The sequence below is a fragment of the Barbus barbus genome (assembly GCF_936440315.1).
Source record: "Barbus barbus genome assembly, chromosome: 19".
NCBI classification, from domain to species: Eukaryota; Metazoa; Chordata; class Actinopteri; order Cypriniformes; family Cyprinidae; genus Barbus; species Barbus barbus.
This window is the reverse complement of record NC_136747.1, coordinates 23385889-23502967: the sequence shown is the minus strand read 5'-3', so window position 1 is coordinate 23502967 and position 117079 is coordinate 23385889. Positions and strand designations below refer to the sequence as shown.

Below are 117079 nucleotides of genomic sequence, written 5' to 3'. Positions count from 1 at the left end.
TGTGTGCACGTTGGATGGGTTAAATGCAGAGCACGAATTCCGAGTATGGTCACCATACTTGGCTGAATGTCACTTCACTTCACTTACTCAGTGTTTAGCGCATTTGCCGTTGCTAGGAAACGCTTATTTTTGCTTACTGTGTTGAGAGGTGCTGAAATCGCATTTGGTCTCGTATTGTATTGCGTATCTTGTCAGTGTGTGCACTTACTTGGCCATTTTTAGTTGATAAACAGGAAAGTGGGTCCAGCTGAATTGAAATGGTGATTTGTTGGATTGGTATAAAAAAGGTTATTATACCGTGGCAGCGGTCGCGGCAGTCGTCGTGTGAAGCCCTCTTAGAGTGAAGACCGAAGAGTGTAAAGACCATCAACTCTACCGTGTGACTCCACCGGGCAGGGACACCAGCAAGGGATAGAAGTATCGCTTTTTATTTTAGTTTATTAATTTATATATTTATTATTGAAATGTTGTTATATGCATGTGTCAATTTTATTTAATTTCTTTATTTTCTTAAATATGTGGGTATATAGTATTTATAGAGTTGTAACTTTTAGTTTTAGTTACTTTTTCTTATTTGTAAGTCGCTTTGGACAAAAGCGTCTGCTAAAGGGCAAAAGTAAGTAAGTAAGTAAAACGAAAGAACAATGTAGACGAGGATAAACCCAAACTAAAGTCTTTAATAAATAATCCAAATCGGGGTAACACAAGACAGGCAGACTCACAGAAACACAACATCAACGTTAAAACCGGACGCTGGATAATGGAAAACACAGGGCTTTTAAACACAGGGAATGTAATCAGGGAGAACTGAAACAGGTGGGACTGAATTAACTAAACAAGAACAGGAAAAGGAACAAAACCAAATATGGGCATTCATGTGGAGCACATGAGACAGAAAACCACAAGACACCACAAACACAAGCCTGACTCCCATAACTCTGCCATCCCGGAAGCCGCGTCCCACGCCTTAACAACATCCAACGGGGAGGGGGGTTGGTTGCTCTGGAGGATACACGGGAATGGCCGGGCTCCAGAGCGGCACCCGTTCTGGGAGGCCATGGCGGAGCATCGAGCTCGGGAGGCCATGGTGGAGTATGCAGTCCGGGAAGCCATGGCAGAGCAGGGAGCTCAGGAGGCTATGGCAGAGCATGCAGTCTGGGAAGCTAGGGCGGAGCTGGGATAAACAGTCTGGGGAGCCCTGGCAGGCCAGCCTCCATGACCTTGGTCTCAACCCTCGGCCCAGCCCCTACGGCCAGATCCCATTAGCCCCCCAAAAAAACAACTTGGGGACAATCTCGGGTCTAGAGGCTCCCTGGGCTGGATTCAGGGACTGGAGCTCTCTCAGGGCCGGATACGGGGACTGATGCCCTCCATGGGCTATGCACAAGAACAGGAGCCCTCTCTGGGCTAGGCTCGGAATCTGAGGCCCTCTCTGGCCGGACATGAGACCAACAGCCCTCCTTGGGCTGAATTTGGTGACAGGGGCCCTCTCAGGGGTGAACTCACAAACCGCTTTCATCGAGGCAACAAGAGAAGCAAGCAGCTTGGGAATGGCCTCCGTGGCCATGACAGGAGAAGCAGCCTGCTTCTGAAGACCCCCCTGTTGACCCCCAAGACAAAACCGACAAGACAGACTAGATTTGTTCCTGTGGACAATACTTCAGGGGACATGACTTGACTCTCGTCAGGGACTGGAGCCTGCACTGGCCTCTGGTCAGGGGCTTGGAGCGAACTCTGGGGCTGGAGCCGACACTGAAGCCAACTCTGGGACTGGAGCCAACACGGGAGCGAACTGCGGGGCAGGAGCCTACATGGGAGCGAACTCCGGGTCAGAAGTGAGCTGCGGCCAGCGGGCTTGACTTCGGAGCGCCCAGCGGGTTTGAGGGAGCGGCAGCCTGCAAACTTGACAAACTTGAGAAAAGAAAAAAAAAACTTTCAAAACCAGGAAAACAAAACGAGGAGAAGGGGCACCGCTTACTGCAGGGGTCACCAACGTGGTGCCCGCGAGCACCTGGTAGCCCGCATGGAGTCTCTGAGTCGCCTGCCAGCCTGAATTAGCACCGGACGATAAACGAGATCATATCGAGATTATGATAAAAATTATGTTAATAATGATGATAAACTGGACATTTTTACTCAATATGGATTAATGTAACATCATATCACACAACATAAATGAATGCATGTAGCTAATAAGTCTGCATGTTCTGTGTGTCTCTGTGGAATTCAGTTGTGAACAAAATTAGGTTTACCTTCATTGTCAAGGTCTAACAAACGTGGAAAGCATTTTCTTCCCCATTATTGGTTAATTAATATCATGATAAATATTTTATTACATGGAAAAAAATTATTGTGATAGCCTATTTTTATACATTTCTGGAAATATTTTCCTGGATTGATAAAAACATTGAAAATGCTTGTGAGAAAACAGTAATGTCATGTATGTATGTACAGTCAGGTCCATAAATATTGGGACATCGACACAATTCTAACATTTTTGGCTCTATACACCACCACAATGGATTTCAAATGAAACGAACAAGATGTGCTTTAACTGCAGACTTTCAGCTTGAGCTTTGAGGGTATTTACATCAAAATCAGGTGAACGGTGTAGGAATTACAACAGTTTTCATATGTGCCTCCCACTTGTTAAGGGACCAAAAGTAATGGGACAATTCGCTTCTCAGCTGTTCCATGGCCAGGTGTGTGTTATTCCCTCATTATCCCAATTACAATGAGCAGATAAAAGGTCCAGAGTTAATTTCAAATGTGCTATTTACATTTGGAATCTGTTGCTGTCAACTGTCAAGATGAGATCCAAAGAGCTGTCACTATCAGTGAAGCAAGCCATCATTAGGCTGAAAAAACAAAACAAACCCATCAGAGAGATAGCAAAAACATTAGGCGTGGCCAAAACAACTGTTTTGGAACATTCTTAAAAAGAAGGAACGCACCGGTGAGCTCAGCAACACCAAAAGACCCGGAAGACCACGGAAAACAACTGTGGTGGATGACAGAAGAATTCTTTCCCTGGTGAAGAAAACACCCTTCACAACAGTTGGCCAGATCAAGAACACTCTCCAGTAGGTAGGTGTATGTGTGTCAAAGTCAACAATCAAGAGAAGACAGAGTGAATACAGAGGGAATACAGAGTGAATACAGAGGGTTCACCACACCAGAGTGAATACAGAGGGTTCACCACAAGATGTAAAGCCTCAAAAACAAGAAGGCCAGATTAGAGTTTGCCAAACGACATCTAAAAAAGCCTTCGCAGTTCTGGAACAACATCCTATGGACAGATGAGACCAAGATCAACTTGTACCAGACTCATGATCCTAAGCATACCACCTCATCAGTGAAGCATGGTGGTGGTAGTGTCATGGCGTGGTCATGTATGGCTGCCAGTGGAACTGGTTCTCTTGTATTTATTGATGATGTGACTGCTGACAAAAGCAGCAGGATGAATTCTGAAGTGTTTCGGGCAATATTATCTGCTCATATTCAGCCAAATGCTTCGGAACTCACTGGACGGTGCTTCACAGTGCAGATGGGCAATGACCCAAAGCATACTGCAAAAGCAACCAAAGAGTTTTTGAAGGGAAATAAGTGGACTGTTATGCAATGGCCAAGTCAATCACCTGACCTGAATCCGATTGAGCATGCATTTCACTTGCTGAAGACAAAACTGAAGGGAAAATGCCCCAAGAACAAGCAGGAACTGAAGACGGTTGCAGTAGAGGCCTGGCAGAGCATCACCAGGGATGAAACCCAGCGTCTGGTGATGTCTATGCGTTCCAGACTTCAGGCTGTAATTGACTGCAAAGGATTTGCAACCAGGTATTAAAAAGTGAAAGTTTGATTTATGATTATTATTCTGTCCCATTAATTTTGGTCCCTTAACAAGATAGTCTTTATCAAAAGAATTTATCAAAGACTCTTCCACGCCCCCCTAAAACGGCTCTTTCAAACACGCCCCCACATCTTGACGTCAAGATGTGGAAATATTTGCATAATGCAGCCCAAATGTTCACGCAAAGAAAGAAGGAATGCTTTCAGTAACCGCAGTAGTGTTGAAGCAGCCATGACAGGGAGACGCTGTGTGTTTCTAGGCGAAAGCAAAAGATCTGTATGTGTCATCTTTATGTGGCCTTCCGAAAGATGCATTTAGGAATCATTAAGATTACTTACAACAGAACAGCAATGCATTTTATGGACGACTGTTTCGTGAACCTAGGAGGTAATTCTAACTTTGCAATGACAATCTGGCGCTTCTGAATCAGCGACTGTATGTTTTGTTATTAGTTTAAGTATTTGCTATTGACTGTTTAAATGCAGAATTTTGTGTGTTCGACTTGGTTCCCCTCTCGGGCTTGAACTGATGGTAAAACTAAGGACAGTATTAACTGTCTTTATTATATTTTTGAAAGCATAAAGCTTGTGATTCTTCTTCTTCTTCTTCTATTCATCATTATTTACAGGCCTCCAAAATATTCTCCAGCCTTTGTTGATGAGTTCACTGAACTGTTATCAATGATTTCCTCAGAGTTTGACTGTTTGCTATTGCAGGGGATTTTAATATTCACATAGATAATGCAGAAATCAAAACTACTAAAGAAATTATAACTGTTTTAAACACCTTTGACCTGATTCAGCAAGTGCACGGACCCACACACAATCGTGGACACACTCTAGATTTACTCATCGGTAGAGGTCTAAACATCTCATCCATTGTAATTAAGGATGTAGCACCTGATCTGATCACTTCTGTGTTTTCTTTGATATATTGATCTCAGTCACCACTGAATCTAGATCTGTCTCTATCAGAAAGAGATGCATTAACGAGAACACTAGTGCGCTATTTATGAAGGCAATATCATTAACACCAAGCATTTCTGCAGACCCTGTTGATCTTCTCCTGGAGTCATTTAACTCAGAAGTTAAGAATGTTATTGATGATATTGCTCCGATAAAGGTCAGCAAGAAGACTGGCAGACAAAAATCAGTTTGGAGAAAATCAACAGCAGTTCAGAGCATGAAAAGACAATGCAGAAAAGCTGAGCGGATATAGCGGAAGACGAAACTCGAAATCCACTATAGCATCTATAAAGACAGCCTTCATGCTTTCAATGTGGAACTAGCCACAGCTAGACAGACTTTCTTTTCAAACCTTATAAACAGTAACTTAAACAACACTCGCACTCTTTTTGCGACTGTTGAGAGACTGACAAACCCCCCAAGTCAGATTCCCAGTGAAATGCTCTCCGACAGCAAATGCAATGAGTTTGCTTCCTTCTTTTCTGAGAAGATCAATAATATCAGAAAGGAGATTGGCACATCCTCAAGTTATGCAGAGGTCACACAGATTTGACCGCAATTTCAAAAAGAAGTGACTATGTGTGTTTTTAAAAAAATTGATAACAAAATTTTGGAAGAAATAGTACAGCACTTTAAATCTTCAACCTGCTATCTTGACACACTTCCCACATCCTTTTTCAAAAATGTGCTTAACTGTTTAGAAGCTGATCTCTTAGAAGTAGTGAACGCCTCACTTCTTTCTGGGACTTTTCCAAACTCCCTTAAAACTGCAGTTGTTAAGCCCTTTCTGAAAAAGTGCAATCTTGATAACACCATGTTGAGCAACTATAGACCCATATCAAATCTTCCTTTCATAGGTAAGATTATTGAAAAGGTAGTTTTTAAATCAGCTGAACAACTACTTAAACTCAAATGGATACCTGGACAATTTTCAATCTGGTTTCCGAGCACATCACAGCACAGAGACAGCACTCATTAAGATAATAAATGATATTCACTTCAATTCTGATTCTGGCAAAATATCAGTGCTGGTACTACTAGATCTTAGTGCTGCGTTTGACATTGTCGATCATAACATACTTCTAGAGAGACTGGATAACTGGGTCGGGCTTTCTGGGATGGCACTCAAATGGTTCAGGTCATACTTAGAAGGGAGAGGTTATTATGTGAGTATAGGAGAGCATAAGTCTAAGTGGACGGCCATGACATGTGGAGTCCCACAAGGCTCAATTCTTGCACCGCTCTTGTTTAGCCTGTATATGCTCCCACTAAGTCAGATAATGAGGAAGAACCAAATTGCCTATGACAGCTATGCAGATGATACCCAGATTTACCTAGCCTTATCTCCAAATGACTACAGCCCCCATTGACTCCCTCTGCCAATGCATTGATGAAATGAACAGTTGGATGTGCCAGAACTTTCTTGTGCAAACTTAACTGTGCATTAGTTGAATGAACATTGTGCTAATGAATTTTAAGTATAATAATTTTCTTAAAATTTTTCTTTAATTTCCTTTATGTCCTGGCGGATCTCAGACAGGGGGAGAGATCCGTCTCTGACTTTTCCATTGAGTTCCAGACCTTGGCGGCAGAGTGTCAGTGGAACGTGGAGGCGCAGTGGGACATGTTCCTGCATGGGCTGGTTGATCGCGTCCAGAACGAGATCTACGCCCTGGATCTACCCGCTACCCTCAACGGACTCATCGACCTGGCACTGCGGGTAGACGCTCGACTCTCCCGAGCCGAACGGTGGAGGTTACCCATTCGGCTTCCCCCTGCGGAGACATCTACAGCTCGAGCCAGCGGTGGGGACGCGGTCAGCCCCGTCTACGATCCCGAGCCCATGCAGGTCGGGCGAGCTTGGCTTTCGCGGGAGGAGAAGGAGAGGTGGAGATCCCAGGGCCTGCGTCTGTACTGTGGGGCGGCAGGGCACTTCGCCTACAGTTGCCCGGTAAAAGGGCCAGCCCGGCAGTAAGTTTGAGGCTACTGTCGGGTGGGATCTCCGCTGATAAGACCTCACCCAGATCGACCTCCACACTCCTCCCGGTGAGACTTAGATGGTCAGACTGCACTCACGACTGCTCTGCACTACTGGACTCAGGGGCCGAAGGTAATTTTATGGACCATTCCTTTGCACGCCGGACTCAAGTCACACTTCAGCCCCTCACTCACACCATCGCTGTCCATGCCCTCAATGGTCAAACTTTGCCCACCATCTCATTCATCACTGAACCCATCACACTCATTGTATCTGGCAACCACACCGAAACCATTTCATTTTACATTCTGGACTCCCCCCTGGCACCCATTGTCTTAGGACACCCCTGGCTCATTGAACACAACCCCCGGATTGACTGGCAGCTTAAGACCATATCAGAATGGAGCAATTAATGTCATGAGTCTTGTCTTGTGTCTGCTTGTCCGTCTGTCTCTGTTTCTGTGTTTCAGGAGAAGGCAGTGGATTTGTCTAACGTGCCCACGGAGTATCTAGACCTGAAGGAGGTGTTCAGTAAGTCTTGTGCTGCTTCTCTCCCTCTTCATCGTCCCTATGACTGTGCAATAGAGTTACTGCCAGGTACGTCTCCGCCCAAGGGCAAGTTATATTCACTTTCAGTTCCAGAAAGGGAGGCCATGGAGAAATATATTTCTGATTCTCTAGCAGCGGGGTTCATTCAACCCTCCTCTTCTCCAGCGGGGGCGGGGTTCTTTTTTGTGGGGAAGAAGGACGGATCTCTGCGACCTTGTATTGACTACCGAGGGCTGAATAATATCACGGTAAAGAATACTTATCCTTTGCCGTTGATATCTTCAGCTTTCGAGAGGTTGCAGGGAGCGTCGGTCTTCACTAAATTGGACTTAAGAAACGCTTATCATTTGGTCCGCATTAGGAGGGGAGATGAATGGAAGACTGCTTTTAACACCCCCAGGGGGCACTTTGAATACTTGGTCATGCCCTTCGGTTTGTCCAACTCCCCAGGGGTCTTCCAGGCACTCGTCAACGACGTGCTGCGAGATATGGTCGATCGATTCATATATGTCTACCTGGATGACATATTGATTTTTTCATTATCTCTCCAGGAGCATGTGCAGCATGTTTGACGAGTGCTTCAGAGGCTGCTAGAGAATGGGCTTTTTGTCAAGGCGGAGAAATGTGATTTTGATGCACAGTCTGTTCCTTTTCTAGGGTACATTGTGTCGGCTGAGGGAATGCGCATGGATCCTGAAGGTTATGGCTGTGGTGGATTGGCCAACTCCAGATTCCCGTAAGGCCCTACAGAGGTTTCTGGGGTTTGCCAATTTCTACCGGCGTTTTATTCGCAACTTCAGCCAACTAGCCTCTCCTCTGACCGCCTTGACCTCCCCCAGAACGTCTATCGCCTGCCGAAAGTAACTATGATATTGGTAACCGAGAGTTGTTGGCAGTCAAGTTAGCATTGGAGGATTGGCGCCACTGGTTAGAAGGGTCGGGGGTACCTTTTATCGTATGGACCGATCATAAGAACTTGGAATATATCAGAACTGCTAAAAGATTGAACTCCAGGCAGGCTCGGTGGGCACTTTTTTTCCGACGTTTTGACTTTACTCTTTCGTATTGCCCGAGTTCCAAAAACATCAAACCCGATTCTTTATCGTGCATTTTTGACCGTTCCGATCGCCCGTCCACTCCCGAGTGCATTTTTTCGGAGACACTTATTGTCGCCACACTCACATGGGAGGTCGAATCGAAGGTTAAAACAGCCTTACAAGGGGTAACGCCTCCGGTCGGTTGCCCACCGAACCGTTTATTTGTGCCAGAGGGATTATGGTCCGACGTCATTCAGTGGGGGCATTGTTCCAATGTGGCTTGTCATCCAGGAGTCAGTCGCACCACACATTTGGTCAAGCAACGATTTTGGTGGCCTCGTATGGCTCGCGACGTTCACAATTTTGTTTTGGCTTGCTCAGTTTGTGCCACTGGTAAGACTTCTAATAGACCCCCGGATGGGCTCCTTCAACCGCTGCCGATCCCTTCGAGACCCTGGTCCCATATCGCACTAGATTTTGTCACCGCCCTCCCATCCTCCCAGGGTAACACAGTAGTTTTGACCGTGGTGGACCGGTTCTCGAAGGCGGTCCATTTTATTCCCTTGCCCAAATTACTCTCAGCCAAGGAGACAGCGGTTACAGTCGTTGACCATGTCTTTCGGTTACATGGCCTCCCGACGGATGTGGTTTCCGACAGGGGACCCCAATTCGTGTCCAAATTTTGGCTAGAATTTTGCAAATTATTGGGGGCGACTGTTAGTCTGTCATCTGGGCTTCACCCTCAGAGCAATGGTCAAACTGAGAGAGCCAACCAGGATTTGGAGAGAACGTTGCGATGTATGGTTGCCAAGAATCCTTCCTCGTGGAGCCAACAACTTTCTATGGTGGAGTACGCCCACAATTCGTTACCAGTATCATCCACGGGCCTATCCCCATTTGAATGTAGTATAGGTTACCAGCCACCAATTTTTCCTAGTCTGGAATCCGAGGTCGCGGTCCCCTCCGCTCACGCCTTTGTCCAGAGGTGTCATCGCACCTGGACTAGAGCCCGCGAGACTCTAGTCCAGGTGGGAGCGCGCACCAAGGCCAGGGCCGATCGCCACCGGTCTAGGCCTCCCGTATACATCGTTGGTTCCAAAGTGTGGCTTTCTACTAAGAACATTCCTCTCCGATCCGTGTCTAATAAGCTTGCTCCGAAATTCATTGGCCCGTTCCCTGTCACCAAAATCATTAGTCCGGTGGCAGTCCGCCTCAGACTTCCTCCAGTGTACAGGAGAATCCATCCCGTGTTCCATGTATCCAAAATCAAACCCATTTTTTTTGCACGCATTAATCCGCCAGCCCCGGTTCCTGCACCGCCGCGACTCGTAGATGGGGAACCCACTTATTCGGTCAATCGTATTCTGGACTCAAGACGCGGACTCAAGACGCGGATTCCAGTATTTGGTGGACTGGGAAGGTTACGGTCCGGAGGAGAGAAGTTGGGTACCTGCTAGAGACATACTGGATCACTCCCTTATTGATGATTACAATCGACAGGTAAGGGAGTCTGGGAACGCCAGGAGGCGTTCCTAGGAGAGGGGGTACTGTCACGGTTTATGAATCCACTGTGTTCTTCATGTCACGTGTACTTGTGTAGGTCTGTGTGTTACATGTCTCCTTGTGTTTCTGGTATTTGTCATTGTTCTGATTTGGTTTCTCCCATTGTCTCCCCCCATCGATCTGTCTGATTTGGTTTAGCCCTCGTTATTTTGTATCCCCGTCACCTGTTCTCATTACCCTCTCCAGCTGCTGCTCATCTTCTCTTGGCTACTTAAACTCACTGCAATCTCTCCTGTTTGTCAGATCGTTGTTTGATGTCAGTGGATTGTTTCATCGTGTGTTCGTCCTTGGAAACTCTGGTTTGTCTTTTCTTGGTTATCGTGTCTTTGGATGTTCTACTTTGGATCACTCTTCACCATTCATCACCACGCTGACCATCAAAGTCTCTGCACCACCTACCCATCCGAGAGACTTCATTCATCCTTTCTGTTCATTTCTGCCATTTCACCGTCTGTCAATAAACTGGTTACTTGCATCTTTGTTTCCATCATCCTTGTGTTTCATAACAGTTTGAGCAGAGCAATTTCCCACTTCAGCCAAAGTATTCCCAGGCCATTCTTGCATTTTTATCTCTCTCTGAATCTGCTTGTTTTGTTTTGTTTTTCAAATCCTGCACTATGCTCACCTCCGCAATTACAGCATTTTGCCTTCGCTCCTTCGCCACATTTACGGTATGCATGATCACCCCCACATCTTGCACAACGTTGATTTTCTCTGCAAACTGCACTAACATGTCCATATTTCTGACACTTAAAGCATCTGGAGTGGAGGAAGTACGTATGGTCTTACTGGGTAACTTATTTAGCCTATTTTTACCCTCTCTGGCATTCTTTCTTCATCAAACTGGAGCATTACCGATAGACTGTCCAACTTTTCTTTATTTTTCATATATTGTAGCAATTTTGCTCCAATCACCTTCCCGCCTTCAACGCAACTTTTAATTTTATCAGCATGTACATCAGTAGGAATTCCAGTTATTACGCCTCTAACCCAAGGCTTCATCTTCATCAATGTGCATGATACCGAATAACCAAGCACCGCATTTATACTTAGTGCCTTCTTTTGTTGTTTTTCATCCTTACACATGATAATTAAGTTTCCATCTCTCAGAGTCTTTGTACTATTTATTTCTCCTAAAGCTTTATTCAGAGATTTAGTCAGTTTAATTGGGTTTATCGTCATGCCAGGCTCTGCAAATTTCATCATTACTTTATATTCTTCTGTATTTTTCCAACTCACGTGGTCATTCTTTCCACTATCCGTAAATGATCCTTGACTATTAGTTACTACCCTCCTGCACTCCCGCTACACAAATCATCTTCCATTTCCGGATCACTAGCAGAGCTACCGTCAGAGCTTGAGTTGCCACCCGCCCTACTCCGCCTCTCTCAGGGTCGGCCCCGTCCAGTTAGCGATTATGGAAAGGGGCATTACATTTCCGATGTGGCTTGTGGTGTTCGGCCAATCACAATGCACTGTGCCACTTGGCCAATCAGAGCAGACTGCGCCTGTTGGAAGGAGGGACTTTGTCGAAAACTAAGCCTTTGAGAGAGGCGGGGCATAGAGGACTTACAATAATGTACAGTATTTTAAAAATAATGTGGTTTTTGAACAATAAAACATGTCAACATATTCTGTTACACCAAATACACAAAATAATGATCTTTTAAAAAGCATCATATGACTCCTTTAATAAATAATCCAAAACGGGGTAACACAAGAAAGGAAGACTCACAGAAACACAACATCGACGTTAATACCAGACCTTGGACAATGGAAAACATAGGGCTTTTAAACACAGGGAAGGTAAACAGGAAGAACTGAAACAGGTGGGATTGAATTAACTAAACGAGAACAGGAACAAAACCAAATATGGGCATAGATGAGGAAAAACTAGGTCATGGGGAGCACATGAGACAGAAAACCACAAGACACCACAAACACAAGCTTGACAACATATGTTGTTATGATTTTAAATCTGTATTTAACATCAGAACAACCTCAAAGTAAAAAGAGGTGCTAAAGTCCGCTTTGGTATGCTTTAAAATTTAATTATTATAAACATCATTCTGGTGATGAAGGACTTTGAAAGTCTGACAGTAATAGTGTTGAGTGTAGGGGTGTGCGATATTGAAAAGAAAAAAGATATCTGGATATTTTGGGGGTTTTTTTGTCAATAACGATAATTAGACAATATTTTGCAGAGTGTGTTAGTGTGCTTATATCTTACTACCGTGGACAGCTACAGTTTTTGATATTCTTCATATTCTGTGTGGTCAGTTCATATCAGTGATAGAAATGAATATTTTCATATAAGTTTTAACTGCTTTACATTTTATGGGCAATTTGACCTTTAATAAAGCCATTTTTTCTAAAAGTGTGCATCATTTGAGTCAAACTGTTAAATTTAATCAGCCAATTAGAATAATAAGACATTTAGGCTGTCTCAACAAAATTAATCTTTGCAGAAGTTGCATCTGAAGTGGCATTTAGATGTATTTACACACTGTTTAATGCAGCTCAGAGGGACATGGAGTGCTTTAACCTGCACTTACAAATGCATAATATTTTGATATTTTAAACATAAAATATTGAATACTGATATTTTAAATTATTTTAAAATGAACAGATACATTGAATGTGAAATTAAAATTGCCAGTAGGTGGCAGCAAGTCACTGTTAACAAGTGAGTCATTGCGCGACTGAACCGAATCGTTTAATGGTTGATTCATTCAGGAACTAAACATCGTCATGTTGCTCAGAGACGCAAAAAAACTTGCTGTAGCTGTTTGGAATTATAATTGTTTTTGGCTAAATGGAGCAAAAACAGGCAATATGGTGTCTAAATCGTCTCTTAATATTAATTTATGGTATATTGAACTGTTTAACCCTGATAGCACGTTCATCTCCGATACGTCTATTTGATGTCTGCATTTACATCTGCAAGACGTATTTTTAGGATGTTTGCTCATCTGAAAGACTTCTGCCAGAGGTTTGTAGACAGCAGATGCTTTCCAGATCAAGAGATATTTAACAGACATCTTGCAGACGTAGGTGTGCTATCTGGGAAGTCAATATTACAAAAAAACAGCACTCTTTGTGTAATTTTAACTATATGAAAGGATATATAGGCCTTTACACATTTTCTGCCCCCATATCTTGAATTTTATGATTATTCTTAATGCATTTTATTAGACTGAATCATGCAGTGAAAGAACACACTCTAAATGCGCACGCACTCTAGTCTAGAATTCACGCAATGAATGCATGCACTCTGTAGGGGTGTTTTGATTGGTTTTTGCAAAATACTTTTTTTTTTTTCGATAATGTCAAATCGCTAAGACAACAATTACGATATTATCGCAGACGCTATATATTGCACCCCTTGAGTGCTACTGTAAGGTTAATGTTTCTAAATGATTAACAGTTGAAAACATTTGTTAGAAATTTAGAAAAGTAATCAAATGTAATCAGTTACATTACTTTAATAAAGTAATTGAAAAGTTACACTACTTATAACATTACATTTTAAATAGGGTAACCTGTAATCTGTAACATCTGTAACTGTCCAAAGTAACCTTCCCAACACTGATTTCAAGACATATTAGAGTGGTAATGTTACTGGTTTTTTTTGTTGTTTTGTTTGTTTGTTTTTCTGGCTAAATCACATTCTAGATTGGATGTGAACAACCGCTTAAAAATAACTGCATTACAGATAAGTGCAACGGTAATATGCATTATGTTTATTGTTCTTTAATTCTAACATCATAACATGAATTGTAGTGAAACTGTTATACAGTTGAATTTATTTAAACCAAGTCTCAATGTAAATTCTGCAGATTACATCATTGTCCAGTATTGTACTGTAAGCAATTTATAAAAACTTTTCATAATTGTAACATACATGTTTACATGCATAATTATTCTGGTGCATGTGCAATAACTTTTGAAAACTTGATGCTACAGCAGCACTTCTACTTCGTCGTCTTCTTGTCTGATGCACTCAACCAAGCGTTCTGCCCCTCCCCAGCCCCAACCATTCGAATTTCTGTAGATGGAATTTATTTTGACGATATTCTAATGGGTCGCTTTGTGATATCACAACATCTGGAAAACAACACTGTAGTCCAAACGAGCCATTCATTGTAGTTCTTGAAAAGGGATTTTTTAAAAACGATGTTTGGAGTGGACTTTTCAACTTTGTACAGCGGGGAAAAAAATTATTTGATCCATTGCTGATTTTGTACGTTTGCCCACTGACAAAGAAATGATCAGTCTATTATTTTAATGGTAGGTTTAAAAAAAAAAAATCCAGAAAATTACATTTTAAAAAAGTTATAAATTGATTTGCATTTTAATGAGTCAAATAAGTATTTGACCCCTTCGCAAAGCATGACTTAGTACTTGGTGGCAAAACCCTTGTTGGCAATCACAGAGGTCAGATGTTTCTTGTAGTTGGCCACCTGGTTTGCACACATCTCAGGAGGGATTTTGTCCTACTCCTCTTTGCAGATCCTCTCCAAGTCATTATGGTTTTTGAGGCTGAAGTTTGGCAACTCGAACCTTCAGCTCCCTCCACAGATTTTCTATGAGATTAAGGTCTGGAGACTGGCTAGGCCACTCCAGGACCTTAATGTGCTTCTTCTTGAGCCACTCCCAGTCCAAGGGAGATTGTCAGTTATTTTGTTTCTTCCATTTGCGAATAATCGAACCAACTGTTGTCACCTTCTCACCAAGCTGCTTGGCAATGGTCTTGTAGTCCATTCCAGCCTTGTGTAGGTCTATCTTGTCCCTGACATCCTAAAAGCTCTTTGGGCTTGGCCATGGAATCTGATTGATTGATTACTTCTGTGGACAGGTTGTCTTCTCTACAGGTAACAAGCTGAGATTAGGATCAGTCCCTTTAAGAGAGTGCTCCTATAATCCCAGCTCCTTACCTGTATAAAAGACACCTGGGAGCCAGAAATCTTGCTGATTGATAGGGGATCAAATACTTATTTGACTCATTAAAATGCAAATCAATTTACTGTATTGACCCGAATACAAGACAATGGGTCTCATTCACTAATAAGTGCGTACGTTTTTCGTATTTATACGCACATTTGAACTTCTCACGAAAACTTTCCGCCTAATTCACAACACGTGCGTACGAACATGAGCTTGTTCTTAAACTCGTTTTTCTAATCTGGATCTGGAGTCTTCTAAAAGAGCGCCCGCGTGCACGAGGTTAGTGATTAGCATAATACACGCCCAAACCAGCTCCATAAGGGCTTTCCGCAAAGCGCCACTTGTCTAGAGAAAGACAATTATGGCATCGAAACAAAAGGCAAAGAAAAATAACTTTAACGATAATGAACGTGAGGTTTTGCTGTCGGAGGTGGAAGCCAGGCCCTGCTGTGCGCTCTCTAAAGATGCGCTCTCTCCTTCGAGCACGCGGCGCAATGTCTTCAAGCAGTACCAAGTGTGCCATGCCTCCAAACACAAGGTGAGAAACAATAATCACCATTTATATAAGGATAGATCAGGTGATTTGTTGTTTTGACCTCTAATTTTATATATATATATATATATATATATATATATATATATATTTATATAATTGGACCTCTAATTATACTTTATCAATTGTAACGTCTAGTTACTATTCACCCACCCTGTACATAACATATCTAATTATATGTGGGGTTCTTTATACATCCTTATAAGGCCCTGGGCGTACATGATTATTGCGTACGTGTGGTATAAGTTGTTCTTGAATTTTTTCGTACATTTAGAATACATTTTAGTATGAAAGTGTTTGATGAATCATGATTTATTCGTGAAAACGTCCGTACGCACATTTCACGCAAAATTTGTGCGTACACGTTTAGTGAATGAGACCCATTGTTTTTTTTCTTGGAAATACATCTGAAAAAACGTGGTTGTCTTATATTTAGGGTATAGACTTTGACATGTTAATAATACACCCACAATAGGTAGCGCCAAACATGCATAAAACGAGTGTGCCATGAAATATGTAATGTAATGTGTGTTGTGATATTGTTAGACGATCACAAGTGAAAACAAAAGGAAAAGAAAAACTTACAGCAGAGTCGTGACTGTCATGTTAGCCTGATGGGAACTTCCTCTGTATGTGATTTTAAAATGCAAGACAGTTCCCAGATTTGAAGACTACAATAAGATTTCACTTCTACTGTTAATAAAATTTTGGTAGGCTACTATGAGATGGACAGCCTAAATGTTATATAATTCAGATGGGCTACCTGTTATTTTTATGGTATATCAAAAAGTGTATATTTTTAAATGTCATTTCAAAATTAAATATAGGAAAAATATGCAATATGAAAATAATTTAAGAAAAAATGTGTTTTCCAGAGAGAAAAAAAATAATTTGGTTTTCAAAAAGCCTTTTTCCAAAAGGTACATCTGGAAAAAGGGGGGTTGTCTTATAATCAGGGTCGTCTTATATTCGGGTCAATACGGGTGTCACGTTCCCTCTCGGGATACAAGGAGGTGCAGAGACGTGGAAGTTCCAAATAGGGTTCTTTATTGGAATCCAGCAGACAGACAGGGAGCATGGGGAGAGACGAACATCTATGACGATTCTGACGATAGACCGGACACAGGGGCTAGGAAACACAGGGCTTATAAACACAGGGAAATAAGGAACAGGTGTGGACTAATCAAAACACAGGGCTAGGGACTAATTAAACTAATGAAGACAAACGAGGACAGGAACAGGAAGGCCAAATATGGGCACGGGAGGAGGGGAAACACAAGACAAGGACTGACATTACGCCCCTCTCCGGAAGGCGTGTCCTCACGCCTAACACCATCCAATGGGGAGGGGGGGTGGGCGCTCTGGAGGCCTCCAGGGCGGTGCCCGTTCCAGGGGCCATGGCGGGTCAGGAGACTCGGGAGGCCATGGCGGGTCAGGAGACTCGGGAGGCCAGGGCGGGTCAGGAGACTCGGGAGGCCAGGGCGGGTCAGGAGACTCGGGAGGCCAGGGCGGATCTGGAGACTCGGGAAGCCACGGCCTATTTTTTTCGGGTCGTGTGGCCTTGGCCCTTGGCCCGGCCACACAGGCTGTGACCCTCTTACCCCCCCCCAAAATTTTCTTGGGGAAGCTCCCCCCTGGGAGCCACAGAGGAGCGGACTCTGTCGGGCGCTCTTGCAGCGCGGACTCTGTCGGGCGCTCTTGCAGCGCGGACTCTGTCGGGCGCTCTTGCAGCGCGGACTCTGTCGGGCGCTCTTGCAGCGCGGACTCTGTCGGGCGCTCTTGCAGCGCGGACTCTGTCGGGCGCTCTTGCAGCGCGGACTCTGTCGGGCGCTCTTGCAGCGCGGACTCTGTCGGGCGCTCTTGCAGCGCGGACTCTGTCGGGCGCTCTTGCAGCGCGGGGCTGGATGGAACCAGCGGAAACGCAGGAGGGCACGTGCGTGGAGCTGGCACGGGAGGGCACGTGCGTGGAGCCGGCACGGGAGGGCACGTGCGGGAAGCGCGGACACTTGGGGGCGCTCGGGAAGCGCGGACACTTGGGGGCGCTCGGGAAGCGCGGACACTTGGGGGCGCTCGGGAAGCGCGGACACTTGGGGGCGCTCGGGAAGCGCGGACACTTGGGGGCGCTCGGGAAGCGCGGACACTTGGGGGCGCTCGGGAAGCGCGGACACTTGGGGGCGCTCGGGAAGCGCAGGGCTGGACGGAACCAGCGGGAACTCAGGAGGGCTGGACGGAACCAGCGGGAACTCAGGAGGGCTGGACGGAACCAGCGGGAACTCAGGAGGGCTGGACGGAACCAGCGGGAACTCAGGAGGGCTGGACGGAACCAGCGGGAACTCAGGAGGGCTGGACGGAACCAGCGGGAACTCAGGAGGGCTGGACGGAACCAGCGGGAACTCAGGAGGGCTGGACGGAACCAGCGGGAACTCAGGAGGGCTGGACGGAACCAGCGGGAACTCAGGAGGGCTGGACGGAACCAGCGGGAACTCAGGAGGGCTGGACGGAACCAGCGGGAACTCAGGAGGGCTGGACGGAACCAGCGGGAACTCAGGAGGGCTGGACGGAACCAGCGGGAACTCAGGAGGGCTGGACGGAACCAGCGGGAACTCAGGAGGGCTGGACGGAACCAGCGGGAACCCAGGAGGGCTGGACGGAACCAGCGGGAACCCAGGAGGGCTGGACGGAACCAGCGGGAACTCAGGAGGGCGCTCTTGAAGCGCCGGGTTGCGCGGGTGCTCTGGGCTGAGGACAGCAGCAGTGCTGGGAAGAGTTGGGTGGCCGGAACATTTGGCAGGGCATGTGGAGGGTCCTGGCGAGCGGTGAGCTGGTGAGGCCGGGTTGTTCTCGGGTTGGGTTGGACGAAGATCAGTTTGACATTCTTCGACTTCGAAATCAATGCCATGTACATTGAGGACATAATTTATCAGCCCGATAAGAGAAAAACTGGACGTGGGGATATCGCAGCTGATGACATCCTTGTCCAACCCAAACCGAAAACACACACCGAGTGAGGCGTCAATCCAGCTCACCTCGTTGGAAAGCTCAAGGAACTCCTCAACATACTCTACCAACTCCCGACCATCCTGCCGCAGACACCAAAGCCTGTCTTCAGCCATAGTGTTGTTGTCGGTCCGGTCTTCTGTCACGTTCCCTCTCGGGATACAAGGAGGTGCAGAGACGTGGAAGTTCCAAATAGGGTTCTTTATTGGAATCCAGCAGACAGACAGGGAGCATGGGGAGAGACGAACATCTATGACGATTCTGACGATAGACCGGACACAGGGGCTAGGAAACACAGGGCTTATAAACACAGGGAAATAAGGAACAGGTGTGGACTAATCAAAACACAGGGCTAGGGACTAATTAAACTAATGAAGACAAACGAGGACAGGAACAGGAAGGCCAAATATGGGCACGGGAGGAGGGGAAACACAAGACAAGGACTGACAACGGGATTACTTTTTTGAAATGCGTTTTTATGGATTTTTTGTTGTTATTCAGTCTATCACTGTTCAAATAAACCTACCATTAAAATTATAGACTGATCATTTCTTTGTCAGTGGGCAAATGTACAAAATCAGCAGGGGATCAAATAATTTTTTTTCCCCACTGTAGATATTTTTTTATGCCCAAACATACACACTGACTAAAATTCAAAAAGTGAAAATAAGCATAATAGGACCCCTTTAAGAGGTTTTCAGGCGAGAATGTACTTGTTTTAATAAAGATAACGTCTATTTGAAAATTTGTGTCAATGTTTTCGGACACCTGAGTTCCAGATGGTCAGCGGGCGTTCTGCGCTCATACAATAAGCTTTCAATGAAGCAACTGAACTGATGCAAAATCGAATGCACGTCAGACGGTTGGGTTGAAGGAATATGCAAGTTTATTTTAAAAGTTTCAAAAATAATAACTATAAATCATAACTCGAACATTTTAAATAATCATATGCAAAAACAGCATATGCACCTGTTAGTACAGTTTCAGTTGAGGACAATCATAAGTCAAACCGAATATATTTGAAACCATTTGAAATGATTACAATCAATCTAGAATTGCTAAAAATAATCTAAAATAAAAGGGGAAGTATCAAAGAAGAGAGAAAAAGGAGAAGTAAGGGAGGGGTGCAGTACATTTTCTTTTATACTTTTGCAAGATCTAAATATACAAAGGGGCCAATGTTCTGAATAAAGCTGTTTCTATGCATTATAGGGGTAGAAACTCTATTTATCATGGTCTGTCATGTTCCAAAGTTCAGTCACTACCTCTTTTCTAAATTTATGGGTGTTTTCACACCTCCCTGGGGAACAGAACGGTCTTTCTCTTTTTACTAGTTATCAGCATTACGAGTCAGACAGCGGTTGACCATTAATTCAGTGGTTTGAACATTAATTCTGCAGATCTAGCTGCGGTTCATACAAACCCGATTCCAAAAATGTTGGGACACTGTACAAATTACGAATAAAAAAGGAATGCAATCATTTCCAAATCTCATAAACTTATATTTTATTCACAATAGAATATAGATAACATATCAAATGTTGAAAGTGAGACATTTTGAAATGTCATGCCAAATATTGGCTCATTTTGGATTTCATGAGAGCTACACATTCCAAAAAAGTTGGGACAGGTAGCAATAAGAGGCCGGAAAAGTTAAATGTACATATAAGGAACAGTTGGAGGACCGATTTGCAACTTATTAGGTCAATTGGCAACATGATTGGGTATAAAAAGAGCCTCTCAGAGGGGCAGTGTCTCTCAGAAGTCAAGATGGCAAGAGGATCACCAATTCCCCCAATGCTGCGGCGAAAAATAGTGGAGCAATATCAGAAAGGAGTTTCTCAGAGAAAAATTGCAAAGAGTTTGAAGTTATCATCATCTACAGTGCATAATATCATCCAAAGATTCAGAGAATCTGGAACAATCTCTCTGCGTAAGGGTCAAGGCCGGAAAACCATACTGGATGCCCGTGATCTTCGGGCCCTTAGACGGCACTGCATCACATACAGGAATGCTACTGTAATGGAAATCACAACATGGGCTCAGGAATACTTCCAGAAAACATTGTCGGTGAACACAATCCACCGTGCCATTCGCCGTTGCCGGCTAAAACTCTATAGGTCAAAAAATAAGCCATATCTAAACATGATCCAGAAGCGTAGGCGTTTTCTCTGGGCCAAGGCTTATTTAAAATGGACTGTGGCAAAGTGGAAAACTGTTCTGTGGTCAGACGAATCAAAATTTGAAGTTCTTTTTGGAAAATTGGGATGCCATGTCATCCGGACTAAAGAGGACAAGGACAACCCAAGTTGTTATCAGCGCTCAGTTCAGAAGCCTGCATCTCTGATGGTATGGGGTTGCATGAGTGCGTGTGGCATGGGCAGTTTACACATCTGGAAAGGCACCATCAATGCTGAAAGGTATATCCAAGTTCTAGAACAACATATGCTCCCAATCCAGACGTTGTCTCTTTCAGGGAAGACCTTGCATTTTCCAACATGACAATGCCAGACCACATACTGCATCAATTACAACATCATGGCTGCGTAGAAGGAGGATCCGGGTACTGAAATGGCCAGCCTGCAGTCCAGATATTTCACCCATAGAAAACATTTGGCGCATCATAAAGAGGAAGATGCGACAAAGAAAACCTAAGACAGTTGAGCAACTAGAAGCCTGTATTAGACAAGAATGGGACAACATTCCTATTCCTAAACTTGAGCAACTTGTCTCCTCAGTCCCCAGACGTTTGCAGAACGGTGGTGATATCGCAGTGGATAAGACACATGCCTTTGGTGTGAGAGACCCGGGTTCGAATCCACTGTGAGACACCAATGCGTCCCTGAGCAAGACACTTAACCCCTAGTTGCTCCAGAGGCGTGCGACCTCTGACATATATAGCAATTGTAAGTCGCTTTGGATAAAAGCGTCAGCTAAATGTAAATGTAAATGCAGACTGTTATAAAAAGAAGGGATTTGTACTAAAGACCTATAACCTTCAAGCTCGTTTTAGATATAATTATTCAGAAGCATAAAACCAAATGTCACCCAACGACCCATAACCTTCAGGATCGTTATGTTAGGTATAATTATTAATTACAATACAGAAGCATAAAATCATACTAGTAATTTTATTAGCCAAAATTAGTTCTGCACAAAGAGGGCTTTTAAAGACACTCCGTTGTGAATTTTTTTATGTATTTACACATTCAAGCTGTTGTATAAATGCAATATCACACTTTATGTGACTTCCTTATTTTCAACAATCTCAAGCAGCATTCAAGTATCACTGGGCACATCTGTAAGGCTCATGAAATGGATTCACTCTATGAAAATTCTAGTGTCATACTTTCAACAATATTATAATATAAAGAAGAATGTGTTCAAATGCAAAGTTGAATGCAATATTAAATACATTTGCCAAGAGCATAAATATATGTGACCCTGGACCACAAAACCAGTCATAAGGGTAATTTTTTTAAAATTGAGATTAATGCATAATCTGTAAATTAAAGTGCCCCTATTATGCCATTTTTAAGGTTGCTAATATTGTTTTATGAGTATCCTAAAACAGGTTTACATGCATCCAATGTCATAAAAAACACTTTAGTTTTCTCAAAAAATAGCTTTAATTTTACCTCATTGTCAGCTTACCTCACTGTTGGCTTCACAACTTTGCAGATAGTTTATGTTCACATACAGCTACATGATACACTGCACGAAAGATCATATTTGAAAAGGCATAATAGGGGCACTTTAAATAAGCTTTCCATTGATGTGTGGTTTGTTAGGATAGGACATTATTTGGCCGAGATACAACTATTTGAAAATCTGGAATATGAGGGTGCAAAAAAAATATTGAGAAAATCGCCTTTAAAGTTAATAATAATAATTATAATAATAATAATTCATTACATTTATATAGCGCTTTTCTGCTTTTTCTAAGCACTCAAAGCGCTCTACATTGTGAGGGGTGGTGTCTCCTCGTCCACCACCAGTGTGCAGCATCCACCTGGATGATGCGACGGCAGCCATAGTGCGCCAGAACGCCCACCACACACCAGCTTACTGGTGGAGAAGAGACAGTGATGAAGCTAATCAGTGTATTTATCAATTTATCATTTTGACACAAGTTGTCCATTGCTAAGTCCTTAGCAATGCATATTACTAATCAAAAATTAAGTTTTGATATATTTACTGTAGAAAATTTACTAAATACCTTCATGTAACATGATCTTTACTTAATATCCTAATGATTTTTGGCATAAAAGAAAAATTTATCATTTTGACCCATACAGTGTATTGTTGGCTATTGCTACAAATGAGACATTACGACTGCTTTTTTGGTCCAGGGTAACATATAGCTATTTGCTGAAAGCAGCAGTGATGTGTGAACTGGTGTGAAGTTTGCCTTTTTACTTCCTGTGAGCAAACGAGTGTCCATGTTCTCAAGATGCTGTGAAGCCCTTATAGCAGTATTGTTTTCTATCTACGATAGAAAGCTGTTGCACAGGCCTAGCTGTCACAAGATCTTTATCTGATTTACTGCAGGAGTACAATTTATTAAATGTCAGGTTGTGGCAAGTTATTTTGCACAAAAACGGTAAATTCAGGAATAGTTTCAGATAGTAATGCTGGACTGATTAAAATTCAGATTATTTCAGAAATAGATAAAATTTCTGATCCCAGAAAATTCCACTGAGGAACAAGAACGAGAGAGTAAAGTCACTTCCCCAAAGTGGACTAAAGTACTTCTGATTGTTCTGGGTTTCTCTCTTCTTTTTGCTCTCGGAGTTCTCTGTGCTCTGTGGATGCTTTGTGAGTATAACTGATAGTAGACATTTAGTAGACAATCATTGCTAAACAAACCTCCATATCGTAAGGGTGGTTTCACTACAGTGGTTCAGGCTGCAGTATTGCTGAATGACTAAAGAAACTTTATCAGCGTGATAGAGTAAAACATGCGCATGTCTTTTCTGTTACCACCCACTACTACTGTACTTATACCAACGATGGAAATATGCAAAGTTACAACAGCGGGAGTGGGAGAACATCGCTATAGTGTGACTAGTGTAAATTGAAAGAAGTAGCACTTCACTGTTGATGTATAATCAAAACAAGTTTGCATATCATTTATAATTGAAATGGTTTAAAAACAGTATTTGATTGTGTTTACACTTGAATTGGTTACAAAATAGAATGGAGAATGAAAAAGGAGAGAGAGCCAAGCCCCAAGAAGCTAGCTAGAAAAAGTCAATCTTCTGCAATAATGATTCAGTCCTAAAAATCCAGATGGTGACTTTTTCTGGCAGTGTATACATAGATACATATGCACACAGGCCCACATCCTTACTGCTTATGTTTTGTCTTTAATCAGATGTCAAGTGTTTCAGGGAAACTGTCTGCTCAGGAAACTAATGTCACGAGTGAGTAAAATGTATTTCATGCACCCAATACAGCAACATGTTTCATCAACTGAGCGTGAGGACAAATGACTAAATGAGTGACTTCGCTTTTTTCCATTTTCGGTAGCACTTTATTTTACAGTATGTGTACTTCCCTGGTACATACATGGTAAATATCTTGTACCTACAGGTAAATGAGTGGTAACACAAGGTACTTACCTGAAGTGCATGTACGTGGTAACAAATAAGAAACACGGCTTTACTTAACAGTCGTACATGAATGGTCACTTACGGGTAGTGTCCATACATGATAACTAATTAGATACTTTACTGTATTTACTAATGTATATACATGGTAAATATGTAGTAGGGGCCTAGTTATTGACAAGTGGCTACAAACAGGCACGTCCTTACAGTATCTGTATATGGTAACTAATAAGACATATTACTGCACATACTAATGATATGTACATGGTAAATGTGTAGCACCTACGGAAAAATGTGGTAACACACAAGACACATACTGTACTTGGTATATACGGTACACTTTGTAAGTCCTAACCTTACCTAATAAAAAGAGGACTGTTTTTTTCAATTGCTTGTGTAGGACTGTTAATGCAAAACTGTTCTCCACAACAGTGCCTACAAAGTTTGAAGAACTGGTAATTCCAGCATAACAGCATAACTTATTCTGTACATTAATTAATAGGTACATACACCATTACTTACATTGTAAGTATATGGAAATAGGACTGTAAAATAAAGTTCATTACACATAAATTACCAGTTTTTCAAACTTTGTAGGCACTGTTGTGGAGAGCAATTTAGTATTAACAGTCCTACACAAGCAATTGAAAAACAGTACTCTTTTTATTAGGTAAGGTTAGGACTTACCAAGTACGGTATGTGTCTTTTTTGTTACCACATTTTTCCGTAGATGCTACACATTTACCATGTACATATCATTAGTATGTGCAGTAATATGTCTTATTAGTTACCATATACAGATACTGTAAGGACGTGCCTGTTTGTAGCCACTTGTCCATAAGTATTACATATTTACCATGTATATACATTAGTAAGTACAGTAAAGTATCTAATTAGTTACCATATACTGGCACTACCTGTAAGTGACCGTCCTTAGCCACACTTGTCTGTATGGACAAACTAATTGCCATGCATGTATGACTGTTAAGACTGTTTATTATTTGTTACCACGTACATACACTTCAGGTAATACCTTGTGTTACCACTCATTTACCTGTAGGTACAAGATATTTACCATGTATGTACCAGGGAAGTACACATACTGTAAAATAAAGTGCTACCCAATTTTCTTTATAACTGTCCCTGTACCAGTCATGGCAAGAGAGCTTGATGAACTTACAGCCAATTACACATGAGTTAGAGAAGATCACTGCATTAACAATCGTAAGTTATGTTAATTTCATATTCATCCATAGACCTACAGGCTATTTCTAATTCTAAACCACTTTTTATTAACCCTCCTCAACTTAATTCAGTTTTTTTCAGTAAATATAAGTCAGATCTTTAAAACCTTTGTCCAACGACTTTCTTTCTTTCTTTCTTTCGTAACGGTTTCTGTACCAGTCGTGGTAAGAGAGCTTACAGCCAATTACACCAGAGTTAGAGAACGATTGTCCTTTTTTGAAGGTGAGCTGATTCTCTTTCAGACCCATGAAGGCTTAGACTAAGAGTTAAAAAAACTTCTGCACAGTGAACCAAAATCTGATTAACATCAGGAGTCTAAAGATCTGAAGAATGGATCCTTTTCATATGCTTTTTATTTCAGCATTTACAGCTCAGTCTTTGAACTCTAACATGAGCTTGACAGTTTTTCATGGAAAGTTGTAGTTCTTCAGCTCTGATAAACTGAACTGGTCAAGCAGTCGAGATGTCTGTGAGCCGATCAGGTCATAGTAAATCAGAACAGGTAGAAAATTCTTAGGGGGAAAAAAGTAGAAAATTGTGTCATCTGTGTCCATATACAATTTCACAATGTGTTCATATATTTGTGCTACAAGATTATATATATTAGTATTATATAGTAAATACATACATACACACACACACACACACACACATATACTCCCCTCCAAAAGTATTACGACAGTGAGGCCAATTCCTTTTAAACGTTTTGCTGTAGACTGAAAACATTTGGGTTTGACATCAAAAGATGAATATCAGACAAGAGATTTACATGCCGGCTTTTATTTCCAGGTATTTACATCTGGATCTGACACACAACTTAGAAGATATTACCTTTTGTTTGAACCCACCAATTTTTCATGTGAGCAAAAGTATTGGAACAGATATAATTAACATAGATTAAAGTGAAAAAGACTTCATATTTAGCTGCAAATCCTTTGCTTTCAATAACTGCATCAAGCCTGTGACCCATTGACATCACCAAACTTTTGCATTCTTCTTTTGTGATGCTTTTCCAGGCTTTCAGCGCAGCCTCTTTCAGTTGTTGTTTGTTTTGGGGGGTTACCCCCTTCGGTCTCCTCTTTAGCAGGTAAAAGGCATGCTCTATAGGGTTTAAGTCTGAAGATTGACTTGGCCAGTCTAAAACCTTCCACCTCTTGCCCCTGATGAAGTTGTTTTGGGTCATTATCTTGCTGCATGATGAAGGATCTCCCAATAAGTTTGGTTGCATCTTTCTTTAAATTGGTAGACAAAATGTTTCTGTAGACTTCTGAGTTCATTTTGCTGATGCCATCATGTGTTACATCATCAATGAAGATTAATTACCCCGTCCCAGACAAAGGCATGCAAGCCCAAGCCACTGTGTTTCACAGATGAGTTTGTATGTTTGGGATCATGAGCAGATCCTTTCTTTATCCAAACTTTAGCCTTTCCGTCAATTTGCTAAAGGTTAATCTTTGCTTCATCAATCCATAAAACTTTGTCCCAGAATTTTTGAGGCTCATCTCTGTACTTTTTGGCCAAATCCAGCCTGGCCGTCCTATTCTTCTTGCTAATGAGTGGTTTGCGTCTTCTGGTGTAGCCTCTGTACCTGTGATCATGAGGTCTTCTGCGAACAGTAGATTGTGATACCTTCACTCCTGCCCTCTGGAGGTTGTTGCAGATCTCACTTACCGTCATTTTAGGGTCTTTCCTGACAGCTCTCACAATGTTTCTGTCATCAACTGTAGCTGTTTTCCTTGGCCTACCTGTTCGATATCTGTTACTTAGTACACCAGTGGCTTCATTCCTCTTCAGGACATTCGAAATGGTTGAAATGGCTGTGGCCAATGTGTATGCAATGGCTCTGATTGATTTTCCTTCTTCTCTCAGCTTTACAATTGCTTGTTTTTCACCCATAGACAGCTCTCTGGTTTTGATGTTGGTTACACCTCTTAACTATGAATGCGGTTTGAATAGGCAAAACCCAAATCTGAAACTGAACGTAGACATTCAGTGAAGTGACATTCAGCCAAGTATGGTGACCCATACTCAGAATTCGTGCTCTGCATTTAACCCATCCAACGTGCACACACACAGCAGTGAACACACACACACCGGGAACATACACCCGGGGCAGTGGGCAGCCATTTATGCTGCGGCGCCCGGGGAGCAGTTGGGGGTTCGGTGCCTTGCTCAAGGGCACCTCAGTCGTGGTATTGAGGGTGGAGAGAGCGCTGGACATTCGCTCCCCCGACCTACAATTCCTGCCGGCCGGAGACTCGAACCCGCAACCTTTGGATCACGAGTCCAACTCTCTAACCATTAGGCCACGACTTCCCCTCAGTGCTAATTATAGTTTGAATAATCATTGTGATTGGACACACCTGGGCAACAAAATACACCTGTCAGTCACATGTTCTAATACTTTTGCTCACATGAAAAATTGGTGGGTTCAAACAAAAGGTGATATCTTCTAAGTTGTGTGTCAGATCCAGATGTAAATACCTGGAAATAAAAGCCGGCATGTAAACCTCTTGTCTGATATTCTTCTTTTGATGTCAAACCCAAATGTTTTCAGTCTACAGCAAAAATACAGAACTTTGCCTCTGTGGTTGAGCCATTACGTGCCTGTTTGCGAAAGGACATAAAGTAATGTTATGTTATGCACTTATGCTTGAAAACAAGCAACACTTGTTGCTTCATGCTGTGTTCTTAATAAAATTGTTTTAAATTCAGTTATTTTTTGAGGCTGCTTACAGTAGGCTATTTGGCACTGATTTGGCATTGATACAGATGCATTAGATTCAAACATCACAATTTTATTTCCAAAAAATATTATTCTTAATACACACAAACTTCCAATATTACTGAGTGCCCTATTGGTTATTTCCTTTTTATTATCAGAAATTTTATACAAATTTCTTAAATTAATTATATAACATACATATATATATATATATATATATATATATATATATATATATATATATATATATATATATATATATATATATATATATATACCCTGCTCTCTTAAGATATTGGCATCGGCTTTCAAAAAACAACATCGGTCGAACACTCACAAAATGAGTATGATTAGAAAATATAAAATGTTAAAACAAACTGCTAGAACAATGAAGCCACACGTGCTTGAACCTCAAGAGGAAGAAGCGTCTCGGTTACGTACGTAACCCTCGTTCCCTGATGGAGGGAACGGAGACGTTATGTCGTGACGACATAGGGGGATTTACTTGGAAGCCCCAATCATCTCTGACTAAAGAGAAAACGCCAATGAAATTGGCTAGTGGATTTTGCATACCTGAGCCACTCCCCGTACATACGGGTATAAAAGGGCGACAGGTGCATCCACTCATCAGGTTTCTACCCGCTGAGGAGCCAAGAACGAGTCCTCGGCAACCAGCGATGGTTCAAGATTGTGGCATGGGGACATAACGTCTCCGTTCCCTCCATCAGGGAACGAGGGTTACGTACGTAACCGAGACGTTCCCTATCTGTCGGTCACTACGAGTTATGTCGTGACGACATAGGGGTCATATGGAAAGCGCCACAACCTGAACCCCGTCACGACCTTGTGCATGCAGATGTTGACAAGCTAGTGCGTGACAGACAAATGCCATGCGAAGGTCGCAACCTTCCCATCGCCCCAGCGCAAATTCGCTAACCTTGGTGCCCGCAGGGACCACTGAGTACATTGCTGCTGGAGATAGCCAAGCCGCTGTTCCTTTCCCCAAGAAATCGGAAGGGATTTCGACCTTCTATGAAAGACTGCTTCAAGTCTTTCCTATTTGTTGTTACAGCCTGGCAGTAACGACGGGGAAGCGAGCCTTCCGGAGAAGGGCGCTACGGAGGCCACATCCTGCCCGAAGGGAGGTAACATGTGGAGACACTGATATGGACTGACCCAGGCCTGGGGCAGTACTACATAAGACTGGACCCTGGGGCAGATCCTACCTAGGAGTAGGGAGGAGGGCTGCCAGCAGGGCCTGACAGAACTCTGCCAAAGGGAAGACACGGGTTTACCGTGAGGGAAACCGTACCGTGGACGAATACACGTGTGGGATTACCCGAAGGGAATCAGGCCATACGGACACCTAGCCGAGTACAGGGGCTGACCGGAGACCCGGGCGAGCTAGCACCAGTACTGGGCCTGACGTCAGACTGCTCCGCCCAGTCTGACTGCCGGGGGTGCTGGAGGTCTCCACCAGGGTTCGCCGTCCGGGGAACTGAACTGGAGGAGGAAAACAGGCGCTCGTATCCCCGGGTGAGGGGGAATGGCGCAGCAAGCGTGACACCGGCCAACTCTTCCCGCCACTTACCTGTTACCCAACACACGGGAAGAGACTGGCTCCACGCGGAGACTGTAAAATCTCGCGAAGGTGTTCGGTGTCGCCCAGCCCGCCGCTCTACAGATGTCTGCCAAAGAGGCGCCGTGCGCCAACGCATAGGAGGAGGCAACACCCCGTGTGGAGTGAGCCCTCACCCCAAGGGGGCACGGCTCGCCTTGGGATTGGTACGCCAAGGCGATGGCCTCCACTATCCAGTGGGCCAACCTCTGCTTGGAGACAGCCTTCCCTTTCTGCTGACCTCCGTGGCAGACAAAGAGCTGCTCAGAGCTTCTGAAGCTCCGGGTGCGGTCCACGTATATGCGCAATGCTCTTACGGGACACAGCGACGCCAAGGCTGGATCTGCCTCCTCCGAAGGCAGTGCTTGCAGGTTCACCACCTGATCACGGAAGGGCGTGGTGGGAACCTTGGGCACGTATCCAGGCCGGGGTCTCAGGACAACGTGAGAGTAGTCCGGCCCGAACACAAGGCACTCTTCGCTCACCGAAAATGCTTGGAGGTCCCCGACCCTCTTGATGGAAGTGAGCGCGGTCAGGAGCGCTGTCTTAGCCGACAGGAATTTCAGCTCGACTGAGTCCAGCGGCTCAAAGGGACCCCTCTGAAGTCCCGCCAGGACGATAGAGAGGTCCCAGGAGGGCATCAGGGGTGACCTAGGCTGATTCAACCTCCTGGCACCCCTCAGGAACCTCACGATGAGATCATGCTTTCCCACGGACCGGCCGTCCACTGCATCGTGATGGGCCGCGATAGCAGCCACATACACCTTCAAGGTGGAGGGTGACAGCCTACGCTCCAACCTTTCTTGCAGGAAAGAAAGCACTACTCCAATCGTGCATCTTCGGGGGTCTTCCCGGCGAGAAGAACACCAGTTCGCGAACAGACTCCACTTCAGAGCATAGGCTTGCCTTGTTGAAGGAGCTCTAGCCTGAGTGATGGTGTCTACCACGGCCTGTGGTAGACCACTTAAGTCTGCCGCGTCCCGTCCAGGAGCCACACATGGAGGTTCCACAGATCTGGACGCGGGTGCCATATGGTGCCGAGCCCCTGAGAAAGGAGTTCCTTCCTCAGAGGGATACGCCAGGGAGGGGCTGTCGCGAGGAGAATGAGTTCCGGAAACCAGGTCCGGGTGGGCCAATACGGCGCGACCAGCAGGACCTGCTCCTCGTCCTCCCTGACCTTGCACAGTGTCTGTGCGAGTAGGCTCACTGGGGGAAATGCATACTTGCGTAAAGCCCGAGGCCAGCTGTGTGCCAGTGCGTCCGTACCGAGGGGCTCCTCGGTCAGGGAGAAATATAGCTGGCAGTGGGAGGACTCGCGGGAAGCAAACAGGTCTACCTGAGCTTCCCCGAATCGACTCCAGATCAGCCGGATCGTCTCGGGATGGAGTCGCCACTCTCCGGGAAAAGTGAGCTGTCGTGAGAGCGCGTCGGCCGCACGGTTGAGCTCCCCCGGAATGTGGACAGCGCGCAGCGACCTGAGCTGTGTGTGACTCCAGAGGAGGAGATGGCGGGCGAGCTGTGACATGCGGCGTGATCGTACACCTCCCAGCCGGTTGATGTACGACACAGCCGCAGTGTTGTCCGTACGGACCAACACATGCTTGCCTAGCAGCAGTGGCCGAAACTGCCGCAAGGCCAGATGCACTGCCAACAGCTCCAGGCAATTGATATGCCAAAGCAGTCGAGGCCCTGTCCAGAGCCCCGAGGCTGCCTGCCCGTTGCATGTAGCGCCCCAGCCCGTGCTGGAGGCATCTGTTGTGACAACAACATGCCGGGACACTTGTTCTAAGGGCACCCCGGCCCGTAGAAAGGCAAGGTCCGTCCAGGGGCTGAAGGAGCGGCGACACTCGCGTGTGATACTTACCCGAAGTGAACCGCGGCGCCATGCCCACCTCGGGACTCGGGAGTGCAACCAGTGCTGGAGTGGTCTCATATGAAGCAATCCGAGCGGCGTGACCGCAGCTGCGGATGCCATATGCCCCAGGAGCCTCTGAAACTGTTTCAGTGGCACCACAGTCCTGCCCCTGAAGGAACTCAGGCAGTTCAGCACTGATTGGGCGCGCTCGTCCGTGAGGCGCGCCGTCATACTCACCGAGAAAAGAGATTCTCTGCACAGGGGAGAGCTTGCTCTTTTCCCAGTTGACCCGAAGCCCCAACTGGCTGAGGTGTCGTAACACCCGCTCCCTGTGATCGCACAACTGCTCTCGGGACTGGGCCAGAATGAGCCAGTCGTCGAGGTAGTTGAGGATCCTGACGCCCACTTCCCGTAGCGGGGCAAGGGCGCCTTCTACGACCTTCGTGAAGACACGGGGAGACAGGGAGAGCCCGAAGGGGAGGACCTTGTACTGCCATGCCCGACCTTCGAACGGTCGTGTTGATTCGGCACGGGGCGGAGCAGCTCTGGAGGACGCAGGGGGGCGCCCACGGCGGCGAGCAGACTGAGGCCTGGGCCCGGGGGCAGCTGTTGCAGGTGCCTCGCGCCGGGGCAAGATGTGCTGGATCGCCTCTGTCTGCCTCTGCACCGCCGAGAACTGCTGAGCAAATCTCTCGACGGTGTCGCCGAACAGCCCAACCGGGGAGATGGGAGCGTCGAGAAAGCGTGCTTTGTCGACATCCTTCATCTCCGCCAGGTTGAGCCAGAGATGGCGCTCTTGGACCACCATGGTAGACATTCGTCGCTCGTAGAGCGAAGTCAGTCGCCGTGCGCAGCTCCTGCATCAACCCCGGGTCGGAACTACCCTCGTGCATTTGTTTGAGTGCCTTGGCTTGGTGAACCTGCAGGATAGCCATGGCATGCAGGGCAGAGGCTGCCTGGCCCGCAGCACTATAAGCCTTGGCCGCAAGAGCAGCCGTCAGCTTACAGGCTTTGGACAGGAGACGTGGGCGATTCCTCCAAGTGGCGGCGTTTCGCGGGCACAAGTGCACCGCGACCGCTCTCTCCACCTGGGGAATGCCCACGTACCCCCTGGCAGCCCCGCCATCGAGGGTAGTGAGGACAGAGGAGGCAGACGAGCGGCTTCTGGCCGTGAAAGGGGCCATCCATGACTTCGTCAGCTCCTCATGCACCTCCGGGAAGAAAGGCACTGGAGTAGATCGCGGTTGTGAGCCGCGCCCCACTCCGAGAAACCAATCATCCAGCCGCGAGGGCTCGGGACTGGGCGGTCTGTTGACCTCCAGCCCGATGCTCGCGGCAGCCCCTCTGCACCTTCATCCTCAGAGGACGTAAACCCGTCCCCCGATGCTGTGATCGGCATCCTATCCTCGGGTGGCGCACCGAATGAAATGCTGGGCGCCCCGTGGGACGGACCAGCGAAATCACCCGGGAACCGGACGGGACAGTCGCTGCGTGAGGAGTAAGAGGTCCGTGGGGACGTACCCGGCGGAGAGGCTCTTACTGTGACCCTCAGATCCCCCAGAGCGCCAACCGGCGGTCCTCTGCTCGAGCCAGAGAGACCGGGGCGGGTGGCGGCAGAGGGTGCCAATCCTTTCAAAAAGGAAAGGCGAGATCGCAGCGACGCATGAGTCATCCACGAACGCAGCTTCAGCGTGCTGGAGACCCAGACACTGAAGACAACGATCGTGTCCGTCATCTGCGGACAGGAAATGACCGCAACCAAGAGGACACGGACGAAACGGCATCTTGAAAAAGACGCGATCGTCCGTGATTTTGCTCTTTTAGAATTTGCTCTTTTAGTTGAAGTGCCCAGGGGAATCGCTGGAGAAGGGACTCCGCTGTTTGCACCGTGACGCCAACCAGGAACAAAAACAAAGATGAGGCTTGTGGAGAATGGCACAACCGTCTTCATCCACTTGGCTCCGAAGCAAAAATATGATGAGTGGATGCACCTGTCGCCCTTTTATACCCGTATGTACGGGGAGTGGCTCAGGTATGCAAAATCCACTAGCCAATTTCATTGGCGTTTTCTCTTTAGTCAGAGATGATTGGGGCTTCCAAGTAAATCCCCCTATGTCGTCACGACATAACTCGTAGTGACCGACAGATAGGGAACCAAACTCACTGTTGCTGCAGAAACTGAAAGTTGTAGATGAAGTGCTTCCAGATTTAGTTTGATATGTAAACTGTATTTAATGAGATAAAAGATGTGTAAAATATGTCCTGATTTCTAAAATTAAAGAGACACACTAGATTGGTCTTGGTGATTTGGACAATGAGGGACACTGGGTTTGGGTGAATAACCAAACTCTCAATGAAACTGGAGTACAGTAAGCATAAACTGTCATGAAACTGTCATAAAATGTCATAAATCACAGTAGAGTAAATACAGCTGGTAAACACTGTAGTTTGAATGACAAAAAAAAGTGTTCTTTACAAATACTGTTTACCTATTTACTTCAAGGTTCTGGTTCAGAGAGGGGCTGACAGAACCTGATAACTGGAGAAACAAGGGTCCGTCTGGAAAGAATTGTGCTAGTCTGGGAGATGAGAATGGCAACTTCCAATCTTTTTTGAAGCTTCTTGTAAAAAAAAAAAAAAAAAAAAAATGTAAAAAGAAATATCATTTTACCTCTATCAGTGATACTAAAGGTAATATTGATTTTTGCATATGCACAAAAATAGAGAGAAGGATCTTTTAGATTTGCTTTCTCATATCAAGTTAAAAATGTTACAAGATCTGTTTTTTAGTACATTACAGTATAAGACTCATGTACTATACCTAAATGAATAGTGTAAATGTAATGTGCACTACAGTCATTTTAAGTCTTCTGAAGCCATGTAGTGAGAAGCCATGTGTGAGAAGCAGAAAATAATTTAATCACTGATAATCAGATGCAATGGAGCATGCTCTACAGCTTTACTGATTCCGTACTGATATGATAAATTGCCAGTGAAGTTGCTTGGATAAAAGTGGACTAAGGGACTTAATGTGAATGTTATTTTATAACTGTCTGGTTTAATTATGTGACACATCTGAAGGGATGACAACAGGAAAAAGCAGAATGAGTACAGAGCAACAGAGCTGCAGAAATAGATCTGTGCAAATTTAAATGCCATTATGTTATGTTATGCAACAAATAGGACTTACATTGTATTCAAGAAATATATTTGTTCTGTCCATGCATTCCCTGGGAATCAAATGCCATCAACACTGTCATTTAAAAAAAAAAAAAGCCATGTCTTTAAAAATCGAACACATTGTTTTCTATGAGTGTATGCACATGTGCAACCATGTTGTGAAGCAACAGTTAATGTATTTTTTCTCACTTGCCGTAATAGAAAGTTGTTTCACAGGCCTAGTTGTCACAAGATCTTTATATTTGTTACTGCTGTACAGGACTTTGTTCATTTGAAACATCCAGTTTAATAACCTGTTAAGTTAAATAGTATTTTAATTTAAAAATTAAATAATATTTGAAAATTCTATCCTTCGAATGATAATATCAGTACATTTAAAATACAGTATAGATAAAACCACACTGGCATAGATTCATACAAGGACAAGAGTACAAATGTCAGGTTGGGACATGTTGTCTTTTTTTAATATATGTCAGAAATAAGCCAAATATAAATTCAGGAAAAGTTCTGGACAGAAATACTACACTGAATCAAAGGTTCAGAAATTATTTCCTTTACATGATCAAATTTATAATCACAGGTAATTGTTTTGGCTGTCTGTCTGGTTTTTGCTCTTGGAGAGTATAACTGATATTTTTATTAAAACAGATACACTATACCAAGAAAAAGTATGTGAACCCATTGTAATTGGATTGTTTTTATACATTAATTAGTCATGAAATATTGTCTGAGCTTCACCAAAGTCACAATAGACAAACACAATATGCTTAAGCTAACAACACACAAACAATTATTTTGATCTTTCATGTATTTATTGACCACATTCCAGTAACATTAGTGCTGTGGAACAAATAATTTCTTATGAGAAAAAAAACAGGACCTGCACAGTTTTGTTTTTTCTAGCATTCACCAGTGTAAAACTGCAGAACCTGGGGGATTTTTCAGAAGAATGGTGGGCAGCTTAACTGCTCAGGACAAAACAATGGGCTTGTAAACAACTCACGTGTGTGTGTGTGTGTGTGTGTGTGTGTGTGTGTGTGTGTGTGTGTGTGTGCGTGCTTGTGCGTGTTTTTGTGACATATGAGAACACTAGTTTGTATAATGACATGGGTATGACAGGTAATACAAGGAGAAGGTGACTTATGAAGACATTTCCCCATGTCCCCATATTTCAAAAGGCTTATAAATCATACAGAATTAGTTTATCTGAGAAAGTAAAATTGCACAAAGTTTTCTGTGAGGGGTAGGTTTAGGTGTAGGGTTGAAGTACGGCGATAGAAAATACAGTTTGTACAGTATAAAAACCATAATGTACAGTGGCCGAGAGAGCTAAACACCTGCAAATAAAGAAAAAAACGTCCTAAATTTGATAACACACACGCTGCAAATGCAAAAAATTCATTTGGTTGTGTTGTGAGCATTTGCACCACCTGCTGTCAAACTGATGAAGATGTTTTCTTGATTTGCTTGTGCTTTGTCTATTTGCATGTGTTTTCTGAAGTTGCAGCGCATTGAGCTCTCTCGGCCACCGTAATAATGCCTACGGAGAGTCCCTGTAAACCACCAATACCAACGTGTGTGTGTGTGTGTGTGTGAGTGAGAGAGAGAGAGAGAGAGAGAGAGAGAGAGAGAGAGAGAGAGAGAGAGAGAGAGAGAGAGAGAGAGAGAGAGAGAGAGAGAGAGAGAGAGAGAGAGAGAGAGAGAGAGAGAGTTGTTAGTTATAATTGTGACTTTGGTGAAGATCAGTTGACATTTTATGACCAATTGGCAGAAAACGTCTTAGGTTACTTGTGTAACCCTAGTTCCTCGAGGGAACGAGACGCTGCGTCAACGACGCTTTGGGGGACGCCAATAGCGTAACCGGCTCTGAATACCAATCAAATCTGTCCAGAAATGGGAAGGGATGTCACGGGCGAGGTGACGTAATGACCAGCTGGTACAAAAGCACGTGCGGTGAAACCGGCATCAGCTTATAGAATGAAGCAAGCGCTGGCAGGGATGCCGGAAGTGTGGCTCCGTGACGCAGCGTCTCGTTCCCTCGAGGAACTAGGGTTACACAAGTAACCTAAGACGTTCCTCTTCAGGAACTCGAGCTGCGTCAATGACGCTTTGGGGAACGAGATACCAACGGCTCCAGACTTCCGCACCCCTGCCCTGTGTGTCCAAAAGAGGCGCACAGCTAGGGCAAGAGAACGGAAGAGACTGGAGTGGCTCACATGTCCAGGCCAAGGATCTGACTAAGTTCAGAGGCGTGGACCAACCCGCAGCGTTGCAGATGTCCTGAATAGGGACAACTGCGAGAAAGGCCTTGGAGGCCGCCACACTCCTAGTGGAATGAGCCCTGACTCCCATCGGCGAGGGGAGGTCAGAAGACTCATAAGCCATGTGAATGGCATCCACAATCCACCGACTGAGGGTCTGCTTGGAAGCAGGCAGACCCCTCTTAGAAGGACCGTAGCACACTAGCAACTGGTCCGTCCTTCTCCACATGGCAGCTCTGTGGATGTGCTCGCACCTGGTCAGGCTCCCGAAAGGGAGGAGGACTAAGCCTCAGTGCACCACGGAGGAAACATGTAACTAGGGGTTGTGCGCCCACTGTCAATCCACCAAGAGGGGTGTGGTAAGCAGAAATTGCCGCCACATAGACCTTCAAGGTGGAGTGGGCTAACCCTGCGGAGAGTCGAGCCTGCAGGAACTCCAGCACTGTACCTACTGGGCAGTTAACTGGGTCGAGCTGGTGATCTCCGCACCATGAAGTGAAGAGTCTCCACTTCAGGGCATACAGTTTCCTCGTAGAGGGAGCTCTGGACTGGAGAATGGTCTCAACAACCTCGGTTGAGAGACCAGAGGCTATCAGCTGTGCCCCCTCAGGGGCCACACCCACAGCTTCTATAACTCCAGGCAGGGGTGCACAAGGGTGCCTCCTGCCTGTGAGAGGAGATCCCTCCTGACTGGAATCTCCCATGGAGAGCCGTCGAGGAGGAAAATCAGGTCCGAGAACCATACTCGGCCCGGCCAGAACGGGGCTACCAATAGCTGCCGGTGTCCGTCCCGGCGCACTCTCTCCAGAACTCCGGGGAGCAGAGCAATCGGGGGAAAGGCATAAAGACGAAGCCTCGGCCACGTCTGTACCACGGCATCCAGCCCCTCGGAGCTGGATGACGTAGAGAGTACCAGAGGGGACATTGCGCTGCCCGAGTAGCGAAGAGGTCCACCTGGGCCTGGCCAAACACTCTCTAGATCTGCTTCCCCACCTCGGTGTGAAGCATTCCCGGATAACAGCCCCTGCCTCGACAGGGTGTCTGCTCCACATGAGGTACTAACTCAGATGCTCAGAAGGGAGCGGCATGCTCAAGGTGACCCTCTAAGTTGAGGGGAGCAATGCTAGCTCTACCAAGGCAGATCTCTGGAGAGCAGAGCACTTAACTCTCTGCATGAGAGGGAACTCAAGACACTCAGAAGGGAGCGGCATGCTCAAAGGTGACCCTCAAAGTTGAGGGGAGCAATGCCAGCTCGACCAACCAGGAGAGCTAGGCCTCATAGCCCACACAAGGATCTGGTGTGCCAGCCTGTACAGGGGGCGCGAACCGCAGACCTCCTTGGTGGTTGCTATAAGAGACCACCGATGTGTTGTCGCTTGCGAACTAACACATGGCAACCTCTTAGGTCTAGGAGAAGTACTGAAATACGGCCAGCATCTCGAGCCTGTTGATGTGCCAGGCGAGATGATGACCCCTCCACCGACCGTGGGCAGGGTGGCCACTCATGACCGCTCCCCAACCGGTGAGGGATGCGTCCGTCGCTAGCATACGCGGCGACAAGGAGCTCCCAACACCAGGCCCTGGGACAAGAACCAAGGTTGTCTCCACATGTCCAAGGCACGTAGGCACCGCCGCGTGACCTTGATCATGCGAAGCGGGTTTCCCCTCGGGGAGAACCCCTTGGTCTTGAGTCACCACTGTAGGGGTCTCATGTACAGCAGGCCAAAAGGTATCCCGTTGGACGCAGCTGCCACCAGACCCAGCAGTATCTAAACTGCTTGACAGTGAGTGACTGGCCTTCTTTCACCCTCCTGACTTTCGTGAGGATTGACTCGATCCGAGCAGGAGACATACGTGCCTGCACCGTGGTCAAATCCCCACCACCCCCAGATAAGTGGTTCTCTGTAATGGAGAAAGCACACTTTCCTTGGGGTTCAGTCTTAACCCCAACACTTTTAAGTGAGCGAGAACAACACCTCAATGTTGAGCCGCCCTCTGCTCTGATAGAGCGAGAATCAACCAAAGGCCGATGTAATTGAGTATGCGGGCGCCCCGTAGCTAACGCGGCGCCCACACACTCGTAAAAGTGTGGGGTGAGAGTGCTAGGCCGAAGGGAAGTACCCGATATTGGTAAGCTTTTGCCCCCAAAAGCAAACCTCAGGAACTTCCTGTGAGTGGGAAGGACGGAGACATGGAAGTATGCGTCTTTTAGATCTACGTGTCAAACCAGTCCTCGGACTTGATCTGAGTACTTACCTGAGCATCTTGAACTTCAGTCTTGCAGACTGAGCGGTTCAATTGATGCAGATCTAAAAAAGGGACGCAAACCTCCATCCTCCTTGGAACTATGAAGTACCGGCTGTAGTACCCGGACTCTCTTCGGAAGGAAGACCCACCTCGATGGTATCTTTCCTTAAGAGAGTATCTACCTCTTGTTCCATTACCAGAGCCTGCTCGGGGCCCACAACGTGGAATTCACCCCATTGAATTGAGGCGGACGAGAATCAAACTGGATTCTGTAGCCTCTCTCTACAGTGCGCAGGACCCATCGAGACACATTTGGCAGTAGTATCCACGCTGCAAAATAGTCTACTAAGGGAACCAGTCTCTCGAGACTGGCCTCTGGTGTAACCCGGAGCGGCTAGTTCGGTGCCCTGAAGCGGAACCCCGGCAGGGAACGGCCGAACTAGCTGCTCCAGAGACCCCCGAAGGGGTGGCGAGCATCTCAGCTCCGCTACGATACCGGGCGGAAGAGACTGAGATATGCGCTCGCTGGAGACCGCTGCGCCCTGAAGCACCATAGGTGGCAGGGTTGGCAGAACGATCTCCTGAGGGCGCTGGGGGGGGTGACGATCGCCGTGCGATCGTCGCTCTACCGCAGCGGGGGCTACCCTCATAAGCCCTGATCCCACTCACATCAGGGCTTCTTGGCCGAAGACGTCTTCGCCTGCTTGGCTGGGAGGTCTTTGACCGCGCACCCTTCTTACCGCCCCAATCCGCTCCTGCGGGGGCACGCTTGCCTATACGAGGAGCCAGCACGCGGCAGGGGCTGCTCTCGCCCAGCAGCCCCATGAGCTAGAGAGCGGCGAGGGAGAAACCGCTGGAACTCCGCCACCTGCCTCCTGAACCAAAAAAGGCCAGGCGGCAAAGTGGGGCGTCCAGAAGGAAGGCCCTGTCACGATTGCTTACCATAAATCCGACAGGGTCCACCAAAGATGCCTCTCCGCCGCCACCAGGGCTGCCATAGATCGCCTTGACGGTCTCCCTGGCGGCGCGGAGAGACAAATCAACGGTTTTGCGGAGCACACAGATGTGCTCCGCATTAATCCCCCGCCCTCATCCAACTCCTTGAGCAGGTCAGCCTGGCATGCCACCATGATGTGCAAACATGAGCCAGACCGACCTGCTGACGCGTACCCTTTGCCTTCAGAGACGACGCAGCGTCAGGGGACAGATAGCTCGCAAGCGTCTGTTCCACCCGCGGCATCGCTCTGTAACCGCGCTCACTCGTCCCCATGACACTACCGAAATAACAGAATGAGGGGACGAAGAGGCGGGCCGAAATATTTTCCCTACAACCTCGACACCTCAGTGTGGAGGTCGGGGAAAAAAAAGGGCAGGCTCAGATGTGGAGGTGAGTCTGAAACCGCAGAGAACGCAGTATAACCCTCTCTGCGGTTCGACAAAACACTCCACAGGCTCCTCATATGGGACGACAGAGTGGGTGCAACATGCTCGACGCCTCCCATGTCAACCTCCTCGGAGGAAGACGCGAGAAGCGCCGATGCCGCTGCCCGAGGGGAAGAAACCGCCACGCGTGCTTCCGGACTCGGGGAGCGGTCGCGGGATCCGGCAGGTGCGGATGGAGAAAAAGCTCGCTCGTCTCCGATCCCTCTGCCAGATCCCGTTGCGAACCCCACGAACGCCGTCTCCGCTCCGCCTTAGCGGAAGCGGGTCAGTGCCGCGGGGAACGCTAGTGAAAGAGCCCTCTCCGGAGAAAAGAGCCTTTCGGGAGCGAAGCACACGCAGAGGAAAACCCTCGCAGTGCGGACAATCAGCCCCCTCGAGGGCTGCCTCCGCATGCCTCGCTCCCAAGCAAAGCACACACAGACTGTGTGTATCCTCCGTACACAAACAGCGTTTTGCACGGAGGAACACAAAGCCCGTATTGCGCCTCACTCCTCTCCCCACTTCGCTTTGACATGTTTTACAAACAGACAGACAACGGTAAATAGGACTCACCAGTCACAGAGCGCTTCGCTGAATGACAAAAAGCTGATGCCGGTTTCACCGCACGTGCTTTTGTACCAGCTGGTCATTACGTCACCTCGCCCGTGACATCCCTTCCCATTTCTGGACAGATTTGATTGGTATTCAGAGCCGGTTACGCTATTGGCGTCCCCCAAAGCGTCGTTGACGCAGCTCGAGTTCCTGAAGAGGAACCAACTATTTCCAATGGGTTCACATACTTTTTCTTGGCACTGTAGATTTATCAGTGACATCACTGCTACTGTTTTGTCTTTAATCAGATGTCAATGTTTCAATGCAACTGTCTGCCCAGAAAACTAACAACACAAGTAAGTATAATATTTTATGCATGTGTTTTATTAGCAGTGTAAAAAGAAAGGACTGCATGGGTGAATTTGTCTGCTTGCTTTTGATTTCCATTTTCTTCATAACTGTTTCTGTACCAGTCATGACAAGACAGCTGGAGGAACTTACAGCCAATTGCACCAGAGTTAGAGAACATCTCCACATCAACAAAAGTGTTATTGGCTTCAAACTCATGCACACCTAAAGTGTCCGAACTGGCTTTGATACGTTCATTTTTGTTTAGCAAATACAAGTCAGTCTTTTGAACACATTTCTCAAACCACTCGTTTTCTCTTTTTTAATATCTGTTTCTGTACCAGTCATGTTGAGAAAGATTGAGGAACTTACAGCCAATTGCACCAGAATTAGAGAACGACTGTCCTTTTATGAAGGTGAGATGTTTGTACTTCAGACCCATGACACTTTAGGCGCAGAGTTTGAAAATCTCTGCATAGTAAACCAAACTTTTTTCCCATTTCAAAAGCATCATGAACTAAAAAAAAAAAAAAAAATGATTATTTTCATATGATTTTTATTTCAGCATTTATGCAGTCTTTGAACTGTGGCATTACCTTGACAACTTTTAAAGGAAAGTTGTACTTCTTCAGCTCTGATAAACTAAACTGGTCAAGCAGTCGCGCTTTCTGTGTTTCAAAAGGAGCCGATCTTGTCACAATAACCAGCCAATCAGAACAGGTAAGAACATTTCAAGTTGGATGTATATTAAATCAAAGAACCTGTTTAAAATCACAATATTCAGAAACAACATCGCATGTGATGTTTTCTCTATTAGACGTTTCTGGTTTCTAGAATTGAAGAATATTACTGGTCTAAATGATCTGGAAACTGAAGGACACTGGGTTTGGGTGAATAACCAAACTCTCAACGAAACTGGAGTACAGTAAGAACACTGACTACAATTATTTAAGTTAATCAATGTAACAAAAATCACATTTATTATTATCATTCATCATGATCATTATGGAACATTTAAAACTTTGCATAATGTGGTTTTCTACAAAATATTATTGCAGGATAAGTATTGTTTATACTCTGATCGCCTGTTTCTACTTTTGCAGGTTTTGGTACAAGAGGGTATCTGAGAAAAGTGAACCTGATAACTGGAAACAACATGATCCCACTGGAGAAAACTGTGCAATTATGAACAATTTAAAAAGTTGGTCTGATGTTTCTTGCAATTATCGGATTAAGTTTATCTGTGAAAAGAAATAGGCCTACTAATTTACCTCCATCAGCGGTGTTAATTACCTAAATGAGGTCTAATTTTTACTCTCTAAAAAATGCTGGGTTAAAAACAAAAGCACTGGGTACAGTAAATATTGGACAGAACACATGCTGGGTTATTTTGACCTAGCTAGTTGGGTTAATCGTTTTTACCCACCATGCTGGTTTGTTTATTTTAAGTAATCTATTATTTAAAAATTATTATATTGCTGGCTTTTTATATTGCTGGAAATTTAAAAAAATAAAATAAAATAGATTTTAAAAGAAATCACACACAGAATTACTATAGGCACCAGCAATAATCAAAAGACGGTCACTGAAATAGTTTTTTACCAAAATGGTACTAATTCTCGTGCCGGTGTGTCGCCGAAATCTGAGCTGGTGAAGGGCTGCTGTTCGCGAGGGAACTGCAAACTTGCATTTCACTCGTAGCTGAAAGATGGTGTGACTGACTCCAAAACCTGCCCAAAAACAGTACTGAAATTAGAGAACATATTTTAACATCAAATTAAATTACACTCAGTAATATAACAAATAAAATCAATTTGTGTTATGCAGGGCTCTCCGGGACATTTTGGGAAGGGGCAAGTGAAAGAGAATTTTACTTACCTCAACTGGACAAGTAACCTGATTAAAACATCAATAACAAACAATAACTAGAGCAGCACCAAAACTGAGAAGAATTCTAATTTGATTACTTTCAGTGTAATTGTTGACTGATAACGTATTGGCAGTATCGAGGTTGTGTGAGTTGAGGCCCGTGCAGTCTATCTGACTCACAGAAAAATCCAAACTATAGGGCAACAGCACACACAAAGAAACAAACATATGATATAGGTAAGCAACATCACACAACCAAGCACCATTACTATTACAAATGTGACGCTGATTTTATACAACAGTGGTTCAATAAACAAGTAGTTAATATTAACTGACTAACATTTTAGACACATTATTGACTGTTTTTGCTAATGAAAATAGTTCTAAGCAAAGCCAGAACAGTCGTGCATCTCCGAGCAACACACAGCAGTGTTTCGTTACTGAACAATTAAGCGTTTTTGAATGAATCAGTTTGAACGAGTCGATGATTCAGTGAGCCATTCATAAAGACAGACAGTCACTTGCTTATTTATTGAATGAATTAGCCGTTTGAACGAATTGGTTGAATCAGTGATTCACTAATTAATGTTTCCAACATTTCATATTTATATGTTAAAAAACGTAAAACATTAATCTTATAACATTATTTATGCATTTGTAATTTTACTGTGTGGATTCATTTATGGAACCTCTTATCTTCATTAAACAGTAAATACATCTAAAGGGCACTTTCAATGCAGCTTCAGTGTTTGCTCTGCAGAGGAAAGATGGAGTTTGTTGATACTGATTTCATTTGAATGGTAACAACCATACAGTCTAATTATTCTAACTGAATGTATTGATCAAATTTAAGAATTTGAGTCGATGACACGTACATTTACTAAGGTTAGGAAAATATTGCCCTTCATAAAGTTAAAAGTGTCCTAGAAATCAGTTTAAGGCAAATATCACAAATATGCTGATTAAAGACCTCATAAAGCAGTGATGAGACTATTGCTTCAGAATGGATTACATTTACATTTACAAAGGACAAGCACATGTCAAGGCTTAATGTAAAGCCATGTTATGCAAGGCAAAGGCATTTCCACCACCACATTAAAAACTATATAAATAAAATAAAATGTATACAAACTGTTATTTCCTCGAAAGAGTCCCCAAAATCCGCAGCAGCGGCACTGACAACCGCTCTCTCCTGTGGGCTTAAAAAGCCAGTGTTCTCTGCAGCTGCGTTGTGGAGAAGTTTCACTGGAGACAGGGTCAACCCAGCGGTTAGATAGAAAAACAAATAACCCTGTGTTAAAAATGACCCAGCACCTGGGTAAAAATATTAAAAACAACCCAATAAAATGACCCAACAGGCTGAACCCAGCATTTGGGTTAAAGAAAATAGGTTAAGAGTAGCATATAGTATAAAATCTTGTGTGCTGTAGAATAACTGAACTGATGATAATCTCATGAGGGCATTTTTTTATTTTATTTTAATTTTTTGCCTGTTCTGTTAGGCTACTTTGTATTTCTCTTATTTTCTCCACAAGAGGTCATTAATGCAGTGTCCTCTATGATGATAATCTGATTCTTCATTTCTAAGTCGCTGTAATGATTATTAAATGACTAAATTTTATGTTATGCTAGCACTGTTTATTTTGTAGTAGTTGAGTTTACAAAAAAATAAAACAAATAAAAAAAAATTAAATATGCTGACAGCTCTATAATAATTTATCATTTTAAATCATAATTTATAGGTTTAACAAAACAAAATTAGCAAATAAAACAGCACATATAAGTACAACCAAGTTGTGAATAACAAGAAGTAAAATATATAAGAGATGTATACCATACTAGGATATAAGAGAAAACAAAGACACCAAACCCTTCAGTTGCTATCCTGAGCTATCAAAGGCAGCAAAACTTCATTTTATAAATCAATGTCACACTTAAAAAACTAAAGTAGAGATCAAATTTGTACCTGTTCTCGGTCATTGTTTCTTTCTCTTCCCTACTAAATGTCAATATTGTATTTTACTTTATAATAGCTTTTAACATCCCTGCCATCCAGTTGTGGTTTAGTGAGTAAGTGAGCTGTGGCTTGGGTCGTAATAAAACAAACATGTACAAATTCAATAGTTGGTGCAGGTTTTGAGGTTTCAAGAACCAAGTCAAATAGTCGTTTCACATTATCAGCTTCCTGGACCAAAACCACAGTTTCATTAAAAAAGAATGATTTGTTCATCATTACTGACAAAACAGTATACGTGTCCAAAACAGTATGAGAGTTGAATGGCAGCATTTTCTCAAAGCATAGCCAAAAAATCCTTGTCAGTATGAAAATTGATTATATAAAATCACATATTTCCCCCCAACATTTCTGAAAATATTTTTAAAGAGCAAACTTTTAACAGAAAATCTTTCATAACTGTAGCTCACTTTCTGAGTTTGAGGTTTTTGTAATTTCCTGCATGTTTCCGTATCTGGATCATCTACAGATGCACACAAGTGCAGTGTGGCTAAATAGCATCATTGTGTATGTGCAATTAATGATACATAGCCTATTTTTCATATATGTTTGTTAAAAAAAGGACATGTAAGCATTTTCAAGTTGCATACTGCCAGTTACATATTTAAATGTTAACATTGTGCTTGTAAATGCTGGGATCTATTCCTCTGCTTCACTTTGTACACTGCTTATTTATAGTTTTTTCTGTCTGTACAAACGACTCTTATTGCTACTAATATGTCTGTGGCTTCCGTGCTTCCAGTAAACCAGTAACCCATCAGGCTCATGAAATGAATTCAAACTATGACAATGTTGATTACTTGCCTTCAGCAATAGCTTCAGGTGGCAAATGCTCTGAATTCACAGGTAAGATATTATTGTTTTTCAGAGAGAAGTACAGACAGCAATATCATATTAGCAAGATTATCAAAGCAAAAACTTTGTAAAATGTTTCATTCATTAAACCACAATGTTATAAATTAAAGGGGAAGATATCAAATTAGTATTTCCTTCAATAAACACTAACTGTTTATCACATAAACAATAGCAATAATCTTCATCTTGTTTGTATTAGTCTTAATTTCTCACAAATGCTGTGAGGTCTTTAAAAGGACACTAAGAACAATGGCTATAAATTAATAGTTTTGCAGAACCTATTAGGGTTATAACTGTAAATTGATATGGACTGATATGGTGTATTGATGCAACAAATAAAAATAAAAAAATATATATATATATATTTAAGATGGATAGTTTGATGCTTTCATGTTAGCCACATCTGCACACAATGTCCTTTAATGTTATATCACTGCACTGTTGATAAGATAACATGTTCCAAAGCAGCTCTGATGCACCATTTAATTTACAGAACCAAAGGACTTAAAACATAATCTTATACTTATAACATAAACATTATTGTTTGCTGCCTTTTAAGCACTGGCGTTTCCAAATGGCAGTCTGACCAGTCACTCATTTCACTGGGTATTTGTAGCACTGCTAAACAACTTTTACTACACTGATATACAACCTGGATAATATAGACCATGAAAAGATAAATAAAAGATAATTGCAATGTTTGTTTGTTTAATTTTTTCATTATAAAATACACAAATTGTATTAACCTATTTTTGTCCAACACCTGCAAGTAATTGTATCTGCCTTATCCCTTCTGGAAGATATAGTGAGCAAGCTATAGTGGAACTAAAAACTAATTACACCATTTGACATTTAAAACACCCCAACCTTTGAGTCTTTATTCTTCTCTGGAGTGTATATTTACACACAGTGCAAATAGCCTGCCTTGTTGGCAGAGGCTATTTATACTAACTCCGCCCACAAACGTGTGATTGGGATTATAAAGATTCTAAAAAAATGACTATAAAACAGCTCCAGCGGCGATGATGGTAAAGCGTGTGCCGTGGTCTTTTTGACGCGATCGACGCAAACCCATCTTCTCCCTTTTCAAATCTCATATCACATCGTAAAGGCATTTATTTAAAAAAAAAGTTGAAAATAAAGTATCGGGTAGGTGTAGGGGGGGCTTTATTGTACCAATAAGGTGGCATCCATTTAATAATTTGAATTCAAATGATAATTTACACTCAATACATTATTAATGCATACTGTTTTATAATGTAATACAGTACTGAAGTGCAGATAATTTCCACTATTTGCAACTAGTATAAATAGCAAAATCCTGCTATTTTAACATACTGTAAACAGAATCTATCGTTATTTGCACTAATAGCATATCGCTAAAAATACTGCTATTTTCACTGAGTATAAATAGAATCCATTGATATTTGCACTTAGTGTATCGTTAGTGTAAATACCATCTATCACTAAGAAAATATGCTATTTGTACTTAGTGTAAATAGCATATATCGCTAATTTACACTTTACATTTTTGTCCCTATATACAGTATCTGTTCATTTCTCATTTACTTTTTAATTGCCTTTTCATCAGGCATGAAGAAAGAGCTTAATGATCTTACAGGCAGATACAACACACAAAGAAATGCTGTCCTTTTTAATGAGTCTTAGTTTGGATGTTTAGTCTGATACAAAGTGTGATGGAATATATTTTTTACAGATGAAAGCTTTAAGATCTAAATAATGAAAGATTTAATTACTCCTTTTTAATTGTTGTTCATTATTCATCTCTCTGTGGATGGATGGATATCTTTTTGTGGAAGTCTGTATATATGTAGGTCTTCTACACTGAACTGGTCAAGCAGTCGTGCTTTCTGTTTCAAAAGGAGCAGATCTGGTCACCATAACCAGCTAATCAAACAGGCAAGTCAGATAAATGATTGAGCAATTGCTATTAGATGTAAGCATTAGGTTAACTAACATTATTAGTAATATTATTATAGTCTGGAATAATGATATTGATTAGTATGTGTGCAACCAGTCTACTGGTTAAAAAATAAGCACAAATGGAAATACAGTATAAAGTCATAAAACAACCTGCTTGAACGATGAAACCACAAGTGCTTGAATCTCAAGAGGAAGAATGCAAACACCAAGTGATCAAGAAGCCTGCAAAAAATTAATTTTATAGCACTTCTAAACAGACTGAGTGCATCATAGCAAAAAAAAAAAAAAAAAAAAATGCACACACTTTAACTTTAATTCATATATACCCAACATATTTATTAGCCTACTAATTCTCTGACACTTTCATCTATGTGTGTGTTTCCATTTGTGCTTTATATATATATATACACACACACAAGAAGCATCAAACCAAGATTGAAAGTTGCAATTCTCATCTCCCAGCCTAGCACAGTGCTCTTCAGACAGATACTCATGTCATATATATAACAAATTTGTTACTCGTGTGATATTACAAATGCTGTATTTTTCCTCCAGTGAATTTAATTGAAAGCTCTGTCTAACTTTATTTGTTACCATAAATCAACCTGCAGTCGGTTTGATGCTTTAGTATGGTATATGAAACTGCTGTGGTTAGCAGAAGACAGCCTTGTGGTTTTCTTGTTGTTAAATCTCATGCGAGTAAACTGTGCAAGCAGAACTTTAAAAATCAGTTTTGTCTAAAATAAAAGCTCATTAACCTTTAAGGATAGTATAAGACTGTGCTATATGTATAATGTAAATGCAATGTGCGCTACAGCTATTTCGAGTCTCATGAAGCAATATAGTAGGTTTTTGTGAGAAACTGGATGAAATTTAATCACTGATCATTTTGTATTTTTACAACATTTCATTTACTTTGTCACTTTGTATTTCTCTCTGTTCTTTTCTCCACAAGAGCTCACTAATGCAGCTCTATTGAGGATAATTTGTTTGTGAAGTTCCTCATTTGTAAGTCACTTTAAGGATAAGAAAATAAATAACTAAATGTAAGAAAAGCCTTGGAGAAAGCAAGGAAATGCTGTGGAAATGTCCCTAATCTTTATATTCAGTTATGATTTGCTAACACTACATATTTTGTTGTATTTTCTTCAAATGAAGCTTGATGTTAGAAAAAAATCTGCTGAATTGTTATTTTAATCTTTCTACAGTCATAAGTTCTTAGGTTTAACAAAACAAAGCAAAATTAATTATACATATAGAATAAAATACATTTATGACAGTATGAGAAAATTGGCTGATGGCACCACAAAAATACAGACAGTGCCAAACCATTAAGTAACTATCCAGACAATTTCACATTTTAAGAGCCTTTAGGACCCTTAAGAGCCAAACAAATCTGACACTGGTGAAACACCTACGAGTACGACTAAAGTTAGAATGCACAACTAATGAATAGCTTTCAAATGAAAATAATGTAGTTCCAACATCTGCAGGGATCACTGACCATCCAAACCTTGACAACTCTGTCCAAATACTGAAGTGCAATATGGGATTGTCCTGTCCATACATGACATACAATGCTCCCTGAAATTATGCTGAAAATATGAAATTTAATTCTTAATGTTGGGGGGTAATAAATTAATAAAACATTTAAACTTTTGCCTCCATCCTCATTTTTCCCTCTTGCAGAACACAAACTATAATCTATTTTCAGAGACAATCAAATATAACAATCACTTCCTGTCTGTATCAATAAGAATGCCATTTTATGTGACTTCCTTATTCTAAACAATCTCAAGCAGCACTCAAGTCTCAGTGGACACATCTTCTGTCAGGCTCGTGAAATGGATTCACACAACGAATGTTCTGGTTTCACATTTTCAACAGCTGCTTCAGGTGAAAAACACTCTCATTATAAAGGTAAGGCATCATGCGATTTCTATTCTGAAGATTTAGCACTGTAGTAACTGTGTATACCATTTACCTATGCTCATCCAACAATTATACATTTGGCAGATGTTTTTTCCTAAGCGACTATATTGCATTCAGGGTAGATGGTACATTAATTTTGCACCTTAATTTTTCTCTTTTAAAGAAAAATCTTATGTCAATATATTTCAAGAATTGTATCTCTGGACAATAGTGACATGTCTAATGTTGAATATTTTGTGTCTATATTGATTAATGAGGGTTTTTGCTGATTTATGAAATCTCTTGCTTGCGTAATCTTTTATGAAAAAGATTTATGATGTGATAAAATAATGTTTCTATTTAAAAAAACAAACAAAAAAAAAAGATTACATTAGTCCGTTGGAGAATTGGCACAGAAAGCCCACAGTGGTATGTTTTTACAAATGTTATTGTATTAAATTCACACTTATTATAATTCATGATGTTATTATTCAGTATTTCTATGAGCAGCGTGTACATTTCAGTCATCTTCACCGTTCATTAATCATAAAGGCTAACTGAGTGAAATTATTCTGTGACTTCACAGCATGGAAATAACATATCCAGTAACAGTTACAAATATATAGCCATTTCTCACATTATCTCAGTTTAATCGCTATAGTTTAGAAAACGGTAATAAAATATGACAAGAACTCTTTCAGATAGAAAGGTATGTAGCAGTTATATTGAAGTACACAATTAGATAATACCAATTTAGGTCAACCAACTACCAAGCAATGCTTCATTTTGTTCAGTCTGTGTTGTAAAAAGATCACATTAGCAATTAAAGAAAAAACACTTAAGCGAAATAAAGTTTCAGAATAATTTTTGATCCCAAATTGTTCTTAGTTTTACTGGTAGTCCACTGTATAAAGAATTGTTTGGTACATACACACCTGCATGAAAGTCATAGAATAAATACCTTAAAGATTAATTGTCTAATTCAATTAAACAAAATTGTTAAAACAATTTATATAGAATAGTTGATTTAGTTTTTTATGTTAATGGCGCTTAAAACATACATAAATAATTTTATATTGTGCTATGATAACTATTTCTGTATATTTCTCATAAACAAATAATTGATTAATGCATCCTCAACCTTCACATGCTGAACTTAAAATTAAATATATTTATAAGTAGTTCTTTGTTTTGAATAAAAGCATCTGCCAAAAGCATAAATAAAAAATGAGATATTTACTGAAAGCAGAAGTTATGTGAACTGTTGTGAAGTTTACCTTTTCCTGTGGGCAGACTGTAAGCATTCATGTTCTCAAGATGCTTTGATCAACAGATATTTATCTCATGTGCATCATGATGAAAGGTTGTTACGCAGGTGCAGCTGCACAAGATCTTTATCCTAGTTGTTATTTGAGGTTTTCAGTCAGATTTCCAATTATACAAATTCTTATTTAGCAGTTTTGTTTTAAAACATAAATATATAGACTACTTTTATCATATCTTTTGAGTACCAATGGTCATAATAAAATCACATAGGCAAACATTCGGACAGTCAGCTTGCCTATATGATAAAGCTAGGTTTTAACTGAAAATTTAAACTGTTCTCAGGACACAAACTGTTATATATGTTGAACAGTCCCTGACAGAAATTCTGCACAGATTCAAGAATTCAGAAATAATTTCCTTCATCTCATCAAATTTCTACCACAGGTAACTCCACTAAAGAGCAAGAACAAGAGAGACACCTAAGCCCGCCTAAGTGGACTAAAGTTCTTCTGATTGTGTTTGCTGTCTGTCTGGTTTTTGCTCTTGGAGGTCTCTGTTTTCTTGGCAAACTGTGTGAGTATAAATCAAATATATTATATAATATATATTGTGACACCACTACTACTGCTTATGTTTTGTCTTTAATCAGATGTCAACGTTTTAGGGCAACTGCAGAAAACGAATGGCACAGGTGAATAAAATATATTTCATGATCCAGTACAGCAACATGAGTCCCCCCCCCCCCACTCACACTCACACACACACACACTCACACACACACACCTTGGCAAGAGATTTGTACACTTACAGTTAATAACACACGTTAGAGAGGATCTCCATATTAACTATAGTGAGTTAAGTTAGTTTATATTTAGATCATGGTCTGAAGAATGAATCATTTCATCTTGAATGCTTTTTTTTTCTACTTTTTTGCCTTGTCACACAGATTACAAAGAACAGTTTGATGCGCTCAAGAGCCAGCATATGGAGACACTTAAAAAGCTGGGCAGATTTAACCGTAAGTTTGATCATTTCAGCCTTCTGCAAAGCTAAAAGACCTTACAGACAATTATGTAATATCTCTAAAGTAAAGAGGGAAATTGTGTGAAATATGAATAATTAATCATACCTATTTTACAAGACAGCACAGGTTGTGCACTTTGTGCCGTGCACTGGATTCATTCTGGAGGAAAGTGTTACTACTTCTCTAAGGTCAAGATGAACTGGACACAGAGTCGAGATCACTGTATGACTCTAGGAGGACATCTAGTGATCATAAACAGCAAAGCAGAGCAGGTGTGCATGATGTATTTCTGGTAAACAAGAAAAAGGGCAGGACTGATTCCATCTCAAATTGATTTATTCATAAAGTAGACTCTTTTTTCAAAGTTGCTTAGAAATTAGAAACATCACAAACAATGTATATTTTTTTCCTCCATCAGGATTTTGTTACCTCTAATGTTGAAGAGACTCACTGGATTGGTCTTAATGATTTGTACACTGAAGGTCACTGGGTTTGGGTGAACAACCAGCCACTTAACAATTCAGTAGCGTAAGATCTTCATTAATCTTGGCAATACAGCCTTTGCATTTTTGCATAAAAGCTAGCAATAAATGATAATAATAAATGTAGATTAGCAGGTTTCTACCTAAGCGTTTCGTTTTTTCTTTTTGCAGATTCTGGATGAAACGGGATAAAGGAACCAGTGAGCCTGATAACTGGACTAAAGACCACCCGGACGGTGAAGACTGCGCTAGTCTGGGACATCCAGGCGGAGATACAAATTTCTGGATGGATGCATACTGTTTTGCAAAGAAAAGATTTGTGTGTGAAGCTGTTGCAGCTGTTTAATTCACCATCTTGAGTAATTCACCCCAAACATGCAATTCTGTCATTAACATATTATGATGAATGAGGTCATTTGGTATAATTCACACTATACCTGCGGCTGGAAGTTTCAGTTCAAAAGTCACATTTTTGGTGTAGCATGGTTGCAGGTGAACACAATCTATAACTGTAAAACAAATCGTTAAAAGATTAAAATGTTCGTTACATTTTTAACATAAAAATATTGGGGGGGAAATCCATTTACATTTTTCAGTTTTACAATTTAATTGACATTGGAGATTTTAATATCAGCTGCCTTGTACAAAGTTCCGACTCGTAACAAACTCCCGAAAATCGGTTCCTTCGGATTTAACCGTTTCAAATCCATGGACTTCCTGTGGATCCTGAGCCATTAACCACGTTCATTAATCATTACGAATAAAGGTTTGAAGGAGGCGTTGTGTTCATTGAGTTAAGAACCGTCTCTTCCCGATTAAGTCTGATTCATTCGTTCAGGGCTCCGCTTCTCAAAAGCATCGTAAGCATAAGCATGTGGTTGCCTACCACTGGTACCAATGGTTTTTACGATCTGCTTATAGACTTATGATGCCTTTGAGAACCTCTTCAACCGATTCATTAAAAATTAATTTGAGTTGTGGACAGCATGTGATAGCGTTCTTTAATGTAGCGCTAGTGTCTGCAAAGATTATTCAAAGAATTCCAGCAACAACAACAAAAAAAGTAAGAAGGACAGCAGCGATGAATCTCTCAGTTTGAGCTGAATCTGCTGCAATCTTTCTGGGTTCTTGATGTCGGTTTCGTAGCCTCTGTATGACTGAAGATTCAGCTATTCCTGTCCTACACAAACTGCCTTTTCCCGCTCGCTCTCGGTGTTCTTTCTTCCCGCGCTTTTCTCTTAAAAATGACCTCACTTCCCTATCTAGCTATTTTTAGCTCATTTTGCGGCTTGATGTTTCAAACTGGTGTGTCTTAGCATATTATTTTAATGTATTATCTTAATTATGAACACACTGGTTTGTAGTGCAAACAGTTTTGCCGTTTACTGCCCTTACTCTTCTGGTTATTTCCCTACAGTAGCTAATGAACCGGAAGTCTCGCACATTCACAGAAAACAGCTTACTTTCGCATTGAAAAATATGGTGGATAATTTTACAGGGGTATAAGAATTATATAGTTTTCACTGTGCACTCTCAGAAACCTCAGAATATTATAGACCTAATAAGAAACAATTGCATTAAAAATACGTGATATACTAAAGATGCAGATTACATACAAATGAATGGCACATTTGATCAAATTATTAATTTCAAAACGACTGGTAATATCAGGACAAATCAAAGCCAGATCAATGCAGTAAGTAATTTTTTGACTGTACTAAAGAATAAAAATAGCACAATATGTTTGCAGATGTTTAGGAATCATGCTGTTGTCGGAATGTTTGTTTTTGTTTTGGTCTTTGTGATTCAGCCCATATAGTCCATCAACCGCTGTCAGCTGTCAATATTGCACCTTTAAGGTTTTTGTGCAATCTGAGGAGCAAAGGAATATAGAAATGTCCTGCTGTTTTTTTGAATAAGCAATATTATGAACCATTTTAATAGAAGAGACAAGCCCAATGCAAGAAATACAAGACAGCTTGTTAGAAAAACTAAATATGGGTGAGTCAAGTGCAAATAAATAAGGAAATTGATGTTTTAAGGTATAACTGTCATGGGACTTTTGTCATTTTGCCTTTTGGAAATGTTATTCTATTTAGCCTAGTTTTTGTTTTTTTTATTGAATTTGCTACTGTCTGCCAATGATTATTTCCAGTGCTACACTGATGTCAGTCACTCAGACAGCCAGTTTAATGAAATGGATGTAGTCTATGTAAATTCTGTGTGTTCAACAACTACTTCAATTAATAAATGCTCTCGATACAAAGATAATACAATTTATCAACAAAAATCTATGTCTGATAAACCATTTATTATTATTATTTAAAATTAGAATAATATTATTATTCAAATATACTGTAGTCTATATTTTACTTTACATGTAGTATTGTAATAAGAGTTCTGCATTGATGACTATTGTAAATCATTATCAAGTGAAGTTGCTTTTTGTCAGTTATTAGACCAAACTGAAGATAATCTTGGCTAAGTTCAGGAAATGCTTTGTATTAAATGTATAGAAATGTCTGCTTTTAACCTTTTTTTTTTTTTTTTAGTAGAATGCACATGAATGCCACCACAAAGTCATAATCACAAATTAGAAACTTTCTTTACTTCCAAGTTGGGGGTGTTTTAAAAAATATATGGCATCTGTATTATTGGTAAATCGGTTGAAATTAAACGTTTGTTGTTTTTTAATTTACAATAAAATTACTTTGGATAAGAGCATCTGCTAAAAGCATACATGTAAATGTTATTTGCACCTTGATATTAATTCCTCAAACCTGCAGAGTAACAGCAACTGTTCAAGTAACAAACGGAAGCCAACATAGGGACATATAAAATAAATTTTATTATCCATTTTTCTGAATTTCTACACTGTAGTGGCTTCTATATAGACACCATCATCAGGAAAGACTGCCGGACACTGACGCAACATAACTGTCTGCTGTGTGTCCGAGCTTCAATATATAATTATTGTATGGAAAAAAAGAAAAAAAAAAAGGAAAAAAAAAAAAGAAACCTAATTTAGTCTCTCTTTTGTTTGTTTACACTCAACATAAAAATGTGGCCCAGGGAAGAGAGAGCATGAGTGAGTCTGTTCAGGGCTGGGCACCAGTGGCTGCAGGAACCTGTGTGGCAAGAGCACCGGCAGAGATGACGACAGGAGAACCTGCGATGTTGGCCATCGGCTGGGACGAGGACATGGATGTGATGCCTCCTACAGGCAAACAGACACAATGGTTTGTCAGGATGTGTGAATTCTCCTAATGTGAGTGCACTCAGAAAGCACATGACTGACCTGTGATCATACTGGACGTGCTGACTGGAGTGGAGCCAGTGGACAGTCCTGAAGTGGAGCCCATCCTCGCCTGTTCTTTCACAATGGGATCTGACACAAGACATGATGAAATTAATGTTGCATAAACTGAGGCATAATCAGTACAGTACAAACTAAAAGGAAAAAAAAATAATTCTGCTTCCACATGACAAACACTTCAGTTCTTACTAAAAGGTGATTCACACCCTATGATTTCCACAATACAGGAAATGCGGATGGAATTACGGAATTCAGTCATAAAAATAGAATTTAAAATGATGAACAGGGATCGTCACGGAATTTGACCATTTTTTAATTTTAATTTTGTTGCGTTAAGTCGTTATTTTTATATTCTTTGCGTACAAAAAGTATTTCTCACATCATAATAGTCAGATTGAACCACTGTAGATAGATGGACTATTTTGACAATGCTTTTCATACTTAACTTGACAGTTATTTACTTGGCAGTCAATTGGACAGTCACGAACCTCCCTGTTTTTATCCTAAATATCTTTTGGAACCAAGCTTTAACGGGTTTGGAACGACATGGGGGGGGGGTCATAACCCTTTAACCGCTGTAATGTTCTAAGACAGAGAGCAGACACTCACAGAAATAAGGGTGCTCCATGGCCTCGCGCGCGGTGAGACGAGCTTGGTGGTCGTAGCGCAACAGTTTGTCCAGGAAGTCCAGAGCTTCAGTACTGACCAGGTGCTGGTTCTCACTGTGGACAAACCGTTCCCACCTTTTCCGGGAATGTCTGGAGAAAGAGGAGGAATGAAAGAGATAAAAAAAAATATTGCAGTTAAATAGTACTACATGCATAAAAACAATCCCATCTCTCAACATACCTTCCCAAAATGTCATTGAACCGTGGGTCGAGCTCAATGTTGTATTTGTCGATGTAGTCGTAGAGGTCCTCTGTGCCCAGAACTTTGGCAATCCGTACAAGCTGGGAAAAGAGACAGAACTGGTTAAAAACAACAGAGGGCAGCAGCCACCACTCGACAGATCAAACCATCTGAACAGAGTAATGCAGTCATGATTATTTTTGCAGGCCAAACCAGAAATTAGCATCATCCTGGTTTCCTTGTGTTAAAATCACAAGGAGGAATTATTGATGCATTTTATGTATTTTTATTTATTAAAATCACAAAGGATATTACTGATGCATTTTATGTTGTAGAAAAAAACATGAAAATATCTTCAGCTTGTGTTAATTTATTTTCATTAAAAAATCCATTCAAAAACCCATCGGCTTTGAGACAACAGAAGAGCTTTTGCTAAAATTCTATCTCCTTTCCAGGTTTTAGCCAACAAAAATACATCATTCCTGTAGCATTAGTAGTAGTATATTTTTTATTTAATGTCATCTCAGCATCTTGTTATTTTCATGGCAAAAACAATTAAAGAAAAATACAAGTATAAGAAATACAATAAAAACCAGCAAACAAACAAACAAGTTATATTACATTAACATATGATAAAAATTCTAACTTTTTCTGACAAAATTATACTAAACTCTTTAGGTGAATTCACTTCATAAAGAGTTTTCTACATACATTAAAAGCGGGACAGTCTGCGTGTAGCATTATTCCTACTACAATTCATATACTTCTGGGATTGTGGGAAATATTAGCACTTAAAACATGCACAGTTGCTAATTTCACAGTTGCTAGCACACCAAAGCACATTCAATTACATGCTACGATTTGAGACCAATAAATTGATTTTACATTTTATAAGATCTATATTATGCAAATTGTGATTAAGCCATTAAACTGATCACTTTAAAACAGCATGGCAACAATGAATATTTGAAAAAGCCTAAAAGCAGGTCTCACCTGATCATAGTTATCGTGTCCATGGAAAAAAGGCTCTTTCCGGAAGATCATACTCGCCAACATGCAGCCTAAGCTCCACATGTCTAAACTGTAGTCATACATCTGTGGGACAAAAGCAACATGAGCTATAAAAGATGTGCATGTTTATTTATGCGATGCTCGAACATATGCTTTTGATGCTCAAGCAACAAACCAACCAAAGTCTTGTTTATATCCCTACATCTCATTTCTCGTGTCATTCTCACCTGATAGTCCACCAGTAGTTCAGGTCCTTTGAAATATCGAGACGCCACCCTGACGTTGTACTCCTGACTAGGGTGATAAAACTCCGCTAAGCCCCAGTCTATCAGACGCAGCTAAACGGCAAAACACACACAAACACATAAGAATCAAATGCAATTTAATGAATGATTCATGTGATTCGCTCAACATCTCACATCAGCGTCAGTGTTGACGCAGAGAACATGCAATTTGTAGACTTTTAAATTCAATCTTGGTCAAACGTGCTTGACGTCACAGCAGCGAACAATGCTTCTCTTTCACTACAGCAAACTCTAATTTTTGATTGGTGCATGTAAGCAAGCTCATCTTTATTCAGCCAATCAGACTTGCAGAATGAGATGGCGTAACACAATTGCTGATGAGAGTAATAAATGGGCAGTACCTTTTTGTGTTCATGGTCGATCATTACATTGTGTGGCTTCACATCTCTGTGCATAATTCCCATACTGTGGCAGTAATCCAAAGCCTGAGAAAGACAGAGATACTCTTAGAACAAGACATTACAAGTGTCCACATCTTCTGACCGATAAACCCTTTACTTAAATAAAATATATAAAAAAAATATTTTCTAGCATACCAAGAAGAATTCAACAATTAAAAAAATATATAGAATATATATTAAAGAAATTCATACAATTTCAGAATGGAATGAAATTAATAGAATCTTTGAATACTATCTTGAAAAATTACCCAAAAAGAAAATGGTCTACCAGAATTTACACCACATTTACTATTACTCAGATCAATGTGTTTTTTCTCACAAACAAAAATCCTTTTTTTATTTACTCCCACACAACTGACTAACAGCGAGTATACATAAACAATGTGCTATAACCACAGCAGTAAGAAGCTACTGAGTAGCACTTATAGGTGAAGTGTGTAACATCCGAGTACCAAACTACTAGTACCAAACAAAAACAGATACATAGAGTTGAGATTCCCTGTTGTTAGCTGATGAGGGGAGAGTTTGAAACGCATTTGAAAAACAGGCAAAATGGTATAAACAAATCAAATTTAGGATTTTTACAGATTTGTGATAATCAGAAAGAACTTACCTTTAGGATCTCATACATGTAGAACCGGATGTCGTAGTCTGATAGCGTTTGATACAATTGCTGCATGAGAGAGCAAGAGGATGCTTGAGTTTGACCGAACTGATTGTTTTGTATTACATTTATTTGAGGTGGCAGAATTAATTAAGCAGACATGAGAAGTGATTTACCTTGAAGTCTGTGTTGTTCACATGTTCAAAAACCAGAGCTGGGGTTCGAGACTTCAGGGAGAAATGCAAGGGACTTCAGTTAGAGACACATTTGAAACACTATGTAAGTACATGCATGCAGCTGCACAACTTCGATTTCACATACTGCATTCTTAACTACATTATTATACACAAAATCATCTTGAAGAAAGCCAACTGACCACTGGATCCTTGACAATGTCTAGAAGTGAGATGATGTTGGGGCCGCCTCTCAAATTCTCCAAAATTTTAATTTCTCGCTTGATTTTCTTCTTCTTTACTGGCTACATATGGAAATAAAGAAAAAAAAAAAGCAACACAAAATCATTAAAGGCTAAATAAAACTTAATTTGCAACTGCTTAACTTCCTAATGTGACATTTCAGAATTTAACAGAATATTCAGTATTCAATAAATAATGTACAATAAATAATTTCCACTCATTTATGATTTAGGAGTTGTTTTTTTTAAGTAAAGAAAGATTTTTTTTATTCTATAGAATTTAACTTAATTTTAAAACAGATTATAAGTGTAGAATCTATTAAATTTAAGGATGAATATTACAGTAAGACAATATTAACATATTAATTTTCTTTTTACTTAATTTTGGAGCGTTCATAAAAAGTGGGTTATGGGATTATTAGTTTGTTATTTTTCACAACCAACCACTGGTTACATCAGCCAAAAACAGTCATTTCACTTCGATAATGGATTTGAAAAGGAACGGCTTCGAGAAATGTCAAGCCAGACTCAAACTTAGTTGCCGCCACAAGCACAACTATATCATCGCTCCATTCAGAGATATCAAGAATGTAAATAAGCTCAATTTTGATTTCACGTAGTCTTGCAGTATAGATGAATTTGACGCAATGACATCCAATCTGACTGAGTCTAGACTCAATTTGTGCGGCTTCATCCTTCGTGTCTCCAGACAGGGAAGTTCATTGCACACAACTGGCTACATTACAGGACAACATGCTAATCTTCAAAACTATTTATCACTTAGCTTGAAAAGAAGCTCTCAGTTCGTCGAGTGTTATCGCTAGAATCTAGAGCTTTCTCTGGTTAAGAGGAGGAGGGGGCGAGGAAAGAATTCTCCAGGCGCCCGTTCATCTGAATGCCTGCCAGCGGCTTCTGGTTTCGATACCATCCGCTGCCTACCATAACGTAAACAGGCTTATCTCAGCAGACGCTCTCGTCAACTACTTGGAAAATGAGAAGCTGGAGAGAACGTGAAGTCCTGGGGTCTTCACCGTCCCACTGAACTTAACCTGACTTGACTGAGGTCAGAATGTTGTTAAAGCTGTCTGGAACAACAACAACGCTCGTCACCTTGAGTATTTTGACGACTACTTTCTCGTTGTTTGTGATGTTGATGGCTTCAAACACTTCACTATATTTTCCTCTGCCGAGTTTCCGCACCAGCTGGTAGTCATCTTGATTCCTGTTAACAAGACCGACAGCTGTTATTACAAGTGCAAATGAAACGCCAGTCCAGACAAATAAAGACATCAGCACTGTAGCCCTGTAGAGAAATATTTCACACCACACTCTGTGATGCCTGAAAACAATCCTGGGACTCTGAACTGAACGATAACTAATATGTGACCCTGGAGCACAAAACCAGTCTTAAGTCACACAGGTGTATTTGTAACAATAGCCAAAAATACATTGTATGGGTCAAAATTATAAATTTTTTATTTATGCCAAAAATCATTAAAGACCATGTTCCATGAAGATACAGGTGCATCTCAATAAATTGGAATGTCGTGGAAAAGTTCATTTATTTCAGTAATTCAACTCAAATTGTGAAACTCGTGTATTAAATAAATTCAATGCACACACTGAAGTAGTTTAAGTCTTTAGTTCTTTTAATTGTGATGATTTAGGCTCACATTTAACAAAAACTCACCAATTCACTATCTCAACAAATTAGAATACTTCATAAGACCAATAAAACATTTTTTTTTGTGAATTGTTGGCCTTCTGGAAAGTATGTTCATTTACTATACATGTACTCAATACTTTATAGGGGCTCCTTTTGCTTTAATTACTGCCTCAATTCGTCGTGGCATGGAGTTGATCAGTTTGTGGCACTGCTGAGGTGGTATGGAAGCCCAGGTTGCTTTGATAGTGGCCTTCAGGTCATCTGCATTGTTGGGTCTGTTGTCTCTCATCTTCCTCTTGACAATACCCCCTAGATTCTCTATGGGGTTGAGGTCAGGCGAGTTTGCTGGTCAATCAAGCACAGTAACACCATGGTCATTGAACTAGCTTTTGGTACCTTTGGAAGTCTGGGCAGGTGCCAAGTCCTGCTGGAAAATGAAATCAGCATCTCCATAAAGCTTGTCAGCAGAAGGAAGCATGAAGTGCTCTAAAATCTCCTGGTAGATGGCTGCGTTGACTGTGGACTTCAGAAAACACAGTGGACCAACACCAGCAGATGACATGGCAGCCCAAATCATCACTGACTGTGGAAACTTCACACTGGACTTCAAGCAACATGGATTCTGTGCCTCTCCACTCTTCCTCCAGACTCCAGACCTTGATTTCCAAATGAAATGCAAAATGTACTTTAATCTGAAAAGAGAACTTTGGACCACTGAGCAACAGTCCAGTTCTTTTTCTCCACAGCCCAGGTAAGATGCTTCTGACGTTGTCTCTGGTTCAGAAGTGGCTTGGTAGCCCTTTTCCTGAAGACGTCTGAGCGTGGTGACTCTTGATGCACTGACTCCAGCTTCAGTCCACTTCTTGTGAAGCTCTCCCAAGTGTTTGAATCAGCTTTGCTTGACAGTATTCTCAAGCTTGCAGTCATCCCTGTTGCTTGTGCACTTTTCCTACCCAAATTCTTCCTTCCAGTCAACTTTGCATTTAATATGCTTTGATACAGCACTCTGTAAACAGCCACACCTTTCAGTAATGACCCTCTGTGACTTACCCTCTTTGTTGAGGGCGTCAATGTTCGTCTTCTGGATCATTGCCAAGTCAGCAGTCTTCCCCATTATTGTGGTTTCAAAGAAAGAGATTGAAACTCAAATGTAAATATTATAATATTTTGAAATACTGATTTTTGACTTTCATGAGCTGTAAGCTCTAATCATTAAAATTAAAACAAAAAAACTTTTGAAATGTTTTACTTTGCATGCAATGAATCTAAAATATGAAAGTTTCACTTTTTGAAATAAGTTACAAGAAAAACTTTCACTACATTCTAATTTATTGACATGCACCTGTATTTTGTAAATTTCCAACCATAAATATACTAAAACTTAATTTTTGATTAGTAATATGCATTGGTAAAAACTTCATTTAGACAGCTTTAAAGGTGTTTTTTTTCAATATTTAGATTTGTTTTGCACCCTCAGATATCCAGATATTCAAATACTTGTATCTCGGCCACATATTGTCCTATCCTAACAAACCATACACCAATGGAAAGCATATTTATTCAGCTTTTATATGATGTATAAATCGCAATTTCAAAAAATTTACCCTTATGACTTTGTGGTTCAGGGTCACATATGTGATTGATACACACGTAAAGCTTTCATACTAGTTAATCAAATGCCATTAGTTTGCTACTACTGTTGTTTTACTGAACAACAAGGCCATCAAGACCCCTGTGATGTGCTCAATTCAGTTGCACTGAATAAAGATTGAAAATGGCCTAAACACGTAATCGAAAACTTCCGATTTATCTTGCAGCCCTAATTCTGGGTTATAGTTTCAATAAACTATAGAAGCAGCTCCAAGAAAAATGGTCTCAGAGTTATTTATTTAGATAACCTATTTCTTTATTACTGAACATGATAACAATGTGTAAATTAATAAATAAAAACAATGATACAAGGGTAGGTATTATATTGTAAGGTAATGCAATAATATAAATCAATACCTAACTTTACTGGCACAGTAACACCCCTTTTTGATTCACTAATGAATCATTCAGAGCATTTCTGAACCTGCTGTATTCAACAAAGCCAAAAAAAAAAAAAAAAAAAAAAAAGAAACCAGCCTGGAAAATACATTTTTAAATGTACAAAGATATTTTCAGGTTTTCTATGAGCGTGGTAACGCTGTAATTTCCTTAATTTTTGTGATCTTCAACCATCCTGATGTCATGTAATGTAACCCGACTGCATAAATCCAGACCTGGTAATACCACATTTATTCTTCCATGGGAAAAAAAAAACACTCACCCCCACTCTACGACGTGTGATTCATAGTCCCAGTATTCCCGCGGTCTCTGTGTGTTGACGTCTGGATAAACGCGAGATCGACTCGTGACAGGGCCAGACATGATCTGGATGTGTGGCTGCTCCTGTCAGGGCTGTGAACACACCAAAAAAAAAAAAAAAAAATATCAATACAGGGACAGCACTATCAGGCCAATCTGCATCCTTAAGATCGACTGAAATAAAAGGCTTGGGGCCTGAAATCTGTGGCCTCATTTGCACATTGACTTGGTACAGAATCAAAGGGAAGATGAATCTACAACTGGGATGTCTGACTTCACAGGCCTCCGGCCACGACACGGACCCCTGACTGTCTGATAAACTGGATTAGAGTTCTGAACCTCTGCCCAGATAGAGGAAAGGTTTAATCTAGATGCAAGCAGAGCGAGGAAGACTCGACCACAACAGTCCAAAAGGTGTCAGTACATTCTTTCAGGGTTGAAAACACACAAGATGGCTTAAGAACACAATACCGTTTTCTTTGAGGCTTTCTATACATTTGGATTAGATCAATTAGAGTTGTATACTCTATATATAACAACAGAGAATGCTGAACATAACCAGAAATGAGCTCCAGGTGGTTACTGGATTTTTCCAAGGTCGAACTTGTTGGAATAATCCAATCAGAGTAATTTACCACCCAACCCTGCATCTCTTTCACCTGCTGACCTACCTGATACAGAGTTTGTCATTGTGTAGCAAAAACTATCAAGAACACTCCAGGTCTTCCAGTAAGTTAGGTAATGAATAACAGCTACAGGGCTGTGGGTGGTTGCAACTCATGTCTCAGCTCCATTTTTCATTAATATTTTATCATCCACCAGGTTGAAAATAGGGCTGAGCGATTAATTGCATTTGCGATATGAAAAAACACGATTTTTTTCAACCGCAGAGGCTGCGATTACACTCGGTCACGTGACAAGAGAGTAAAGAGGTGTGTTCGACTTGAAGATGGATCGGTGTATGACATCAAAGTACGGCGAGAGAAAGCATAAGGAGACGTCCTCTCTCTTATAGCTCTCGCAGTATTTGATGACACACAGCGATGGGTCCAGCTGCGCTGCTTCAAGTCAAACACATCTAAGCAGTCTTCAGAGGAAGCATCAAGTTGGCACACTATGTTGCCAAGTCCGCAGTTTGCGTCTTACATATCATGCAGAATATGTAAGGTTCATGTAGCCTACAAATAAAAACATCTAAAAATGTATCTTTTATTCTCCAGTACTGAAAGCAGAACCGATAAGGGAGCTCTCGCAAATTACCTTTTTTGTTTGTTCTCTGTCATTTCGAAGCTGAAGTTACGTTACGTTTTTCTTCAGTTTTAATTTGCCTAACTTTCGATCTGACCCTTTTTAAATGGTGGGCGTTAACGCAGTTGGCTAGAGCAGTGCTGATCGGGGAGAACGGAGGTGCGCTCACTCTATTGGTTAGTAAGACCGTCACTCAAGGCTGGCAGTCATATGCTCTGGATCAGAGTAATATCTTGTCCACATCGTAGGCTTTGCGATTAGCAAATCGCAACGTCTGAAATCATGATTGCGATTCGATTAATCGCACAGCCCTATTAAACAAAACATTTAATTTTAGTTAGATTTTTCTAACTAAAGAAGTAGGTGGCATCAAGTCACTGTTAATAAGAGAGTCATTAGGATTGAACCAAATAATTTAAACGGTTGATTCATTCAGGAACGAAACACGGTCATGCTGCTCAGAAACACAAAACAGCGCTGTTTGGAATTATTTATGTTGGTGAAAAGCTTGTTAAAATTGCCACTTTTAGGGTATAAGCCAAAACACTCTGTATTTGAGTATGTTGCTTTAATGCAAATGTGCTAGTGCTCCCAGAGAAGAGGGCAGAGCTTCAAGAGCTCCAACTCCGCATTAGCAGTGCTAGCCTTTGCAAATAAACATTCCCCTATTAGTACAAGCCTGTTATCTTTACAGAAAACATACTCCGTTTCAAAGTCAGTCATCTAATTGTACTGTGCATAATAAATTCAAAAATAATTAATTATTGAATTACACAGACAGGGAGCACGGCGGGATAAAAATAACAACATAGCTGGTCTCATGGTGCATGGCATGCTATCACAAACTTTATAAGTCCGACTCGTGATTATGAGCTCAACAAACTCAAGTGATCGACTCCCGTTGCTTTCATATGCAACTTTTAACCACCACAATCCTATTCACGATCATTAATGAAGACAGCACCAGTGAAAACAGACAGAGACGATGGTAGCTTTAGCATCATCAGCCTTACAGAGTGCCAAGAAGCTCTTCCAGAAGGGCAATTTGAAAAACAAACATGTGATACTTACTTTGTCTGGAGCTGACGTTTGCGCACGAAGCGTTGGTATTGATCCCTACACGTATTGGGGACTTTACCTTAGACAATGAAACTTAACCACAGTGTCCTCAGCGACTCAGATGGAGGGAGTCTATCAGGGCTGCAGCGATTCGCCGACGTCATCGATAACGTCGATTATAAAAATAAGTCGATTAGCATGGAGTGCATTGACTCGTCGCACCTTTAGCCACGCCCATTGCACGAGCCTGTAGTTATCCCTACTTAAGACTGTTTTTCTGCCATGTTTAACAGAAACAAGACTCTAGAGCAGAAGGTAAAGGCTAGTATAGCAACATCACTTCATTGAGCGTTCATAGAGCATTCTATTATTATACGCATTTAAAATCTTTGTTACTTGTTTAACTGTGTGATGGATAGGACAAGCCTCAACTGGGCTCATTTATTTAAAAACGGGCTGTCAACTGTGATAAAACATCCCGGTGTTATGACGCCATTTTTGATTCTGTTCCTCTAGTGTCCTGAATGCGGTTGTGACTTCAGCTGTTCATTCATACAGATTCAAGCAGATGTTTTAATCTGCTGAATAAATAAAACATTTCAAGTCTCTCACCTGTAAGCAACTGCTGTCAGTCCCAAACAGTAACTGTGAATGCAGTCATAATGTGCATTTCTATTGATTGTATCACTGCCCTGTAATTCTCTCTTTCTTTTTTATTAATTATTTGTTATTTTTATTTTTTATTTATTGTTATTATTTTCTCTTTCTTGTTATTATTATTAATTTTTTTGTAAAGTATTAATTATGAGAAAACGTTTGCATAAAATAAAAGATTAATACACTGTAAAAAATGGAACGGGCTATTTACTTTAAAAAAAAATATGTTAACAATATTACACAATATTTTTGAGTAGTTTTTAAGGCTTGGTTTTTTAATGGAATCTATCTGAATAAATCATGTAAAATCTCCTAAATTACTTAATCTACGACACAATGAATTTAATATAATTAGTGAAATGTGCTCATTTATTTTAAGTTGATTCTCAAAAGTCTGTGACTTTGAGTGAGGCCTGTTTGTATTTGACCGAGCTATTTTGTACATTTAAAAGACCGTATATAGCCAAACAGCTCAAATAGGAAAATACTTGAGAAATACTGGAAAGTACTGCACTAGCAAATCTACTGCTCATTGAACAAGGCTTAATGCCTCAGAGGAGTAGTATCCATAACCATAAGCTCTACTCTTCTGCACAATGGTAACTATTGCACTGTGCAATGGAAACTTCAATGTACCAGAAACTCTTTCAAATGTCAAACATAACTGAACATTAAACATTAATAGGTGCTTCCCTTCACTCAAAAACACAAAATAGCATTTAATTTCAAAATGTACTCTCCATATCCAGCCATATGCAAAGCATGCTGGGAACTAACAATCATCTCTAATATAAAACTGCAAAATTGGGCTAATTCTGTTAAGATAAGTAGTAGGGATGGGCGATATATCGCATGCGATATGCATGCGCATCTCGTCAGTAAAGCCGGTTCCTTGGTTAGCGCTAAATCTCCATCACCTGTTTTCAAATGGAGCGGCATTTAATACACGGAGCCGTAGTTCACTGACAAGCTACGCAATTTGCGTTCATTGTCGAAGGCGATATATCTGCAATAATGAACGCGATATTGCGTAGCTTGTCAGTGAACTACGGCTCCGTGTATTAAATGCCGCTCCATTTGAAAACAGGTGATGGAGACTTAGCGCTAATCAAGGAACCGTCTTTACTGACGAGATGCGCATGCAACCAGATGCGATATATTGCCCATCCCTAATAAGTAGGTAGTGTTCTTATTTTTTTTAGTTTAGTCAGTTCCTCAATTCAAGCCTCAAAACTGCTGAAGTTTCCTTTAAAAAAGTGAGGAAACCACATCTCTTGGTTTTATTAGTAAAAAGTCCTCAATATTTTCTATACAACACTGAATCACAATTTCTTTAATGAAATACTCACTATTTTTAATCACCTTAATTTTTTTAATGAAAATTACAAGACCCATGATTCATTTTTTTTACAGTGTAGCAGAATTTACTGTTATTATTTATTGATAGTTTAACTAAAGAATTCATCAACTGATAAGAAAATAATAAATAGATTAGTCGACAATAAAAATAATCGTTAGCTGCAGCCCTAGAGTCTATTAGTGCATCCCAAAACACAACACTTGAAAAGCCTCCTTGGCGCTGACATTGTGAATCTCCAGCAGCTACATCAAGTAATCAGTAGTGGCGGAGGCAGACCACAGCTTCTCACTCAGGGCTGTGTCTATAATTATAGGGCAGCGTCACAAATGGGCGGGTGACTTTTTCCCTCGGTGACGTGAACAGAGGGAGAATCTGAAACAGCTCGTTTTGAGAGACCGTTTATGATTTTTTTAGATTATTAAAAAATGAGTGGGTGGATTTTTGCCATTATAGGCCGGTTGTTTTCACACACTGCGGCCACACAACTGTGTTCAAACACCTTATAAAAGTAATTTTTGCATAATAGGTCCCCTTTAATGAACAACCATTTTGATACAGTACTGGGATCGGTGCTGTAACGGAGACTGGCTTGCAGGACCTTAGTGTGATTAGATTTCATCTGTCTGTTCTCCTGTAATTTGCCTTAACTGCTTGAAAAGGAAACCATATCATCCTTTTTCGACCCCAACTCCATTGTGAAGCCATCTTGGAGACAATTTAGACCAGAATCTGCTTAAAAACCATTCAGTTCCCTCTCAGAAAAGTTTCATTCAAAATTCATCCTCCTAAAAGCTTCACAAATGCACATTCAGAAGGACATCTCTGACCATTGCATCATGTCTTTTGCTGTTTTTTAAAGGTGCCGACAAGTGTTGTTTTTAAGATGGCATATTAAGTTAAAAACAGCCAAACTTAAAAATAAAGTCACGTTCCATCCAGCTGATTTTTAGCATGTCTTATGTAAATCCTGCTTAAGTAATCCATCAGATCAGAGTCAAATAAAATCATCAAATGAAACCAGTCTAATTATCCATGGTTTCCCTAAAACCAATAAATCAACTAGTCATTCAGGCAACTCACCAACTCTTGATTTTTAAACATATTTGGCACATCCCTATTTATGAATGCTCATGAAATCAAGCAGGGACAGTGGAACACAAACACAGTGATGGTAAATGGCATGTATGGGAGTCTACCATCAGAAACAATGGATAATTTTGTTTTGCCAGATGGGAATTTGGTTTGATGACCATTCCAAAGATTCCTGCCTCCCCCGACGGCCACCTCAGAAGAGCACTGAACCTGATATCACATGATTCACAAAGCCTGTATTCAGTAGCAGCCATTACTCGTATCTCAGACCGAAAATTACATGATCTAATCTACAGATGGACGAGGACCAAATATGCAGACGCATTTTAACTCCTCAATGTGTCAAATGAGGTTTCAAAGAACACAATGGACATTTAACCCTGACTCACCTAAAATTGTACTTGTGGGCAGCCTTGGGGAATCTTGCGATGATTTTACACGAGGGTGACGCTCCAAACACCTGCAAGGCAAAGCAAAACAAATAACTAAAGAATCGCCACTGACGTCACTATTTGATTTGCATTTGATTTGATTTGTTTGTTTGTATGAATAAAACCTGTTGTGTGCAGCCAAACCGAGCCACTGGCAAACTCAAAGTAACATTTGTGTTGAACACACCAAGTGATGATGCAGTCAAAAACACAATCATAAACATTCATTAGGAAACATGCTGCCATTTTCCATCTGTCTGTCAGAACTGTGTCGATCTCAATAACTAGTACACAGATAGCAAATCAAAATCTACACTGGATCTCACTATAGGATGTAACACAAGGGCATCTGCAAATTTAAGACATTTTAAGACCTGCACAAATAAAATGAATACCGTTTACCATAATGAATTTGACTTATGTAACAATGTGTCAAAATATACAAATCAGAGGTCGACTGATTGCATTTCTTCATTAGAACAGGTTTGGAATGAGAATCCAAACAGCTGATAAAAACACCACAACAATCCACACCACTCCTGTCCATTAGTTAGCATCTTGTAAAGCGAAAAATTCCTTCATTACGATATTTTGAACGTCAAACCATCGCTTCTGGTCCACAATCCATAATAACGCTTACTTCAGTCAAAAGCATTGTCCTCTCACATCTAAATCCACTGACATATTTGTAGGGGTGGGCGATATATCGCATGCGATTGTCATGCGCATCTCGTCTGTAAAGCCTAATTTATCTAATAATTTATCTGAATTTAAGACATTATGGACTATGTGTGAGCTATGAATTAAACAAATAAACAAGATGACTGTAAACGTGTTTTGCTCAAGTATACAGACAGTCAAGGAGCTTTTATTAGAAAACAAATCTTGTGTCCAATCTAAAATTTAGTTTGGTCATATTTAATATAAATTTCCTTTAAATAAGCATACAATAGTATTTTCCAACCACTTGCCACCACGTAGGTCCTTCCTGGAGATCGATGTATATTCAAACAAACATGAGTAGAATAAACCGAGACAAAGCAGGATGTGTGTCAAAACCTAGTGAGCCTTAGCTAGGTAACATTTTGGGCATCACAGACATGTCTCATACAGGATGCTCACACCTTTTGAATAATGACTTTACATGCCTAGAACATTTTACGCAAGACTGCATTCACAAAGACCAATGTCTGCCCTATTAAACATTCTAGAGCTGAAAAGAATCCGAAAAATACATTGACTGTTGAAACAATGACCTTAAAATCACAATTTTGATATTCCCAAGTATTCCATCATTGTTGGAGCATTCAGTCTCAGTACTTTTAAAGCAATAGAAGAACACTTATTCTGCCAATTTCCAATGGTCTGTATTTTTGGCCAACACAGACATGTTTTAAATTTGTCTACAATGCCTAAAAACGCTGGCTAGATAGTTAGCGCACTAGGCTTTTTTTCTTAACCTATGCTTTGGGATCAGAGCCTCCATTGATTAACCCATCAAAGCAGTTCACCACAATGCAGAACGATACTAGATAAATATGTAAATATAACGGCTTTCACACAATTAAATATTTAACCTCACATAAAGCAAATTAATTTTGATAAAAAGAACTTAAAAACCTCCAATTGAATTAAGTTGACTGCATCTCAATGAAATATCCACCAATGATCTTAAAGCATCATTGGCAGCCTTTACAAAAACCACACATGATCCAAACAGGGTGTTAAATATTTTAAAGCCTTTATGAAGGTTTCTACAGATTTATGACGGAATAAGAGCTTAAATATAAGAATAACGACCAAAATCAGACATGGAGCTCAAACCCTCATTCAGATCAGGATGAAGAGCATCAGATAGGAGCTAAACTAACAGCCTGTCTAAATTACACACACTCGTAACCACTCAGCTAGTTTATTTTCAAATAAATGTACACTTAAGCACATCCACGACAACATTTAAACAATTCAAACCCCATCAAATCATCGAGTTTCTATTATATTTCACTAGCATATCATCACGTTAGCCACAGCCATGCTAACGCTCCATCATCTACACAAACATTTCAAAAGACACGAGAGGGCATAATACCTCATATAAAAACCCCTCATCTTCCTTAAAATGATTTAAGGATCATGTATATGTTAGAAGTTTGTAGTGAAAGACACCAAGTATTAATATAAAGGGCGGTTTGTATTACCTCTCAGCTCTGTGTTAATATGGCGGCGGCGAAGTTAGCGCGAGGAGACGCGACGCGACGCGACGCTCTTCCGGTCCTGCAGGGGGCGCGTTTCAGCAGCGCTCTCACTGATCCTGGCTTCCGCTCAAAGACGCTGGATTTACTGGTCCTCCCACTCTGTGCACAGGCTTATGATTAACTTGCTTATATTTTAACCACATTTCACATCCATAAATGCATGTTTAATATTAAAAACCCAACGTTTTGTTGTTGTTTTTTAACTGAAGTATGTAGGACTACATTAGTCATGCAAAGTATTTATTTCTATATCCGATTCCCTTATTCTAAATTTTATATTATTACTCCTCCCTGGTACTTTTTTATTTATTTTGTAGATTTGTATTTGCATTTGAGCAAAAGTGCATGTATAATATTAAAGTTTATTAAATTAAATAATAATATATTAGCTCTGCACAGACAATAGAGACTGTGTTCAGAAAGAAATGGGAGAACATTTTTAGCAAAGCCATTCAGTTTTGCAGCTGTGGATGATTTTCATAACTCGGTCTTTCTTTCTGTAGCCTAATTAAGAATGAACATAATGCATAAAGATTATTGCATGATCCAGAAGCCCTCAAAACTATGAAAACTATTTTTATATTCAGTCCTTATAGCCTCTTGAAGTTTAACCTTAGAAATGTTTCAAACATTTTCATCTAAAAGTCTCTGTACACCTGGTTTTGTTATTTTTGTATTATTGAATGTTGTTGTTCAATATTTAATATTCAGTATTTAGTATTTTATGACCTTTGGACAAGAAAGCAAATTAACCTGTTTGTAAATGTATTTGTTCTTATATTGTGTACATTTATGGTGTGTAATAATTAATATTTTTGAGAAGTGACACAAAGTATAAGACCTGCATCAAAGTGCACAATGTAGGATTAAACGAAAAAGATAATAAAAATGACAATTCATCTGTTTAAAGCATATTTTATATAGATGTAGATATAATGCATTCTGATTGGTAACACATTAATATCCCCATAGATAGGAATGTTGACATTACAGGTGAGTATATCAGAATGGCATGTTGCTTCAGCCAATCATATGTCCTGTTGATCATCATGTGACTTAAAATGGACCATATGGGATTCCAAGAAGATCTTTTCTCTCTAAATTGTCTTTGGCATTCTCTCCATTAATTAAGACGACTGAATTACAGCCCTGAAGTGGGACACACCAGAGCACAGGGAATATTAGCAGGCTATGAATGCCTGTCTGACAGCTTAATAGATAACTGTCAAGAAAACTGGTGTTATGGGCTAATTTACCTGATGACAGCTAACTCATTTGCACATATTTAACAATTCATAATCCGAGGTAATGGACACTTAGACTCAACAGGTAAGTGATGGAAGAACCTTAATTGGTTCTGAAAAAGGATTCGACTTCATCTGAATGAAAAAAAAATAGTGGATTTTAAAATATAACAGCATGTAAACTGTACTACTGTATAGGCATAGATTTAGATATATCCAGTGTTCTTTTAAAATCACATCGAGATTATTCATAATATCGTTTATTCATCATTCATCTTGTTCAGCCAAACACAACCTACTGTTGTTGATAATCACAGCATTATACAATATGACTTAAAAAATTGCTGAAATATTAATTAGGAAGTCTTTGTAGTGCAATAACGGAGAAGTAAAACTAGCTAAAATGCTGAGTAATTGTCCACAGATTATTCTTCCCACATCAAGGGGCATCAGAGAGGTCTCATGTGATACTCTGCCTATATTAAAAAGCTATTCAATCCCATCAGCCTCTGAATAAATCCTGTCTGGTATGTGCTGGTTAAAGAGTGTCATTTTTCATGATGATGGAAGGCAATGGAAACTGCTTTGAAATTATGACAGTTCATTTACCAAGCTGGCAGGGACTGCTTACCAACCAAATACACAAACCTTGGTATAGCATTCATGTTTTGATTCTAGACGGAAATGGTGATTCCAGCAAGGACACGATTTCAAATCATGTTATTGTTGTCATGTTCATATATAGGTTGTTAAAGATAAATGGTCATTTGTGTTGACACTTCCTTTTGAAACAGGAAGTAAGGGTGGGGCATTTCAAAGTTTAATAGCCAAAAGGTTTATGTCACAGCATGAACCATCTGCGCCTTTAACAAGAAAATGTCAATTTTATTGAGCAAAATGCTAAATTCTAAAATCTGCGAGTGCAAGAAAAAAAACAGTGCATAATTTTCTTCTTTAACTAAATTAATGTAGGTTTTTTTACAGTATTTTTTGTGTTTTGAAGAGATTTAATAATTTTGTTTTAATAATCATGGTACTTAATATCCATCTCTAAACTATGCACAACTTATTTCAATATATAATAAAATTTGTATAAAATAAGATTTCTAGATAGTACCACAAAATTTAGTTCTGTACTATGGAAGCCTGTTTCTGCAACAGAACACACATATATATATACATACACATATACACACACATATATATATATATATATATATATATATATACATACACATATATACACACACATATATATTGATATAAATCAATCAATAAGGTAATTGTAACTTCAGAAGTCAGAATTGCAAGATATAAGCGAAGAATTTTACGTTTATTCAGGTAACTCGGATTTCTGACATTTTTATCTGAATTCTGAATTTACATTTTGCAATTCAGATTTTTTTTTAAATTGCAATTACCTTTTTTTTTTATCCCGTGGCAAAAACAAACCTCCATAGTTTACAGATATAATTAAAAAAAAAAAAAAAGTTTCTATTAAAAATTGTTTATAGGCTGGCACAGAAGAAATGATTTTAAAACAGAAAAAACACTTCAGTTTTATTTAAAATGTTTAATCTATTGATGGCTTTTCTCTGTAAATCGTGACCCGTGCCACAACAAACAGAGGTTTCTAAGTTCAAGCTGGTCCAGATAGTCCTGTAACCCGAGCGAGCTTGTGCTCTCTAATGTAAAGTGCCGCAGAGCGTTTCTTTTTTCCGTCAAGCATGAGAGTACGTTCTGTACCTCACGATGCTAGCAATTTCCTTTCAGCCTCCATGTTTGAAAGGAAAATCCAGGGGTCCCGTGTGCCCTTGGGCCTTTTTCACATACACATGTAAATCTGACCTTACCAGCTTTCAAAGACTTCCCTCGCGAATGTGTTTCTTGAAAAGACAGCTAAGCGGCCATAATGTGGCCTAGTGAGGGATCCTCAACGGTTAATTATCCATTTACGCTTTTAAAGAGAAAAATCCTTTTAGCGTGCACACAGAGGACTTCTTTGATAGTAGGCAATGCTGCTCCTAAATACCAGAGTGGAGGACATGTCAAATGTAACTCTATTACACAGGACCACTTTCTCCCATTATCAAAACTCTAACCCCTGTTCTGCTCCACAGCGGCCCGTTCCATTTTACCACAGGCGCCCATAGAAATCCAGGAAAGGTAAAACCCAGATGGGTAGACTTCCTGTCTTGTCTAGCGACGGCCCATTCATTTCCATTGGCAGTAGTTCCGTCAGATAAAAGGGAAAAATAGCCAACAGATCGAATGTGCTTGGGACGTACAAGGGATTTAGTCTTAGCTGTGTGAGTATGGAATTTCCGCCTTCATTTTAAGACTGGAATACATGACTTTTGCTCAGATTTTTGCCCCGATTTGACAGTCGATTTAGCAGAAAATCATGTAGTGTATTATGGCCACAGATGTTTTTAAGCAGCTTTTCGACTAGCTCCTTCATTTGCATACGATTGTCTCATTTTGCCCCCTAGTGGCAGTCACACAGAACAGATATGACATGATATGCAATAAAAAGTATCTTTTCCATGATGGTTTCATCCAAACCATCCAGCGATATTTGTGGAGGCCCATTTCTGACTTTTTATTGCAGTTCTGAGAAAAAGAAAAAAAATCTAAATTGTGATATATAAATTCAGAATTTGAGACATTTTTTCTTGCAATTCTGAGTTTGCATCTCGCAATTCATTTTTTTCTCCACCACGAAATAAGGAATAAAGATAATCGTGACTTTTCATCACACAATTGACCGTTTGCAAAAACCCACCCACCTTAGTTACTGTTGCTATGTCCGACAAGCCAAGCCGCTCTCACACTACAAATCATGTTCTCACACAGTAAAAAATACAACGCAGAGCAAAAAGGAAACTGACAACACGCCGACAGACAAGACAGGGCAGGTTACATTCTGTCACAGAGGGAGTTTTGGTTCCTTGCCGCTGTCGCCTCTGGCTTGCTCAGTTGGGGACACTTAATTTCTAGCGATTATCGTCAATTTGATTTCACAGATGCTATTTAAACTAAACTGAGCTAGACAATGACATCTCTGAATTCAATAATGAAACGCCTTTAACTGAAAATTGAGTGTTTAATCTTATTTTTATACATTACTGACACTCTATCCTCCAATTTGATACTCTTAAGTGCTTTGACACAATCTGTATTGTTAAAAGCGCTATATACATAAAGGTGACTTGACCTCTGGTATGAAACAAGGTTTCAGCTTTCAAATTTTGTAATTTAAAAAAAATTAAACAAATACTGTTTTGTGGCTCTTTAATGTGTTGTGACAGATTGCTGTAGCACTTCAGTTCAAGCGGCACACGTGAACCGATATACACATTAATGAACATTATTTCAACCGCGGAAAGATGTCAATATACAATTTATCAAATTTAAGTCCATCGACGTTAATCTACTCTCCTGTCCGACTTGTTTGTTGGGCAAAATGGTGGATTCAGCATTATGATTGGTCAGGTCGCCCGTCAATCAAGCTCTCTGTCAATTGTAAGTGTAATTGTAAGTTTATATCTCACAGTTATAAGTTCTTTTCTTAGATTTGCATGAAAAAAATTCTGAATTGAGAGAAAATGCTGAACTGTGATATATAAAGTCAAGATTGTAAAAGATAAAGTCCGAATTGCGAGACAAACTCAATTTTGAGAAAAAAAAGTCACTATTACCGTTTTTGTTTATATCCATGGTGGAAACAAGTATATGATGCCTAGTTTTAAAATCTGTTCCAATTTTAAATGCAATTGTTGCTATGCAATATAATTCAGTATTTGTACATAATTCATTCCGTAAATGATCAAAAAAGCAGTTTTTGTCATTAGAGCTTTGTTACGTCATAGATACATCTTGAATCCCGACTTGTTATCTGTAACCATTTACAAAGTCATCAAGCGTATGACGTCCGTTTTAAAATCTGTTCTGATTTTAAAAATCTTTCAGCCATAATGGCGTGTGTTCGTTGCTATTCGGTATTGTTCGGTAATTACAATTGTTTAGGAAATGATCTTGAAATTATCCAAAAAAGCAGTTTTTGTCATCACGGAGTCCCCTTTGTTACATTATAGCAACATCTTGAATCTTGACATTTTATATGTAATAATTTACAAAGCTGGCAAATGTACCAAGCCTAGTGTTTTAAAATCTGTTCCAATTTTAAAAGTCGTGTAATATATTCCAGCCTTAATAACGTTCAATCATTGCTATTTGATATCATTCAGTAATTAGCATAGTTTTGGAAACGCATTTCGAAATGATCCAAAAAAGCAGTTTTTGTCATCACGGAGTCCCTCTGTTACATCATAAGTCTCCAATCCCGACTCTTTCCAAGTCTAAACCTGACCTTGGTGTAAATTTCCAACCTTTCTGGGTAAATTCCCGACCTTTTGGTAACATTTCTGGAACTCGCTGTATGACAGGTCATGCGTTCGGCCCAGGATGTTACCCGACACTGTCTTTCTCTCAAAATTAATCTTGAGGAAAGCTAGAGGAAAAAAAGTGGAATTTCCTGAACACAGATCCCAGAGTCTTTCCCGCAGCAGTGAGCACTAATACCTCTATCAGCAGCAACTTTATCGCTGGCATCTTGACAACAAGAGGCCAAAAAACAACCGCCATTTCCCCAACACCAACCTTTTAAAGAGGAAAATTTGTATTTATGCCCTGCCAGCTCGCTATTGATTTACAGAGCAATTAGGTTTGCATTTCTCCCCAAATACTGGCTTCAGTGACCCAGGGAATCCCCACCATTGAGCGCCTTTCAGCACCACACGATCGGCAGGTCATGCGGGGCAAATATGATGACCTTGCCGTTGTGCTTTGCCTGAACCCTCCACTGACAGGACTTCTTTTTTTGTTTTTGGAGGAGAGGAACTTTTAAATATGCAGCAGGTAACAAAAGGTTCTCTGTGAGGTAAGATTTTCCCTGACGGAGAATCTTTTAGTGGGAATGTACATGGGAAGGAGATATATGAATCCTTACATTAAGCCATGCAATTAATGTAATCCAAGATGAAGCCGTTTTTTCCACGTCTTCTCTTTCACAATAAGAGACCCTCCCCTCGCACATTCTCAATGGCCTTTGAGGAGGTATAAAAGCCTTGACGGCCGCTGTCGCCACAGGACCAGTTCAAGTGCAATACTACATTGTGTACTGTACACCGCCGGACCCTGTCTCTGACCTCCAGCCATGCTGACCAGGTAAATCTCAACACCTTTCATAACGCAAACACATCCAGATCACTTATTATATTTTCACAACTTGTGTTTCCATTTTAATAATACTAAAACAGAATGTGCAGGATAATTGTGCGTTTGTCACTCTGTAAAGAAGCAAAGCTTGAATTACTGAAAATTCCACCAAATTCATTTATATAGTTATTATTAAATAATATTATATTTGCTATTATTTTTTTAACATGCGACTGAATGTAGTAATTTAATATAAACACATACTACGACTATAAAATCACATTTTAGAGCTGTTTTTAAATCACTATAGTTGATTGTTACATTATATCATTATTAAAAAATAAATTATTAATAGTTTTTAATAAATCCATAATCATTATATTGTGTCAGTGGTTTCACTACAAATAAAATGTATGCAAAACAGCTCCTTACCTGCTTGTTTATAAGTCAGATTTATTTAGTCAGGAAATGATTTGATTGTTTATTTTGTCACAGGAACATTCTCATCCTCTGCTCATTAGCACTGGTACTGGTTAAAGCGGACCTTGAAGCAGGTGAATATTTTTATCCTGTAATATAAGAGAGTTAACAAAAATAAGTCACAAATATTATCTACAATAGAATTCCGAGTTTGGAATATCTCTCAAGAAAAATTGAGTGTGTATAGTCTTTATTCACAGTTTATTGGGATAAATCTGTATATTCTATGTATGTGGAATTTGAGTACGATGTGAATTCTTTAAAAACTAAAAACTGCCACTGAACATTGCAGCTGAAGGAGGGTCCCAAGCCATGTTTGCTACAGGTAAATCTAAAATCAGTAACATTAAAACATGTTGCCAAATGCAAATAAAGCTTTGACTAAGAATCCCTCCATTAATCCACAGATCCAGATTCAACCTCAGATGAAGCTCCAACTGGTGAGTTTTCACACACGTCCTCCGTTCTGGAGTCACAGTCTGTAGTATGTCAGCCGGATAGACTCTTACTGCAGTGTTTTGTGTTTTCGTTGACAGAAAGCATGAACCTGGTCTCACCCGACCTGCCCAATGGTGAGTGATCACTGCTTCACGTGGTAAGACGGGAGCTGTTGAAAGATGGTTTCTCGTGAACTTGGAAGGATTTGATTTGTGCACCAGACTAGCTGATGTTCCTGATAAACAAGAGAGAATGATTGCTAGTTTAGCAAGAAACAATGTGTGCTGGGTTGAGGCACGTCTGACATGTTGCCCTTAGGGATAAACTGAAGGTTTCAATCCATTGCCTAATTTAGCACACGAGAGATCAACTGTTTTAATGATAAACTTCTTACTCTATAGTTCTCTCTCTGTGTTCTGGTGCTTTAAAAAAAAACAGACACCAAAACATCTTTTTTTATATATCTAAAGAGTTAAAGGCAATTTGAGTTTGAGACTTAACTCAAGATCTGTTACAAGTTTGCCATCTAGTGGAGTCTAAACCTACATACACGTTTTAAAAACTTTTTTTTCTATTCTGATCAACACAGAGGAATTTTCTTGCTCTGAGGGTTCAATTTGCCCTGTATTTAATCTGAGTACTGTCTAAAAGAAATAGTTAGACATTAAGAGATTTCGTTTGTGATTTCTCTTTCTTATGGCTACAGATGAGCTTCTATATTACAACAGAGCAACTGCAGGTATAAGAAAGAACTATGCACATTAAATACATAAAAAGCATTGATTCACCACAACTTTGACTAAGCATTTAAACAATTAAAAATAAATATGAAACTTATTTTAATGTCAAATTGTGCAAGCAGATGCAAGCAGCACCAGTGCTGAGGCAGGAAATATTGGTGAGTATCAGATATATTCATAGAAAACATATAATAAATAGTAAATCATAGCTCAATAATTTATAGACCAAATAATAGAAAATGGTCCAAAAAATGATGTTGAATTTCTTTTCAGCACCTCAAATAAATGACGTGCCCAAAGCTGGTAAGTCATGTTTATTATGTATAATATTTCACCAAAATATAGTCTGAAATATTTCAATTGCTGCAAGAATGTCCAAAATGTCCAGCTCACGTTTTTAACTTTTTTTATGCATATTTGTAAGATTGCATTACTTTAATTGAATGAAAATTAAGCACATTTTCTTCAAACATTCTCATTACTGCAATCAATAAGAAGTATTATATATATTTATTTTTATCTTAATAATCCTAAAATCCATGTTAATGCAAAATGTATTTTTTTAATAATTGCTTGAAATTTATTATAACTTATTTTCCTAAATTAATTCTGAATTGCATCAAAAATCCTGTGTGACTCATGCAGGTTTTATTTTTTAATCTTTAGATGCAGCTAAATCCAGCATGGAAGAGCCTGATGGTGAATGTCAAATCATAAACACACACATGCAACCACTGAATGGTTCTCAAAGGTCTAAAGTTTCTGTCTCACCTGTTTCCATGTGTGCAGAAGATGAAGCTCCAGACTCAGAGGAGGTGGCAGCGGTGGCTGTGAAACCTGCTCCGGTCCCAGTCCAGCGTGAAACCAAATCCCATAATGCATCAGCACGCAAGCGAAGCAAGCCCGTCTCTGCCTCAAAAAAGAGATCAAGAAACCTCCGTCCCTGAGTCGTGAACTGTGGCGAGGGAAACGGAGCAAAGCTGCAATGACAAGGCAGTAATAGGAGAAGGAGAAAAACAAGCGATATAAATGTGTTCAGTGGCATTTTTTTGTTTTTGTTTGTTTTGAAAATCTTGAACTAGACTTTATTTTCTGTGATGTACTGATCCGTTTGTGCGTTTGACTGTGTGTTTGTGTTGGTGTGAATGCTTTTGACCTCTGTTAATGTGAGCTACACGATTGTGCTTGCCAAATATTCTTCCAAACTTTACCCGAGGCGAGGCTGACGTGGACACTTTATATAGGATTGATTTCAGATCAGACTATAAGTTAAATCTGATATTGTTATAAGCTGAAACTTTATACACGGTTCAGTTTTTTTGCTTGATTAATTACAGGATAAATTTGAATCTATAAATCTCAAACTTGATGATAAAACTGGTGCTGGTAACCTGAAGACGTAGTGTTCAGATGTGCCATGACTTTAGCGACTAGCAAACTCAAAAGCCTTCGCTCTCCTCACAATGTCAGTGTTTGAATCAAAAGTGTTTCTCTCTTTGTTTTCAGTAACTTTTTTTATACACAAAGTATTTAACATTATTGAATTTACAGATATTACAATCAGTGGCATGTTATTCTGAAACATTTCTTTCCTTTTATTGTACCCCTAAATAAAACTGTAAGCAATGAATATGCTAAATAGAAACCATCTGTCTCTTTCATTATGCTATTGTGTTTGGTGTGTGTGTGTGTGTGTGTGTGTGTGTGTGTGCATATATATCTACACTGGAAAAAAAATTGTTGTTTCAACTTAAAATAATTTGTTACCCTGCTGACTAAAATGTTTTAGTTTATTCAACTAGTCAGTGGGGTAACAAATTTACAAACTTATTATTCAAGTTGAAACAACTTTTTGGAACAATTTTATTTTTTTACAGTGTATATATATATAAGCAAAAATATAATTTTTTTTTTTTCAAAAATATGGAAAAAATAATACATCAATTCAACCAAAATGTAAAAATGCAAAAATATTTACATAATAACATTAAAATTACATTGTTAATTATAATTTACTTTTTACTAATAATTATAACTAATAATATAATTTACAAATTAACCTAAAAAACATAACAAAGCAAAGTAAATGCATAAAGACATCCATTAAAAAAAATCCTTTTTAATAATTGAAATTAGTTGTATAAAATGGAAATATATATGGAAATAACAAATATAAATATTCAATAAATATATAGTTATATAATAAATATAAATATGGGAAAAATTTCAACCAATTTCTTTTAAAGAGTTTAAAAATATATATACAAAATAATAACATTAACATTACATTAATATATTAATTAGTCTACTTTTAATTAATCTAATACCATACCACAGTAAATGCATAAAAGGCATCCATAAATAAATCACTAGTTTAAATAACTAAAATCAATATTATAAAAAAAAAATGAAAGAAAAAGAAAGAAAATAAAAAAAAATAACTTTTTAGCAGGAAGGTTGAGAAAAAAAACTATATGTTGCGTTACAGATGCATTCATCAAAGTAAAAGTAAAGTAAAGTCGTGACGTATTGTCAAGTATGGTGACCCATACTCGAAATTGGTGCTCTGCGTTTAACCCATCCAAGTGCACACACACAGCAGTGAGTAGTGAACAAATGCACACACACACACACACACCGTGAACACACACCCGGAGCAGTGGGCAGCCATGCTGTGGCGCCCGGAGAGCAGTTGGGGGTTCGGTGCCTTGCTCAAGGGCACCTCAGTCGTGGTATTGAGGGTGGAGAGAGCGCTGGACATTCACTCCCCCCACCTACAATCCCTGCCGGCCGGGGACTCGAACCCGCAACCTTTCGATTACGAGTCCGACTCTCTAACCATTAGGCCACGACTTCCCACGAAATCCCTTCATAATGATTTCTATTTGCTAAGAATTATGTATTTATAATATGCTTTAGGCAGCGTCATGGCCTGAAATCACCCTCAGCAGCTCAGTGAAAGCTGTAAAGAAACACTAACGTCTGAGACAAACGAGAGCTTTCCTGGAAGCGTCTATACGTTCCTCTATACCTTTCACTGTATGTATCCACTCGCTCCGGGACTCTTAAAGGTCAGGCCGTTCTCTCCCGCTAAAGCTGACACCTGTGTGGGCTTCGGGCTTCTCCTGTGACGTCCACAGCGTCACACGGCTCTGTTCTCACATCTATACGCAAACCTTCGTCTGTAAAAGGTCAAAAGGTTATGAGGCTTTTTGTAATCTCACACGTCACAGCAACAGGATTTACCTTCTAGAATATCAACACAAACACTCACATACACAGCACTGAAGACAGATTCCCATACAAGTGTAGCGCTGTGGATCACATACAAAAAGGGTCAAAAACTAAAAAGCAAGTCATACAGTAGAGTAAATGATGACATTTTATTTTCAGGTGAACTATCCTTTTAACTTCTATTGTGTTCTATTTAATTTGAGCTATTTTTGTGCTTCAAGTTAAACTAATCAAAATCAGAAGTAATTGTAGCTAGATGAAATCACTTTTTTTCAGGTAATGTTCTTAGTGCTTTAGTTTTAATAATAATAATATTAATACTAACCCTGACCAACACTCACTGTATAAGCACATTTAATCAACCAATCAGCTACTTCTAATCAAACTTGAAATGATCAATTTTCAAAAGCTTGTTTCAAGTGCTGCTATTAGTTACTATCACTAAAACATCACTTGAACTCAGTGAACATGAAAAACAAGCTGTTAAGTGTTTTGGAGGGGACATTATCTCAGACGTGCAGGGGTTTTCTTCGGTGGCCGCCGCTAACAAAGGCCTTCTGTTCAGCAGCGCCGTGAATCAGGTCTCCTCTGGTATCAGCTTCTGAGCTTTACTGGACCCCCGAGCCACTGGTATGAGCGATGAAAATACTTCAGCCTCTCTTTAGATGACTGACTTGAAATTGTGAGGAACGTGTCACACTTGTTAAGTTCTTCATTTGGATGGAGAGCACATTCACTACAGACATCGGTGCAGAATGTGTCAGCTCAGATCGGTTCTCAAACTCACTGCTGTCTCCTTATGGCTCTGTGAGGTACTACAGCAAACAACAACAGAAAAATTCACAAAGTGAGAAATTACGTAGTGTTAAATTACTCAATGAGATGCTCAGACATATTATAAATATTATATCTAAACACTATTTTTTAAAATCGTTCTATTTATTTGATTTGCATTTTACACACTACAGGAATATACATGATTCCTATTGGGATTATTATTAATCCTAATTTGGATTAATTTGGATAAATAGGAATCTAATAAGATCTTGCTGAATAAACTGAAATTCTGCAGGATTCTTCCTATTATATTGATATGATACTGATATTGTGTAAAACTTATCATAATTCTACTTAAACTAGAATAATGGCTTGCTAAAGGACACTTAAAGAGTCATGCAAAATAAGTTATTAAAGTTTTCTTTTAAATGTATTTTTGAGATCTATTCAATTTCAAAATGTACACATCAATTTTATTTGCATTGCCTTAGAGAACAAATACAAAATAAGCAATGTAATAATATTATTATGGATTTGAAAAATCACAAAAATGTGCTTTTAATTCTTCTTATTATTATAATACTAATAATATTAATAATAGTAAAATAATACAAAAAAAAAAAAAAAACATAAAACAAAATCACAAAAGTGGGGTTTAAAATCTTTTTGATGTCTTACTGGGAATCATAATAAATAAAAACAAATTAAGTTCTAAAAGATCTAATCTTTCTTTTATGATGGTAGAATTTTATAATTACAAATTACAGTAATAATAAATAATAAATAAAGTTAAAACATGGGTCGTTTTACAGAAGTGTCTTGGATTACGTCCCTATCATGTGCTGTCGGCTCAATAGACGTCAAGGAGAGATGGATTTGTCAGAGAACTTTAGCACAAACAGCCTTTTACTGAGCAAAGCTGAGAGACATTCTTACATTTCAGATGCTGTTACCATTGACTCCCTCGCAAACGGATGAGTGGCTCGGGAAGATCTGAAAATCACACACTGTACACATCTAAACATAACAGAAACCCTAAACCACCTCAGAATCACAGAATGAGAAAGCGTGTGTGAAGAGGTGTGCTGTTGATTTATTAAGTCATCAGACACACCTTTTTTCACCTGCTGGACAATAAAAGAGGTGAAAATATGCCATAAACATTGCCTCAAGTCATATATGTGCCAATACAGAAAGAAAACACCTAGCAACCATCCAAAAGACCTTAGCAACACCCTAGAATACTACAGCATCTATGAGACATACATGAGCAAATATACAGTACAATACAATTAAATTTGCATTATGTAATCTATAACATGAGTCAAATGTGATATGCATGTATGATTATATGATATACCAGTTATTACAAATCAAAAATATGCAATAAATGTATGGAAATAATTAAACAATAAAAAAGAAGCTCCGGTTATGATTATTACTACTACTACTATTGTTGTTTAAAATTCTGTTTATCCACACATTTATTGTTTATAAATATTTACATATTTTTTCATATTTTCATTTAAGACATAGTTTGTGTTTTTTTTTTGCATTATATGCATACTCATGCATATAATGCACTTATTTGTGACCTTATTTTTACGTTATTTTCATATATATATATATATATAAATGTATTTATTTATATTTATTTATTGTAATAAAGCAAACGTTTGTGGAAAATATATTTTATATATATATATATATGAACATGTTTGACTACTTTAGTAATTTCTATGAGTACAAATCTTAATGTTTAAGCATATGATGATATTCTTGGGAATTGCGTGCTTCTAAATTTAAAGCAACAGTTTGGACAGGACCCTTTTCTATTCTAACATGACAGTGTCTCTGTGTATAAGGCACAGTTCAAAAACTCATCACCAAACACCAATGACTTGTATAGACACTATAAGGACAAAAGTGTTGGGAACAAAACTGTGGCAACAAAGACGGAAACATAATTCACGTATTTAGAAACTATATTTCCATCTCTGTTGCAACAGTTTTGGACGCGTCTAAAATGACTGTACCCGTATTCATTGATGTTTGGTGATGAGTTTTTGGCTCAAGGTCTGCATTTAAAGTCACACCAGAGGTGTTCAGCAGGGATTAGGACTTGGCTTTCTGTTCTTCCACACTGACTCAATCAATCATGTCTTTTTGAACTGTGCCTTATACACAGAGACACTGTCATGTTAGAATAGAAAAGGGTCCTGTCCAAACTGTTGCTATAAAATTAGAAGCACGCAATAGAAATTACTAAAGTAGTCAAACATGTTCTTTAGATTAGAAGGGGTGACCCAATACTTTTGGCAATATAGTGTATATACACGCATATATATACACATACATATACTTATATATATACATACATATACGTAAGGAATAATTGACTTCGGTCCGTTGAATTATTAGAAAAATAATGCACTCCCGAGATGGTGAGGCATGACGCATGACGCAAAGCGGAGTACACGCTAATAAACATTAGCGTGTATGTTAACATGTGCGCAAACTGAGAGAGAGCGGGAGATGTGTGGCTATGTGTTTTCCGTACATAATAAAACTTAAATTTGTTGCAAAAACATGGATATAATCTGTCGATTGTATCCTTTTGTTTACTATGTGTATTTGTTTGGCCAGTGTCGTTGTGGGTTTGGTTCTTTTGCCGTTTTAGGCTGTAAGGACCTTTGAAGTAATGCAAATCATTTGGCGAAGTGATATGGACATGTGCGGTGCCTGGAACTACATTCGCAGTCCTTTCCCTGAAAATAATTACACACCTTAGAACGTTCGTCAGCCAATCAGATTAAAGCATTCAACGGTCCCGTAGTATATATATATATATATATATATATATATATATATATATATATATATATATATATATATATATGTATGTATATATATATATATATATGTATATATATATATATATATATATATATATATATATATATATATATATATATGTATATATATATATATATATATATGTATATATATATATATACACACGCACACACATACATACATACATACACATATACAGTATATATATATATATATACATATATACATATTAGTGCTGTCAATCGATTAAAAAATTTAATCGCGTTAATCACAATCCTGGAAGTTCAGCACTTTTATAGTTTCATCCCTCTATCTGATGTGAGCATAAGTACTGGAACAGTTGCAGGGCTTGACGCTTACCTATTCCCCAAGGAGCACATGTGCTCCTAAGTCAAAAAATTTAGGAGCGCATTAAAAACATTTAGGGGCGCAATGCAAATTTTTCTAATTAGGTGTTTTAGCTTAATAAGGGGATACAAAGAGACATTTACAAGCACCATTATTTAATTGATCAGAATACAGAAAGTACACAAGGTTTTTAAATAATTTTACTTCAGACACTATTTAATAGGCTAATTATGTAATTAGTTATAATCCTATTAAACTGTGTCGGTATAAAATTTTCACAATAATCATTGAAGCTTTTGTCACGGTATATGTTTTTGTTTTTAAATCACAATATATAATTTCTAAGTGAAAAAAAGTGTTGTCGTCCTAACAGGTTAAATAACTTTATTAAAGATAATTTACTAAAAGACTTTTATAAAAAATACATAAAAATATAAAGTAAACAAGTGTTTCAAGATTAGAGTGCAAAAGATTGTTCAAATGAACGAAAGAACAATAGGTAAGTAAGGTCCTATTTGTTAACATTAGTTAAAGCAGGTTAACATTAACTAAAAATGTGCAATAGCTAATTGTTGCAGTAGTTAATATTCTTTGTTAATGTTGATTAATAAAAAAATACAACTAAGACAACTTTTGATTTTATAATGTATTATTAAAAGTTGAAATTAAGATAGCATTATTAATAAATGCAGTCATTGTTTTTTTCATGTTAACTAATGGAGCTTGTGTTACTGAACAATAATAACGAATCAGTCGTTGATATATAGATAGGCCCACTGTTCTCTATTATAGATCAGTGGATGGGCCATGGTTTAGCTTAGAAAAAATGTTTGAAAATAAATAGCTCATTAAGTCTTTAAGTAAGAATTATTTGAGGCTATTGTGAAGATTAAAGCGAATATAAATATCTAAATGACTGAGTGTGAAACATTATTTACACAGTTTTAGGAAAATAGCGCAGCTGATTTGTTTACTGGGTTACCGGGGTAACGGCAGCGGCAGCGCCCTCTAGTGGCGAATGTGCGTCATTCAGCGCGTCTTCACTTTAACTCGCTCCGCTTTTCTTCTCATCTGTGCTCATTTAAATTAAACCGTTGCCTTTTAAAAGTTCTAAAGTAATCATATGAGGCTGCATCGCAATTTTTCCATAAATAAACAGAATAAATTAATACGTTTGTTATAGGCTACTGTATAAGTTAGGCTGTTTTGTATTTTGTTTTGTATTCGCACTTGCGCTCCTAAATACATTTTCCAGTTCGCACACATCTATTTTTAGTCGCAAATGCGAGTGAAATGCTCGCACTGTCGAGCCCTGAGTTGCCTCACAGGTCTTTCTAAGTGATCAGCTGTGTCCTGTTGCATTAATTCTTAAGGTATTAAAAGCAGGGAATGTGTCGTATCAGTTATATCCATTACTTCTGCATTCTGAATCCTGTATTCGATGACGACACGCACAAACCAGGATGAAGACGAGGGAGCTGACTTTGAGAAAAGTCAGCTTCTGTGGAGCTTCTGTCACTACAACAAATTCCTTGTATGTGTAAACATACTTGGCCAATAAAGTTCATTCTGAAAAAAGCAAGCAATTTGGATGCTAAAAGAAAAGAGGAAGTCAGTTAGAGCTATAACAAAAACAAAGGGCATGGAGAAATCAAGAGTTTGGAAACCACCAGCGACACCAGCAACCAACAACTACCTGATCGGCTGAGAAAACAACAGTAGTTGATGACAGACAAATCATAAAAGCTGTGAAAATTAACCCTAAAAGACATGTCTGTAAAATCACCAACAATTTCCAGAAAGCTGGGGTGATGCTCTGACAATCTACTGTCCTCAGGAGACTTTGACACAGAATTACAGATGCTACCCAGCAAGATGCAAACCTCTGACCAGCACCAAAAATAGAAAGGCAAGATTAGAGTTTGCAACAAAGCAAAAAGGTGAGCCAGAAGAGTTTTGGAACTGTGTTTATGGACTGATGAGACAAAGATGAACATTTATCTAAGTGATGGGAAAGCAAAAATGTGGAGAGAAAAAAAGGGAACTGCAATGATCCCAAGCACACAGCCTCATCTGTAAAGCATGGTGGAGGTGGAGGTGGTGTCATGGCATGGGCATGCATGGCTGCCTCTGGAACAGGCCCTCTCAACTTTACTGATGACTTAATGTATGATGACAGTAGCAGAATGAATTTGGAAGGGTACAAAACCATCTTGCCTACCAATATTCAAGAAAATGCCACCGGATTCATTGGGAAGTGCTTCATATTGCATCAGGACAATGACCCAAAACACCCTGCCAGTTCAGTCAAGGAATTTATAAGGGCAAAGAAATGGAAAGTCTTAGATTGCCCAAGTCAATCTCCAGATTTAAATCTGATTGAACATGAATTTCACCAGCTGGAGAGGAGAGTAAAGGCAGAAACTCCCCAAAACAAGCAACAATTGGAAATGGCTGCATTAAAGGCTGGGAAAAGTATTTCAAAGAATGAGACCAAGAGTCTGGTGATGTCTATGGGTCACAGACTCACTGCTGGGATTGTGATCAAGGGATCTGCAACTAAATAATAGCTTTTCATCTTTTATATCTGCCTTATGATCAACTGTCCCAATACTTATGCTCACATCAATGAGTGGGATGAACTCTAAAAGTGCTGTTCTTTTTATTTGGTAAAACATATATGTGTTGAAACGGCTAATAATAAAATGTGACATTCTGTAGTTTTGTCTCATATTCATCTTTGAATTATATTTGTAAATGTCTTGACTCCACAGCCAACAGAGCAATTTTGTCTTTACTGTTCCAATACTTATGGAGGGGACTATATATATATATATATAGTATTTATTTATATTTATTTATTGTAATAAAGCAAACGTTTGTCATTATTCAAATGCATTTATTATTTTATTTATATTATCACTATTTGTATAATAATATTTTCTCATATTTTTAGGATATATCGTTTGTTTTGTGTATTATATGTATATTTATGCATATAGTGCATTTATTTATTTATTGTAATAAGAATGAAGAATTTTATTTTTATACATATACATATATATATATAATTTTTTTTTGTATTAGTTCTGTAAGGCTTTGGCAACTGTATATAGTTATATAGATTGTGCTAAGTGTTGTTTTTGCATTATTATGCATAAATATGCATAACTGTTACTTTATCATCAAAAAGTATGTGTATGTGGTTAATCACAAAACAATGTAAAAGGAAATCTACTCCTTCAGATTGTGATTAAAGTCAACAAATTAAGCAAGTAGTATTAACTTCTAGATGTCCTTGCCTTTGTTTGCGGAGTAAAAACAGCAGTATTTAAAAGCAAGTGGTTGGATTTTAGGAGACTAACACAGAATTTCAATGATCACCGGCCGTTGTCCACAGAAATGTCACGTAAATTTAAAGCTCACACAATGCCACGGGACGTTACTCAGTCCTGCATCTTTAACTGACCTTCTGTAGCCTGTGTTTTTGTAGGAAAACTGTTTCTTAGTTAAGATTCTGGGAAAAGTGACATAGCTAAAACTGCTGTGCCATTATTGTCCAATAAAGTCTCTCTTTTCAGAATTTCACTTTCCTCTTATTAATCAAAAAGCACCAAACAAAAGACATCCTGCATGTTGTTTAAATGGCAAACAATGACATTTATGTAGATTTGAAGCAAAAATACAAAAGTCAGGAAGAGAAGTGACAGGCAGGCACAGTCAGAGATGGTCACAATAGGCTCATTTGAGTTTTACAGGACCCTGTGAGAGTGTTTAACAGGTCACCGGGTCATTTGCTTAGACGTGCTGATCTCACATTCGTCCTGGATCACTGGTCATGAGATCTTAACCAGAAGGAGGGAGAGAGCAGATGGAGACGAGGACGAGGTCAGGTCAGGTTTAAATAAATTCAATTATAGAATAACATTTTTACATTATTTAGTGCTTTTATCTAAATTGCAAGGGACAATCCACCGGAAGCAAATTGAGTTAAAGTGCCTTGATCAAGAACATAACGTTTCTGAACTCCTCAGGTTTGAACCTACAACCTTTCAATTACCTGCCCAGACCTACAGAGAGGCCACAGCATCACTAATACATCGGATGGATGGATGGATGGATGGGGAAAAAAATTAAGAAAAGAAGGAAAACAGAAGTGAGGAGGCTAAGAAAGAAAGAAAGAAAGAAAAAGGAGAAGAAAGAAAAAAATTAAGCGAGGTAGAAAAAAAGCAAGTGGAAACAGAAGGAAGAGAGGAATAAAGTAAAGTAGAAAGACAGAAGGAAGGAAGGAAAAGAGTAGGAAAAATTAGTAAAGGAGGGACATTTTCAAGGCTTGCCCACATCTCGTAGTTAACACTGACACATAGTAAACTATACTAATACTGTTTTATTTTAATGAATAAATGATTCAAGTCAAGAACTGATACAAATGTGACTTGCCTCTGCTGGATTATCAGTGTGTGATGGAGTTTCCATGATGCTTCATGGCTTTACGTTGATTCCATGGATAAAAGTGCTGCATTTAACACGTCAAATGAGTGGTTTGTTACAAAAAGACAAGTTTCCCAATTTAGTACTGATGTCATAACCTCCCATCTGAAGGCTGTGCCGCTCTCACACTTTCTGAAGAAGCCCAACTCATCTCAGAAGAGCAGCAGGGAAACCCCGCCATCCTTTAGAAAGGCCACAGGAACCCACCTGTGCAATTCACTCATTTCCTAAACCTCTTTAAAACCTCATTTACATCCAGTACTAAAACTGAACTGATCATCCTGATCGTTTGCATATAAAAACATATAAAAGCTGCTTTGAAGTGTCAACGGCTTGTTGAATGTGAATGGATGTGTGAAGAAAAAAACTAATGATTAACCTTTAACGGGAATATGTGCTCTACTGCTCAACAAGGATGTTTTTTAAGCTCAATAAATTTCTCAATGGAGGAACAAAGAGGCTTTGTGTGCAGAACAGCAGCTCTGAGCACAGCAGACATCACGGAGAAACTCAAGCTTTTCCAGGCCAAACCGAGTAACACAGCCACAGGTTTACTCTCTGATGACTTGTTCTCAGGTTATTTTTGTTTACAAAACCACATTAAGACAATGCATGTAATTCAAAACTCCTCACCTTCACCTAAAGTAGAAAAATAAATTAATTGTTAAATTGAAGTATAAACAAACAATTCAATTAAAAACATAAATATAGAAATATAAAATGCCACAAAAATAAGACTGCCTTACAGAATAAGCAATCAAATAAACAAACAAACAAATAATAATAATAATAAACCGCATAGTAAATAAAAAATATTAATAAATTTAAGATGGCCTTACAGACTATAAATAAATAAATAAACGGCTTAGTAAATAAAAAATACTTATTTAAAAACTTTAAGATTACCGTACGCAAATAAATAAATAAATACTCCATAGTAAAAATAAATAAAAACTGTATGGTAAATAACAAATGCTTATTAATATAATTTAAATATTAAGATTACCTTGCAGACTATTTAAAAAAGCAAGCAAAAAAACAAAAACAAATAAATAAATAATGTATAATCAGTTAAATTAAGATTACCAAACAGACTAAATAAATAATCAAAAACAATTAATTGCATAAATGCATGTTTTAGATGACCTTAGAATGTACGCAAACAAATAAATAAAACAAAAAATGTGTAATACACAAATAGCAAGAATCACTAATACAAATATATCACTTCAAAAAAACAACAACACACAATTAACCAAAGAAAAACATAAGTCACATGGATTGTGTGTTGTTTGCTATTTTTTGTAACTTGTTAAAGGTTTTCACTAAAGTAACCTAGCTGGGCCCTAGAAACCCCACTGCAACACCCTGGCAACTCAACAACAGCCTCCCCTACCCTTAATATCTCTCACGTATAACCAGCAATGGTTGTTCAAACACAAAGTAGGACATTAAAGAAATCCAAATGAAATTTGCTCCTCTTTTCCATGAATACTGTTTATACAGCAGAACAGATCTTTCTGTACCATATGAAATAAAGACAGACACAAAAGCCATGAGCATGTCCTGGCCAGCAACCCTCTGTTTGTGTTCCAAGAAGAACACCTCAAATCAACTAAATCAAACCACCGGAGAGAACCACAAAGGGGACCCGTTGAGACAGAGACACAGAAGCTACTCTATTTACAAAGGCTGTTTGAAAACACAAACACTAGCAGGACGGCCTGACTTCATAACCCTGTTCTAATGAGAGGAACTTTAGAAGTTCTCATGTAACGCCTCTGTCTTTAGCTCAACCCCCTCAGAGGCCAGGAAGCACAGAGGGTATAAAAGATCTGAGAGCAGCTCCACTCAGGCTTCAGACCTGCATTACCTGCACCAATCTCACACTGCATTTCAGTGCTATTGCAATGCTGTCCCGGTGAGTATGAGTCTCTCCTTTACTTTCATTATCCTGGCCTGCTTTAATGTTCTCGTGCTGTAATGTTTTACAAGGATGATGCATGCACATGCCATATCAATGATTATTAAGGAAATCTTGGATGGCATGATGGATAATAACTGATATTGATGAAGGCTAACTCTGGAAGTAGTTAGCCATTTTAAACTAGTACAACGACTGTTTATCTGCAGCAAGGATTTTAGAAGTCATAGACGATGAACAAAAGATAATGCACCAGACTTTTAGTCCTAAATCAAAGTTTATCAGCTACAGTGTCTGAAAAAAAATTCTGAATAAATTAAATGATTTAAAATATACATATTTTTACCAAGATGGTCAATTTTGTGATAAAAAAAAATTATAATGTTAACCAACAGGTAACAGAATATTTGTGCATCAAGGATGGTCCTCAATTTTAATAATCAGTTAACTTTTTTTGTTGTTGCTGCTATAAATATTTATTAAAATATTTATCTCTTTAGTAAATTGTTTATAGAAATTGGTAATGATTATATATATATATATATATATATATATATATATATATATATATATACAAACACATTTCATTTAATATATTTATTATATATAATAAATATATGATTTAGAATGTATTAATATAAATGCCAAAACAATAATTATAATAATTCTATAATAAATATCAATTAGTATACATTAATAAATAATATTAATAAATAAATAAATATACATTCTATAAAATAAAAACTTTTTAAAAATGTAACTATTAACTTAGAGCTTTTTTTGTTTCTTTTTTCTGAATGAGCTTTTTTTGGTCTCATTATATAGGACGCTGGTTGTTCCGTTGATCTTTGCATTAGTGGGTGTCTCTATTTCTGCACCAATAAACGGTAAGGAAACTTCCTCAGTATGTCTGACATCATTACATTTCTCACATATATACCGTTACAGATGACCCCCGAATCCCTAAATTATTATCAGTGCCATGCACCAGCTCTTCTTTCTAAGTAACACGAAGCATTTGCTGCCTCACTATAATGAGACTGTAATCAGAGCCTTTCACTGAACACAAAAGAGTTCTGTTCACCTGTGCTGCTACATTTAGCCTGGGCCTCTATAGGAGATATAGGACTCTTATAGCTCAATGCACTCAGACCACTAACTAACTGTCTTGTCTTTTGTTTTGTTTTGTTTTGATACAGATGGAACAGATAATGATGGTAAGAATGTGGCTCTTATACACATTAACCTTAATTATAATGCAAATGATGACTTTTTAAGTTAATTATTGCCTCCGAATGCATGAGCTGTGTAAGAACAATGAACTGCATTGTACTACTACTTTATAAAGTTTAAAGAAAGTCATTATAGACAGAAAAATCCCTCTTTAATCCTAAACAGAAATGGGATGAAATTAGACTTACTTTTCCTTAGAAAAAAAGCCCCACTAATTTCACGTGAGTTTCAGAAGTGATTTCAACAATGCCTCAGATAGCAAAGTGTGCAATTAAAAGTTAGAGATCTCAATAGGAACTAATTTCTCATCGGATCCTTTCACATCATCAGAGTTGCTTTGCACATTGGTTTTATAGCGCTATACATCCAGGCAGGCAGGCTAGCTATAAAGAGGACAAAAAGTGCCTGGTTCAAAATGAATATGACCTGGTTTATGTCACTGATTGTGTTTTGTTCTCACTTTCATGTTATAATGTCAGAGGCGGCTGCAGCCCTAGGGATCCTCAATGGTAGGGTGCAATGAATTTGAGCTATTCTTCTGCATAAATCTAATGACCATAGAAGGTTTTGCAGGTCATCTGAAAAACATGTTTTTCTGTCTTTTTTCAGCTCCTCCTACTCCAGTAACTGGAAATGGAAACTCAGGTTGGTCTGGCTGATTTATGATCACGTCTACATGTAAAATATGTTTAATAATCAGCTAGTTTAATAACATGGTCATGAACTTGAATTTTAACATCAAGGTTTAGACAGAGCACTGTTGTTATTGTTAATTAAAACTATTTTTAAAAAATTGATAAACCTAAATTAAACTTGCTTAAATATTGCTTAAAGAAATAGACAAATTATATATATATATATAGGATGAAAAAAACTTAATATTAACTACAACTAAATTTGTTGAAATTTTTAAAAAAACATAAAAAAAAATTTTTGATTTAAATAAACTTTAAAAAAAAATCTAAATAAATATTATATTAAAAACTTAAAACTAAAAAGAACTAGAAATGTTGCCTTGGTAACTAACTGAAACAAAATTGAAGTTGAAGTTAAAGTACTGAAATTACTAAAACTGAACTAAATTAAAGCTAAATATAAATAAAAATCAACCTAATGAAATAAGAAAAGCACATGAAAAATTACCAAAACCTATTAAATTAACTAAAACTTAAATGAAAATTAGAAATATTGCTTTGGCAAACAAGTTGAAGATGAAGTTCTACAATTACTAAAATAAAAATAAAACAGAAATATGCTTATATATATATATATATATATATATATATACACACATACATAAATGTATAAATATATAAATAAAGGCAATAGCACAAATGACAAAAGCATAAACTAAACCTAAAATTAAAAAAATTAAAAATAACTGAAAAATATGTAAGCTAAATATTAATAAATACTAAAAATATATATATTAAATACACACAGATGTTCCAATAAAAATAAATTTAAAAAAACCTTCTCTTAAACAGGAATTACAGATGGGAAAGATTCAGCAGAGAAACAAGGAGGTAAGAAACACTTTTTTCCATTCTGAAGACGTTTCTGAGGCAGTTCAAGTTGAACCCAAAATCCCAAACAAGAAAAAGTATATAATTGAATAGATGAGAATCATCACACTGTGCTGAAACTCCTCTTTGATTTCAGGTCCCAGTGACTCGTCTGACACCACTGAAAAACCAGGTCAGTTTCTGCTAACAAGAATCTCTAGATATACAGGGCATAAAAGAAAGAAAGAATTCATGACCTGACCACTGAATCACACAGAATTTCAGTGCACTGATATCAAGATAACACATGAATGATAACTCATCGATTAATGTTTAACTGCTGTGTGTTCAGCATCAATGAACTGGAACACTTGGCACTACAAAGCAGGAGACACTCAGTCAACAGAAAAAAAGATTAGAATTGGGAACAAGCTTCCATAATACGCATTGCTTTCCGTTTAATCAGTGATTAAATTCAGGAATTTAAAGTTTATGCTAAAAACTAAGTGAATTTAAAATCTGGCACTGGGTTTTTTGAAGAATAAACTCAATTTGATCAATTTAAAAAACGTACTACCTCAAGTTATTTTACTTCGAGTAAATGAATCTTGATCTTGAGGAATGTGTAAATATTTGTACTAAAAAACAGGGTAAAACACAGAGTAAGAAAACTATTTTTTGGCAGCTCATAGCTGTACAAAAGTGTCACTCTGAATAATGTCATGGCAACATTCAACATTATATATTAATGGAAATCATTTCATTTATGAAAAGTGATGTGATGTTTGGTCTTTGTTGATGTTGTGAACAGATGAAATGTACCAATATAAACTCCATAAAGTGATAAAATTTTTGTGATTAGTCATTATGATTATACAGAAAATAAAATCAGAAAACTAATTTCCGCAAAAGTTAATTGTGATTTTTTAAATTTGCAAATACTTACTTTTTCTCACAATTGTATTATATCTCCTAATTCTAACTCTTTTTTTCTCAGAATAGTGAGTTTACATCTTGCGATTCTGACATTTGCCCTCAACATTTTACATTTTGCTTACATCTGGCAATTGTATTTTTTATAAAAAAAAAAAAAAAGAATAAAATAAAATAAAAGAGAATAACAAATATGTTTATTGCATCTTTTTATTTCATAACTGTGACATCTCACAATTCTTCCTTCATTTACAATTCACAAATCTGAAAAAATAACATGAGTAATAAATAATGTGACTTATTTTACAACTGTGGCTTTCTTGCAATTACACGTTTACACTAGGGATGCACAATATTATCGGACTGATATCGAAATCGGCCGATAATGACTTTAAATGTAAATATCGGCATCGGCCTGACATGCAAAATTATGCCGATATGTCTTGCCGATAAGGTGAAGGGGTTAACTCGCATGTGCTCAGGGTGTGCTAGCGATTAGATCACGTCAGCAATGTGGCTCATTCTTGAAGCAAAGTTTTGTCTGAATGATGAATAGATTGACTGTTTTGGATCGCTGCATTTAATGTGTGAAGGCATGTACAGAATGACGCGTTCGGTGTGGGATAGAGTAAACCGTTATAGCACAAGCAGGGGCAGCAGTGACAGCCTCCCCCAGGTCCTAATGCCCGTTCGGTAAGTAGTTTTAATAGTAGGGGCGCTGTTGGCCTACTTCTAATTAAATTAAAAGTAAAATAGCCTACACAAATAATATTTAGACTGTTTCTGATTAAATAAAGTAGTAATTGATGTAATAAAATAAGTATGCTTTGATTTAATGGTCAGAAGCTATAGCTTACATGAAAAAAAAAATCACAAACATGACACTTGTAAATTAAATAATTTTATATATACTGATTTATTCATTAATGTGTAACGTTTTATTTTTTAAACAAATCATGAGCTCTAAAAGATTTTCAGAATTTTTACAACTTTTGTTTTAGACCATCTACAAATGTTAAATCTTAAAATAAAATATTAGGGTTAACACTGCATCTTTCTGGGGGAAAAAATGCAGCGATTGATATAGTTGATTTATATTTATTTTCAAAGCTTCAATGTACTGTTAAAAAACCTTTTATTATTTTTTATTTAATTCTATAAGTTCTTGTTAAAAACTAACCAAAATTAATAATATTTTGCTTATAATTTCTGCACAGGAGAGACTTGGTGTTGTTTCCAAACAAAAGGAAATATATCGGTATCGGCATCGATATCGGCCAAAATGAGTTGAAAAATATCGGCATATCGAATATCGGCAGAATTCCAATATCGTGCATCCCTAGTTTACACCTCAGTTTTTTTCTTCTCAGAACTGTGAGTTTATATCTAGCACTTCAGATTTTACTTCTCATATAAATTGAATTTCGAGAAGAAAAGTCAGAAATTTCAGATAGAAAGTTGCAGAAACAAACCTCCATATCCTACACTTGTATGTTAACACATTAGCAGTCATTTTAAGGAATGAAAACCACTTTATAACTATGCATAATTTTCTTTTCTACAAATGTTCTTTCTTTGAAGAGGTTGATGGTGCTCCTGACACATCAGACACAAACAGTAAGACTCATCTCATGGCCTTCACTATTGTTTGACATGTTTTTGAGTGAAGTATTGCTCTAACAGCTCCACCCGTTTCAGGTGACAAAAGCTTGGATGAAGCCACCAACGGCCCAGATTCTATAGGTACAACATAACCTGTGCATCAGTTCCAAAACACACAACAATGGGTCATTTCTTACAAATATGAAAATGCATCCCTCACCTGTTTAAAAAAAGTCCTTAAACATTTTACTCTCCATGTATAATCTCCATACAAATACCAATATATTAAATATTTTTTGTAAAGACCATCTGATTAAAATACATAAGGTCCAAAGTGAATCAACATCGAATCCAAATTATAAAAGTCATGCATCCCATTCAGATATATAATTTCCTAACAGCAGCAGGTACAAATATGCAATATATTTGATTTAAATTTTATCATCAGATACAACAGATACTGATACTGACACAGACACTACTACAGAAACAGATGCATCGCAGCAGAAGACAGGCGATTCAGGTGGGTGAAAGCCAAATATCTATTTTCATAAGATACAGAATGCACATGTGTGCAAAATACCCTCAATGAAGGACTTTCCTATATCTGCTGCAGATGAGAACGATGAGAAACCATCCGCAGAGGACAGCGCAGGTATGAGAAATCCCAGAAACAAACATGACAAATCAGACAGATCGCATCATGAGATGATCCATTTAAATATGTTGTATAATATTTCAGATGCAGATCATGCTGATACAGATTCAAAAGAAAAGGAATCTACAGGTAAACCAACACACTAACTGAATAAAAACATGTATATGTTCATATAAAATAATAACTTATATCACCCATAAATGCAAATGTTATTGATATAAATATGAACTACAATGACCTTTTTTTTAACTTTCAAAAAAATATGTAAAAAAAAAAAATTACAACTGAAAATACAAATAATATTAATAATATTAACAACTACTATATAAATATAAAAGCATATTATTTGTATGATATTATCTCTTTTTACAAAGGAAAATTAAAAAATTACTCCATTTGTGTGAATTGGAAAAAATAACATCATACAGCTTTGAAACAACAAAAAAGTGAATAAATAATGATAGAAATTTTATTTCTGGGTTAACAATCCAATTTAGACAACAAGCTTTTCAATATTTCTAAATTAAACCTCCCTCTTATATTCCCAAGTGTGTGTGTGTGTGTGTGTGTGTGTGTGATGCATAATGATTTACTGTCACACTATTAAACCTCTGCTTCACAGACACGGATGAAAAGGCAGACACTGATTCAGACAGCTCAGGTAGAGATTTCTCATGCATCAAGCAGAACATGTTCCTGTGGCAACATCCTGTTGATTATTGAACAACAGTCATAGCAACCATTCAGATTTGAGGGTTAATGCTAGGTTTGAGCGTGGGCTGTTAATCACTCTTATCAAGCCACCGTTCCCCTCTGGTGGTAGTTAATGGTTAGGGCGAGGAGTATGAACACTGTTGACATAGACATAAACATTGTTCCAGCATGAACAAAAGATGTTCCAGGAACACGTCCTACTTGGCACAGTCATTCCTTTCTCATTGCAAAATGATATTCTTCTGAAACGATGCTGGCATATGAATGTAGTTTCAGACGGGGATTCTAGTGCGGAAAAGAAAGATTCTGATGATGCACCTGAGGCAAATAAAACCTCTACAGGTATTTGAAATCACTGCAGAAATTATTCCAAATCAAACTGTCAAATCAGTGTTGGTTTATTCATATACGATTATATGAATTATATTTTTCAGTTTTTATTTCCATTTTAGTCATTTTTTGTGTTTTTATATATTTTTAAAGCTTTAATTTAGCTTTAACTTATTTTTATTTCTGTTTTTATTCATTTTAGTATTTTGACAATTTTTTCTTTCAAAATAAAACTTTTCTTTAAAATCATGATCCTGTTTGATTTAGCCAGTAGTTAGTAACTAATAACAGTTGTGTTTTTTTCTCTGGTGAAGAAGATACAGATGATTCATCTGACAAGGATTCTTCAGACACAGATGAGCAGAAGGACTCTGATGGTGAATGAAATTCAGTATCTCATTTTTTTTTTAAACAATATTATGATTATCGCTTGGTCCATAAAAGAATAACTAATACTTTGTACTAACCAGGCACAATGTAAAAGTTTTCAGCACCAAGTATTATTTTCTGTCCTGATTTAAACCAGTTATTACAGTTTTTATTAATATTTTGAATTTGTTTTAATGTTATATTTTCTGTTTTCATTTTATAGCTGCAGTAATTTTAGTGTTTTTGTATTTTTTATTAGTTTTTGTTTGTATAATATCTATTTTATAATATAAGTATCATGGCATATTTCACATGAAATTCTGCATCATAGAATATTACTCAATCCTCAAACCATGGTCCTTTTTTCATTTAATTTGCCTGTAAATTGAGTTTCAAGACAATTGTCTGTAATTATAATGATTTATGTCAATTTAAATGATATTTAATAATGAAATACTGTGTTTTTTACATTCAGATTCTGACAAAGACAAAACAGATGGAGACACCGATGAAAAGAGTGACGAGAAAGACGACAAAGACACCAGCGATGACTCCAGTAAAGACTCAGAAGACGAGGGTCAAGAAACCTATGAGACGCCAGACAAAAGCGACACAGACAGCGACTCAGACACTGATGAAGTGAAGGTTTCAGACGACTCAAAAGACCAGGATTCAGAATCGAAAGACACCGATAGCAAGGAGAAGCAAGAGAAAGACCAGGACTCTGACAGCGACGCAGACACCAGCAGCGATCAAGACACAGCAGAGTCTCCTGATGCAGCAGATGCCAAGGACAGCGTCGAGGATAAAGACAAGGACAGCAGCGACCCGAAAGACACTGAAGATGATGGCGACAGTGAAAAGGATGCCAAAGAGAAGGAGGAGACCAATGAGACAGGCAGAGACAGCGATGAGGGAAAAGATAAAGAGGATGAATCCACACCAATCCAGGACAAGGAAGACGCCACCTCAAAAGAAGACGCCGCAGCCAGTCAGTCTGACGAAAGTCCACTGGAGGAAATGACTGAAGACAAGCAGGAAGACAAACCTGATTCTGACAGCTCCAGTCTGGACTCAAATTCAGAGCCGGACTCTGACAGCAAAGACAAAGAACAGGACAAAGACAAGAACAGGACCGAGTCCACAGACACAGAAAGCTCCGACAGCGATAGCAAGAGCGACACGGACAGCTCAGAAACAGGAGGGGAAGGTAAACATTCAGGCCTTTGTGTTTTACATTCATCAAACCACAACATCAATCAACTGTTTAATGCTCTTATGCCTACAGATACCGATGAAGACAATGACTCCAGCGTGGAAAAGGAGAAACAAGGTATCTACTGATAAATATGGAGGCCCATTTCTACCTCAGAGTCAAAAATATACCAAATAATTGAGAACGTTTAAAATAAGTCACATTGTGCCACAAGAGAGGTATACATTTTCTATCAAAATTGAGAGATAGGCTATAAAGTCATGATATAAAGCCATAATTACAAGACAGTAATTTTGTGTGAGATAAAGTCACAGTTTTGAGTTTTAAAGTCATATTTTGAGATATAAAGACACAATTAAAGATATGAAGTCACATTGAGGTATAAAGTAATTAAGAAACATAATTGTGTAATATAAAGTCAAGTTCACATTTCAACAGTAATTGTGAGATATAAAGTAAAAATGTGATTTACTTTAAGTCACAGTTGACGATACAAAGTCACATACTGACACAAATTCAAAAAACAAGAAGATATGAAGTCACAATTGAGATTGTCAGATATAAAGTAACAACTGTGAAATGTAAAGTTATAAATGAAGATGCAAAAATCATGACTGTGATATATAGTCACAACTGAGAATGTAAAGTTATAATTGCAGATGAAAAGTCATAATTGTGAGATCATATTTTGACAAAGTAATATTGTGAGATATAAAGTCATTATCGAAGATATAAAGTCACACTGTGAGGTATAAAGTCACAATTCAGCATAAAGTCACATATCAAGATATAAAGTCATAATTGGAAGACATAATTTTTCATATAAATGAATATATAAAGTCACTGTGAAATAGAAAAGTTCAAGTTTATTTGTATAGCGCTTTTTACGATACAAATCGTTGCAAAGCAGCTCTACAGGAAATTAAGTTTCCACAATATATTTATATATTGCAGAACCTTAATATATTTAACTTATGGCAAAATTAGGTAATTCTGTATGTTGTCTTAGCGTTGGCATCCTCTGAGGTCCTCTGAGGGGTTGGCATTATCTTTTCTCAGGTGTTAGAAATAAACAAAACCGTCTTCCGTAGATATAAATTGGCCTGCAGTCATTACTGTTACAGAAAAAAGCTGTGGATTTCTAATATATGACTGTCTAAACCTACAGAGTCTCCTGATGGGGCATCAATAGAGACAAATGACTCTGATTCTGACTCCAGCGGTAAGACAAACCACAAAATATTCTGTTTACATGTCAGTAGAGTTTCATTCCTCACAAAGTACCTTCACTTCAATGCTAACTGTGAACTGATGTAAAACGCAACAAGCAATAAATCCCTTCTACTCCATTTAAATCTGAGGGTTTTTTCACTTGCCTTCAGTGAGCAGAAGACAACAGACATAGAAAATTATAAAGCTTTCAAAAAAGAATCAAGCACTGGTTAAACAATATATTTAATATAATTCAATATTTTTTAGAGTTTGCAAAAAAATTGCCAGTTGCTTATGAATGGCCATCAATGGTGAACAAAGTTACATCACACAGCATTTTTAATTCAAGAAAAAACAACAACTGAAGATATAAAGTCAAAAACTTTCCCCCGGTTTCACGAGGCAAAGCAAGGCAAGTTTATTTATATAGCACATTTCATACACAATGTGTAAAGCACTTTGAATTACCATTACCACACAAACAAGGCTTAAGCCTGGATTAAATGTACGTCAGAGCTGTTTCAACTGAAAGAAACTTGCACTGACTGATCTTAAAACATATCAGTGCCTTTGTTTTGTCTTTAGATGCACACCAGTAATGTTTTTTTTCTAAGACACATTTATAAAAATGACTTGAACAATGGTCTAATCCTGGCTTAGTCTAAACCCTGTCTGTGAAACCGGGCCTGTGAGATATAAAATTATAAATGTGAGATATTAAGACTCAGTTCAAGATATCAAGTGATTATGAATGATGTTGCTTCACACAGCATTTTTGATTTAAGTGTGGACAGAAAAAAAACAATTGAAGATATAAAGTTTCATATTGAAAAAGTTATCTTGTGAGATATAAAGTCAAAATAGCTAGATTTGTGAGATAGTGTTACTAAAACGTGTGTAAGACGTGATGAAATTGATGCAGTATTAATCTTTATCTTTTTCTAGATGACCATGACAATGACTCAACAGATGCTACGACATCAAATGGTAAATATATCTGTCAGCTCAGTATGAAAGAATAAAGTGATGACTTTGTTATTTACTAAGTATTAAATGTATGTTCTTCAAATTTTCTGCCACCTCTAAAGAACACACTGATGCAGACAGCCATGATGTTGCAGACGGTACGTCTCATGGGTCTAAAAAACTTCATTTTGAGTTTCCCTAACCCCAAGTATTACATATTGGCACGTAACTCAGACCATTTGTGCTATAGACATTAATGACTGTAAAAGTAGCTGTTACCTGTTTGGGCCGCTTTCTTAAAGAATGCTGGGAAATCATGATTGAAAGCCGTCTCAATTCCTTTGCATACTTCTTTCTGTTTAGATGATGATGACACTGATGTCCATGATGATGAAGTCGGGTCTGAAGATGGCACAGGTAAGTCGCTCAGATCATTTTTGTCTCCTTAGGAGACACAAATGAGACAGATGTTGTGATACTTCATAGTTAAATACTTAAATACTAGTTAGATACTTCTTTGATTCAAAGAACAATGAGAGCAATAATCACATCCTTTTTTACAGACGCCGCTTCTAAAACACACGATGAACCAGATCATCTTGATGACACAACACAAGGTAATGATTCTGCTTAAAAAACGGGAGGTCAAGAGAGATCTCTACACATGCTAATATCTTTTCATGTCTTTCGTCAGGCAAAACCCTTATGCCAAGCTCCTAGCGACCAGGACTCTACAAAAACACAGGTATAATGTGACCACATATTAAAAGCTTTATAATCGTCTTATGAACACTCACAAGTGTTTAAAACTATTTTTATGAGATAATTTGTTAATGCTTGTCAGTATGGAGTTTGGTTTCAGATAAGCTATTCACTATTTTGATAAGTAAACTACACAAGATAGTCTACTCTAATAAGCTCAAGAAATCTAAAAAGTGTATCAAAATATTTTTTGACAACAATAGTATCATAACTTGTTACAATATGCTTAAATACTGTACTTACAAGCTGGTCTATGCAAATCAGCGAAATGGCTCATAGGCTGTTTTTTTTTTATTATTATTTAATTGAAAGGCAAGACTTCTATTCTTAAGATCCGAAATTTTCACATGCGTTTTTCCGGAATTCATTTCGGACTCAATGACCTTTACAGTCACCATAAAAGCATCTGTTTCTTCCGTGTTATATCTGATTTCTTCATCAGTCTCTTCAAAATAATCATACTTATGATACTTTTTAAAAAAAAATATAGTGCAGTCTCCAGAACAATGAACGAGCATTTATAACATCAGTTATATGAAATCAAATTCTAAAACGAAAAATAAAATAATAATTTACATGCGTCTCATTTATATACATCATCATAAAAATGAAGCATCTTTTTACTAGATTATCATCTATTCTTCTAGTTATTTACTTTTGTTTCGCCAGTATCCTCTTTTTTCAACATTAACGGAACAATATAGGCTAACTTAAGAAGAACTGTAAGTCCTCACAGACTGAGACATTCTTATTAATAATACACACTATAACAGAGAAACAAAACACCAAACAATAAAATAAAATAAAATCACGCATGCATAAATATGGTATGAGTTTAAACAAATTCATACTGAATAAATCAAATAATTTCCTGGCCTTATAATTTCTCATAATTTTTAAGACCTCGGTAAATATGGCTTGCTAGCTCCTTTTTAAATAGATTAAGCTGGGGTGATGTTTTCAATAACAATAACAACAACATGCAATCCTTCACTGATGTACTAGCCTAAAGTAGCCTATACCAAGGCATAATAAAACTGTATAAAACTATATAATTTCTTTTGTGTCTCACTGCAGATTTTTTCCTGGAGAGACGTAAAAAGAATCACCTGAGACAGTCAAGATAACCAGAGTTTCACATCCCATTAAAACACATTGACACGTCCCTCTCGTCCTTTCTCTCTCTCCCTCTCTCTCATATGGTGAAGGTTCCTTTCTAAGGGTTCTGGGATGCAGATTAAATTATTCGGCTGTTTGCTGTACATTCCATTTTTTTAACTTTGTCCTAATTCTAGAACGTTTGTATCGTTTGATATATTAATTTGACCAATTTTAGATGGAAATGCATGATGAACAGAGTCTGGAATTGCATACCTCATGCATTTGTCTCATTGCGTAGGGTCTAAATATATTTGGAGTGACACATTAAACTTAGAGAGTAGAACTAACAGAGGGAATTTTGAGAAAGTGGAACGATTCGGGTCTGGTGAAAATGTTGATCTGTCAAACCTGTGATGGTTCCATTGCTTTGTCCACATGGTGTCCCCATCCTTGACACTGACTGAAAGACTGCAGCTGCTGCAACGAGAACCTTCCCTCCCGCTCTCAGATAAACACCGGCCTGAAATGTCACAGAATGAGATGTTTTCTGCCCACTCAATGATTTGAGACTGTACAGACCATTTCTGATAGAATCTCTGATGTATTTGTCTCTGTGGAGGAATACTAATAAACTAGCAATGTATGAGCACAGATTGCTCTGAAAACTGTTAAACAAAATTGTATAGATTTACAAGAAGTCATTTTAAAATGTACACAGGGAGCAAATCTAATAAAGACTGGGTTGTCAGAAAATCAAATGACCATGGAGTATTTATTTATTTATTGTATAGTAAACCCCACTCACATCTTATTTTGGCTTTTTAAACTGAACCACATAACAACAAAAAAATGTAACTATAATAAATAATTTAATAACAACATATTGTCACAAGGTAATAAAAACTAAATGTCTATTAATAAAATTCAGTCCCTAAAACAAATATAATATACTAATATCTAGATACTATACAATAAATAACTAAATATTTTATGTTTTATTTCTATCTCATTTATTTTCAAAGAATTTAAAATATTTTTGTGGCAGTTCAATATGTTGTTTATTCTAGCACAAAACAATTATTTACCTGAAGACGAAAGAGGAGCTTGTTTTGTTTTGTTTTGTTTATTTCAACTAAAAATACCCTCAATTATTAAAAATGCAAATAATTAGAGACAAATAATAATTAATTAATTAATTACTTCAAGGATGCGTTTTACCTGGGTATTTGTTTGACATGCCTTTAATATTTAGGTTTTAGGTCAGTATTTTTCTAGAGGCTACATAAATGAAAAGTATATAGGCTATTATTTAAATAAAGTTGTTCTCCTAATATAATAATGTATGTGTCTGTATATCAGGCAGTAAATGTGAAATTATATATTATATATATATAATTTATTGATCTTGGTTTTAAACATATATTTTGTAAATCAAATCCAAAATAAATAAACACATAAGTATATCATATAAAATAGGTGTGTGGTTTTGTGTCTGAATAGAAAAAACCTTATCAGATGGTGTGAATGGCCTTATTAATGAATGGACCATATTTCAGTGGTTTTAGTCAAAGAAAGAAAGTCTTATCTTAGCTCTAATGTCTTAATTTTTAAAAAAGATTTAACCGCGGGCTGGATTCCTTGACCCTTACCCAGAGAAAGAGTTAAGTTTCCACGTGTGTCTTTGGAGCACGACGCAATCTCGCGTTACATCTCGGTGGTCTAAACCTGGCCCTGGGGTGAACAAACGAGAGGATGAGGAGGAAGAGGAAGGTGTACCACAGACAAAAGCCACCAAACAGCTCCGAACAAAGCGCTCACGGCCCGCCTGTCCGAGCGTGACTTAAGGTCTCTGTGTGCAAATGTTCCCGTCACCCCAAACTTGCGGGAGGCCGATGAAACCACAGGCAGGGTTACCAAATGGAGACGACCAGTGAAGCTTGACCCTCACAGTGCATTAGCTTCCCCCGCGGCCCACTTTCCCAACAGGCCGGAAAGGCGCGAGAAGCCTTTAGAAATATTATACTTTAACTTAAGGCGTAAGAGGGTTTAAACATCCACTCCGATCAAGTGGTTGATATCTGTGAGAAAAGACCTACCTTTTACTGACAAACAGCGACACACCGAGTCGACGGTTTTTGCACGTAGCCTAATATAAGAAGCAAGCGCATTAGCCTACTGTTTGCTTAATATCCAAAACTAACAGCGAGATAAAAACCCATTCAAAAAGACGCATTCATAAGAGTGTCTGTTATCTGGAAACTCATTATCAGCATCTGTTGACAATGCTTTGAGTGCCAATCCAAGATTTCAACACTGTGTGCTTTACTGAGCTCGAGACGTGTGTGATAAGTTCTGTCCACACTCGCTCTTCTTTTCATTTATTTAATTAATTTCTTTGTCAGTCATTCAAATAGTTTTGAAACGTTCTTAAATGAACAGTTCACCAAAATTCTGTTACTGTTTATGGAACGCAAAGATTTTACGTCGTTCTTTTGCAAACACCTGTTTAAAATATTGCTTCCATAACATGCGTTCTTTCAGAGTGGAGAAAGAAAACATCCCAAATACACATTTAAGTGTTTATTATCCGCGTCTCTACAATAAAATTCATATCTTTAAAGTTAAAATACCCTATAACTTTTCATGTTTTTCTAATTTATGGAGTGATAAAAAAAAAGATAAACAACATTTGACACAACTCAAAGATTTATACAATCAATTTATACAAAAAACTAACTCGAAATTAAAAAAAAGGCTTTAATACGATGTCGGGTCTGAATTGTATGCAAATTTGATAATATTAATTAGATAAATTTGTCTCATTTGCATATGTAAACATAACATTTCAGAAAATGTGCAGGCTAATACAAAACAATAGTCCTACTGTAGGCCCTACTGTAACGCTTTCATTAGACATTGTGAGAACTGTGTGCAGGTACTGACAAAAACTAACACCAACTAAAAAGTAAATTAAATCATATTACATTTGGCAATGCAATAATTTCTGTGGTTGTTTAATATCGGTGGTAAACATTCATTCGAAACCTCAGGCAGGAAATGAGAGCCCTCTGATCAAGTTTAATGTCCACCTGTCCACACTGTTCCTCTGTCCTGCTACACGACATATTAGATTTGGCCCACGGTGATTAATTACAGAGCGGTTAAGGGACCCAAAACTCCAGTGCCGCAGTAATTTCAGACGGATCAGGTTTCTAAACAGAATGGCTCCTTCAGGACGATCAGAGGTGGCTCGTGACCACTGAGACAAAAAGTCCTAACAGAGCTCTGGATGAAGCTGAAATCTGAGAACAGAACAGGAATCTGTATGAGAAAATGCACAGGTCTGTATGTGCGTGCGTGTGTGTGTGGTTTAATCTGTGTGTTTGTGCTGGCCCACAAGAGAACTCACCTCTTGCTTCTTACATGCTCTCCTGTGGTCCATTGAGTCTCTGAGGATTTTTGTGTTTCTCCAAAATGTTATATATATTTTTAAAATATAAAATGTACCTTTTTTAAAAAAGTAATATTTAAAGACAACATTTTATATATTAAAACATGCAGAAATATTGCCAAAAAGATATCAGGAAAAAGTATTAATATTTATGTACCATTTATATTTAAGTATATTTATATATTTGAAATATATTTATGCTCATTATTTAGAAATATACTTTTGGATTATATTTATACATTTTTTATTTATATAACGCAAAATAAATGTACAAATATTATAACAAAAATGTAACAATATTTATTTGTATATTTTATATATTCTACTTATTTTTCTACATTTTTTGCATCATTCTACATGCACACACACATAAATCTTTATCCGTTTTTATATTTTAAAATCTAAATAAAAACAATATAAAATACATTAAAAATAATAAAAAGTACAAAAGAGTACTTTTAACGACTTTTGACAATATAATAATACAAAATCAATTTTAAAAATGAATATATTAATTTATAATTATAATTAAAATTAATATATATAGAGCGAGAGAGAGAACATTTATACAATACATTTATATATATATATATATAATTTATATATGATTAATTATAATATTCAATATAAAATAATAATTTAAAAATAATAAAAAACTAAAATTATTTTTAACCACTATTTTAACTATACATTGGCACAACTATTACATGCATAGCACTGACATTAATTTTCTTGCCTCTGGAGTACATTTTGTTATTTTTATTTACCAAAATATACTGTAAGTGTGGAAAAATATATTTTTGCCATAGGATACAACTGTGGTGGTCCGTCCTTTTCCATATGGTCCGAGCACAGTCTCCATGTATGGCAGCCACCCGCTGTACCGCCTGACCCTACCGGCCGAGCTGAACAGATCCTGGACTGGCACTTCTAATCTCGTCACCCAAGGTTGGCTCCAAGAGCGCTATGGTTTCAAGCACCTAACAGAGAGCTTTTGTTTGAGATCAGGCAGGCCTGCAGGTATGAGGGAAGCCACAGGACATGAAACTGGCCAGCAGAAATCTGGCCACATCTGCCAACAAGAGCAGCTGATGTGTAATAATACAGCTTTTCAATATGTCTTGACATTCCACACTGCTACTGTGATTGACACTGTATCACCAGGTGGACATGCAAAGCATTTTTGTGAACCACTGATTATAGCAAATGAGCCTCATATTTCTAGCAGGAAAAAAAACAAAAACAAAAGCTAGCTGTAGTTGCACATTATGTAAGCTAACATGTTTTACATTATTTGGATTCAGGGTTTAATAAGGAAAACAGTATTATTGTAACATGATAGTACAGATCAATCCAAATACACACATACATAGTTCACATTTCACATTACAACAAAGAAAGCTTGTTTAGCTCAAGAGCTCATTAGCTTTGCTACGACACACGTCCATTTAGCTCATCAGGAGGAGTTTATCACAGAAATGCATTTCGAGGCCTGCTGGTGTTCGTTACATTGTAAAACGGGCTTGATGTGAACTGGCACACGCTACAGGAATGCAATCTTCCTGAGAGCTGCCAGATATTCAGTTACTGTGATGGGACTGGAGCATTACCTTATGCAAATACAGATACCACAGTACTTGAATGGACCATGCTATCCATTAAAACATCACAAGAAATTAGAAATGTTATTGTCTTTCTTCAAAAGACCTAGCAACACTTGTGGTCTTCATGTACTCAATATTATGCAAAAATGCATAAATAAATGCTAAAATAAAAAAGTTAAAAATTTCTAGACTTTTAAAAAATATAAATAAATTAATATAGGTATACATATTTTTGTTATTTTCAAGATTTAGAAATATTGTACTTTAAGGTGTAAGATGTCCTTTTATATTATAATATCAGTTGTAAAAAAACAATTTTTTTTATACTTAAAAGTGAAAATAAAAATCTGAATAAAAGAAATAATAAATTATAAAAGTAAAAAATTATATTACACTATACATTAGCATAAATAAATGCATAAATAAATAAAAAGATAAATCAATTTATAGATGTAAATAAAGTAATGATATAAAATGTCCCAAAATTTTTACAGACTGTTTCAGCAAGCAAGCAAATAAATAAATAAATAAAATATGAAATGAAAGCCTAAAGTGGTTTGCTCGTCTTAGCTGGCAATAAAACTGATGTTTTTTTGTTTGTTTGTTTTTGAAAGAGGTTTTGGCCACTTGTCAGCTAGTCAGGCTGGGGGATCAAATGGTTAACCATCTAAACCAGGTTAACCCAGCAAAGACCAGCAAACCATCTTATGCTATTCATATTACCTTGTTCTTGGACACAGCATTTACTTAAATTAGGACAAAAATCCAGCTTCCAAAAAAACATGTTTTTGGACAGACTTGAATCCAAACAATACTGTACAACCTGCATTATAGTATTTTGGAGACAATTTATGAATTTTGCACCATTAATGTTTTTAGAAATTTAAATAAATACATGTTGAACATATGATTTATTAAATAAAATCAAATAAAAGCAAAAACTTAAAAAATAAACTGCACCATTCATTTTTTTGAGTGTTGCCGTTTTTTGAAAGAACCATCTGAAAACCTCCAGGTCATCTTGTTTTCTTGTCAATGGTGAATAAATGAGAAAACACCTGTAACTTCCTGCATGAGTTCCTGTGGCTCTGGTCTGTGTGTGATGTTGTGTAGGTGCCCTCCACTGGTTGAGCTGCCTTACTGATTCCACCGCTGCCTGCTGGGCCAAAGAGATGATGGGGCATACCATGAATTATCATGCTTCTCATCCCAATTTTTGGTATCATCAGTCAACAGCTAATGTGCAGCAGTTATTCATCATCATGTCTGCACTTTTATATGTGAAGACACTGCAGATCTGATCTGAATATAAATTATGAATCAAAAAATTGTCAGTACTCACCTGTTGTTTGATTGGTGGGAGCAGTTTGAATGGCAGGGGCTGGGGTTAGAAGTCCTGCCCCTTACCAAGATGGGGGGCTGGAAGGGTATAAAATGTATTTTGCTGGTCAGTCAAGCATAAGGAAGTCAAAAGCACGTTTGCTGGTTGCTTTATGTCTGCTGCACAGTTTCCCACATAGACCTGTACTAAAGATGCTGTCACGGTAAGTCAATGACGATTGATTTATAGCCACCAATATCTCTGAAATTGACAACAGGGGAGCAACTGATAGCTAAATTAGCAATAATTTATTAATATATATATCAAGGCGGAGCAGAGGATTGGTTTATCAATGTACTTGAATGAGGAGTTTTTATGTTTATGCATTTATTTAAAGCAGCTTACATTGAATTCAAGGTACATGCGTTAATTCATACATTCCTTGGGAATCAAACCCCTGACTATGGTGTTGCTAGCACTGTGTTTAAGCTACAGGAATGCTTTATTAATAGACTAAAAGCATGTTTTGTGTAGGATTTGATGCATATGACTATCTGGTTTAAAAGTCTGTTACTCTAATAATTAAATGCTGGGAATCTCATTTAATAATAAAATGTGATATAATGTCTGATAACTGAATTTATGATTAAAACATGCAAACTCAGTGCTAAGTATTGCTTTCAACCATTACTTGTGTTTTTAAAAAGCCAAATTGGTGAACTTACGTTGTATGCAACATAAAATTGTATTAAAATAATATTAAAAGCATGCATTTCTTAAAAGAATTGTTGGCTTTGAATGCCCATTTTCAGCTTTTTTGACAATATGCATGATAAAATGTTCATTTCTGGGTTGAATTTGCTTCACATGTGCTTATTCTGGACTCTTATCATTTTGCTTTCACAGAAATCTTGTAATTGCTTCAGTGGCTGTTGTGTTTCTGGCGTCCACCGTATCAACGGCTCCTGTTGAAGGTACGAGCTCTTTTCCCAAAGGGATTATTTAATGACACACTCCTATGTTTAACATACAGCGCCCACGTTCATTAATCTGCTCAATTATTACTCCGGACAGATAAGGAGCCTGAGGAAAATGACTTTGAGGCTGAAGAGGGTGAAGAAGAACTGTCTGAGGAGGAAGAGGGTAGGGGATGAAGTTCTTTTAGATGTTACTTCATCAACGTCCTGATGAAAGCTGATCGTACCACATCAAGAAGCTCATATTGTGGGCCGTTTGACACTAGATGTGATCCTGCAAAAGGACAAAATGAGAAGTTAATACTATAATGTTCATGATAAACAGTTCTAAAGTAAACCTGACTTTTAAAAAATCTGTTCAGCTTCATAAACCCAATTTTTAACACCATAAACACATCAATGTGAGTAAATCCAAAGTCTCAAAGAGAAAATAAAAGAGCATTTAATTTAAAACAGATCAGCGAATTCTAAACTCTGTGGACTCATATTATTCTGATAACAGTCAGCAGATCTGCGAGGGATTCGGGACAGAAAGAGGAGAAGGGCAAAACAAAAGAGCGGTTGTTATAAACTGTATCGATTTTCCCTTTTCTTTACAGATGATGATGACTCCAAAGGTCAGCATATGAAGGGTGGGTGACAAGTTCACAACTTACCACCATTGCGCAAAACCTCAGTCATCTTTAATAATCACATACGAGTCATAATTTAATAATCACATAATAAGTCATAATTTACTTCAAAAGTCAGTCTTTCTTAATGAGGCTGAGCTATTCGAAACATTTGGGGTTCTGCCATAATCAGAAATTACACTTACAAAAAAGTACTGTGGTATTTTTTTTCTTGTATACTATGATTTTTGGACATGGGATCAATGATAATACTTTGTTATTCAAAGCTTGATCTTTAAGATTTTAAAGTATGGCAACCGTACAGTATCATAGTATATATCAAAGCAACATGCTATTTCATGTTTTTTAGGACAACATATTCTTTTGAGTACTTTGGAGTATCATGTTAATACATGTTATGTGAAAACATAGTACACTGACAGTAATATTATTGAGCTTCGATGTATACCATGATATTGATACATAAGATTTCATATTTATAGTATTTGCAACATTCTTACAAGAGTACATGGATTTCAGTACCATAGTATATTTTAAAATACCATAGTATTGCCATCTGACACAACCTAATGACATAATTAAGATACTACCATTCAAAAAAACTGCATATATATATATTTTCTGTTAAAGACTAAATTGACTGACCCCAAATTTTTCAGCAGTGTTAATCGATAAATTAAAGACTAAAGACTGATGTTACTCTATATTTAACTTGTAGCAGTTAGTTCTAATGTGGTAGCGACATTGCAAAAACTAAACTAAAATCAGATCTAAAATGCACATAAAAGCCAATAAAACCAATGTAAAATATAACCCCTTAAGGACGTGTAAAAAGAGTGTGTGTCATTTCAGAAGCCACCTGGCCAGAACAGATTGATTGACCTGTGAGAAATGATCTCTGGGAATCTTAAGAATATGTTTCTTGTTCCTCTCCCTCTTTTCCCAAAGGAGCCGGATCGCAGCAGGCCACTGCAGCACCCAAAGGCTTGGGTAAGGTGAAGCTAATCCTCTTTAGAGCTGGAGGCAGAGAACACTGAACCTCTCAGCACTGGAAAATAGTTCACTGGGTGCACCCTACTCAGTAAGCAAAGTCAATCAGTACTTAATCTGGTTTAGGGATCAGGTATGTGGGGATTTTAGCCATGGTGGCTGAACGGCATTGCTCGATTTAGTAATAAATGTGGAAAGACGAAACATCAGGTGCACAGATCCATGGAAAACAGAGGCCTGTAGTGCAGTGAGATTGCATGGTTGTTGGGCCGATGTTTCAGGACCTTGTTTATACTGAAGGGCTGTTTTTTTCTCCAAGGTATGACTCCTGGCAGCGCCGCCGCGGGCGAATCCCCAAACGGTAAGGAAAGTCTACTCGATAACGCAAAAACAAGTTCTGTTCGGAGTGCATTAGCCTCTCATGGCCTCTGGTGAAAGGTGAATTTGTTGAAAGCTCAATGGCCACTTTTCAGGCCTTTCTGAAGTCCAATACATCTTTTGACAAAACCTTTGCTCTTGTTTCCCAGGTCAGAAACATAATGGTGGCACTCAAACTGGCCAAGTCTGTAAGTGTGAACCTGATCTATCAGGGGCAAAACTTTCACACAAGTCGCACTTTAGAAAAGCAACACCGACTGACCTTATGTAGGAAATGCACTACAGAGCTACAATATACGCACAGGGTCATAGCCGAACATCAGGAGGTCAAATCTAGATATATCTTCTCCTTCTTGGCAAATCAGAAACTAAACTAGTGTTTTTGTCATTACAGCATCAGGCAGCACATCAACAGCTTCAAATGGAGCAAATGGTAACCAGCATTTCAAGCAGAATATTGTAAAACAGCCCTGCATCTTGCTGATTTGCAAAAAAGACCTAATATTATCTAATTTTATGATGCTGAGTTATCAATATCAATAAAATCTTCCTATTGCATAGTTTTTTGTTCACAAAATTATGTATTTATCTGCTTTAAAGCACTAATGAAACCACAAAAGCAGCCAAATGTCAAAGGCTGTCTTTCACTAAAACAAGTATTCAAAATGTATAATTTAATATAGAAAAATATTCAAATATGTTTATAAATAAGCTATTTTTCTAGGTAGTTTTCTGTTGCTGTTTGGATGTAGTAAAACAACCACAGATCTAGATCATGTTTGCATTTTCTTCTGTTGCTGGCCTTAATTCTAACCTTGAAATCAGGCAATAATGTATGTAATACATGTAAAAATTGGCTGAGAATTTAACAAATAGTTGTAATGGGCTCAGAGAAAGATAGTCATCGTGTATTTATGGCAGTTTTCCAACTGAGTAAGGGATAATACAAGACTTCCTAACCTTACAAATGGTTGTAGAATGCAAAAATGCTACAAAATGCACATTTTATTTTGTGAGAAAGTGAGGTGCTATAGAAAAATAGGCACTATTTTTGGAATCAGCACCCCAAAATGAGTGAAAAATAAACATTGGATTTCATTCAGAAAATATGATGCAGAGCATTTTCAGTATTGATGGCTATGCTTTATTACTGGACAAAGAATGTTCTCTCAGAAATGTTTCTTTGTGGGTTACAGGAAGTAACGGAAGAGACGGGTACTCTCGCCCATCTGGCTCTAGTTCTCATGGTACTGTACCCGTTCACCTGCTGTATATGCTTTTCTTTTTACCCCAACAAGTCGACTGCCTAATCACTGTATTTATTTCACTTACAGATGCAAGCTATGGTGGACAAGATGGGTCCAAATCAGAGATAGTTCCTCCAGGTACCTGATCAATGATTCTGGCCTAAATTTTTTTTTAAAGCAAGTTATGCATTTATATGGCATGGCATAAATACTAGCAATGTAAACTAAAAATACTAAAA

General features: G+C 38.6%; 5 protein-coding genes across 6 annotated transcripts in view; 4 read left to right on the top strand and 1 right to left on the bottom strand.

The window, feature by feature from the left end:
- The first annotated feature begins 49973 nt into the window (after positions 1-49973).
- LOC306885818 (C-type lectin domain family 4 member E-like) lies at positions 49974-54092 on the top strand. The gene is made up of 7 exons (XM_079442601.1): positions 49974-50106; positions 51808-51936; positions 52013-52054; positions 52310-52381; positions 52505-52659; positions 52806-52915; positions 53041-54092. The coding sequence occupies exons 1-7, from the start codon at positions 50031-50033 to the stop codon at positions 53213-53215; spliced, it is 759 nt and encodes a 252-aa protein (XP_079298727.1). The 5' UTR covers positions 49974-50030; the 3' UTR covers positions 53216-54092.
- Positions 54093-55419: 1327 nt separating this feature from the next.
- Positions 55420-71936, bottom strand: LOC306884877 (casein kinase II subunit alpha-like). Of its 2 annotated transcripts, XM_079441105.1 has the most exons (14): positions 71831-71936; positions 69591-69661; positions 63748-63878; positions 60881-60992; positions 59732-59833; positions 59532-59582; positions 59365-59424; positions 58692-58775; positions 58273-58383; positions 58028-58129; positions 57035-57135; positions 56795-56943; positions 56168-56257; positions 55420-56086 (listed from the first exon to the last, which is right to left on the bottom strand). In XM_079441105.1, exons 3-14 carry the CDS (start codon positions 63846-63848, stop codon positions 55968-55970), a joined length of 1182 nt encoding a protein of 393 aa, XP_079297231.1. In that variant the 5' UTR covers positions 63849-63878; positions 69591-69661; positions 71831-71936; the 3' UTR covers positions 55420-55967. The 2 variants fall into 2 exon arrangements, with proteins under 2 accessions (XP_079297231.1, XP_079297232.1); XM_079441106.1 differs by lacking the exon at positions 69591-69661 and having other exon boundaries at positions 71831-71886.
- On the top strand, positions 71850-80956 carry LOC306885817 (uncharacterized protein; the record flags this gene model as incomplete). Its single annotated transcript, XM_079442600.1, has 11 exons — positions 71850-71988; positions 75252-75297; positions 78847-78905; positions 79124-79156; positions 79239-79271; positions 79368-79403; positions 79976-80008; positions 80132-80167; positions 80283-80312; positions 80676-80708; positions 80799-80956. The coding sequence occupies 11 exons, from the start codon at positions 71850-71852 to the stop codon at positions 80954-80956; spliced, it is 636 nt and encodes a 211-aa protein (XP_079298726.1).
- Positions 80957-93567: 12611 nt separating this feature from the next.
- On the top strand, positions 93568-106989 carry LOC306885002 (uncharacterized protein). The gene is made up of 24 exons (XM_079441308.1): positions 93568-93636; positions 94465-94526; positions 94839-94856; positions 95352-95381; positions 95482-95517; positions 96360-96398; positions 96535-96570; positions 98892-98927; positions 99009-99053; positions 99361-99435; positions 99529-99567; positions 99655-99699; positions 100193-100231; positions 100555-100626; positions 100929-100991; positions 101459-102193; positions 102272-102316; positions 103368-103421; positions 104357-104398; positions 104500-104535; positions 104741-104794; positions 104941-104994; positions 105072-105122; positions 106217-106989. Exons 1-23 carry the CDS (start codon positions 93626-93628, stop codon positions 105095-105097), a joined length of 1692 nt encoding a protein of 563 aa, XP_079297434.1. The 5' UTR covers positions 93568-93625; the 3' UTR covers positions 105098-105122; positions 106217-106989.
- Positions 106990-115429: 8440 nt separating this feature from the next.
- LOC306885208 (uncharacterized protein) overlaps positions 115430-117079 on the top strand; it is a 15381-nt gene continuing 13731 nt past the window's right edge. The window contains exons 1-5 of the mRNA XM_079441600.1: positions 115430-115576; positions 115743-115781; positions 115988-116026; positions 116790-116840; positions 116928-116978. Coding sequence (XP_079297726.1) covers positions 115537-115576; positions 115743-115781; positions 115988-116026; positions 116790-116840; positions 116928-116978 — 220 coding nt within the window. The 5' untranslated portion in view covers positions 115430-115536. The remainder of the gene's footprint in view (positions 115577-115742; positions 115782-115987; positions 116027-116789; positions 116841-116927; positions 116979-117079) is intronic.

What these genes read in the sequence shown, in the direction of transcription:
- LOC306885818 (XM_079442601.1), top strand. Translation starts at nt 50,031, where the DNA reads ATGGATTCACACAACGAATGTTCTGGTTTCACATTTTCAACAGCTGCT. An exon ending in GCAGAAAACGAATGGCACAG is followed by an intron (nt 52,055 to 52,309) that starts GTGAATAAAATA and finishes CTTGTCACACAG; the next exon opens with ATTACAAAGAACAGTTTGAT. An exon ending in TAAACAGCAAAGCAGAGCAG is followed by an intron (nt 52,660 to 52,805) that starts GTGTGCATGATG and finishes TTCCTCCATCAG; the next exon opens with GATTTTGTTACCTCTAATGT.
- LOC306884877 (XM_079441105.1), bottom strand. Translation starts at nt 63,848, where the DNA reads ATGTCTGGCCCTGTCACGAGTCGATCTCGCGTTTATCCAGACGTCAAC. An exon ending in TAGTCGTCAAAATACTCAAG is followed by an intron (nt 59,834 to 60,880) that starts GTGACGAGCGTT and finishes TTCCATATGTAG; the next exon opens with CCAGTAAAGAAGAAGAAAAT. An exon ending in ACATTGTCAAGGATCCAGTG is followed by an intron (nt 59,583 to 59,731) that starts GTCAGTTGGCTT and finishes TTCTCCCTGAAG; the next exon opens with TCTCGAACCCCAGCTCTGGT.
- LOC306885002 (XM_079441308.1), top strand. An exon ending in TTCAGCAGAGAAACAAGGAG is followed by an intron (nt 96,399 to 96,534) that starts GTAAGAAACACT and finishes CTTTGATTTCAG; the next exon opens with GTCCCAGTGACTCGTCTGAC. An exon ending in AGATGCTACGACATCAAATG is followed by an intron (nt 104,399 to 104,499) that starts GTAAATATATCT and finishes CCACCTCTAAAG; the next exon opens with AACACACTGATGCAGACAGC.